General features: G+C 31.7%; 1 long non-coding RNA gene across 1 annotated transcript; it reads left to right on the top strand.

The window, feature by feature from the left end:
- The first annotated feature begins 20,383 nt into the window (after window positions 1–20,383).
- Window positions 20,384–107,913, top strand: LOC148284654 (uncharacterized). Its single transcript, XR_015824291.1, has 3 exons — window positions 20,384–20,524; window positions 20,668–20,817; window positions 107,857–107,913. It is a non-coding gene; the product is annotated as an uncharacterized LOC148284654 (long non-coding RNA).
- Window positions 107,914–144,179: the final 36,266 nt, after the last annotated feature.

Raw genomic sequence — 144,179 nt, forward strand, 5'->3', positions numbered from 1 at the left:
ACCCTTTAAAATATGCCTGAATTATGCTATTTATATAAATTATTAAAAAATAAAGCAGACTCTTTTAACCAACTCTCTAAAATTAATTTTAATATCCTCTTTTGCGTGACAAAAAATAAGTATTTATTCCATCTGCTAGACTGTAGAAATAAACTATGCACAACACTCTTTCCTCTATTGTTCTTGCTCAAACAATATATTTTTTTTTGACATCTTTTGTTATATTATCATGCCCCTTAATTTATTTAAAAATGAAAGAGAACCCATTTTTTCTGACAGCTATATGATCGCACTTGATATTTAATGATGCTCAAGCTTACACACACCTGAACACTTACTCCCACACAAATACACACCCTCACAACTCTACACTTACTCTCATACAAATACACACAAACACACCCTTTTGTTGTACCACAATTTTAAATGAATGATTTTTATTTAGCCTTATCTTTATTATGTTATTAAATCAGTGTTGACTGTTATGAATATATCTCAATATTTGAGTTTGTCCAAATGTTTATAGACAAAAGACTGGACTTTACCCCCTCGGGAGTCATTAAGATGAACAAATTACAATAGGGATGGTAAATACCTTAAATAAGGAATATGGAAGTATGAGCATTTACAGAGATTATGACCTGTCATTGGCTGGTTTAAGTGGCTATTATACACACTGTGTATCATTTACCATTTTGCCTATGTTCGAACATCCATATTTAAAAAAATTCCATTTGTTGATTTTTGATGACCCAATTTAAAAGTTGGAAAATTGTTTTTAGGCGTTGCCTAGTATGTGAAAAAATTCAGTCAGATGAATCTCTTTTCAACAATAAAGGTTTAGCGCTTTAACTTAACTTAAATCAACAAATGGAAGAATTGAAGAAATATGGATGTTCAAACAAAGGGAAAATTATGAATGTTACACAGTGTGCAAAGTGGCCACTTAAACCAGACAATGACAGGTCGTTAGCCCTGTAAATGCCTAGACTTTCATATTCCCTTCTTTAAGGTATTTTCCATCCCTGCCGTTATTTGGTAATATTTATCTGACATGTGAAAATTATGCTATTGTTACAATATTTTGAGTTTGTCCAAATTTTTGTAAACAAGGACTGGATTATCTCCCGGGGGCGCTGTTAATATTAACATATTACAAGAGATATGAAGAACATTTAAGAGAAGGCAATACAGAAGTCTAGGCATCTACTTGCATACAATAAGGAATGAAGGAATATAGATGTTCAAATATGGTCAGAATGGTTATTGTTACTCAGTGTGTAAAGTGGCCACTTAAACCAGCCAATGACAGGTCATAAGCCTTTGTAGATTCATAGACTTCCATATTACCTTCTCTAAAATGTTCTTCATCTCTGTTGTAATATGTCAATGTTTTATTGTGTATTCTCGGCACGGGTTACCCTATTACGATCATACTATTTTAAGTGTAAAATATTGTATTTTATTTATTTATTTAACACTTTATATACATTTACAATTTATATACATATACAGGCGGGCATATTGCCTTAATGCAATTTCTTCTACCTACCCAAATCGTTCAGTTTGAGAAAATTACAAGTACATGGACATATTGAATCTTTCAATTTTATACAAAAATTAAAAACAGAGATTAAAAAAAATAAAAAAATAACACTATTCTATGAATTTAAAAAAAAAAAACACTTAACTATGAAGATAGGAGAGGGGATGGGTAGGAAAGAAAAAGGATAAAGGAACAATTTAAATATTTAGATAGTGACATTTCAATCTTGACTTAAATGTAAATAAAGAAGGGGTGTCTCTAACATTAGTGGGTATATTATTCCACAATCGAGTAGCTACTACTGTGAAAGAGGAGGTAAGAAAGTTAGACCGATGAAAGGGTATTAAAAGGATCCTGTCGTTACTAGAACGAAGATATAGTCCGTGTTGTGATAAAGGTTGGAAGAACTCTCTCATATAAACAGGCGAAGTGGGATTATTTAAAATATATTGAAGAAGTGATAGAATGTAAATGTTTCTTCAATGCCTAATACTGAGCTAGTGTAGTTGCGTGCAATATTCGGTTATGTGGTAGAATTTGCGAAGATCAAAGATATAACGTATTCTGCAATCGTTCTAACTTATCAATTAATTCAGAGTTAGCATCTGGACAACATACATCCGCATTGTCAAGGAGTGGAAGAAGTAAGCTCTGGACTAATGTTTGCTTAACATTAATTGGCAAGAAATTCGGTAATATTTTAAGTAAGTGCAAACTGCTATAAAGTTTACGACATAACATGACATACAACGTTTAGTTTATTGTAGATAATGTAAAAAAAAAGAATAAATAAATTCATTGTTTGTTAGAGGTGAAAGTTCGCCTACCCGGCTAGTAAAAGAATCCATTCTCAAAAGATTTGGTTCTCCTTTGTAAGAGAAAGGAGACGTTTATAAATATGTTGTTGGAAAGTAAAACAATTTCATTATTCCTTTCTTCATTTCAACTATTAGTCAACTCGTCTCAACTAGCAAGAATCTACCTAACGATACAAAGAGCGCGTAATTGATGTCAAGCAAGGTTACAATATTTCAACATTAATCTAACAGACACGATATTCAAGAGAAAATCTCTTTTCTCTGCGTTATATGACCTCAACTACGTATTTCTATTAGAAATGTATATTGTTTTATTATTTTTATAGAAAAAAAGACAACTTTTAATTAACTTTAGAAATAAAAGACGAGCGATACTTTAATCTACAAATTTGGAATATCCAGTGACCGGTTTTATCGCTCCCTATAATAAATTGCAATTAACTTTCATCAAGAACTTTCACTTACAAACTAAAACTCATAATTAATTATGAATATTTTTCATCGAACTTTAAATCTGTGGCTTGTGTCAAAATTATTTTTTTATTACCATTTTGTAGGGGGTGGATTTCAATTTAAAAAAACTTGTATATTTAACTGTTTTATACACGTATAGTTGTGTTGTAATGTTTTTTACTAATATATGTTGTCAAAAACCTCAAAAAGTTCATTATACTGCCACAAAATGGCTAAATAATTACTCTCCCTTAATGTTACGATTGACGACATTGGCTCTTATAGATCTAAGCCATAAATATATCGAGTTACTTCTTAAACACACGTTCACAAGTTGCTAATGCCTCAAATGTCTGTGTCCGGGCAAATTAAGAATACAGTTCTGCTTGTGAAATAGAACCGGCACCCTGGACGAGTGTTTTCGGTTTGATGGCTTCTCTCAATTAAGAAATCTGAGTAAGAAAATCAAGTAGAGATAAGTTTGCAATGTATTGTAGTGGTTGGTGCGTTCGCTTCTCATGCTTGAAGTTCCGGGTTCGATTATGGTGATTATACATTACAATATTTCATGTCCCTTGACAGGCACGTGAAACGTAAGTTTTATCGCCTTACCTTAATTAATTAAACAGATGGTCGAAATATGCTACATTTAGTAAAAAAATGCAGTGTCTTATGCACCATCGAGTGCGAACAGAGATATAATGATAAGGAATGTTTTTAATATATAATTTTAGTAAAAATAAAAAACTTTTTGTACGTTGCGTTGGTGGATGTGAAAATGACACCACAGTATATTTCATTATTAATTTTGTCATTTTGAAAACATTTTAATTAAAGATAATTACTTTGTCAGGCCGGATGAAGAATACAGTTCCGCGGGTGAAATAAAACTATAACCCTGGACGAGTGTTTTTGACTCGATTCGATGACTACTCTTAGGTAAATCCATATCCCTACCATGCTCAAGGTTCTGGGTTCGACTAAAAATTTCTTACAGTCTGACCAAAAACAAATAAAAAATACTCGAATGAAAAATAGAAAAAAAAAATATTGATTTTTTTTTATAATAAAATATATAAATAAAAAGTTAAGAAAATACAACACAGAAAAAAAATAATTGGTGTCTATTGCACTTTTAACACCCTTAACAAATTTTTTAAACAATTTATTTCTTTAAACTTTTTCGGAAGATTATTATAAATGGTGAATTCTGAAGTATCAAATTTAAACGTGCTTTTACACTGCAAAGTTTCACAGTTCCTGGACTAGCACCTGAAGCGTAAGGTTGATCTTACCTCCATGTAACAGGTGGTCTAGACCACCTGTTACATGGAGGTAGATATGCCGCATTTAGTATTCAAATGCGGTGTTCTATGCTCTACTTACAGCAATTTGTAGGACAGAACATTGTTCCAAGGCATTGTCACAGATATAAACAGGCAAGCTATCTCCGCGAGGCGGTAATTTCTCCACCACCGCGCACGGCCGCTTTATCCTGATCCGCGATTCTGTAACTTTCTTCGCCATTTTTAAGCAATCCTTAAGTAGGGACTTTATCCCTTGAAAATAAGTTTTTAAAATTATTATGATTCTCTATCCATTGTTGATAAGGAAAGATCCTTACAATTTGTGGTGAGGATAAATTCTTAATATTATTTTTTTGTACTGGTAATACCGCGTTCATTGTCTATGATTTTATTTTTTAAACATGAAAGTAAGAAATAAACGATCAAAAGTCACAATTGTAAAAATTATGGCCCTAAATATTCTAAATAAATTTTGGGACTGTTGTTCCTTTAGCTCTAAAGTGTTCTCTTAACAGTCTATGATGGAGCCTCATAGAATTTGCTTCCTCTGCCTCCACTATATCCCTGGCTAAATACAATGCAGCCATTATTGATTTTTTTAATCTTTAATCCTAAAATAAAAGAATAATGCATTGTTAAAAATAATACGACACCGCCATATATCCAAAACCTATAATTGTATGCAACCTTCGATGTGGTTGGCATTGGTTAAAGTTATTTACTTAAATTTAAAATATTTGTTACAAAACAATCATATGAGTACATAAACGATCATTGAGTAAACTCAATGATCGTAAGCATCTACAATAAATCAATTTTATTAGGTTTTACAAGGGTACTTTAGTAACATTTGAAAAACAAAGTTTGACAAAAGCATAAAGCATAGTAATTATTTTACTTAGATGTTATTTTATAATGAAAAAAAAAACGGAATAAAGTAACAAACAATGTTAACTTACGTTTATTTGTAAAATTAACTATGTAAAATTAATTATGAATACTTTTCTGTTGAAAAAAAATTGCACTAAATTCTTGACTTAGCGTCGGGTAAAATAGCCTCCTTAAGTTGAGGAAAGTTTTTAAGGACTATCGCCTTCGCTGAAGGAATTCATATGTCAAAATCAGTTTTTGATTTGAAAACAATTCATTTAAATAAGGATTTAATATCCAAACCCCTTTTTTTATAATTGGACAGTGGGAAAAGTACATAGTTTTTTTATATAACTTTTGTAATAATTTTTTTTTTTTTTTTCGACCGTAAATATTTGTTTAAAAAGCACCACCCCATCTGATTATTGCGTCCTGTAATATGGATTAGGCTAATGCAAAGTAGATTGATCTTAATTTTTATATATTTAATATATTTCCTTTTCTAATAAACCCATATTTTAGCTTGCTCATTCTATTTACAATCTTATTTTTATCATTTAATATGCTTAAATATTTTATAGAATTTTTTCAGTGATTTGGGGGCAATTATCATTATGAAACTGATATCCTTCATTGCGTTTTGTAGTGTGGATACAAATATTTATACGAGGTATAACTTGTTCTCTCAATGCAAAAGTTATGTTTTATGTTTTTTTTAAATATTTAGAGACAACATATTGTCATCGAACCATTCATTTAATTTATTAATATCTTTATTTGATTTCAAATGTACTTTCTCCTATGAAGTATAAAATATTTATTATAATAGGTATACTAATAAATAATACGTGTGCATACAATTAAGTCAGTGTGTGTTCCTCTTCAGGCAAAAGAGCTTGTATTTTTATTAGAGAGAAGAACAGCATAAAAAAAAGCTGAAAAAAGTAATAATATAGTTAAATTATTATAAATGTACTGACATATTTAAAATAAAAAAAAAATATGTTTGTGCTAAAACAGCTTATATAGTATGTATCTAAAACTAATACAGGTTGCAGTACCTGGTTATATACAAATAATATTAAAACAAAATGCTTAAAATTTTCCGGTAAACCGTTTTATTGTAACAATTAAAAAAATAAAGGATCTAAAGGTTATGAACTGATAGATGAGGGTATTAGAAGCAAAATTAATCGCCACCAAAAACGGGATATTGGTTATTGATGGCAAAATAAACAATACATAAAAACGTACCTACCTAAATAATAGCGTAATTCAAAACCGTCTCTAAATCTTGGAAAAACAGATTTTAATTATACTACCTGACACCGCAAACTTAGTGTTCTTCATTTGTTTGATGAAACATACTTAAAAATCTGATAATTTAAAAAAAAATGTTTTTCACAAATATCTCAGTAACTCTTTCGATGGAGATGTCTTTGTTTGTTTCTTAAACCCTCATATATTATAATCAGAAAAAAATCAATACCCGCTTCTCAGAATACGCAAGGACCTTAAATATCTGATATTTCACGTTTCTTAAAATGAACTTTGTTAATTTATTTAGGGCAGAATAAAAAGGGCAAAAATAAATCTACATTACGCTCGGCAAAAGGCCGCACGCATAGGGTTAATAGGAGTGGCACATAAATAAACACCATTGTACAATACCTACGGACTTGGAGATTGGGTCGGAAACATTTAAAAGTAAAACGGTGTTTAAATATAAAAAAAAACTTTTGTGCAATTTTTTTGTTTTAAGGATTATTTTGTCAATAAGCTTTAGTCGACTATTAAATTTTGTCCCAAGAGATTTATTTTTTTGAAGTTTTTATTTTTACCACACGTGTAGAACATTTTTATTGAATCTTGTATAATTCAAGCATATCGATACTATTTTACATCAACAGTCTTCCGGGGCAAGTTCGGCTCAGGTGCTGGTAAAAGAAGTAAACGAGGTTGTTTTTATCAGACGGTATTTGCAGTGTGTGACCCAGCCGTTTTCAGAGGCATATTTTAACGTTTACGCTTATCAAAGGCTATTTAAATGTTTATCAAGCATTTGCCTCAAGCGTCTAATTTTAAAACATTCAGCAAGCAAGCAAGTACAACAAAATTTTGTTAGTTTATTTTATTTATTTAAAACAAGTTCAAAGAATAAGTACTTTGGCGGACTTATTGCTAAAAGCAATATCTTCCAGCAAACCAAAAAACAAACTGGTCAAAAGAAAATATTAGTCAAAATTGTGTACTAAAATACCATAAACATATCTTTTTAGAACAAATCCTTACATCTTCAATGCATTACCTTAAACAAAAATTGTGAAAACAGTCAATATAAATTTTCCACAGTAGTGTAAGCTATTAATTAAGTACATTATCAGTATCAAAATAAAAGCAATTTAACAATGTAGAAATGTTAGGCACTTAGAATTTGCAAATAAAATAAAAATACATACATTTACATAAAGTAATAATAATATGCAGTAAAAAAAATTAAGTAAATAGAACCAAGATAAATTTAAATTTAAAGAATAAGAAAAAAAAATTAAGCCTGACGCATCAGATTAGTACAAGAGATTTTCATATTTGAAAATCATTTTATGAAAATGGTTGTCGATCTATGGCCCGGAATAATAATCTTCGTGTTAAATGTTGTGGAACGGCTTGACGCGACGTCACAGCCGCCGAACCGAAAAGCACACAACTTTACTTAGAATTTACTCACCACAGCTGATTGGTCAGCGCCTTGTAAAACATATCACATGCACATTAACATCCATTCGCCATCACCGTAACCATTACAACTACCATTAGCGCACACATCCATACTTAATGCACACACTTACATTATGAGGAGCACTTTAAAACACTTATCTCAGCTCAACTTTTATTTATTTTTAACTCGATGTAATCGTAGCGCATTTTTAAAGCATTATAAAGCAAAAACTTTTGAAACATTAATTTAACAATCTCTAATAGCAATATTTTTTACTTTGAAAAAAAAAATATTTCATCAAAAATGTACAGTGTTCTAATATTAAATATACATCGGTAGTCAGCTGGCAGAAGGGACCATCTGTATTTTTTTCTGTTTTTTAGTTTTCAAAAGTTTTAATCAATATTTCAGTAAATATACATAGAAAAAATAAACATCATAATTTAGAATGGCAATTCATTATTGAAAAGCAACACTAAAATACTTTAGTTTGGGGATTGAAGTTTTGAAATTGAGTCGTATTTCAGCTCTCCTGAACATTTTTTAAAATTACAGATGGTCCCTTCTGCCATCTGACTACCGATATATGGGGTAAAATAAGAACTTATTAAAATAAAAACCGGGTAATTCGTGAAATCGGCCTGTCACGTTTGTTAAAAATTTTAACACAGGTTACAAAAAATTACGTATTTTAAAATTTATTTTATTAAAGAATTAACCCGCTAGGCCTCTATTTAGAGGCCTCTATTTAATACCTCTTCTGAGGGAGTACGGGTAGGTACTTTTAATAATACATTAAAAGTGGCTTGGTGGGATTTACGTTTTAATCCAAGTTAATTTTCTTGCTTTTTTTTTGGTTTTGAATCATTAACTTATGTTTGTACTTTGATAATATATTTCAATTTGCATAAAATATTACAAAATGCCCATGTTCATTACAAGTGCCGTCATGCTTGTTGCTTCTCATTTTATGATGCATTAAAATTTGCGAATGACAAAATACGAAGTATTACATTATGGCTATTGCTGGATTTACGATGCTTTTTACTCTTTTATTTACCTGTCATTAGACCTAAAGAATGGTATGCAAACACGTCAACCACTAAACTATGAGGCAGACGTATATTCACTCGATTTCCTTTATAAGGATTCTGTCCTAACAGTAGCCATCGCATCGGGTAAAAAACATTCCTCCAGGATTATAATTGTATTTTTAAAATACAACAATATTTTTTAACCATACAGATATTGTACAACTGAAATGTTTTTCTATACCTTTTTCCATGCTTATGTTTTCAGGAGAATGCGGAATGCTGGCTACGAACTCACCCAAATGCTTACGGGTCATGGTGAGTTCATGAGCTTTCTGCATCGTTTCAAGCTCTCCGAGATCGACATCTGCCCATGCGACGATGAAACTCCTCAAGATGTCTCTCACCTAATGATGCATTGCCCCCTTTTCAGCTTTTAGAGACAACAGCTGAAGGCGCGATGCAGAAGCCTGGGTGAAGATCTACGCGACATCCCATCGGTAATAGGTCATAAAGAACTCACACGAGAGGTGATATTTTACATGGTCAAAATAGTGCAGGCAATCGGTAAAATAAACCAAAGTAGGGAACAAAATGCCGAACACTCTTCTAATGGAATGGAAGGCCTGTTGACTACTGTCAAAAATCGAGTTCTCCTGAAGAGTTAAAAGTGGATTTTTCTCCACATGAGCAAATGCTGAGAAGTTCCTGATTGGCCCACTTTAGTATATCCTTTCTGGTCCCAACAGTTTAGATCAATTTAAAGAAATATAATTTAAGAAAAATTCTCTATTGAAATATAAACCTAGCATATTATAAGCAAGGAAAAAAATTATGCAACTCCCATATAAAAAAAATATATAAACAGATACTGACAAAAGTGTATCTTGAGTAAAATAATATTATGACTTGTTCGTTTTTTATGAATTATCTGAAAATACATTATTTTAAAATTAACAATATAAAAAATACCGCTTTCATTATGATTTACACTGCAGGGTGTGTTTGAGCCATCTTTCGTAAGCTTTTATCTGTCGAGCGAGTTAAAATGACAATGTTACCCATTAAACTCTTAAAATTTTAATTTTTTACTGTAAAATAACGTGTCATGGAGTAATTTGTGTTAAAATATGTGGAATGTTTAGCATTCTTAAATATGAACTGTGACTGACTGAAGTTATTATGATAAAGAGAAGCAGACAGCACTATAAAATAATTTGTTTTCCATGCGGGTACCGTTGACCCCACTCTAAACGTGTCAGGATTTGACATAAAGCTTACAGTGCGGAAATGCCACTGTGTTGAAATCGGAATTCCGAAATGCTAAAATCATAATATTTTGAACGGGCGTAACTCGCCCACAAAACAAATGCCAATCATACGATGGTATATGTTTATTATATATTAAAGTAAATAAATTTTAACCAACAAAGATTGAATTGAAATTGAGTGATTTCAGATTTAAGTGGGTGGCCATAACTGTTTTTTACTATATACTATGAAGAGAGGAGAAGAGAGGTGCTGAGAAGGAAAGAAGAAGGAGAAAAGAACCACTTTTAGTAAGCGACATTTCAATCTTTATTTAAATGTAAATAAAGATGAGGCGGGGTGTCTCTAACATAAGTAGGTAGATTATTCCACAATTATCACAATATTTGAGTTTGTCCAAATGTTTGTAGACAAAAGACTGGATTTCACCCCCTCGGGAGTCATTAAGATTAACAAATTACAACAGGGATGGAGAATAACTTAAATAAGGGAATATGGAAGTCAATGCATTTACAGGGCTTATGACTTGTCATTGGCTGGTTTAAGTGGCCACTTGACAACGTGTAACATTCACCATTTTGCTTGTTTGCGTTGCCTAGTATGTGAAATAATTCAGTCAGATGAATCTCTTCACAACAATAAAGGTTTCAGATCTTTAACTTCACTAAAATCAACAAATGGAACAATCGAAAAAATATGGATGTTCAAACAGGCAAAATGGTGAATGTTACACAGTGTGTAAAGTGGCCACTTAAACAAGCCAATGACAGGTCATAAGCCCTGTAAATGCCTTGACTTCCATATTCCCTTATTTAAAGTATTCTCCATCCCTGTTGTAATTTGTTAATATAATATTATCATTGGTTAATTTGAATGAACTAGTGACGTCGTTAAAAGTAGTTCGTTTTTTATTAACTCTTTAAAGACTGTGATAAATAATACCTTTGCGCGTGGTGATATAACATTGTATTACCACTAGAAAAAGACGGAATATTCTAAGGTTCAGACATTAAAAAAAAAACAACATCGAGACATACAGTTCAATAATTATTTTTCCATAATTTATGCGAATAAACATTTAATTTTGTGTTATACCAAAATAAATTATAAATCACAAATACACCGCTCGTGTTACGCGCGTGCGTCCTTCATCACTGTCATCAACCGACTGAAGACTGAATCTTTCTTAAACAACACCCGCCGCAGAACAGCGTCTCTGTCTTTCTTGTTACGACTTCTATGCTCTCTCTTGTATAAGGTATCTGTATAGATGTGTTGCTGAATTAGCGGACATTTATTCTTCGCGTAGCAAGAATAAATATTTTTTCTATTAACATTTAGCATAGTTATACCAATTCTACTTTTTAATCGGGTGTGAAAATATCCATTTGAAGAATACAAAAAAACGAATTCATCATTAAAAAGATATATTAAGTTTTGTGTTCTATGTCGACTAGTGTGACTTCACAGACGCACGAGAATTAAAATATTCTTTATTATTTTTTTCATACATATTTAAAAAACTTTGTCGTATAATTTAAATTTGCCGTAGGGCTTTACTTCCTCATTTTACTTATTTAAATCTTCAAGTAGAAATAATAAATACTTTGGCGGACTAACTGCTAAAGGCAATATTTTCCCTCCAGTCAAAAAACACACTCGTCAAAAGAAGAGTTGGTTGAAGAATTGTACTAAAAATCAAAAATATACTTCTAAAAATACATCCATGAAAAAAAACCTAATTAATTAAAAATCGCTCATTATTGCTTCCATGCGCGAACGTCGCAAGCGCGTATGATATAAGTACCCACGTATGTATGGTAATTTATAATAGCTAGACTGAGCACACCACTAGTGTAGCTGTCTAGCTGTCTCCTTCGTGCATCTATTTATACTTCCCACCGGAAACCATTCCCCTCTGTCTCTCGAGTCATGAAATTGAGTGACGACTGTCTTTTAAATATTATTATATCAGTTGGAGTGTGCTTTTTGTGCGTGCGTGTGTGCGCAATACATTCTCGTGTCATTCCATAACATTATATGAACGTAGTTATGCAGAAAACAGCCAGTCTAGAAATTTAGAAAAAAATGAGATATTAGTTTTATTGGGTGCAGTAAGATCAACTACACGTTCTCCTCAAAACAACCAGGCCGCTTTTATATAAAAAAAAAACTGTAATTATATAAAAAACTGTAATAATCACCTTCTGAAAAAATATGTTGATCACAAAAACGCTCACAGAAAACACCCACAACAAAAGAGGAAATTTCACCATATAGATGTTCATGAGAATATTAAAGCCCCTAAAAATATAGTTTTTCTAAATACATTAAAGTGGACAAATGCATAAGTATTTTAATTGTATTAATTCATATCATATCAAAAGTCACACAAAGCCTTTACATACCTGGTGGTAAACGTCAATGTTACAAAATAAAATGAAGTAATTCCAAGACTTCATTAATACATTTTTTTACAAAAATGCCTCTTTTGAAAAAGATGCATGATGAATCCATGTAAATAAAATTGACCTTGCGTTTTAAAAATAAATTTATGATAGCGGACAGTAAATTAATTCTCCAAACTAACAAAATCAGCTAGTAGATGCAGACAAAAATCTATTAGAAATGTACTCAGACCAGAGAAATCAATATGTTATAATAACACTGACTAACTTGGTGTTGAGTCTTCTTCCTTGTCACCGATCAGCTTGCGCTATCAGGGAAATTGGTGGTCAGGAACACTGCAGGCACACAATTTCGTCTGGAGACGGTGGATGATGCTGAACGGCGATGGATGATGAAATGTTTGCGGCGTTGTGCGATTATAGGCGAAGTTATAATCACTTTCACGGCAAATAGCGAAAATACTTTTCAACAATTCGAAATGCGTGCGAACATAACTCGTCAAAAAAGCGAAGAAAAGAGCGGGGGTGACAAGAAGTGTAGCTAATGTCCCGTCGGGCGTAGCAACCTCACAAAACCAAAATTAGCCAGTACCTACTTATATATAATTCTTCTCGCTAAAATACATTCAAACAAATTATCGGCTCAACCGATGCACCATTATTATAATTTATATTTCAAACAAAAACTTTATTTAAAATATCTTTGGGATTCCCTAGCAGTTTTATGTAAATATATATTTTTTTACAGACTTTTGTTCAAAATGTATCTTTTTTCGAATAATTTCATTTATTTAGACAACCTTGTGTAAATAGGTATACGCACATTTCGTTTGTTGTAGTGTTTTCTTAACGATACATAGTAATTATTAAATAGATATAAACATAAACTTAAGACCTAGGTATGCAAATCTATAACAGGATGCATAATGTATTATTAAACTTCAACGCTTAAGACTCAAGCACTAAACATACTATATACAGAATATACTGTAACTGACATCTTCTGTATGCAAATAACGACTGTTTGAACTATGAAGTTTAGTCAAACATCAACCTTATGGAACTTATCTGGGTTAAACATGATTCCGCGATCCATTTTTAGCTATCAAAGACATCAAATCAAAGTTCTATAAACACTTTTGCCATTTTACCAGCTATTTAATCAATTTTCAAAACAATGAATTCAAATTTGAAATCATCTAATTATTTCATTTTAACATAAGATGTGTCTGTTTTTTTTAATTAAAAAAAATAGCACAAAAAATATAAAAAAATGGTAATGAACGAACCCAAGACCTTAAAAATAGCAGTCAAACGCGCTTATCACTACAAACAAGGTGGATTCATCTCCACTCGATTTCATTAATCAGGATTTTAAAACTATGATATTTAAAATGCCAACGTCACCAAAACAACTAAGAAGAAAAATTTTCAAATCCGAATTATTTGTTTTTTACTGTGACTTTATATTTTAATACGTCAAAACATTAAAAAAACCCTTGTAAAAAAATATTTTTAGTAAAAAAAAATATTTTCAACAACCACATTATTCTTATACTCCTTTTATTTACTGATGAGTAAGTTCAGTGGAATTTTTCAATTTTTTATTTGTTTATAGACTATTAAACTAAAATAAAAATTTATTAAAATAAAAAAAATATATTGTTTTATCAGTGCTATGATTTTCAAAAGTTTTTTATTTCTGAAATAACTCCGCGTGTGACGTCAGAGGTTCTCTTCTGCTAATTCTCTGTCAATTCAATGTAAGCTTACCGGGTATCTTTTATATCTCTCTTAACATTGTTTTATTCGTATGAACCAGTGACGTCGTTGGTTTCAAATAAAATATTTTTTATTATTTTTTCGTCCATTTTGAAGAAACTTTGCGTACAATTTAATGCTCTGATTTTTACCAAGCGCAATATTTTTTTTGTATTCAATATCTCGTAGGGCTTAAGTTTTAAATTCTTACAATTTAAATTGTCCAAATTATAAATAATCAAAACTTGCTTAAACAAATTTTAGCAACCTTCCTCATTAAAAACCTTCCAAAGAAAATGTTACTGATGAAATTTATTGAAAAGACATGAATAAATTATGTTGTGTACAAAAAACCTCAAAAATACAAAAATTTGATTTTTTCCTTCGTCTCCAAATTGTTTGTCGATGTTTTTTGGGTTGGTGAATTTTGCCGTTTTTGACGTTGTAATGTATTCTGGTGAGGTTTTAAATAAATAAATAATGTAATACAAGATAAATGTAATACTCAATAAACTCAAAGACTTCAGAATACGGTATATTTTTGGTCATAAGAAATTTGACCACATTTTTTATTATCGTAGGCATCTGAAATGGCTCAAAATAAAACAGCGGAGAGACTATCACTCCCTCTCACTTCTGTTCAATGTTCTTCATAGTCCTAACGCTCCTGTATTCCTGCGTAATTTCAACGCGTACCAATTTATTGTTTACTTCTTCGTTGTAATTCTTAAAGTACTCTCTTAATACCCGTCCACAATTCCTCTTTCTTCTCTAACTCATAAAATGTCCATGCCGCTCGACTGTGGAATCATCTCCTATACACCATCAAAGATGTTACTACAGTATCTTTTTTAAATCACGTCTGAAGAAACATCTCCTTTCTCTTCCTTAATCTCTTCTCCTTTCCTTTTCCCCCTTTTTTCCTTTTTCTCATTGATTAATGGTATTGATTTAAGGTATTTCATACACAAATACATTTATTTATATTTTTCAACTTCCTTAGCTTTATTTTATCTTTACTTTTTGTTGAATATGTTTTTACTTGAATTATAAAACTAAAACTTATTTAATTGTTTGGTTGGAAAAAATTTCCATTTGGCAATAATCCCGCCAATGTAAAATAAACATTATGTACAAAAAATTTAATAAATAAAAATAACTATCCATTTCTACATGTCAACAATGAAAAAAAAAATATTTGTGAAATATTTACATAATTAAGTTACAGATGGACATGCGATACCTTGTGTAAAGTCATACAATATTTATGTTAGTATTGTGGATGTCCTGTTTCTGATATCCAGGGTCTTTCATTTTCCCGTATTGCTTTGTAGGCACGAGATTTACTATTCTGTAATTATCGGCTTTCACTGTAATTACCTGCCCGTGTAAGCATTACCAACACCCACACATTACCGATCGAGATAGCTTTTAATTTGTGCCCTCCTATTTTATTTTTTATCTAACGAGGCATTGCTCTGAATGAAACAGCCATTTTCAGTACATTGAACGTGGATAGCTGCGCGTCCTTTTCAATTATTTGAACACTACATTTATACTATTATTTTTAGCATCGAGCTGTCTTCATGATTACCCTTATTAGTAAATCATTTTCAAATAAACTAATAGTGATACTGAATAGATTTTAAATTCGTATTTGAACTATTGATAATTGAAACATTAAGTTATTTATTAATCGGTTTTCTTGATTATTAAATTATATACTGTACCGATAGAAATAAGAATAATCCAGAAAGAGCATTGAGTCATATTTGAATACATCGGACTGTGTCCAAAAAACCCCCAATTTACCCTCTAAAATTTTATTGTACACGCAGAAACATCGATTGACACAACAAAGTAGATAAGCAAATGATCATTTAATAAAAATAATTAAATAAACTAACTTTGAAATTAAAAACAATTGATTTTTTTTACATAAAACGTATGTTTTTATGTCATGTTAAATAATATTCGATGTTTTAAAGAGAATGTCGGTCAAATGTTTACCATAGCGTTGTTTATTCTAATAGGTCAAATTTTTATTAGTTCTCATTGGAGAGCAAAGTAGAGACAAAAAATTGACTACCCTGGCAACAATAACAAAATGTCCATTTTGTTTTCTTCGACAATCTGACAGATGGAAAAATAATTAAATTTTTAATTAATGCGTTTGTTACTTACACATGCATTTGCTACTTACACATAAATGTGATCCCACCCTGTTTTTTTAAGATCCCAGCAGTATTTCTACACTTTAAAACGACATAAAACGGCATAGATGAATTCAAATCGGGAGTTGCGTACTGAGCGACGCGCGACGTCTACACAGAAACTAATGGGTCAAAACGTAAAACCACTCCTTAAAGGGTAGTTAAGTCGTCTTCTGTTTGATGCGCATATGCGGTTTCTTGATTATTCTTAATTCTATGATTGTACCATATAAATGCATTAATATTATTATTGGTCGGACCAATTCTCAACCAAATCCATATCTTCCTACCCGTCCTTCCTATTTTGTAGCGCACTCCATCTAACAATAATTCTACGTGTGAGTGCCAGAAAAAAAAGTAAGTAATTATATTATCTAAGCAACAAAACAATTTTTTTTTGACAAGTCGGAACATAAAAATAATATTTTTTCTATAATAAAACTGTATATTTATTTATTTATACATCAACGGTTTAAATAATCTTTTACAAAAAAAAATAATTTACAGAAATAATCACAGCAGTGCACAACAATCATGAAGTACACAGTGTAAAATAATAGAATAATTAAAACTAAAAAAAATGTGAACACATAATACAAAAAACAAAAAAGTAAAAAAGAAATATAACATTTCTAAATAAAAGATAACAATAACAATGAAAAAGTCTTATATTTTATAAAAATATAACACAGCAAAGTTAAGAATAACTAGATAAAAATAATTAAAAAAATTAATACAACATTAGTATTTAAAAAATTATAAGTTTTTTGAGCAATAAAAAAAATCTTAATCTACTAAATGATACCTTTATTAAGTAAAATCATCATCATCAGTTGGTTGGAAGAAGTTGCCATTTGCCAAAAATAATTGTTTGTATAAAAAAATACAAATATTATAACTTATTGTGTTTAATTTCTAATCAGGTTCGATGAACCTAAGACGTGTCAAGAGTTTTAACTAATTTATTCAAATAACTATTAAACTAGGTTGTGATCCTGTGGTAGAGTTTTTTGCAGTTAAAATGTGCCCGTGCTAGCGTAACTTATTTCCCATTGGTGATAAAATTATTCATAAATAGTCGAAAAAGGAAACAAAATTAAAATAATAAACCCTTATAGAACATGAACACTGTTACGTAAATAACAGCATTTATCGATACTATTCTTCATCCTTATGGTACCTACCTAGCATCAAGATAGAAGATATTCAAAATTAGAAGATTCGGATTTAGAACAAAAACAAAACATTTTTGACTTCACATAAAATCGGATAAAAAGTGGTTGGAATCGTCGCGCGTCGTGGAAAACATTGTTATATTTTACAGTTCATTTTATCATCCAGTACCATAAAATTGAAGAACATTCAGATCATATTAAAGGTAGGTATCCATTCCATGCTCCTATCCTTTCTCAAATATTTCCAAATCACAAAATTGAATGAAATTTCGTTTTTTATTTACAGTCCGCTTTTTCGTTAACAAACACTTATAATTAAATATATCTTGTAAATAAAACAATTTGCATATCTAGGTCACTCACGATTTTAATATTTGTTAAAACACAGGCTTTGGAAATTCAAAATTAACCATAAGGAGGTAAAAATATTTTTTTTAAATACAAAATATTGTATTTGTAATATATTCAAAATGTTATTTCACAAAGTTAATGCCAAAACAATAATAATAAAACACTTATGGTGTTTCTCAAATTTTAGGAGTATTTTCATAGCGCAAAAAAGCTTAAATCTTTGTCGTTTATGTGGGATACACCCATATTAATTATTTCACGTACTAGGCAACGCTTAAAAACAGATTTTCAATTTTATACTTCTTATACCAGTGAGTTTGCTCTTTTACTTAAAAAAGTCAAGAAATGGAAGAGTTGAGGAAATGAAGACATTACAACGAAGGCATAGTAAAGTAAAGAACCACTAAAACCTGCCAATGCCCGGCCACAAGCCCAGTAAATGATAAGATTCTCTGTTGCAATAAATTAAGACCTCAATAGGGTGGAAATTCAACCTTTCTACAAACATGAGCTTTTCTACTGACATTTCTTGGTGGGACTGCATTTTTAATTATAATAATAAAAAAAAGTATTTAGTTTTATTCCACTTCTTTTTATAAATTTTTACCAGTGACCGGGTTTTGTCGTGACCGGAATCGTCAGACTGGTCATCACGACTGAGTGGAATAAAACTATTAACGTATTTTTATTATTAATTTCTACAAACCTTTTTAAAAAATCAAACTTATAATATATTTAGAATCGATGTCTAATACACTAAATTGCGTGTCAACATGGACAAAAGAGTATAGTTTACTAATAAATCCATCTAAAACACAAATTATGTTTGCGGGTAGTCAAAGATTGCTTAGTAAGCTAGACATACCTTCACTTAATCCTCTTATTGTCAATGGTACTAATATTCAATACAGGAAATCCGTAAAAAATCAAGGAGTACAAATGGATGAACATCTCTGCTGACGAGCTCATACTAATGAACTAAGCCGCAAAATATTTTTCATTCTACACTCACTTAGAAGGTATCAAAAATTCTTACACATTAATACTTAATGCACCCTTGTACAAGCATTACTACTACCCATTCTAGATTACGCTGATGTTTCCATGACTGATTTAAGCTGTGAGCACCTCGACAAACTTGAACGACTTCAGAATACATGCATAAGGTACATTTTTGGTCTTTGCCTATGATTATCGTAGGCAACTGGAATGGCTCAAAACTAGACAACGGAGAGACTATCTTTCCCTCTCACTTCTGTTCAATGTAATTCATAGTCCTAACGCTCCTATATACCTGCGTGAAAAATTTCAACGCTTATCAGTTCATGGTTTACCTCTTCGTTCTAATTCCCTAGGCACTCTCTTAATACCCATCCACAATTCCTCTTTCTTCTCTAACTCGTATAGTGTCCATGCGGCTCGACTGTGGAATCATCTCCTATCCACCATCAAAGATGTTACCACATTATCTGTGTTTAAATCACGTCTGAAGAAACATCTCCTTTCTCTTCCTTAATCTCTCCTCCTTTCCTTTTTCCTCTTTACTCTTTTTTCCTTTTTCCCATTGAATAATAGTTTTAATTTGAGGTCATTTATAAACAAATACGTTTATTTCTATTTTTTTATATTTTTAGCTTTTTAATCTTTTTTTCTAATAAATATGCTCTGTAACTTGAATTATAAAAATAAAACTTTTATTTTATTGGTTTGTTGGAAGAAATTGCCATTTGGCAATAAGCCCGCCAATGTACAAATAACATTATGTACAAAAAATTAAATAAATATATTTTAGCAGCTACGGGGAATTTCATTTATTTACTTTCCTTCAAATGGCTTCCGTGGCGTAAAACCTTATGCACGAAAAGAAAATTTTATGTAAAGCTTATTAAATAATTATTTCGTAGGTAGGTACGGAGTTTCGGTAAATAAATGTTTTACAGAATATGAAGTAATCGCTTACCAGCCAGTGACAGGTTTGTAAGACTTCGTAATATTATTTTACTTTATTCCTATTGATATAACAAATCTTGAAGTCACGTAAATAACGATTCTCCGTGCGTGCACAAAGTATACCCTGTTCCTTTTTTTCCATTTGCTTTGTAAGTTTTAATATTTTTTCTATCGTAAAACCGTTTTAATAAAGCATCCCGTTAAAAAGTAAATATACCGATTTATCTTACAAACAGATTGATTTTTATCTTAATCTAATCAACCAAACAACGATTAACGCCGCAATCAACAAATAAATACTCCCATTGAAAACAAAGTTCGGAGGGCGTAATACGGACAAGAAGCGCCGCCATGTGCACTGCGTCACATCTTCCTCAATGTTTTTGGTGCTAATTGTGGCATGGATGGCAATAATAATTATGTGCTATTTCCACCGAGACGCGCGCATGCGTCGAGACTTAGAAAAATTTACCGCGTCCTACCAGTCGTTGCTTGACAGCCGATACACCGGCCGGTTTCAGCGAGGCTTTTCCGTATTTAAGTCGTTTACGCGAAAGCCCGTAAAACTTTTCACACGTTTTTGTGTGTGAAAAATAATTTTAATTTACCCTTTAGAACCGATAAATTCATCCGATCCTTATCGCGTTTAAACAGTGAGTTTGTGTTTGTTTTGTGAAATTGGTGCCTATTGTTTTAATTTTGTGTACCGTTATCAAAATATTTGAAAAGTTAGTATTGTTAACCGTTTAATGTAAAATTTATCAATCAATAATACTTCTCTTAAGGTATTATTTAGAAAATATTTTAACTTTAATAGATTAATTTGATATAAATCTTTATTAATAAGGGTTTGCGTTAGCATCTGTTGTATATTTAAGTTTGTTAAACAATTATTACTAATTTAAAGTGAAATTAAAAGGAAAACTGTTCATCAAAAGACAAACAGGTAAGTTATTTTTTTATACCATTAAAAAAAATGTATTTTTTATGTTCTGAATCAAGCAAATTTACTTTAATAGCAGATTTTTTTTTACATTTTCTAGTCGCTTAGCTGGATTTGAATAAAATGTGGGTTTACAAATTTTGATCTAACTTTAAAAAAAAAAAAAAAATGCGTTCTTACGATTTACAAAAATATTTAAATTTTTGGGCCATTTCAAACGAGTTGTAAATAACTCACTATTACAAAATGGGAATCAGGTGGAGGTAGACTGCAGTTTAAACATCGGGCCTCTGATCTGTGAGTCCGCAACATAAGACATAGGACTATAATGTTTATTTAAATTTATTGTTGAATTTTTATTTTTTTTCAATTATAATGTTGTGTTCTTTATAAAAACTAGAAAATCAATAAATATGCCTTATTTAATTTGATAAGAAATGATTCATTTTTCCAATAAAATTAAACAAGGTGCTGAAATTTACGCACGCCCATTTTGTCGTTATTACGAAATGAATAATGATGTTTAATATTCCGTAAAAAATAAAATAAAATGATTGCAGTACAAGTTAAAGCTATAAAGGTACAGATAGACATGCTACTAAAAAAGCATGCCTATCAGCATACTTAAGACAAGCATGCTCTTTAACTGTATGTATTTGCTTTAGATAAGCAGATTAGTTTTAAGCATACTCTTGAATATGCACGCTCAAAGCAAACGCTCCAACACACCTGTCAATTTCTAGCAGGCTTTCTGCCAGTGTAGTGAAAAACATAAAAAATCAAGTGGCTATCTGCACAGAACTGAAAGAAAAAATCCTTTTGCTTGCAACGCAATGCATCCCAAAACAGTTGTCAACGCGAAGGAAATAAAGAAGAAGAAGAAAGAGACTGATTGAGACTAGCATGCTAATTAACATACGTGTTCAAACCTGCATTTGAGCATTCCCCCTTCCACCCCCGTCACGGGTAACATGTTAAAAAACAACTGTCAGTCGTTTTTTCAGCATGCTTATTTAAGTATGCTCGATATTAGCAAACTTTTCGACACACATGCCACTAAGTAGCAATCGCTCACTAATAGTATGCGTTCGTGCTGCGTTGTTGCATGTTCGTATATCTTTACCTTTATTTCCAGTCATAACATTCAACCAAACAATCGTTTCTAAAAAAATATTTCTGTTCTTATGATTTAAGCCAATATTTTATTTTTCGGTATCATTTGAGTAAATCACTCCCATTAAATAGGAACAACGTTGTTATAGAGCAGAGTTCGAGTCTTTTTTTTTGAGTCTTCAATACTACCAAGGGGCTGGATTCTGATGCTTTAATTAAATATATTTCCATGTAGATTTAATTGATAAAAAAACAGAACTTTGCATATTAAAATTACGACACTTAAAAATCATTCGCTGAATGCATAACGAATTTAACTGCATTTTACCAAAATTTTCAAAAGATAAAAATAAATACATTTTTCGCATAAAATACGTCTTGGGAGAGTTCAGTTTAAAAATTTCTGCAAAGCGTAAATAATACATTGGCGGACATAAATACATAAAGACTGGACTTTTGTTAAAACTGCTACTAAAACGTTCTACACACAGCTAACGAAACATCTATTAAAAAAAATAATCTTAAATAACCATTATAATATTTAGTATGCATACGGATACATCGGACATTAAGTATTTTTATTCGACATATTTTTTGTGTTCTACAAGACAATGACGTGTTGAAAATGTTTGCAAAGTGAAACCTTTATTGGTGTGTATGAAAACCTTTATACAATTAATTCATCCGTTGCTATTTTATTTTATCCATGAAATATATACGTTTTTCCACATTTTTAAAGACACGTGCTGTAGCCTTATTCTGTAAATAATTCGTTTCATAAATTCATACGTACCGTATGAGAGGCAATTATAGCGAAATACGATTTTGATTGTATTAAAGTGAGATGGATATATGACAAACAAACGATTTTACGAGACGAAATTGTGACAGAAAAAGCCTGCAGAACTCTTCAATAATGAAAAAAAATTACTCGGACATGCATTTTTAACAAGAGTAAATGTTTATTTGAAATAAAATTAAAAATTTACCTTCATTAAAAAAAAAAATGATTCAACAACCAAAAAAAAAAAACAAAGACAATATTGTACAAACTTTTTTTTGTAATTCATATTTTTTTGGGAATGTTAGGTACTCCACTGTCCCTTGAACACGTTCCAGTGTGTCATAAGTATTTTTCAGATATAATTTTTATTTTGATAAAACATTTTTTCAAATAAGATAATTGAAAAAAAACTAATTTTAGTTGTTATAATTATATTTTGACGTTGATACACGTCAATAATATTTTCAAATGTCTTATCTAAATGATTAAATAATAAAATTAAAATAATTTAAACTGAAATTCCAATTAGTTCCCTTGACTTCAAACAATGGTTCTATCTAAAATTTAATATTAAACAGGGAGTCATTTACAAACGATATCTTGATCGCTACATATCGAGACGGTATAAATTAAAATAAATATTTATGCGCAAAAATGTATCTATTCGCATGAAAATTTAAATTATATTCGTCGGAAACTTGTTAGGAAAAAAATATTGCAAATTTGCATATTTTATTTTTCATACATAAAACTGTAATACGGGTCATGGATTAATTTCTAGATTCATGTGCACCTCGTGGTACAGTGGTTAGTACGTCTGCCTACAAGTGCAGCCTTCTAATCCCGACAAGTATTAAATCGTGTTTTCTTATTCCGATATATCAAAGTGAATCTAAACTGGCGTATGGCATCAAAAAGGCTAAACTGTTGTATTAAATTGTAATAGAAAAATAGATAAAAATTATCTGTACTTGTAAAAAAATAATCGAGATAGGCCTATTTTGCGTATATCGTCCAAATTCATTGGGCACGATTTAATTAGGGTGGATTGACATTTATCGTATTATTTTGTATTTATTCAAAATGTATTAAGTAGCTACTTTAGGTGAAATACTGCAAAAATATGCCGAGTGGAGATTAGTCGGTCTCGTGGTGTTCTGTATTAGGTTCACCGGGCATTAAATAAATAAATACAATAAAAAATAATAAGAATATAATGAATCCATCCTATATTGTTTTGTAGCGCCGGGTTGATGAGAATGAGCCATACTTTGCAATCAGTTTATAAACGCAATGCAAATATAATGCGAAAATTCATATGAATAATTTCAATGTTTTTATTTGACCTAAAATTATGAACACAGAGTATATTTTGAATAAAGAAGTTTGGTGCTACGGTGAAATAGATTTACAAAAATGATTTCTTGCACGCTGTAAAAATTAGAACATTTAAGGCGAAGTGTCTCGAAAATGTTTGAAAATATTAATAAAAATAATTTTAATAAAAACGAAATACTTTGAACTACGTCACCGAATGACAAGACATTTATGAAAGATTTCCGGTTTTTAAAAGCCAACTCATCAATCAGCAGAACTCACTGAAGATAACTTGTGACGTCACTGACGGAGTAATTTCAAAATTACAAAACTTTAAGAAATCATAGCGCTGATAACATAATGCACATTTTGTTTTAAATTTGTCTTTGTTTGATAGTCTATTGACAAATAAATAAAAAAAAATATAATTCCTCATTAAATGGAGTTACCCATTTAAAATTTACGTTTTGCGAGTTGTATCCTGCAAGACTTTTACTGTATTTTATTTATTTGTTCATTTTATAAATATTTTTTTAAGTAATTTTTGCGTTCTTACATTTATTCATTTTGGGGCCATTTTTTTTAGTCGTAAATAATTGTGTTAGAAAATGGGAAACAAGTTGTGGCAGAGCGGGGTTAGAGCTTCTGGCCTCCTGATCCGGCATTCGTGACTCAATTCACAGGATCACAACCCGTTTTAATGTTCATATCATTATTACAACATTTTTATAATATTTCAAAGGATTAAATTACATCTTTTAAACATATAATTACGGTATTTTTTCAGTACCTCTAAATGCTTAAAAACAAGGCTGGATTCCACCCTCTAGACAGTTATCAAGTTTGACATCTATTGCAACAGACAGGAAAAAAATGAGATCACTCAAACCAGATAATGACTATAAAAAATCTAGCATATTATCTCCAGAAAAATGTTTTTCTTCTCTGTCGCAATAATTTTAATACACCTATCAACCCTTATTTACAAAAAACAATACAAATAAACACGTCTTTTTTAATATTTCAACAAAATGTTTTCATGATAACGTAATAAAAAAAAGCGGGACAATTCATTTACTTTTAGTACTGTTTTTATACGTATTTAGAAATTTAATTGTTTAGTATCCGAGAATTGAATCCAGTGTGCTTATAACTGTATGCAGTTAAACATGCTTTTAACTACAACACCCCAAAGCGGACAAAATATAGATTTCATAACAAAGAAAAACCAATCAAAATTGCATACAGAAAACATTATACAATATATTCACGATTACATTGACGTGTGAGTGAAAATAAAGCTTTGATTATTTTATACATTGAATTTAGATTGAAGTGATGAGTTCTCGAAATAGGTTTTCACTGAACTGATAAAAGTATTTGTTGTCTTTTTTAAAAATAGACTCAAATCGATGAAAAAACTTCAAATTACAGTTAGTATTCTGCCTTTTTCAAAATTCACTGACGTAGAGGATAATTAAAATCGATAAGCAATTGAAAAAAACCCATTTACTCGTGTATGGAATGGATAATATTTTCGGGAAAAAAATATGGAATATGGGAATATACATATGTAGTTCACAGAATATAGCAATATAGAAATATGAAGGAAAAGGAATGGGGGAGTCCAGGAATAAAGAATGCGGAAATGTGGGAATACAGGAGTACGGAATATAAGAATATGCCATGCCTATGAGACTGTGAGGATATGGAATATGGGAATACGGAATGTGAAAAATGGAATGTGGAAATAACTCGAATGTGAGAATATGAGATTATGGGAATATAGAATATGGGAATTAGGAAAAAAGGAACATGGAAAATGGGAATTTAGAATTTATGAATTAAAAATGTGGAAATTTGAATTTGGGAGTACGGAAAATAAAAAAAAACAGAAAAAAAGGAATAAATTATATGCTCCATATATATCGTCGGGTTTTTGGCATAAGTTAGTAAGTGATATTTTACAAGTTGTGAGAAATTGCACTTTTTAAAAGCTAGCCCCAAATAAACAAAATAAATAAAACATCAAGTTGAATATTTTAAAATGTTTGCAATTATGTGTAGTATTCATTATGAGATATTTAAAGGCACTTTTTAAAAAAAATATATTTTATGCAAGCTATTAAAAAAATCACACTTTTACGTGAATTGCACGTGAATCGAAATCCATTTTCGTCATAAAAATGTTTTTTTGAGTTGAAATAAAAATCTGGAGTCCACTTTATTTTAGTGCAAAAAACATCTGTAATACTGATGATATTGATGTTAACGGTCTCGATGATTGATATCATCGGAAGATCTTTCCAAACCATCCGCGAAGCATTAAGAGCGCTTGAACTAAGTACTAGGAAAATTTAAATAAAACAACATTTATGATTGCCTATCAAACCTAAGGCATAATTCCCCACATCTTTACAGCGGAAAATCACGATGACGCTGTCATCAACTCGTTTACATCATACCTCGGTTCTAGTCACTCGTGGCAACAATGCACAGGAAGAAATCAGAAGGAAAATAATGGCTGTCAACCGTTGCTACTACGAACTTCACCAACAATTACTATTGAAACTTGTACGAAAAAAATACTAAAATAATACTGAACAAAACTTTGTTCAAACCAATTCTGACAAATGCCTCCAAAACCTGGGTTATGACAAAGATATTGAGGAAACCATTGCATCTTTCGAAAGTAAAATCCTTAGAGTTGTCTATGGCCATGTGAGAGAAAAGAACCATTATCGTCATTGCTACAATAGGGAGCTATATGAAATCTTCAAAGCACCCGATGTAATCAATTCCATCAAAGTGGGGCGCTTGAGATTGGCCGACCATGCAATAAGAATGGACGACAAAAAGCCCATAAAACGCTTAACTCTCTGTGCCACAAGAACGATGAGGACCAGGAAGACCTGAAATGCGATGGATGGACTGCATTAGTGCATATACGACAACGTGGAAGTGAGGAACTGAAGAAGAAAGGCAGACCGGCAAGAGTAGAGGAGATTCCTGGATTCAGCCAAGCCCAGCTATGGCTGTAGAGCTTATTTATTATACATATACGGCCTAAGCCAATTACAACAGTTACATGAAGAAACATAAATGCAAGAAATTGAACAAAAAGAACATAAAACTATTTAGCAAAGACAAACAAGGCCAAAACAATAATTGTAAACAATATATTTAAAAAAACGAAAGACCAAAAACTTTGAGCTAAACCATGCCAATCCAACTTCATCCCACACTGTTTAGTCGCGAAGAGATCTACGAAAAGCCGGAAGATCTATCCCAAAAAATTCCAAGTCGTGTGATGATTTGACTAATCTACACATTCTGGACATTGGGGTATAAAAACTAAAGTTGCTCTTAGAAGATTTTATAAATAGCAGAACGAACGAAGGTATTGCCGATCGTTCATGCAAAATATCGTATTTGGTGTTGACAGATATTGTTTGAGTTCCAAACCCATGTGGCGGAACTATTTTATTATGATGATGATTGATGTAAATCCAGGTGTTTTGCGATTCGCGATTTAATATTGATGTATTATTATTATGTATGATAACTACCCATATTGCAATTCATATCGATAGTACTATGTAGCTCTTTAATTTTTAATAGATACGCTGTAAAGATATTATCAATTATTTAATTATTTAGTCCTCCATTACTGCTTGGTGAGATATTCCGGTAATATTGCATGAGTACATCACCATATTACTAAACAGCAGATCATAAAATACAGACATACGTTGAAACTAAAGTACTCGTTATAATGTATTATGCAGAAATATTAACAGTTGGAGCTTCATACGGAAATATATTGCTCGCTTTGTAATTTTGTTCCGGGTGTAATGGTCCATTTTAAATTGCATTTGAGCCATGTTTCTTCATACTTACGTACCTAATAAAGTAATGGTATGCCTGCACCAGATGTTATAAAACTCGTCTGACTTAAAAACGATGCACAAAAGTAACACTGTTATTGTGGGGACGGAAGTACTAGTATACACGAATTCGATCGAACGAAGGTATTGCCGATCGTTCATGCAAAATATCGTATTTGGTGTTGACAGGCATTGTTAGAGTTCCAAACCCATGTGGCGGAATTTTTATTTTTATTTTATATAGCTAAGTGAAAATTCACTAGTAAATGAGCTATGTCGAAAATGACAAAATTCTAACTGGAATCCATATTCCATTCCAGGGGTGGGCATTCGTGAGGTCATAAAAAGACTGCTGCGAGACATTGCATAGAATTGTACATAGTACTATTGAGCGAGTTGTTCAAAAGTTTATTGAAATTTGTGTTAAAAAAAAAAATGTTGTTGTTGATTGATTTGGAGTTTATTTTGTAGAAATCTTTATTTAAACTTTTAATATAAAAAAAATCACACACTCAATCGAGTCTACTGAACACTTTCTTCTATTTTTACAAAAAATTAAAATAAAAATTTCGTGAAAATTGTTTCGCCTTGTTCGGGCATTTCTACATTCGTTTGAAAATGCCAAGTGTTCAGTAGACTCAAATCAGTGTGTTATTTCTTATATTTTAAGTTTATTTGTTGTATTCTATAATAATATGCATGCTGCCACTTTTTATTTTGTTGTATCCTAACTCAACACGGGCTCTTGGCCTCATAGAGTTAGGGATACGTTATTATATATTTTTGTAATTTATATCTTTATATGAATAAATAAATAAAAAAATAATGAACTAGAGCCATGTTCGGCATTTTCATACACATAAAGAGTCACACCTGAGTCACGTTCTCACGTACATCAAATACACAAATACTTTTCATTTATATATTTTTATATACAAATTTTAATTGCTGTAAGAAGTGTAAAAAAATAAAACAAACATAATAAAATATTAAAATGGGGAAGAAAACACAAAATCTTACTTCAAAACTCTTTTAGGTAATAAAATGGAAATATGATAAAAAGTTTGTTTATGTACCCAAAACATCTGTTTTTTTTTTTAAATCGTGGCACATTGTACTTTGAAAACTGTTGTAAAAAAATTATTTGCGTGCAGTGATGTAACGTTATATGTAACATCATCAAGCAAAAAAAGGAATATTCTGAAATAAAGACATTAAAAAGAACATGTAAACATTCATTCAATAATGTTTTTTCCATAATTTACAAAACTAAACATAATACTCAGATCTTCGGGAAAAATCAATAAAAAAACTCAAAAATACGCAGGTCATCTTACATGTACATAACCAACGAATTTCGGCAAAACACTATGCCTTCTATGGGTTTGTCAAAAACTAATACAATGTACGTGTTAATTTAAGTTTGTTATTTTTTGGTTTTAAATAATGAACTTGATGTTTGTTTTCGCCTACATACAAAAAATATTTTTAAGCGAAAACCTCAGTGACTGTGCTAGGGCTACTGGTCCTTTCTGCTTACATTTATCACAAGTGTCAGTTGTCACAGTACTACAAAACCTTTTATTTTTACCTTGAAGTTTGTCGGACGCGAACATAAATAATGAGAGCTTCGTAGAGGTGTTCGTTCAAAATTTTAATTAATTTATTACCACCACAAAGCGAATACAAACACGTGGCGAGACACGAAGTCATTAAAAAAACTACATAGGTATAATCGAAAACTCCTCTACAGTTTTTCATGTGGGAAAAATATTCCGTAGAATATTTGATATAATTTTAATTCTATTGCAATGACAAAATTCAATTTCATATTATTTTGTGACTTCACCTTTTTTCTAAATGAAAGTCTGATTTTTACCTTTTCACTGTTATTGTGATCATATATGTTGGCTTTGATGATTTTTTTTCCAAAACTTTATATTTATTGTTTCTCATGTGTTAGTACTTTTAATTAATTTTACATCAAATTTACAGTTGTGTTCCGGCTTTTTTCCAAAACGAATCTTAAAGCTTTTTTTTAAAGGAAAAAGAAAAATACTTTAGTTTTTATTATTTACAGAAATATTTGAATTTTCAGACCACTTCCTAAAAGTCGTAAATACATTGTACTGGAAAAATTGAAATCGGGTTGTGGTAGAGGGGATTTGAACCTGGGATCTTTGGTACGTGAGTCCACAATACTACCACGGGACCACAACCCGGTTCAATTTTGTTTTATAATATGGTCAGTTTGTCAAATTTTCTTGGTTTGATAAAAATAATATGGTGCTACAGTAGTTGGCGGCCTCCGTGGTGTAGTGGTCAAGACGCTTGATTCACGCACGGAAGGTTCCGGGTTCGATTCCCGGTGAGAACACAAAAATTAAAATGTGAATTTTCTCAAGCCTGGGTGCTTTGTGATTGAATTCACCACTATAATTAGGCCTCCTGGCCTGTTGTGGTGCAAAAAAAAAAAGTAGTGTGTGGTTCAATAAATGTTATAAATAATTTTGCATGAATATTCATCAACAAATCTTCTTATTTTTCCCAAAATTGATTTTTTTTGCAATCGTTTTCACTATTTTAGAATTTCGATGAAATATAAGTTTAAAATCTATCTTTTCCCCCAAATATTTAATCTCACTAACTTCATTCAGTTTTTTTATTATCTACTTTAATTCCATTCTTTTTTTACTCTAATGCATTCGTTTTTGCGTTGAAATAGAGATAAATTACATTTAAGAGAAGGGGATATGGAAGACAAGGCATTGATAGGGCTTATTACCTATCATTGAGCGGTTTAATTAGCCCCTTTACATACTGTAACATTTACCATTAGCCATGTTGGAGCAAAAATATTTTTTCTTGTGATAATAAGTAGAAGAGAAGAACCCTTTGCCAATGTAGTTGAGAGTCATCTAACCCGTTTTACCAATAAGGCAATGCTCGGAAATACCTTTTAATTTTCGTACTTTTTTGTGGACCAATTGAGTATATTTTTTGTGTCCAAATATGAATTCCGCTCAGAGTAGAATCCAGTACATATTTGCTCCAAATATTTGCACATACTCAAAATATTATTACGTAAAGCAATTTTATGCATTTTCAAAAATCAAGAAAAAAATTATATATTGTAGCATACAAAATTTTAAAATTGAAAAAACAAAATTGTCCATAAAAATTCATTAGTATTTGTACAATATTAACAACCTTAAGTTTTGAAATGCAGCTACATACGAAATCATATTGTTTTGAAAATAAGTTTTTATGATTGACATTTGATACTTTGTAAAAATATTAAAAACCGATTTCAACATTTTTACTTAAATCATTAATACAGTCATTAAAATAAAGCATGTAGATTAAGAACAAATTTTTCATTTGATATAATACATATCTTAGATGGAAAGCATTTCGTTTTATGTGATATTCTAGATGATTCAGCTGGAAGAATAATAATTTTAAGATTGTCATTATTATTTGGAGCATATATGTAAGTATATCTTGAAAAATAATTTATTGAAGAACATTCTCGGCGTTGCGTTGGGAAAATTAATATAATTTGACAATGTCGAAATATTTTCTGAATATATTGATAACCATAATTAAAAATACATTACACCGTATCTGAAAATTCGTAACATTTCAAGCACGTAATTTTAGGGCGTTTTTTGATACATTTCGAGGGTGTTTATTTTGCAATTTATATCGAATTCAAGCTGATAAGCAAAAATGTTTGTCTTAAATAAAACGAGCAAACAAGAAAAATTCAGGTGTTTTATATGAATGTAAATTATATTTTTACATTAAAACAAAATATTAGACATTATTTTCTTATTTTTTTTGTAGAATTACAGTTTTTGAAACATTTACTTATTTTCTTATCATAATCATACTCCTATCCTCAAGTGCCATATGCAATTTTTAAAAAAAGCAGCTTATCATATTATTCATATTTTACATGAAGGTAAGACGATTAGCCTTACATTTCGAGTAATTGTCCAGGAATGATGAAATATTGCTGTGTAAAGCCACTTTTTAGATATATTATTTCAGCTCGGCCAGGAATACAACTCGAGACTTCAAGAATGGAAGCAAATGTGCGAACCATATGCAAACTTAATAACACTGGTTTCCTTTTTCAGGGTTTTTACCAAAGCGCAGCCATCAAAGTCCGCCTCTTTGTGTAGTGGTTAGCGCATCCGGCAATCATTTTTGATGTCCCGGGTTTGATTTTTAGCAGACTGTACTGAAATATTGGTTTTTAAAATGGTTCTACACTGCAATATTTTATTGTTCCTAGACTAAACCTTATCTTACTTGTAATAAAAAATATGCAGATATGGGTATGGAAATGAAGGTGTCGATAAAACCATAGAGTCAAGAACACTCGTTCAAGGTTCTGGTTCTGGTTCCATCTTACATATATAACAATAACATATAACAACAGAGATGAAGAATATTTAAGAGAAAGTAATATAGAAGTCCAGGCATCTACAAGGCTTATGACCTGTCAATGGCTGGTTTAAGTGGCCACTTTACACACTGTGTAACATTCACCATTCTGCCTATATTTGAACATCTATATTCCTTCAATTATTTTATCTGTTGATGTTTGTGAAGTTAAAGAGCTGAAACCTTTATTTATGCGGGTGAGATTCATCTAATTGAATTATTTCACCTACATACTAGGCAACGCCTGAAAATATTATTTTTTCAATTTCTATACTTCTTCATGGACCAAGTAATTTATCAACAATATTTTTAGTTTGTCTAAATTTTTGTAAACAAGGACTGGATTCAACTCCCTGTGGAGCTGTTTATATTAACATATATCAACAGAGATGAAGATAAACAGCTCCCCAGGGAAATGAATCCAGTCCTTGTCTACAAAAATTTGAACAAACTCAAAATATTGTATATAATAATACTTTTCATTCTTAATCTAGGACATAGTAATTGTTTCATTGTTTGAAATTAAATCGTGATTTTTTTGTAAAATTTAACGATAGCTGTGTTTTTAAATAATCAAACTAGGTAGGTACTAACAATTGTTTATAAATACAAGTTTGTCATAAAACTGAATTATCTATCTACTTTACTAACTTCCCTTCCAATTATCGTTAGATTGTATTGTAGAAGGCCTTTGTATTGTACAAAGTCACCAATTTTAAGAAATCTTAGAAGTTCACCTCGTCTGGATTCTGAACATACAAAGATAATATCTACACATATTATATTAACAGTTGTTTATGATAATTAACTTCATTTATAAAAATACATTGATTTGAATATTTACATTTTTTTAATGTAAAGCAATGTACATGTTTTTTTTATTTATTTATTCGGATAACCAACAAAAAAACAAAAAAGACATTAAAATTTTTCATAAGTAAGCACCACAATATGTTAAAGTGTATTCTCAAACATTAAATAAACAGTAAACAAAATCCAAAAGAAAAAATATTTCAAATTATTTGGAAAGCAAACGGTATACGTTATTATGATTATTCACAAATAAATATGTATAAAATACTAAAAATATTTTTTTTAGTAAAATAATTGAAGTTCGGCAAGAATAAAAATTTTGCCTGTAATAAGATGGAACATGATAAAAAGGGTCATGATATTTCTAAGAACTTTTGGAGGAACATTAATAGAAAGCTTAGATAGGAATTCAGGAGTCAATTGAACCCGAGGCAACTTTCAATAGATAATTTATATCAGGTATTTCGCGACTTTTTTGCAGAGGTGATGTTTTTCACATATTTCAATGTATTTATCGGATTTAAAGTCAATATGCAACCGGAAACACGGTAACATTACGATATTCTTTTGTATATTTTTAATGCGTGATATCTGCATATTGTACATGGAATGTCATACTTTTTATGCATGTATTCTCAGTTGCTTCGCACAAATATGTAGCGGATTTTACGTATCTTTTCCATGGTGAACGACGTTTACAAACGATACTTGTAGACAAAACTCAAAATATTCTTGATTTAACTAACTAGTATAAAAAAAAGTAAAAAAAAACATATTTTCAGGTGTGACCTAAACGCTTAAAAAAATTAACCCAAATGAATCTAAGACCCCAAAAATAAAGGTTTCAGCTCTTTACTTCACAAAGGTCATCAAATAAAAACGTTGAATTAATGAGCATGTTCAAACATTTACAGAGTAGTAAATATTACACGCAGTGTGTAAAGTGGCCACGTAAACTAATCAAAGACAAATCACATCCCTGTAAATGCTTAGTCTTCCATTTTATCGTCTCAAAAAAGTTTTTCCTCTCTGTTGCAATTAAGAATAAAAATATTTATAAATTTTACATATTTTTCGCATCTTCCCTTCCTATTTTATAAATACATTTTTAATTTTTTAATTTCAGTGCATGTTATGTTTTATATTATTAATTCTATGATTTTTTTATGTTATGTACCTATCGTGTGATTTTTTTTGGCATGTATTGGTTAACATAAAAATACAGCGTGTGCTTTGTTTCTAATAATTGTTTGAGATAATTTATTTTGCGATTTAAAAAATGTTGCCGAATATACCTAACATGATTAAATAAATATACATATTTAATAAATTAAATTAAACTCTTTTGCGCAATGCATTTTTTTCCAAAAAATGTTTCATTACATTAATAAAAAAAAAAAACAAAAAACTTCGAAATAAATAAATATTGCTTACCAACATTAATCAGACAAACATTCAAAAAAATAAAGTTTCCGGACTAGCACCTAAAAAGTAAGAATGATCCCCTAACTTCATGCAACATAAATGATACGACCCGCGCTGCATTTGATACTCAAATGCAGTGTACTGTGCACCACTATGCATACCGTAGCTCTCACAGAAAGTGTAACAACAAACGTAAATTTTAAGTAAACGTTTTATTTTATTTGGGAAATCAACAGTTCTACATATGTATTTATAGTAAACAAACAGATATAGTGTATAAACTCAAAACTAATAACAGATTTCCTCAAAGTATACAAAGTTAGTAAAGAAAATATATTACATATTAAATAAATACATATAAGTTCATACGTTTAAAAATGTTATTTTCATGTACTCGTAAATATTTTCAATAATCAAAGAATTTTATTTTTTTTTAAGAAGAGAAAGTTATTGTAAATCGGGCGTTTTGTTCTATGAAATGACATTATTCTGCATTTTTAATATTAAGTTCTAATTTATTGACTTTACACCATTGGTTAAAGGAGCAAAGTCTGATTGAAGAAGAAAACAGTCTTGTAAAGTTAATTTTATTTTGAGAACTTTGTTGTCATCCGCGAAGTGCCAAAAGCGAAAGTTAAAGAACGGTTTAGCAACATCATTAATAAAAAAATTGAAAAACAGGGGTGCCAAATCGGCACCCTGAGGTACACCCAATGTAACATCAACACTGGTTGACAAATAGTTATCTATTCAAACATTTTGTTTCCTATCTAGTAAGATACAAATTAGTAAATGCGAGTAATGGATCTTTTATTCCCAAGGAATGTAATTTATGTACGAGAATTTTATGATCTACTTTGTCAAATGTCTTGGAAAAATCAGTATGGAGAACTTCAATCTGCTGACCATCCTCAAGTGCTTTGGCAATAACCTGGGTATAATCTACTAGGTAAGAGGTGGTTGATCTTTCAGATCTAAATCCATGCTGTTCATTGATCAGTATATTCCTAAACATGGGCGTAATTGTGCTAGCAATAATGGCTTCAAACAGAGCATTGGCTTTCCTTCTCACCATTGGGATTTTTAAATTAAAATAAGCTAATATTTTCAAGTTAGAATGATTGATTATTTAAAAAAAGTCGAACAATTTTAATAATAATTGATAACTTTTAACAATTTTTAAAAATATTATCATAATAACCACATTATTTAATTTTTAATATTTTCTTACCGTCCTTTTTGCCTATATTACGATTTGCAATTCAAGACAGCTTTGACAAAATTTGCGAAACCTCTTCATTCCACGTAGTTTCTTGTACTTTCTTCAGTTTTTTTGCTAAATGTAGTTTTAATTTTTGTATTTTAGACCCAAATATTGCTAACAATGTTTTTATAGGATTTAAATCCGGCCAGTTTCCAAGCCACTGATGCAATTTCTGAAAAGCCTTAAAATATAAAGGGGTGCAATTTCTGTGACTGCTACAATACTGTTCACCGTGTACGATGGTTTTTTAAATTCAAACTTAATTATTTATTTAACGGTGGAGTAAATACGGCAAATAACAAAATCACAAAAACACACTTTAATGGGTTCAATTATAAAAAATCTCATTTCTTTGTAAATAAAGTTGATTTTTCATATATTGAATATCACGTTGACAATAGTTTTTTTCGTTAACAAAGCTTTACAAAAGGAGTTTCCTTCGTTTACATATTAGGTTTTACAAACCACATACCCCACGATGAAAGTTCTACACAATTTTGGTCACAAAACATGTATTTTTTCAGTGTTCCCGTTATAATCACACAAATAATGTTCTTATTTCAGGCTTGGCGCAACCCTCTTTCCTTACCCTAATTTAATAATTGAAGGGTTAAGGGAAATAAAGTTCATCGTCCGTTTAAAACAAAAACGTTTTAGAGATTATTGATGGTTAAAAATAATATTATCGTGTTAATAATGAGTTGTCAATTTTACAATTCTTAAATACTTATTTTAAAAATAGACAATTAAAACAAATAAACTAAAAACCATAGAAATACAAAATACTAGGTGCTTTCAAATAGGCATTTGACAATATTTTTTTTATCTTTATCTTTAATAATAAAACGTTATCGTTATTGCTTTGATGCTGTCGAAAGGGAGTGTGAGATTCAAAAATATGTCATAAAAAAATAAGGCAAAGTAAATTAAAAAATTAACCAATTTTGGATTTTTGCATGAATGATCAATATGAGAAAAATTTACTTAGCAGGTTTCTCACGCCCCCGTTTCAAAATACATCCACCGGTTCAGTCAGTCAGCATGAATAAAAATTCCATAAAAATAATTAAGGAAAAAAAATGCAAAAATTTTTGAAATATTTGCAAACAACCACTTAACGACTTTTTTATGTCTACTGATTTTGAGACGTACCTGTCTCTTCGTCAGGACAGTAATTAAACCAACATGCAAAATCCGCAATACGCCTTTACCATAGTTGTTGCACAAAAATATAAAACCAGCATGACATGCAGTTTAATAATCACATGCACTGATTAGGACAAACATGCAGAAAATATTGAAATATACCATCAATGTCTCAGATTTTTCAAAAAAGAACAGTATAAGTATGATTCATGTAATGTTTTTTTTTATGAGTTTTAAAATTTGTTAGAATGTATCAATCCTTAAAATGTACTAAATATATTAAAATTATTTTGTATTTATCCCAAATACTATTTTGAAATACATTGTACCTTAAGACTTCTACCAATAAATTTAAAACTCAATCGTATCAGTAAATGATAAATAAATGCGGATTTTCTAAATAGATCGAAAAACTGCCAAACCGCTTTATTATTGGTCATGTGTATTTTTATTTTAAATTTAAAAGTTGAGTTGTTTTTTTTTTGTGTTCATGTCAGTATAGTAATTTATAAATGTATCTGTATATATTACTTTTATTAAGATTGTTTTTGTACTCCCAAATTAACCTTTTGAGGCCTAATCAAACCTGGCTACCAGAAAAACTTACTTGTGGTGATAAAATTAAAACAAAACGATTAAAAAAAGTATTTTTTTATATTCTACAAACTATTGAATAATTATTATCGAAGAATGTTTTTGTATTAATTTAAGAAATATTTTTTAAAAAGCGTTAAAAAAGAACCAATTAATTAATAATCTTTCATCTGTGTTTTTACATGAATATTTTCTCAAGTCTATAATTTCTCTAAAAATAATGTTCTTGATGGAATTGCTGTGGTTCAACTTGTCACTTGCAAGCGGTACCAACATTAGGACAGGCCCTCAATCTGGAGCTGAACACTAGTGGTTAGTGGAAACAAAGTCTATGATGCGGTACACGTTCAACAAAATAAACGCGCGATTCACGACACGAGGTCTTATTGTGGCGGGTGATCAAAGGATACTAAGGTTGGGAGTGAACAGTGGTTGTAGGTACAAAGGATGTTAAAATTGGTGACAATATTTGAACAATGCATACCCACATAATTTGCAAAAAAATGTTATGAAACACATGAATGTTGCATAACTGGATGCCATTTTAAGTAATTCACACTCGAGGATTTTCGACGGAAAAAAGAATCATAAAAATCAGCCAAAAAAATGCTATGTGCTACTTTTTCAGTCAAATAATAGATTAAAGAGTTGTTGAAAAGAATGTCTAGTGTAAATAGTATGTCCAGTGTAAAAAATTTTCAGCGTTAAAAAATGAAAATACCTGAAGGCCACAAATGTGTATCCAGGGACGTTAGAGGTTAAAACGGATTTATCCAGTACGTTGGGACATGAAAATAATAATTAATTTTATAATTTGTAACTTTATACATGCAATATTATGTATATTTTTTTATATATGTATATATCTAAGCCTAATGCAGTTCAATACTTTGAAAAAAATAGTTTATTTGATAAATATTTAGTCGACCTAAATATTGTCTTATGTTCTCATATCAACGAAGGGTCATATCCATGAAACGCTTGAATTTTAGTTTTGTACCTGTTACGTTAAAACCCTCTGGGCGTACATGATAATAATAAATACATAATAATAAGGAAAAAATATTTTTAATTGTGATAGTTTTTGACAAGCTATCAAAGATACTAACCATTCCAAAGCTGGACGAAATTACCTGAATGGAAGCCACATTGTGATCCTTCTTTCCTCTTTCCCTACAACCGGGTTAATATTTTAAGTAAGTAGATCCTTCTTCCGGCTTGTGACCCCCTTTTTGTTATTTCTAGCCTTGCCACCCCTCAACTCGCGTGGTTATGTTATTTCCACGTTTTCTCATAATCACGATTTGGATAATGAGCTAAAAGAGAAATTTCTGGATTGTTTCAGTGGACGTAAGAATTTTTTGCGTGCGTGAGTTTTATCGGCATGACTGAACTGAATTGTTCATACATAATCTTTAAGGGAACTTTTATTGATTTTTCGACATGTGAACATAACATTCTTAAGAAATTTTTACATCTTTGTTAAATACTAACCTATTTTTAATACCAACAGCAATAAGCCTTCTCAGGAAAATTGATTTGAGTTATTTTTAACTATTGCATTTAAATAATAAAAACTGTAAGTATTTGTATTCAAATTTGTAAATTTGGCCTGACAATATTACCTTTTATTTGGCTTCTGCTTTAATAAGCACTTTTGAGTCTCAACATCTTTAACTCTAATACTAGCCCAAAGGACTGATTGTAGGTCAAACCTTAAGCAAATACTAATTTTGATTAACATATTACAACAGAGACGAAGAACATATGAGAGAAGGTAATATAGAAGTCTAGGCATCTACAGGGCTTATGACCTGTCAATGGCTTGTTTAAGTAGCCACATTACACACTGTGTAACATTCACCATTCTGCCCATATTTGAACATCTATATTCCTTCAATTCTTTCATCTGTTGATGTTTGTGAAGTTAAAGAGCTATAACCTTTATTTATGCGGGTGAGATTCATCTAATTGAATTATTTCACCTACATACTAGGCAACACCTGAAAATGTTATTTTTTCAATTACTTTACTTCTTCATGGACCAAGTGGATTTATCAATCTATATTACCTTTTCTTAAACTTTCTTCTTCTCTGTTGTAATATGTTAATATAAACAGCTTGTCTACAAAAATTTGGACAAACTCAAAATATTGTTGACTAATTTTCATATTAGGAAAATTGCTCGTTACGACTATCCACTTCAATAAAATGGTTATCATTTTTGCCATTGGCAGTTTTCTTCTAGCTCAATTCGTTTTGTAGAAAATAAAAACGGGGTTAAGGGTGTGTTTAAGGGAAAGAAAAGAAGTGGACACGTGAGGGAACTTTGAAGCGGATACTTTTGAAGAAAGAGGAGTCTGAGGAAGACTTGTGTCAAAAATCAAAACAATTAGTCTCTGTCTGGGCAGATAAAGGTACAGTTATGTATGTGATATAGATCCATAATTCTAGACGAGTGTTCTTAACTCGATGGTTGCTCTCAGATAAAAATCATTGAACATAAGAACAACTGGAGAAAATTCCACCTAATAGTATAGTTGAAGGCACGTTCGCCTACCATACTCGAGGTCTCGTCTTTGATTGCTAGAAAAGTCGACAAGAACATTTAATTTTAGAGGTGGTTTTACACTCAAATATTTTATCGTTCCTGGGCTGGCATCTAAAACGTAAAATTAATCACCTTATCTTTTATGTAACAAAAACTTTTTAAATATCCTACAGTTGAATTGCCATTTCAGTGCCCTGTGGACCACTGGATGCAAATGGGAACATATCAATTTACTTATTTATTATGTTTCACAAACAATACATATTTAGGTCACTGTTGTAATAATCACAATTCGTAGAGTTTAGAAATTGTACAAATATATATTTAAATTTATAATGAAAAAGCATAATTCGATTTCATCAAGTTATCAACTTATTCCAATTATTATATCTACAAGTTATTATAATTGAACCAGTTTAATCAATATAAGAGACTTTTTGATTAATCAAGTTCAGAATTTATCATCTTTCTATAACTTATTGAATTGTGCCAACGTATAAGGGCATATATCACACAAATTTTAAAAAAGTTATAAAATAAATAAAACAACTTTGTTTTTAACCATTAATTTTTATTTTCCACCCAACGGTTTTAAAGCAAACAAGCTTCTTCGTTAAGGTTTACGTAACTAATGTTATTCGAAGCTTGTTTGCTTTGAAACCGGTCAGTGGAAAATAATTAGTGGTTAAAAACAATGTTGTTTTATTTATTTTATTATATTGAATAACCACAAAGTTAGTGCTTCAAATATAAACTTTATAAAAAAAAGATATTAATAGTAAAATGGTATATATTAGCAAAAGTATATTATTGACAATCGTCGCACGGTGCACCAATAGCTATTATAATATATCTTGATAATTTTGTGTTGCATGAAGATAAAATGGTATTTCTCACGCTTCAGGTCAAAAAGTCTCCGGTTTAAAAACAAAAATAATTTGCCGTGAAAACCCTTTTTTTTTTGTATTTCTTGTCGACTGTCGGGAATCAAACCCAAAGTATGCAAATGCGCTGACCATTTTTCCTCGAGGCGGGGAAATATTTTATACGGCAAAAAATTAGACGATGTGAATTAAAACGTCGAAAATGAAATATAATTATATGAAAAAAGTTTCATATCTAAAAAAGGTTAAGAAATTTAAAAGCATTAATTGCCTCAGGGAAAATATCTTCCGGTCACACTATACCATTGGTAGGCCTTTTTGTATCATACATTTTTTATAACTTGTAAATGGATTATCTGATGTTCGTTTTCGTTGCATTAAAAAAAGTTTCACCTTTGTATACGTAGTTATATATTTGTGTCTGGGCGGATAAAAAATGCAGTTTTGTGTTCTTTGTCGTTTAAATAAAACCCTTCTGGACGTTTTGGCTTGATGGTCTCAGGTTAAAAATGTTTATGATTTGTATATTTGTTCTTATTTGCTTTAAGCTCCCTTTTGATTCCCATCGACAATACTTCTATCTTCTTTAACTCATAATATACCTTGCCATGCGGCTCGACTGGAATTATCTCCCATCCGCTAACAAAGATGTTTCTTCAGTATCTCTTTTTAAATCGCACCTGAAAAACCATCTCGCTTCTCTTCCTCAATCTCTAATTTTTTTTCTCTCTTTATTCTCTTTTCCCCAATGGCAACTTTTCTGAATAAGACTAGTATTGATATTGATAAGTAACTCTATACAAACATCGTTTTTTTTTATTTTCTATATTTTTTGTTTTTTTCTTTTGCATGTGTTTTGAAGCCTAAATTACATAAATAACACCTTTGGTTTTATTATTTGGTTGGAAAAAAACTGACGTTTGGCAATAAGCTAGCTAATCTTCAAATAAAAATATAACAGAAGTAAAATGAATTAAAATCACGTAAAATAATGCTGAGTAAAATAAGTGTGAAATTAATAAAAAAATATTTAAAAAAAAATGTAAGATTTGATTCTTATTTAAAAAATTAAATTTATGTGTGAACTAAAATGTGTTCATATTTAAGTGTAGATTTTTAGTCAATTTTTTTATTAAAAAAGGGTGTAGATATAAAAAGTGTGTATTTCATTTCATTTCATTTCATTTTTTTTTTTTGAACCACAACAGGCCAGGGGGCCCAATTACAGTGGTGAATTACATTACAGAACAACCAGGCTTGAGAAAAATCACATTTTTAATTTTTGTGTTCTCACCTGGAATCGAACCCGGAACCTTCCGTGCGTGAGTCAAGCGTCTTGACCACTACACCACGGAGGCCGCCCTGTATGTAAATTGAAGGTTTATTCGTATATTAATATACCTAGAATATATTCATATACCTACCATTTATTTTCTTAAACTGAACAGTTCGGGTTAGTGGGAAAAAATTGTCTTAAATGTTAATGATAAAATGTATGTCCATATAAAGTGTTTTATAAATAACTAAATACCATAAAATAACAATATCAAATATTTTAATTTAAAATTCTATGTCCACGTGATAAGACGCATGCTAGAGTGGAATTTGCATTTGAGTGTAATTACGGTCCAGACGAAGAGACGGGTACGTCTTGAAACTGGTAGATAAAAAATAGTCTGTAAGTGATGAAAAACTAATATGTTGACTTATATTTATTGTAATATTTGACCACGAAGGTACTTTCAATATAAATAAAATTTTATTATTATTTATCAAAATGCAAACACTTGGCCATCTGTTTCTATAAATCACAATACCATTAGGTACGTGCCTTTTTTGCTTCTTACGACTATTTGAATTCTTCAAAAATTAAAGGAAGAATCTTGCCAATACAACTGTTTTTTTACATATAGAATACTTGTCCAGGGCTGATGTAAAAGTTATTCAATATTTTAAGTGTGTTCAAATGTTTGTGGAAAAAAACACTGGATTTTACTCCTCAGGAAGTTATTACGATAAATTTTAAAGGTTTCTGCTTTTTTGCTTCACTGAAATCAGTTACGACTGGTCATAAGCCCTGTAAATGTGTAGACTCACACGTTTTCTTATCTAGAATGTTTATCATCCATGTTTTAATTTGTTGATATAAATGATTCACTTGGAACTGACATTTCAATTTTTTTTATTTATTTTTAATAACGTCAAAGACTACCTAGGCAATCTGCACTTGTAACTGACCATCAATTTTTTTATTTATTTTTAATAATGTCAAAGCCTACATAGGCAATCTGAATGCTGTTGAAATGCAATTTCCAGATCAAATGCGTGGCAAAATCATGTTTTATAGGTGCAAAAATGTTAAGATCTGTGCAGTTTGCAAAGCCTAGACAAGTATTATAAACAAAATTAGGATACGGGAGCTGCGTTAATTTGGACATGTTAAAAGAATGGACAGCGAAAGAAGGACAAAAAATATTTGCAATGCAAATGTTGATGAACATAGAAAACAGGGAAGATCGATAAAGATATCGCATCGACAAAATAAATAAATTAAACTTGAAGATGGACATGCCAAAAGTCGGAATAATAACAAACATTTCTAAAATAAAAATTTGTACAAACCTCGATCAACAGCAGTCCGTTTTAATTGGTTTTAGGATTAAAGAAAATCACAAATGTGAATATAAATAATGTTAGAAAATTGTAAACAAAACAAAAGGGAAAATATTTTTAAAAAGGTAGTATAAAAGTCAACGCATTTACAGGGCTTACATCCTGTCGTTGGCTGGTTTCAGTGGCCACTTTAGACGCTGTGCAATATTCATCAGTCTGCCTTTGTTTAAACATCCACATTCCTTTTACTTTTCCATCTGTTGACTTTTGTGAAGTAAAAGAGCTGAAACCTTTATCATGAAACCGAGCATGGACCAGTATTTGAACTATGGGGGAGCTGTTTCGCCCAGCTTAGGGGAGAAGCTTTCTCTCCATTAACATAAGGCTATTATATATATTAAAATATATAAACATTCAATAAGCAGGCGAAAAAAGAACAGGAGGTCAGGTGGAAGATAGAAAGAATTGGGGACTGCCAAACAACCAAAAATCTTTGTTACGCTAGATAAAACGCTTTCCTATGAGCAGCATTACACCAACACTAAACAGAAAGTCTCTGCCAGGAATGACATATAACGAAAGTTCACCGGTTCATCTTAGGGAGCACTTTCACTTGTATTCCACACTTTGGGTTTGTGTGTCTCCGCAGCAGAGTACGCCTTTCCAGTTTGGCAAAAATCGATACACGCCAAACAGGTGGATATTGCTGCAAATGACATGGCGCGTCTGTTGCCCGGCTGCCTAAAGCCAACACCGGTGCACAAACTTTACCTTATAATATAAATCGCTACAACCAACATCAGAAGAGATGTAGCAGCGGACATCGAGATACACAAACAGATCCATGACCCCTAAACACCTCATTTACGACCATCGAATGACTCCTAAGAGAATGCGATCTAGAAAGAGTTTTCTCAAAGTTACAACTGAATTAGAAACCTCTGCAGAGAGGTTCTGTGGAGAAAAAAACTCGGCGATATGCTCTGAATAATGCCATATAAAAGCACAAACACCCCTCACAGTTTAAACTTTCCTACAAGAAAAGTTCTCAACAGACTAAGGGTAGGGGTATCTTCTTGCAAATATCATCAACAGAGGTAGAGTTTTCTGGAGAGAGATGATATAAACTGCGATTGTGGAGAGGTGCAGGATGATCCTCATCTGCTGCGGTGTCCACTAACGCAGTTAACTTGTGAAGATGATAATTTGTGGATGACGATGAAGGAAGGTCTAAAGTCCGGACTCGATAAGTAAGTAAGTATTAAACATTCTAACAAACGGTACGTAATTATTGTAACGTTTGACTTTCAAGATATCCTTGTCGGGATTTTATAATCTACTTTTGTAATGTAAATTTTAAGTTCCTCTATTTAAAAAACAAAGAAATATTTAATACTCGTATATACCACAGGCCACTAAACAATGTATTTATTTCTACTGATAGCAATCTTTTTGGTAGGAAAATATGTTGAATTTACAATTAAAAATCGTACCTACATAGGAAACTTTTTAATTCAATTACCTAATTGCTTTATTGTATACAACTTTCTCTTTTGATATTAGTGGACGAGCTTTATTGAATTATATTGGGAAAACTGATGGTTTAAAAAGCCTTTTGTTTTGAGGGACTGAGCGGTCAAACTATAAGAAACTTTGCTTTCGGCAACAAATGGTCTCGTTTAATGGGACAATGAATTTTACTTACGGAGGTAAAGTAATCGATAAATCGAATTAAGTGGCTAGCGACTAGAACAAACGATATTTTTTGGCTGGCATAGTCTTATTTTTTAAATTTAGATACATTTCCAGCTTCCCTGAGACTTTTTGGCTGCTCTTTTTTTTAAATTTAATTTAATTCTAATTTATTTACTTTTATTTATTATACGACACAAGTGCCTTTAAAAATTAAAAAAAGATGAGTTCAGTTACACAAAAAAAAAACGTGGATGTATAACAAGAAAAAATATAATAACAATGATTTTTTTAAATTTATTAATAACAAATAAAAATACATTTTTTTACATTAATCAAATACGTATATTTACATTAACGTTTCCCATTACGCAAAAGAAATAATAATTCTTGTGTACATAATGGGGAGTGATGTCTTATAATAGTTTATTTTATTTTAATTAATAATATTTTTAGGATAACATAAATAAATTACAATTACATTACAAAGACATAAATAAAATACAATATTTACATATATAAATACGTATGTTAGCATACAAAAGACTTAAGAAAGTCAGTATATTATTTATTAAATTATTATAAAACTATGTTATTAGTGTTACACAATTCGTTTTATTTTACAAGAACACTACTACAGTTTCGGGAGAGCACTCTTCCCATCGACGGGTGATTTAAAATAAGTTTTATATCACCCGTCGATAGGAAAAGTGCTCTCCAGAAATTGTTATTAAATTATTATAAAACTTCGTTATCAGTGTTACAAAATTTATATTATTTTACAAGAACACTACTACAGTTTCGGGAGAGCACTCTTCCCATCGACGGGTGATTTAAAATAAGTTTTATATCACCTGTCGATGGGAAAAGTGCTCTCCCGAAATTGTTATTAAATTATTATAAAACTTCGTTATCAGTGTTACACAATTTGTATTATTTTACAAGAACACTTCTACAGTTTTGGGAGAGCACTCCTCCCATCGAAATGAAAATTCTTTCATATCATCCGTCGATGGGAAGAGTGGTCTTCCGAAACTGTAGTAGTGTTCTTGTAAAAGAATAAAAATTGTCTTGCACTAATAACAAAGTTTCATTTTCATAATAATTTATAATGAAGTGTTACGAAGTGAATGCCGATTCTATTAACAACGGTATATTGTTTATTTAATTAAACGCCTTGTAGGCTTTTACATGTTTAACATATAAGAATATAAAGAGAGACATGTATTTTACATAAAAGTAACAAGAAGTACAAATGAATTAAGAAGAATAAGATTAATGAAAAATATAAAAAAAACATATTTATATGTTTGTAAAAAATACATGGGGATACATATAGTACATGATATTGCAGTAGAGAGAACAGTGGTGCATTATATACATAAAATAATTTAACAGTAATTTGTTTTCAAATATTTGGACAAACTCAAATATATATATATATTTTTTTATATGGGAGTTGCTTTATTATTTACCTTGCTTATAATATACAAGGTTAAATATAAAAATTTGGATTTCTCTGCAATTAAATTTCTTTAAATGTATCTAAACTGTTGGGATCAGGAGGGATATACTTATGTGGACCAATCAAGAACTTCTCAGCATTTTCTCATGTGGAGAGGAAACCACTTAAAACTCTTCAGGAGAAGCCGGCCTGTTGGCAGTAGTCAACAGGCCTTCCGTTCCACTAGAGGAGTGTTCGGCATTTTGTTCCCTACTTTGGTTTATTTTACCAATTGCCTGCACTATATTGACCATGTATGATACTACGTCTCGTGTGAGTTCTCTATTCCCTATCACCGATGGGATGTGGCGTAAATCCTCGTCCAGGCTTCTGCATTGTGCCTCCAGCTGTTGTCTTTGAAAGAAACTCAAATATTGTAAGAAAACGATAGTTTTTTACCGTAAGTGATTTTTATAAATTAATCGTTATTATAGAACGTCGGCCACGTGGTGTAATGGTCAGCGCACTAGCCTGTCATGCAAGAGGTCTCAGGTTCGATTCCCGACATGGTTGACATGAAATATTTATTTCAAAGGGTGTTTTCACACTAGAATATGTCATAGTCCCTGGATTGGTACCTGAAACGTAAGACTGATCATCTTACCTTTATGTAACAAAAATGATCAAAATTGGTGTACCAATGCAGTGCCCTATGCACTATTAGGTGCGGAAAGGTAATAATGATGATAGAACATCAAGAAATATTTATAAAGAGATGATTTGAATTCACAGAGACTCGAGTTAAAAATGTCGATATGAGAGGTACATTCATTTCTTAGTCTGTGTATACGCGGTATCGGTGAGTGACAAAGATAATTGTTTTGAGAAAGATAACAAAAAAACGAAAAATAGCGTGGATGCTTGGACTAGAGAGAGATAATTATTCTTATGCTGAAAGAGTCAATGTTAAATATTTCTAGTCTACAAAAACGTAGAACTAATATTGACTCCATATATATTTTCGGCATACTAAATGGTATAATCGATGTTCCATCATTACTGGGACAAGTAAAATTCAATATTCTGACTCGTAGATTGAGAAACAATGAAGTACTGTTCATCGATCAGCATAGAACAAACTATGGCCTAAATTCTCCAATGACCCGCCTTTGTCGTATTGTTAACTCAAGACAAGATCTGGACTTTTTTGGTTTAAGTTTACAACGATTTAAACGAGCACTATATAAAAAGTCCAGATCTTGTCTCGATGTCCCTTATGTTTGTCAATACTTCTTTCTTTTTTTTTTAAATGTTTTAAACTATTCCTTTAATTAAACCTTATAAATTGTATTCATGGACAATGTCGGTTAATAAATAAATAAATAACAATAATATAGAGTATTTTGTCGAGTTCTACGTGTTAGTATGTTAATGTTTAATAAATCTGAGAGTTCGCAGCAATAGAATAAATGGTTTTATATAAAAATGTAAAATCTGTTATAATCCTTCAATCCTCCGGAGTAAGTAAATTTAAAGAATTACACACAGACATGCAGTTAATTTGCTCTATTGAAATATGGAATTGGAAATGAATGAATCTTAAAACATTCCGTTCACCTTTTTCAATTTTTTTTATTCGGAATTTGTAAAAATGGGAACATAAATTAATTAAACCCTAACTGGCTTCTAACCAGGGTATATACAAGAGTTTCATTACTTTAAGTAATTGAAAATCCTTTATAGTATGAAATATTCTAAGAATGAAACCCAAAGTTTTCATACTTTTAGAAGTTACGTGGTTAATGTGGCTTTTGAAGTGAAGTTGTTCGTCAAATATGACATCGAGATTTTATTACTTTTAAGCTTTTATGTTACAGTTTTTTTTTACTCCCGTCATTCTAACCTCAACTCTAAAGTATGGGAGTGAAGTATGGAATTGGAAAAATAATGATGAAAGTAGGTTGAATGCTGTCGAAATGCGATCCCTCAGGCGAATGTGTTGTAAAACGATGTATGATAGGTGGCACAAATGTCGAGATCCGTGAAGTGTGTAAGGCTGAGACATGCATTATTGACAGAATCAAGAAAGGGGTGCTGCGTTGGTTTGGACATGTAGAGCGAATGGACAGCGAAAGAATGACTAAAAGGATCTACGATGCAAATGTTGATGGATGCAGAAAACGAGGAAGACCGAGAAAGACATGGCACGATCAAGTCCATCAAATACTTGAAGATGGACATGTCAAAAGTAGGAATAATCGGCGTGCGTGCATAAGAAGATGTATGAATGTAGAGGAAGCGAGGTCTGTATGCCAAGATAGAGTGTTATGGCGTTCTATCCTCTCTGCCTACCCCTACGGGGAAACGGCGTGATGGTTTGTTGTTGTTGTTGTTGTATTCTAACCTCAAATTGTCTCAAAAGTCTTTGTTTCACTTGATATCACTTGCATGTTGAGGAGCGGTCCGCTAATTTATTTTAATATTTGACAATTTCAATTTAAAACAATACATCATTTGACGTTTTAGAGAAGATAAATATAGTCGATGAATGTTGGGTAAAGGGCATACAAACAATAGTCAAGGTGCTCAAAATATTATTATTTTGCATCTTGATACAGAGACAAAAGGTCTAAATACCCAAAAAATACGATGAAAACTTGCTTATAAACTTGCGTATATTTTACCAAAAAAAATATCAAAAAGCTTTTTGTTTCTCTAGAAAATAAACATCTTATCTGTGCCTAGATTATGAACGCTATCTTCATCTGTATATATCGAGACGATATACTTAACTTCTGTACTATCTGTATCTTACCTCGGTATGTTCTACCTACTTGTCATATCGACATCATATGATCGAAACAAGCCAATGAAATGACCGCAAACAATTAGTCCGCGTTCTTTACGTCATTAACATTAAAAATAGTTCTCATTTTTATTTTAAATAGGCTTCTGTAATAAAAAATGCTCACTTCAAAGCGATTATAAACTCCAATAAATCCCAATCCAAGCAAAAAATGCTTGCTTGAACATGAATTTTGCACGACTTTTGGAAATCACCTAGACGGTACACTTAACGATCGTCAGTATGTATTTTCCGATTTGTACCGAATTAATATTTTTTTTAGAGTGGTAATTTTCTGACGCATATAATCTGTGTCTGACGCCTAGATACTCTTATTTGTTAATAAGAGAGAACCCAGCGAGATTATTTTCACATCTAGGCGTTCGTTTTACTAAAGTGACAGTTAGGTCTAAATTTAATTCGACTTCAAAACTTACTTATTTCTCTCTCATATTTTTAATAGACTTTTAAGATAAAAATAACCAACCTCAAAACGATTAGAATTTTATATAAATCATAATTAAAGGAAAAATAGCTCGGTGAAGAAAAATTGTTGACACTTTTAATGCGTATATAAACGTATTAAGGGGTTCTAGACTCGTCGGTATAAAATAATGTACTTACATCAAAACTTGATGGTGGGGGCATCGATACTATACCTTTGTTGTCGGTCGGGAGATTTTTATCTTCAAGAATGACGTCATACTGAAGCTATGTCATTTTAGAGCGTAGATGTGTGTACCGTGACCTACGCTTCCATTTGATTCATATCGGTATATTTAACCAAAACTTAAAGGTGGGGGGTAGTATATCTTTATAATCGCTAGAGGGAATTTATCTTCAACTATACCGTCAAGGTGGAGGTATAACGTCTTTATTTTCCCTTCATAATCGAGGCCCTGATGTACATATCATCGTTTAGCTAATAATACCACGTATATCGTTTTCACAGGACGACGTAACAATTGCTTATTTTATTGTATTGAAGAAGAATATTAGACTTCAGATTTTAATAGGCAACACTTCATGGATGAATCTTTTATTTTAATACATTCAAAAGCGTCTGCGTTATTTAGTTGTCGTCCTGTAATAATATTAATAAGAAATGACTTAGGTGGTGTTGTTAGCTAAGCAACAATATATATAACCTTACGCTAAACTTCTTACAAGAAAAACATATTTTTACTCTTTACATTGCAAATTTCTAAAACTAAAATATTTATCATCTAGAGCCATTTAGTTCACCGTGCGAAATACTCAAAATAACTCTTGATTAAAATTAAAAGCAATAGTGTAGCATTTACAAACGCTATCTTTATTGGTATATACTAAAGCATTTTACTTAACTACTTTACTATTTCTATCTACCTCGGTATGCTTACTGACTTGTCATCTTTGACGTCATATGATCGAATCGAACCAATAAGTGAGGCCGATCCGCGTTCCTTATTTAATTAAATAGTTTTAATTTATATTTTTATTAGGCTTCAGTGATAAAAACTGGCCACTTTCAAGCTATTATAAACTCAAGTGAATCCCAGTTACAGTAAAAAAATATTTTTGTATGACTTTTAATCATTACTAAGACGTCTTCGTCTGTATTTATCGACTGAGATAAAACAAAGCCGGTTCTTTTGACGTCTCGATAAATATACTCAGGTAGATACTAAAACAGGTGGAAAAAATATAAAAACTAAATTATTTTATTACGGTGGCAATGTTTTAACTAATAAATACTAGTATATGTTAATAGGACACCATCTAGCTACACTATCTCTGCATCTCTAGCCGTTTGGATTCAAAACTGACAGGTCGGAAATTAATTCGACTTCAAAATTTATTTATTTTTCTTTCGCATTTTATATAAGCTTTTAAGAAAAAAGCTGGCCACCTCAGAACGATTAAAAAACTGAATAAATTGTAATTGAACCAAATATCGTTTGGTGGAACACTATTTCTGTTACTTTTATAAAGTAGATATGTGGACCGCGGGGTACTAGATTTGTCGGAACATATTGATGAACCTACCTCATAACTTGAAGATAGTGCGTCGGTAGTGTATTTTTGTAATCGCTCGGGAAAATTTATCTTCAACTATAATGTCGTAATGTAAGTACGTCACTTGAGTGCGTAGATATGTTTACCGTGGCGTACGCATCCGCTTAGTACATATCGATGCACCTATCCAAAACATAAAGGAAAGGGGTCGGTAGTGTATTGTCGTAATTGCTGGGGAGAACTTATCTTCAAGTATACCGTCGTGGTGAAAGTATGACGTTCTTAACTTCGCATTGTAATTCCGTGGCTTAAGACATTTTTTGATTAACGATAATAATCTGTGAGGAAAAACCTTAATTATATTGAATACTTGCATACTTTGTCATCATTAAAATCCATTTTCAATATGAAAATTAAAATATTATAATCGAGTTCATTTATTTAAGAAAATAATATAGCTCTTTCAAATAAATATATTTTTTTTACTATATTTGTCTACTTCAATTCATAGTTTTTTTATCAAAAAAATATCTATTTATTGAAATCTACAGTCAAATATATAATAGGTACTTAATTCTAGACTAACAATGATTTCAAACTTATAATTAACAATATAAATAATGTGTCATAAATAAAGTTATATTGTACGAGAATAGAATTTGGAAAACCATAAATGAAATGTTTGTACATATTTACCTTTGTGAATATAACATGAAAAAATAAAATTGTTTTTACTCATCACTACTCACTCACGACAACAATGCCTTCATGCTGTCGCTGATTTTCCTTTTGAATTTATTATTGTTCAAGTTGAATATATCACGTTCCATCAGCTCCAATGATATTATTATAGAAGTTGCGAATTCTATGTATGCATGAATTTTTTGCTGCATTAGTGTTTACATCGGTGCAATATAATAATCTGGAAAAACGGGTACGTTTAAAAGGTACATGGAAATCAATTAAAGTAAGTAAATTAGAGCAGTCAGTAATGCCATTTAAAAGCTTACATGGAAACATTAAGCAAGCAATCTGTCGTCTAAAAATATACTGTCGCTTCATTTCATAATCATCTATTTGGAATTATTTTTGTATTAAATACATTTAATAATTTATGTTTGGTTTGTTTATATTTTATATTAGTGACTTTGATACATACATTTATACATCTTATTATATTAACTTTGTTATATCATCACGCGAATCTGAAATTGTCGATATCAATAGCGTAATATCTTTGATATTATCTAATTTACTTCTCCGAGCTAAACCAATGCTCCGGCATTTTCAATTATGCAAGCCATTTGCACTCCAGTCTATGCTATCGTTAGCAGACTGACTTTTCATTTCAGAAAATGGAGCAAACAAACCTGTCGATATCTTATATTAGCATCGGTACCTGCTATGAATTGCGATAAAATAATCGATAAAGGCATTTCGACTTTTTCAAACAAATATACAATATTTGATTTAAATAATTCATTGACAATACTTGGTGGAATTCCATTACATATTTTTTTATTTCGTTTTTATTACAATATACATAAGAGGTAAAACAGAGTATTAAAAAAATAAAGGATAATTACATGGCATTGAAATACATATAAATGAAATACCTATTAACAGTAAAAATGGGAAACAAAAAAATCCCACAAAGGCATGGCCTGTTCGTGGATATACAAGAAATGTTTATGAATTTTTGCTCCTATAATAAATTGATTGGTATAATATTTTTGTAAAATATAAGAAAGAGAAAATAAAATATTCTATAAAAGAGTTAAAGGTACTTTTTTATTTTATAGTAATTAAAAAAAGATATAAAAAAAAATACATAAAAATATTCCTTATTATTAAAAGGCAACAAAATATATCAAAGAAAAAAATAGATAAATTCTTTATTTTGAATCTAGAACAGTGCATGTTTTTTAAAAGAAGGAAAAATATTAACATTTTTATGTTACTAATTGAAAATACTTAGTACACTTCCACTTATTTGTTCGACCAATTAGAACTTTCACCCTCTATTGGGCATCTTCAGACTGGTAAACATTTTACATTGTAAGGATACTTTATATAAAACTAAATATTATCTTAAGTGTAGGTAGGTACATTTAGTAATAAGTTGAAATAAATATAATATGTAAAACTTCAATAAAACAGAGTGGAACAAATTATTAAAAAATGAAACCGCCCACAAATATTAAACGAAATGGTAAAGATTGTATATTATTTGAAGCACAATATTTTGCTCAACAGGAAAGTCAATTTGTTTTTTAGTAAAACATATTATTTTATTTTATTTTAATCCTTTGAAATGGAATTTCAAGAAATGGACGAAAGTGAGCATTTTTGTCACCCTCTGTTAGCGTTCAATCAAGGGAGTAAAGTCGTATAAGGAAAACACATAATTGATTAATTTGTTGTAAAACAATGAAATAGAATTCATCATTGACTAATTTGTTGTAATATGTTCTCTTCATTTGAAAAAAAGATGCCACAACTTATCTTAACATCCATACTTAACGTCAAAGTTTTACAATGAATCTTCCGTGGCGGTTTTTGAGAAATGCATTCTTATTCAATACCGACCCCGATAATTCTCCTTCATTATTTTATAACAAATAAGTCAATTTTGTTCTCTTTGTTTTTTTTTTTCTCACTTCGCTTCATTTTTTAATTTCCTCGATTGAACGCGAACAGAAGGAGGTTGTGAAAATGCTTCCTTTCGTCAACTTGACATTTAGTTTTAAAGACTTTAGATAAAATGCAACAATTCGTAAAACGTAAAAGCAAACGCAATATCATGTGGAGCAGAATTTTTTTCTTTCGGGTGACGTATAACCATTTTGTTTTACTTTTGGTTGTAATTTTTCAATTTAAAAAAAAAATGGACATAACTTATGTTTATATCAACATAAAACTCTAACACTAGTGACCTTTATATTTTAAAAATTATGTTATATTTTGTTTTAAATAAGGCACAAAGTACCAAAACCATCAAACTGAGAAAACTGAGATTCACTGAAATCTACATGTTTATTTATTCTGTTATTTGGTTTATTTTCTGTCTCCCGGGGGACAAAAAAAAACAGTTGTATTTGTGAAATAGAATCGGAACCAAAAATGAACTTTTAGAAGGGATGACTGCTCTCAGGTAAAAATCCTTAATCACGAAATCGAGTGAAGGTGAATTCACCTGGTTTGTATGGCTATTTGCCATTTGCTATTTTATATAAATTAAATAAATCATTCATAATTCTTCTTTTACAAAGAGTTGACAAGTTTAGTCGACATAATAAAGTATCTCAATTAAAATTTTCAGTGGGTATATTAAGTTTGTAATTGATGAATCTAAGGATTTTATGTTGTACTTTTTCTAAGTTAAAAATATGAACATTGTACCAAGGTGAACAAATTGTTGAATTGAATTCTAAATTAATTCTCACTAAGGCAGTAAATACTACTTTAAGGGTAGTAATAGAATTAAAATCCTTTACAGTTCGCTGCAAATATCCAAGACATTTCATCGCTTTATTAGTGATGGTATCAATCCGAGGAATAAACGATATTTTTTCATCAAAAACTATCCCCAAATCCTTTAATTATGTAATTCTTCCCAGATTGATTTTATTGATGTTGTAATCAAATCATATAGCTTTTTTACTTCTTGTTAATGAAAATTACACAACAGTTAATATAATATATTCTTTTAAGTTTCTTATGTAATTCAAGTTTTAAAATTTATTCGAGTTTCTTAAGTTAGAATTGGGCGTATTAAGTTCAGCATGTTATTTAATTATGATGATGGTAAAAACTAATGGTTGAGGGTAAGAATAACGGTTTTAGTAGACTCAAATCAGTGCTTGTTTTTAATATTAAAATGATAATATGGAAGTGTGTAATAAATTTGTGTTTATTTGTAAGCGCTCTGGCATAAATACATTTAGATCACCCTAAATAAAATAATACGCAACCTGCGTGTTTAGTTCATCCTCAAATAAAACCATATGAAAGTCTAGACGTTGACTTGTCTGGTCCAAGTAATTACATTATATATCTACTGTGTCACACACGTACATCACAGAAAGAAATAATCTGAATTACTTTATAATCATTTCTCCATTCAAACTCGTGTGTACGTGTTGTAATCATACTGTTTTTTTTATAATTATTAGCATAATTGATTTATTCTTTTAAATTTTATGAATACACAACATTTCTGTATCAATTTTGAAAATGTGTAAATAGGGACTAGATTTCCTACCGTTCATGTGCTCTGTAACTGCAAGACGTGCTGGGATATTTATTTATAGTACAGCGCCCTTGAGGTGTTTTTACAAAAAAATTGTTTTATCTGGATGTGTGTTTTCGACTGGGTGTCTCTCAGGTAAAAATCCTGAAAAAGAAAGTTAAGTGTGGGTAAGTCCGCTAAGTAGTGTGGTTATTGACATTTTTATCTACCATGCTTGAGGTCTTGGGCTCAATTTCTGATAAAATCAAAACGACGTATTTGTTTCTGGGTGGATCTACACTGAAATATCTCGCTGTGTCTGGACAGGCCCTGAAGATATTTACACTGATATTTACACCTTACCGTAGTGTATTATATCATTTAAAAAACATAATAACCTTAAAAATTCACCTCACTACTATCTAGTACTGAGGTAAATTATTGTAGCTAAAATTCCCCTCAGTGCATTTTTATATTTTAAAAGAAAAGTAAAATTCTCTAGATGGGATTGCGTTATATGTTCGCAACTTTGCATACTAAACTCTTTGCAATTATCATTCATAGCACTCGCTAATCCTTTGGCGTGGCGTCACTGTCTTAAACACAAGATAGGAAAAACATGCCAGAGGAACACTTAAAGGTACCTTATTAGGTGTTGGCTACTTTGGCAGGTTCCTTATTAGGGACCGCTTTGTTGTGTTGCGTGATCGCTTCTACATTATAATGTTGATTTACTTGCGAAAGCAAAAATATACATATCGAGAAATCAGACACTAAACTTATGTGGAAAGCAATGAACCTTATTATACTTAACGTAATCAATTCATCAAAAGACTCATAACATTACACAAAATAATATTTTTTCTAAGGGCGAACGCATTTGTGGTGAAAATGGGTAATCAAATACATAAGTATACTTTTTTATATTGAATGAGCGGTAGAATTTTTATTTTATATTATTTTATTAAATAAACGGCTCTTTGTGTCTTTAACATATAATGTAAAAAAATACATACAAGTAAATTAAGTTAAATTGTAAGTAAAATATAGTTTTAGAAATTGAATCAATATTAACAGTAAGACTTAAAATTATTTAAAAAGTATGAAAAATAATATCGAGGATTTAAAAATCAAAACAATAAAATTACAAAGTTATGATTGAAAATAAAATTGAGACAGAAAATACATTTTTGTAAGCCAATCAACAGGCTTTTAAAAACTCTAATATATTGGCATTTATTTTTATTTTTTATTTTTTATCTGTTCATTTAGAAATACACTTTACAAAGTAAATATTAACGTATCCCTAATTCTATGAGGCCAAGAGGCATTAATTAAATATAAAACATAGAAAAAACTTAACCTAAACAAATCCAGAAGCTATTTAAATGTACAACATGAATAGTCATGGCACGATCTAGGCAGAGTATTAACTTTATTTATTTATTTATCTAAAATTATTACAGCAAACAACAAAATTTGAATAATCCTAATTTTAAAAAATATCTAGAATCTGGTACTAGTCTCTTCCACGTATGAAATATAAAAAAGGGCCGCTTTGTTAGTACTAAACTTCATATGGAATGAATCACCGATGATTTAGTGCTTATTGCCTTGTGCATGAAGTGTATTGATGATTGCATTTTTACAATAATAAGTATTTGTTTTAGCAGCAAAAAATATTTTATTTAAAACATAGGTGTCATTTGGTGTCGACTACATAGAAGTATTAATGCAAAAAATATTTTTTACTATTTTCTGAATACGTGTACGTTAACTCTGTAAATTAAAACAGAATTAAATTAAAGCATACTATATCGTCTTTCAAATAAGTTTTAACGATATTTAAAAAAAAGCAGTGCCCATGTACGTATATACAGTCCATTCAAATCATTAACGGCCTTTGTTTTTGCATACGTGATATAAATTTTTCAATATTTTAAATCAAATCTCTTTGATTTCTTCGTTTTATCTATAAAATCACGACGGACCCCAAAAATATTAATACCATTAAAACACTTTACTGCTCACTAGTTCGACTCCATCTAGAATATGCTTCACTTATTTGGTATCCATTCTATAGAAATCATACTGACCATATCTGGACTGGACTTATCATGCGGCTCTGTTAATCTTTTAAAAATTTAGGTTCATTTATATAGCTTTACATAACATACGTACGCCCCCATCTTGAATATTGCACTGCTATCTGGTCTCCTGTTTATAAATTAAATATTAAAAGAATCGAGAGTGTTCAAAAAAAGTTCCTGAAAAAACTAGAAGACAAATTTCATTTGCATTTTCCAAATTATTTAGCTTCATTAAAATTTTATAACCTTGATTCATTAGCACTCAGAAGAGATATGTTTGATCAGATCCTGCTTTATAAAATTGTCAATAATAAATTCGATTCCCTGGAACTCATTAATCTACTTGCTTACCGTGTTCCCTCCAGGCCAACTAGACTCTCTGATATTTTCTTTATTCGTAAATTTAAAACTAATCACCGGAAACATTCTACGATCCCTCGTATATGTGAAACATTTAACAAAAAATTAAATAGTCTTGATATATTTAACACTTCATACAATATGTACAGAAGATAATTAATGGGCTTGATTCATGCTCTTCATTCATAATTCATTTAATAATTCAATCAAATGCAATTTTCCACTCTCACTTTTCTTCAATCATCCTTTACCGCTCCTTATCAATTTCTTTATTTTCCTTTCCACTATCTCCTTGTTTTGTCCATATTTATCTTATTTTAATATATAGTATATTTTCTATTTATATAGTTTAAACTTCAAGCCGTCGTCGCTTTATTACAGTATTATTTAGTGAATACATATAATTGGATGGCAGGTCGTACTATGTATACATTTTATATAGTTTTTTTTTTTAAATATTCATTTAACCTGTACATCTGTTTGTATTCGAAATAAATAAAATAAAATAAAATATCGAGTCTGTCCAACAACGTTTTCTAAGAAAAGTGACATGGTTAGTTGCGTCGTCGCTTCAGTTTGTTTTTGTCCAACAGACCAAAACACAAATCTGCATAAATTCAGCTTTAAAGTTTTTTTACAAAATAAGCATAAATTATGACCATAAATGAAGACGAAATTCGTTAAAAAAACCCCTTTAAATTAAAAAAAAAAATATACATAAAGGCTTTCTCGTTGAATACTTAACGGAATTTCGTTAAAAATGCACTCTTGGACAAAAACAAACTAAAACAACGATGTGTCAAGACAAATAGTAAGGGATAGTTATTCCTATTTTCAAATAAAGCAATTTCTCAATCTGTCATCATTGGAGAAGCGTAGAACTGAGATGGACCTTATATGCATTTTCAAAATAATTAATGATATAAGTAATGTTCCATCTATGTTGCAATCTTAGACGCCGTGGCGCAGTTGGTTAAATTGCCAACTGTAAAACTGGCGTCGCGAATTCGATTCCCGCCAGTTGCAAGAGAAAAATTACAGATTTTTTTTTCTTAATTATTTGTCTGGGTGTTTAGTGTTCTTTTCATTACCTCCTTTTATATCCCCTCTATCCCACCTCACGAGAAAACGCTCAAAATAAAGGCTTAATGGGTTATTCATTTTTTATTTAAACTTTAAAAAAATATTAATTTCATGTTCCCAACCATGTCACTACAAGTTCAAATCTGCAATTTATCAATTCTTCTACTAGCAGTTTTTGTTTTTATGCCCCAATGTTCATGGCTGGTATTCCAAACGCTCTTGCGGCCGCATAATCTCGTGTATTTACATACAAAATGTACGAGAAAAACGGTTTTTTCGTGTTATGAGAGTAGTTAAAAATAGCACCCCAGATGTAGATTAGTCAATTTGTCACACAACTTGGATTTTTTTGGAATAGATCTTCTGGCTTTTTGTAGATCTCTTTGCCACTAAAATAGTGTGGAATGAAGATGGATTGGTATGGTTTAGTTCAAAATCCTAATAAATAATGAATGAATAAATAAAAAATATAGTGTGCGTAATCACACAAAAAAATGTGTGTTTAATTGGTTCACAAAATGCACTAACACATCTATATAGACCATTTAACGTTCAAAGACACTGTACGTTCATAAAAACAGGGTGGAATCAGGAGTGAAGAGAGTACAGTCAATTTTTTTATCAACTAATTGACATCTTGCTATTAATATTTAAACATTCCAAAATAACTTGTACATAAATAAACTTAACAAATTGCAAAAAAACATTGGAGTCATGGGTAATGTGTCACAGTTTGAAGCTAACAAACACATAACAACTGGTGCGTATTTGTGTCTATATAGGCTTCCGAAGTCCACAATAGTCATGACTCTACCTAAGCATTTGTCATGAGTCATGACATACCCAGCGACAGTCAGTTTTAACATTAAAAACGCCTTATTTTGGGCGTTTAGAGAAAACTTTTACATCATTTAAATAAGTTTCGATTTCAGTTTCGGTCGAAACTAGCACAGAAGCCGAAATGCGGTAGCTTCGGCTGAAAATCTTATTTCGGTTGGTCACTACTACATACAATATATACATCTGTGTGAGTACTGCGTTTGCCTCAACTTAAGCTGCGTTACCTTATACTTGGTTTATCGACAGATGCCAACACTAACGTAGTTAAAATATGTTTTCTTCTCTAACTTTGTGCGGCTGTGATGTCACACTAGTCGACATAGGACACAAGACTTGATATATCTCTCTTATTTTTTAAAACGATGAATTCATATTTTTTCTCTTCGTCAATTGGACATTTTCGCACCCGATTTGAAAAGGAAAATTTGTATGATAGTCCAAATGTTAATACAAAAAATATTTATCCTTGCTATGCGAAGTATGAATCTCCGCTAATTCAGCAACACATCTATACAGATACCTTATTCAAGAGAGAACACGAAGCTGGAAGTCATAACAAGGAAAACAGAGACGCTGTTCTGTAGCGGGTGTTGTCTAAGAAAGATTCAGTCTTCGGTCGGTTGATGACAGTGATGGAAGACGCACGCGCGTAACATAAACGGCGTATTTGTGATTTTTAAATTATTTTGCTATAACAGGACTAAAGTATATGTTTACTCACATAAATTATGGAATTATTAAACAGATGTTGTTTTTTTTCAAATGTCTGAACTTAAGAATATTACGTCTTTTACTAGTAGTGGTATATATAGTTGGATAATTTATATAGCGCCATTTTTGTGAAAATCACCTCAAGGGCGCTGTACAATTAATAAATATCCCTATACGTCTTGCAGCTACAGAGCGCATGGACGGTTGAGATTCTAGTTCCTCGTTTTCAATTAAGATCAATAAAAAATTATAACAGATAGGAGCTAGATTACAGGACGTCTTGCAGCTACAGAGCGCATAGACAGCTAGAAATTTAGCCCCCATTTACACATTTTAAAAATTGACAAATAAATTTAGTGTATTAATGATACCAAAAAAAAAAAAAAATATGAATAATAAAAAGGAGTAAGATTACAACACGTCTTGCAGCTACTAAGCGCATAGACGATTGGAATTCTAGACCTCATTTATAAAATTTAGGTATTTTTAAGTTGGTATATGAAAGCTAGATAACCAATCATCGTGCAGCTACAAAGCGCATGGACGAGTGGGATTCCAGCAAAGTTAGAATGATATCAATAAATTTATAAAAAATAGAGCATAGTAGTAAGTTTGTCAAGTGTTCGTGCCAAGAACTAAGCAATAAAAAACTAAATAAATAAAGCACTGTATCAACTCCATGGTTAACAAAGGGAGATAGATGTCCGAAGAGAATCTTTTGTAGACAGTAGGTAGATATCGTCACCATGTGGTCCACTAGGCTGCTGGAGAATTTCTGGAAACGCACGTGTGTAGACTGGGGGATTATGCCTATTGTTCCAACGACTTGGTGTCCATTTTGGTCCGTATTATTTCATTTTATGAGACGCAACATTTCTGTTCAATTCACATTTCGCGCGCAAGGGGAGTATTTACCACAGTCTTTTAAGAGTTAAAAATGTTATGTAGGTGTATAGTTTTATCCATAAATTACCACTTTTTATTTTGACGTCATTAGAAATAACTTTTAAAAAATACATGAATAATCGTTGAAATAATTTCAAACTTTTACTACAGTTTAAATCCGTCAAATTTAATTAGTATTACAAGATTTTTAATATATAAGTACAATACAATTTAGTATATGAATTAGATTATTACATTTATTTGTATTTTCAGTATTTTAGTTTATACTTGAACTTTGTGAAAAAGTTGTGTCATAACTTCATTAGCCTTCACACAGTCGGTATAATTGTTTAGAGCATGCAGTTGTCGGCTCCTTTGTGAAATTAATTACCATTGTGTCAGCTTACGCACAATCAAAATTTACACAAACGCATCGTTTGTGTAACGATTTGCATTGTCAAACAGAAGCAAAACTATTTGAAATTCTGATGCATTATCACTTAACAAACAAACAAACCCTAATAACAAAAACAATGAATTGTATGGACACGAAGACGTATTCAAAACGCACCTTTATTTCAAACTTTAAATAGGGTTGTCACTTTATTGTACAAAAATAAAAATCTTTAGTCTTTTATCATAAACACAAAAAACTATAGGTAAGTTTTGAAATGACCCTTATTTAAAAAAAATAAGTATTTATTTTGAATTTATTTGCAACTATTACTCATTGACGAACTAACTGCCAAATGGCAATTTTGCTCAACTTTTTATAAAAACGCTTTATAATTTACAAAAATTTGTAAATCATAACCTGATAAAGAAGCGCGTATTAGTTCCAAAACCTGTTGCTAAAAAAATAATGAGTTGTTCAAAACACAGTTTTTATTTTATGTAAGTTTTAAAATAAGTTTATAATTAATAACTAGAAACATAAACCTTCAAATACAGATATAATAAAGGGTGTTTTTTTTTTGTTTCAATGTGTGAAAAAAAATTGATTGTAAAATAGAATAAGCAAGCGGTGTGTATAAATAAATAAAATTCATACTCGTCTTCAATATGATGGAAAGAATAAAACGAGAGAAGAGAGGAAAGTTTAAGGAAGAAATATACAATTGTTTTTTGAGATATTTCTTATCTCTGTCACTTTGTCCAATGCACCATGCCAATCTGACGGTTGTTCATTGGTGTCAAAAGCGGATGCTCTCACATTGAGGGCAAATAATATTAGATAATAATTAGTAAGTCCATACTGATCATCAGTTCATTTTTTATCTCACTGGCTTTCTTAAAACGAAGATCAATGAAACATTCCAATTTCTGATCAGATTAAAAAATATATATTTGGTATCATAATTAATATACCTAAAGTATCTATAATATCATACAAAACATATTAAGGAATATCGTAATAGTACACTTCTTTAAATAACACTTTTTTTTCTCTAACCATATAAAGTACCCATATTGAATAGTGTTTAGGTAAATTTTTTCTCGAAAATCCGATCATCCAAAAATCCAACTGCTTCCATATGCTTGCAGTAATGGTTGAAATTTTTGTTTGATTTTTGTTTAATTTTGTTACAATAACTTTGTCACCAGACTTTAACTTTAAAAAATAGGTTCAATGAATTTCTAAATTGATATCAAATAACAAATGTTTAACAAAAACTAATAAACAAGCAATTATTATTGTAAATAAAATTAATAAATTATGGACCAGCATGAGACAATTTTGCAAATATATTATTTACATTTACAATCGATCAATTGAATTGTCAGTCGAGAGGCAATTGATTTGGTAACCCTATTTAAGTACTGTATTGTTCTCATGGATCAAAATTTGTGTATGCATGATTCCAAGCTTGTTTTAAACACGTCATGTAGTCATAAAATATGAACAATAGATTGGATTGGTTGGAGGTCATATTATTAATGTAGAGACGCGTCTGCCACATGTCAATAAAGTTACAAGGGTCCGACGCTAGATGGCCTTTAGGTAATTAAAAAGCTTTTAGTTTATTGATTCCCCGACTGAAAACGAAATCATTCAAGAGTAACGAAGCTGCTTAGTAATGAGACCGCTAGGTACAGCCACATACTCGGAGTAATTCATTAATATTATTACATGTTCCTTATAATATATATATAATACTCGTATGGACATACACACTAGGCCTGATCAAGGAATTTACGGAATATTTTAATTAAGAATATTAATCATAATAAGGAAATTCACATTTTTTTCGATTTTAAATTTTAAGGGTCTACAAAATACCATAGAATTTTTTTTTTTTTTCTTATTAGTAGAATATATATTTTTTTAATTTATAATTTAAAATTCCCGCGAAAATGGTTCATTGCATTGGGCACGCCTCTAATGCGTCACAATTTGGTTGAATCGTCACAAATCTTGACATCATAATTATTAAAGGCAAACATGTCGCGTTTTTGTAAAGAATTTTTTTAATGATCATTTCATTTAAAAAACATGCATAAAAACATTTTTCTACAACATCCCCATATTGATTTTAAAAATACAATTATTTTTCCAAACCTTAATCACATGTTTTTACCGGTATTCGTAGTACGTGATATTTTCTATTATTATAGTATATCTTAGACGCATGGTTGATTTTTGACAGACAAACCAATAAGACGCGTTTTGGGGCAATCAATGTGATTCAAGACATTCCAGAGCAAAAATGACGGACGCCCGCTCACTAACTAGACCGCATTGATGCAAGAACCACCGTATTCATCAGTCTTGGCCCCATGCGTCTTTTTTCTGTTCCCAAAAGTAAAGAGTACATAAAAAGACAACGTTTCACGGTCATAGATGAGATAAAAATCGAATCGCTGACGATACTGAAAGCCACAAAGTGACAAAGAGTGCTCTCCAAAAATGTTTCGAGGATTGGAAAAAATGCTTGCCTAAATATCCGGCAGTGATTACTTTTCAGGGGACTATATTAATATTGAGGGATAAGTAAAGATTTTTTTAAAATACACATATTCCGTCTGTTAAAACACTGTAAATATATCCGTGGATAAAACATAAAATGTTTTTAATATTTAAATCATTAACTTTTTTTGTGGAACATTTCAATAAATCTGAGTAAATATTTTAATAAACACTTACTAATTTTTCTGTATCTTTGTCACCGATTGCACTCACATTTAAATCTTATTATACACCAAATAATAAAATGAATAAAACAACTTCGTTTTTAACCACTAACTTTTTATTATTATTTTTTCCACCGACCGGTTTCAAAGCAAACTAGCTTCTTCGCCAAGGTTTACGTAACTAATGAATTAATTCCTATTTTATTTCTATCATGTTTACTAAATACTACACGTAGACCCAATAAATCAAGTCTTTTTTTCCCTACAAGGGTGGTAATTTGATATCAATATTTTTGAAGCTTGGTTATATGGTGAAAATGTGGGATTATATAATTTGTTTGGAAGGAAACAGGAAGAGGACCCAGGAACACTTATTGGTTAATAAATTTAATCGTTACCTAGTATTTGATAATTTTGTTTATAAAAATTGATTAAAAAAACATATACATGTACCAAGTATCTCAACAAGATTTTGATTGTGCCTTAATTTCTCAACTGTATTTTTTAGCTAGGGATTTTATTCGGATTAACAAATATTTCAGTTACAAAACACTTAAAGGAGAATATGGAATTCTATAAATTTACAGATTTGTCTGTCATTTCATGATTTTAATTCAAATTCATTTTAAATTATTATTAATAAAATTATCAATCAAACTTCTTGCTTTAGTTTCACTTTATTTAATTTTAACATATTACAACAGAGATAAAGAACATTTAAGAGAAGGTAATATTAAGTCCAGGCATCTACAGGGCTTATGACCTGTCAATGGCTGGTTTAAGTGGCCACTTTACACACTGTGTAACATTCACCATTCTGCCTATATTTGAACATCTATATTCCTTCAAATATTTCGTCTGTTGATGTTTGATAAAACCTTTATTTAGGCGGGTAAGATTCATCAAATTGAATTATTTCACCTACATACTAGGCAACGCCTGAAAATATTATTTTTTCAATTTCTCTTCTTCTTAATGGACCAGGTAATTTCACCAGGACCAGGTAACTTCATGGACCTGTAGATGCCTGGACTTCTATATTACCTTCTCTTAAATGTTCTTCATCTCTGTTGTAACATGTTAATATACACAGCTCCCCAGGGAGTTGAATCCAGTCCTTGTCTACAAAAAATTGGACAAACTCAAAATATTGTTATTTAATTTTGACCAACTAGCGCTTTTGCCTAAGAAAGCTTCTTCTAGACCATTCTTCGTCACCAGTCCATACAATTGTGTATAAAAACAGTCGTTTAATTTATGAGAAAATTAATTTAAATTTTTTAACTTACCTCAAATTTACAGAATACCGAATTCTTCATTCAATTATTTGCTATATTTTGACATCTTAAACTTTTATCAAATTAGCTGATTGCTGTAAAGTAACAGATTTATTTTTGATTAATTTTGTATAATATCAAAGCGATTCAAGATTTTCGTTTAATTTCTATCGGAGAAGATGAATAAGAAGCGAGAAGACATGGCGGTTTTCCTTTGGAATTTGCATTTATTATCTGAATTAGTTAAGACAAGACATAAACCACACCTTAACGAGGAAACCAACCTTCCTTTATATTAAAACTTTTTAATGAATGCAAATTTTAAAAAATGTCCAAAGCAGAGTCGTGAGATAAATTTGCTGTTGTTGAAACTTTACAAAAACACATTTTTTTCTAATATTACAAAAATTTACCAGTAGCAAACCCACATTCCTTATTTTAAGTATAAAAATAATAAAAAAATAAATTTTCGAAAGAAATAAAACATATAAATATTTTCTTCAGTTTTTCAAATATTTTTAATATTTAATTAATAAGGAACATATGTAAATGAAATAATTCCCTGATATTTTTAATTTTGCAGTAAATAAAAAAAATGATTTTTCGTAATGAAATTATATTATTAATTAGGACTAAGGCCAAAACGGTACAAAAAAAAACTATTTTTGTGTTGTTTTTTTTTTGTCTTAATTTCATTTTTAAATTCGAAAGATTTTCAGTACCTCTTAGATATTCGATATTTTTTTTAACTTTATTTTATTAAATTTTCTGAATTCAATTTATTTATTCATACAAATACATATATATTACAAAAAATAATAATATCGCACCTCAAAATCTATGAGGCCAAGAGCCCTGTGTTGAGTTAAGAAACAACATAATTGAAAGTGGAAGCATGTACATTTTTAAATAATAGCACAAATAAAAAAATATAAATACTGCATAAACATCTATTTTAATAAATATCCTGACAACACGTTTAATAGTATAGGAGTATAAATTTATGCAATATCTCATTCGATTTTTAAATTTTGGGGGCTTTTCTCAATGATTTTTTAAATAACTAGCTTTTGGGAAAGTAGTGTTTAAACCAACCTATGATTCATACGTATGTGTAAATTTATAATTATTAAATTATCAGTGAATAGACAAATTATTTGTGATCCTGCCGATAAAATTTTAACAGTTTTGTTTTTTTTTAAATCAGGTTGAAAATAATAGTTGCTTAACTGTGACTAGTTAAAATATGAATTGAAAATATATTTTGGTATTGTATCCAAAATAAAACAAGTTTATTGGATTATAATTCTACTTTATTTTTTATAAAATATACAAAGAGTATATTGTGACGCGTTTTGTCTTGTTAGGACATTTTCAAACAAACTAACTTAAATATTTACAAAGTTTCCTTATATACTAAAAATAATTGCTATTTTATGTTTGTGGATTTCTATACAAGCCAAAATAAGTAGAGTAATTAAAATTCAATTAGTGTATACTGAGTATATTAGAGGAATATTTTGGTTATATTGGGGAAAAACCTTCCATTATTTAAAAACATCTGTAAGGGTATGACTTTAAAATTAATGTAATAATTATAAAAATATTGATTTCATGTATACAGGTTTATTTTGAAAATTATTGTTGAAATTCTACGTTGGTGTTTTAAACAGGTTTCATTCATGTTTAATATCAACTACGGTAAAATACATTCAGATTTTATAATATTATTTCATTTTAATTTAATTTATTGGGAACATTACAAGTGTTTATATATTTAGTAGGTATATAATAAAAAAATATTATACTCGTACATAATATGGAATAACAAATTTACAATTACAAGATTACAATTGTAAATAATTTAGTTTTTATTTTTGAAAATATTAAGTAAAGGTGAATTAACTAGGTTTAACTGTTCATTTATAAATATATTAGCAGGGTTATTGTTATTTTTTATTATTTCTAGCTGTTCTTACAGATTGAGTATATGGCCTTTATTTTCTATGTGTAATGGTTCAGGTTTGTTTTTGTTTGTTAAATTATGTTTGTTATTTATGAGGTGTTTTGCAAATTGGGATTTTTCAGGTTTTTGTTTGATGAATGCACTTTTATGTTCTTTGAATCTTATATTAAAAGATCTGCCTGATTGACTTATTGTCTGCATACACAATTAATAAAAATAAATTGTTTTGTTACGTAGCGGGAATAATATTTTATATTTATAATAAGCATTTCATCGTTGGAAAAGCTTCCGTTACAATAAAGACTTCAATCAGATTATTCAAATGCCACGATTTCCTCAAATAAGAATTAAATAATCGATATAATTTAATGAAACTTGTGCAAGCGTATCCAATTTCATTATGCAAATTATATTCTGAAAAGCGTTTCCAAAATCCAAACTGAAAATCGATATGAAAACGATTATTTTTTAAATTAAATTTAAGATCCTTTTGGGATGAATCGGAGAAGGAGCTGAGAAGGAATAAAATCCACGTGTTTTTTGTCGGAAGGACATTTATATTCAACACGTGTAGTATATGCTCATACGATATTATCCATCTGATAAAAGAACACATGTTATTTCTTTGCCTTTGAAGTTATCTTTCTCGCTTTATATTGGGTATTCGCGTCTCGGAATAAAAGCTTCTGAAACCTAATTTTCGACGTCTTTTCGATGTTTGTTCTTTCCTAATTCTGCATAGTTGATAATCAGTTTTATGAAATTATGGAATCTTTTGAAAACGGGAGTATTTGCTACTATCTAATTTAGTAATAATAAAAAAATTCATAACGAAAAATTCATTTGAAAAATACAAATAATGCATTTTATAATACTCTGGCCATCTGAAGAAACGATAATTTGCTGAGCAATAATTATTTTATATTTTTTTTAATTGAAGAAGGTAAACATGAACAGAAAATACATAAAATATAAATGAAAAAATGATGAAACCCACTAAACCGCGAAACCACCTTCTTATTTACTCCGTCAAGTATTTTTTTCCTTAATGTTGTTTTATTGTTTTTTTTTTTTTGACTCATATAAATATTGTCAATTTATTCTGTAATTTTGCTTTATCCATTTCTCGTGTTTTATCTCTTAGGCGCATACATTTAAAATAAACATTGACTAATTTCGATGATTAACTTGTCTTTGGATCAACATTTTTGAATCGTTGAAATAATATGTAGCATTTGAAATACTTAAGTCTTTCTAAAACAGAACGCATAAAACATATATTTCGTTTCTATTATCATTGAAATATCACATGTCATTTCTTTAGATGTAATAATATTAAGAAACTTTCGAAACTTAGTGCACATTCATCGCCACCAATGAGCTTTGTATAAAATACACAACGTCGTAAATGCCGAATATGAAAGAGACAAAATCGTGAAAAAAGTCAAAGTCGACAACTCTTCGAGGTGTTCAGATACTGTAGTGCAACATAAATGATTTGGGAAGGTGAGATTCTTCCTTCAGATTCTATCCTGAAATGCAGGATCCATAGGTTTCAATTGAGGATCGAAAAAACAGATAACTCCTGATTCCGCAGTCAAACTATGACTAAATTCGCCAGTTAAACTGAAGCGTTTGGACTTGTCAATACCAACATATTACAACAGAGATAAAGAACATTCAAGAGAAGGTAATATAGAAGTCTAGGCATCTACAAGGCTTATGACCGGTTAATTTATTTATTTAACTTTTTGTACATAATGTTATTTGTACATTGGCGGGCTTATTGCCAAATGGCAATTTCTTCCAACCAACCAATAAAATAAAAAAAATATTTTTATAATTCAAGTTACAGAACATATTCAATAGAAAAAAAAAGATTAAAAAGTTAAAAATATATAAAAATAGAAATAAACGTATTTGTTTATAAATTACCTTAAATCAAAACTATTACTCAATGGGAAAAAGGAAAAAAGAGGAAAGAGGAAAAAGGAAAGGAGGAGAGATTAAGGAAGAGAAAGGAGATGTTTCTTCAGACGTGATTTAAACAGAGATAATGTAGTAACATCTTTAATGGTGGATGGGAGATGATTCCACAACCGAGCCGTATGGATACTATATGAGTTGGAGAAGAAAGAGGAATTGTGTATGGGTATTAAGAGAGTGCCTGGAGAATAAGAACGAAAAGGTAAACCATGAACTGATAAGCGTTGAAATTTTTCACTCAGGTATATAGGAGCGTTAGGACTATGAAGTACATTGATCAGAAGTAAGAGGGAGTGATAGTCTCTCCGCTGTCTAATTTTGAGCCATTTCAGTTGCCTACGATAATCAGAAATGTGGTCATATTTCCTAAGACCAAAAATGTACCTTATGCATGTATTCTGAAGTCGTTCAAGTTTATCGAGTTGCTCACAGCTTAAATCAGTCATGGAAGCATCAGCGTAATCTAGAATGGGTAGTAGTAATGCTTGTACAAGAGTGCATTTAGTACTAATGGGTAAGAATTTTTGCAACCTTCTAAGTGTGTGTGGACTGAAAAATATTTAGTAGACCTAAATATTGTCTTGTGTTCTCATATCAATGAAGGGTCATATCCATGAAACGCTTGAATTTTAGTTTTGTACCTGTTATGTTAAAGCTCTCTGGGCGTACATAATAATAATAAATAAATAATAATCAGGAAAAAATATTTTTAATTGTGATAGTTTTTTGACAAGCTATCAAAGATACTAACCACTCCAAAGCTGGACGAAATTACCTGAATGGAAGCCACATTGTGATCCTTCTTTCCTCTTTCCCTACAACCGGGTTAATATTTTAAGTAAGTAGATCCTTCTTCCGGCTTGTGACCCCCTTTTTGTTATTTCTAGCCTTGCCACCCCTCAACTCGCGTGGTTATGTTATTTCCACGTTTTCTCATAATCACGATTTGGATAATGAGCTAAAAGAGAAATTTCTGGATTGTTTCAGTGGACGTAAGAATTTTTTGCGTGCGTGAGTTTTATCGGCATGACTGAACTGAATTGTTCATACATAATCTTTAAGGGAACTTTTATTGATTTTTCGACATGTGAACATAACATTCTTAAGAAATTTTTACATATTTGTTAAATACTAACCTATTTTTAATACCAACAGCAATAAGCCTTCTCAGGAAAATTGATTTAAGTTATTTTTAACTATTGCATTTAAATAATAAAAACTGTAAGTATTTGTATTCAAATTTGTAAATTTGGCCTGACAATATTACCTTTTATTTGGCTTCTGCTTTAATAAGCACTTTTTAGTCTCAACATCTTTAACTCTAATACTAGCTCAAAGGACTGATTGTAGGTCAAACCTTAATCAAATACTAATTTTGATTAACATATTACAACAGAGACGAAGAACATATGAGAGAAGGTAATATAGAAGTCTAGGCATCTACAGGGCTTATGACCTGTCAATGGCTGGTTTAAGTGGCCACTTTACACAATGTGTAACATTCACTATTCTGCCCATATTTGAACATCTATATTCCTTCAATTCTTTCATCTGTTAATGTTTGTGAAGTTAAAGAGCTGAAACTTTTATTTATGCAAGTGAGATTCATCCAATTGAATTATTTCACTTACATACTAGGCAAAGCCTAAAAATGTTATTTTTTCAATTTCTATACTTCTTCCTGGACCAGGTGGATTTATCAACTATATTTTGAGTTTGTCCAAATTTTTGTAGACAAGGACTGGATTTAATTCCTTGGGGAGCTGTTTATATTAACATATTACAGCAGAGATAAAGAACATTCAAGAGAAGGTAATATGGAAGTCTCTCAATTCAAAATATAATATAGCCAAACGACTTATTTTGCGGAACACTTATATCATAAGATTTAATATTTTTTTCAAATATACGAGTACATGGAAAGCATAGTACACTGAAACCTCAATTTACACTATTTGTTATGACATGATCCAAAATCAAATCATTTTTATTTTTAACATTTATTATTGAATTCTGATTTGATAATACTATTCTTTATTGGAATGCCTTACATCAATATTTTACTTACTTGACGCAAAATACATGATAGTGATCGTGAGTAATATTTTTTTAATATTTTGATGTACTGTTATATTTAACAAAAAAATTAAGGTACAATAAATAGTAAGAGATATATTTTTTCGAAAATCCCCAATTGATTTTTGTGTGAGGAAACTTTCCAACATTGTGCCCTTTTTAGCGTGATTTATTTTATTTTTCTTTATTATTATTGTAATTGTAATTAAGAATCAATATTAGTCAGTTACTTCAATAACATTAAAAATATAAACACAATTTTTTTACACAGTGATGTAACCTTTCCTTCTTCTTTTCATAACATATGGACATCACCAGTTGCCTACTATGGAGATCCTTTGGCCAGCCAGTATTTTTGTCTCCTCCCACGTCAATCCAGCGCCCCTTAGTTTTGCCGAATAAAGTCGAATGATCGTCATCGACAGCCTTCCAGGGCGGCGTGAGTCCGCAGGTTTAAAGAAGATGCAACTTGGGTTAAGGTTCTCTTGAGGCATGCGCAGCACATGTTCAAGTCAGGTCCACCGCTGCATCCCCAAAACGCTCGTTATAGGAGGCTTCTGCGTCCGTTCTAGGACTTCAAAGTTAGTTATAAAATCAAAGCACCTTATACCTATTATTCTTCTCAAGCACCTACTCTCAAAACGTAACCCCTAACCTTTTATAGGATTACAATCATAACCTATTTAGCACTATTTAAAATATCAGCTCAAATGTACTCATTATTTTCAGTTAGTTTTAGATAAACCCTGCAAAAATATTTTAACATTCTTTGAAAATGACGAGAACGTATTTAAACATTCCATCTGTAATTTACCTTTTCACATGAGTTACATATTTTAGTAAAATAAAGCGTTTTATTACTTATTTAACATACAGCAGTAAAAGGGAGCGTTCTTAAGGGCAATAAAGAAATTATACTTAACGCTCAATATTCCACGGAAATCTGAAGAAAAGGATCATAAACTCTTAATAATAACCAGCCATTGTGGGGAATTTGCGGAATTTTAATGATACCAGACGGAATGGTTATGTATGGTGTCTTTGTTCTACTTCTTCTCTGACTTCTTCACTTTGCACCCCTCCCCTCTTTCCTTCTATTCATATCTCTTATACACGAGTACATTGTTAGGATTCAGTAGTTGAATCACTAATTATTTCATGGAATTCGAAGCGTAATTACATTTCCTCAATCAAATCCCGCGCACCGTTGTGACTCTGTCTAATGGCGTTTTATTAAGTTGATTCCGTTTGATAATTATTATTGAGCGAAACAACTCAGTGCTACAGTCCCGTGACTTTTATTTTATCAACAAGCAAGCTCGAATAAAAACTAATTGATGCAAGGAGACTATTCAAAATTATGGCACATAAAAAAATGTTTTATTAAATTTGTATTGATAAATTAACCCTTGCGGATTATTAAATTCATTTTACAAAAATAATACACCATTTTTTATTCATACACTGTTGTTGATAATCATATGTTTTACGCCTTTTTAAAAGTTTGTCTAAGTCTTTTGTTTAGTTTTGTCTGGTAGTTTATTGTATAATTATAGTCCTTGATTTAAGTCTCGATTGTCCTTGTCTTGTTTTGGAATGTTGTATGTGATATTTTTCTGATATTCTTGTATTATGTTCATGTGTATTTCATTTTTTTTCAAGTTTAAGTTCTTTGTCTACAATGATGTCACTGGCTAACTTTTGAATAAATTTTAAAGATTTTTTATTTAAATTATTTTTAAAAAAATATTTAAATTATTTATTGATAATTCTTGGTGGAATTCCATTGAAATGATGTAATAACTTATATTTACATGTAAGTTATTGCATTATATAAATAAAATATTTTTCAAAGTAAAATGTCAAACCTTGTAGGTACGCGAGTCGGTGAAAATAACTGAACCTTTTTTTACCCGTTGCTGATTTTTCATTATGATCATCGTTGTGTTATGTATTTTTATTACTTATCTAGAAAAAATCACCTGTTGATTTCGGAATTTAAAAAAAATATATATATTTATTAATTCGACGGCTTAAGTGCCTTTTACAATATAAAATATAAGAATTTAAAAAGTTCAGTTAGATATACAAAAATTAAAGAGACCATAATAAAACATTTAGAAGTATATCTGAAAAGAAAAAATAACAATAACACCAACAATAAAAATAAATATATTTGCATGGATGTCAGCATACAAAAGATATAAAAAAGACGGTTTATTCTGAACATAAAATGAGTTAACAGCTGATCATTAGCATTAATAGCTTTTGCAAATTAATCGTTACTATAGAAAGAACATCAAAAAATATTTATTAAGAGATGATTTGAATTCACAGACTCGAATTAAAAATGTCGATATGAGAGGTAGATTTATTTCCTAGTCTGGATAACGGTAAAGATGAGTGACAAAGATAGTTGGTTTGAGAAGGATGACAATAATAAATAGCACTTTGTCAATTTCTATATGTTGGTATATAAATATTTTTAAATCCAAGAGTTTGCAAAATAGAAATTAGAATTAATGACTTTATATAAAAATATTACGTCAGTTATTTACCTGCCAACCTCCAGAGTAGGTAAATACAAAAAAATTAACATGTAGTTCATTCACTACAACGGTGCTACTAAAAAAAAACTTATTGATACATATTCAATAGATTTAAAATATTCTTTCTAATATACTCGTACATACAAAATGATACGTCAATCCTTAAACCACTCTCATACACAAGTTCGTCTAATAATAATGTCAAAAATTAATAAAATTGAGCGGGAATTTCATACTCATTATAAGACTAAAATAGATACAAAGTCCTTGGAACAATAGGCTTCTTCCCCCCTCCGGCAACTACACGTAGACCGGACCATCTTCTAGGAATTTAGCAAAAACATGTGTTTGCACATTGACTGTGACAGTGACTAGTGACTACCGAACATCTACGAAAGCAACCCTTCGGATGTTTTTATCTATTATGCTATCCATAGTGTTGAAGTGATTTATCTGTTAAGGTTTTTAGTGTTTACTTTTTAGCACGGACACTTTACAAATTTACTATTATGCTCAATGTTTGTTTTTGTAAATTTATTGATAATTTTAAGTTGCTAGAATTTCACTCGTCCATGCACTTTGTAGCTGCAAGACGATTAGTAATCTAGCTTCAATAGGTAAATGTTATCAACTATCAAATATCCAAATTTAGTAAATGAGGTTTAGAATTCCAACCGTCCATGCGCTCAGTAGCTGCAAGACTTGTTGTTATCTAACTTCTATTTTTATAAATTTGTTTTTTTTTTTTTTTTTAAATATCACTAAAACTCTAAACTCCATTGTCAAATAAAAAAACAGAAATGTAAATAGGGGCTAGATTTCTTATTGTCCATGCGCTCTGTAGCTGCAAGACGTGTAATCTAGCTCCTGTATATCATAACTGGAGACGAGAAACAAGAATCCTAACCGTCCATGCACTCTGTAGCTGCAAGACGTGCTGGGATATTTATTTATTGTACAGCGCCTTTGAGGTGATTTTCACAAAAACGGCGCTATATACATTATCAAAATATAAATGAATAAATAAATATGCAGTTTGAAATTAACAAAACTCAAAAAATTCGTTTGACTCTTTCAACATTACTTATGTGAATTTTGTAAAAATGTGACCATATAGAAGATTCGTACTTAAATTGGCTTCTAATTAAGGATATACAAGAGTTTCATCATTTTAACTGATTCAAAATCTTTTATGGTTCTTATCTATCAATTTGGAAAATCATTGGAATTTAAAAAAAATTGCATTTAACAAAAAGGTTGACTTGTCTTGAATTGTTGGAATGTTGACTGTTTCGATGTATTCGTGATAATTTAAACTGGTTTTCAATCGACGCAACATCGCATTCGAGATTGAAAATGCTAATTCTTGTCAATTTACAAATGTTGCACACCACTTTAAAGACGAGAATATGAAGAATAAATTCAATTTTTTAAGTTACAACCCTCCCGCCTCGCCATGCCATGTTAAATACGTAATTTATCCAAACAACAACATCCTTCATTGTAGGCCATTTTGCGGGCAATTAAATTCCACAAAAACTTCGTCTACGCACTGAAAAATATTTATTTCAGCCTGAAATGTTTATGTTTAGCAATATATGAGAAAAACTATTATCATAACATGCGCGGCTTTACACAAATGAGTATTTAACGGGGTATTTTATTTGGATAATATTTTTGAGCATGTTCTTAGTAAGATGGAATTTGTTTTTTTGTTCTGCATATGAGATCCATCATGTTTTTATGTTCATATTATATTGTGTAACCGTCTGAAAATTGGTGATATACGCGAATGAATACTAAAAAGGTGGAATTGAAATATGTTTTTTTTAATAAACTTTTAGTGTTAAATAATTTTAAAAACTTTATTCCCATTTTACGTGTAGGTACTTATTTATAAAATTTGTGTACTGATCACCAGACTCCACCCTTTTTGGGTGACTTCTATACGTCATCATCATCAAACCTTAATCAGCATCTGATAATGCTCAGGACACTTTATTGGTTAAGTAAGTGTATCTAGGTTGTGTTATAGGATCGTAATAATTATAGTTATCAGAAATCAATCCAGAACTTGTGAAATATTGCATTGTTAAATCACCCTTTAAAAAAATATTTCATGTTGACTTTTCCAAAGTACATTCACGGAGATTGGACCGCTGAGCACATGCAAATCACGAGCCCACTGCGTGATTTTGCATGATTGGCCCATTTCACATCACGGCAAAAATCTACACGGCATGATTAAATACAATACGGTGGATTGACATTTATTGTTTGTCATTTTTTTATTTATTCAATGCATGACAAATGCAGTGATCAGTACACCATGAGACCGACTTATGTCTAGTCGATTTCTTTTTGCAGAATTTTTACCTTAAAGTACTCGCTTAGTTAAAATAATGATTTTGATAAAATTATCATTCAAATCTTTTTTGTTGAGTTTTACTATATAATTTTAATGGGGCTGTGATCCCATGAAAAGTGTTTCAGACTCACGTATCAAAGGTTTAAGGTTTTAGCTCTATTGTACGCCAACTTGGTTTCCATTTTCTAATAGAGAGTTATTTAAAACTTGTTGAAAATTGTCACTAAAATTGAAATATTTAGGTAAATTATAGGAACGCTAATAATTCTTTAAAAAAAAATATTTATAGGCAGATTTGTGAATGTAACACAGTTTGTAAAGAGGCCATTTAAACCAGCCAATTACAGGTCATAAGCCTTGTAAATGCCGAGACTTCTATATTCCCTTCTCAAAAATGTTTTTTCTCTCTGTTGCAACAAATGTAAAAAAATGTTTATCCACCCTTTGTTATTTCATGCCGTGTAGATTTTTGCCTTGGTGTGAAATGGGCTAATTACGTCATATCACGCAGTGGGCTGAGAGCTTGTGGTTCTTACGTGCACAGTAGTTCAGAGTCTGCAAATTTACTATACAGATGTTGAAGAAAATAATGGAATATAAACGCCCGTATAATATTTTTTGCTAAATTCCTAAAGAGCTGTTTTTTATTATTTTATTTGTAATTGCAATTCCATATATTTAGATCTTATAGAAATTTACGGTATCATTCATTGGGTGGCTGGCATAAGTTGGTTACTACAAATTATCAAAAAAAATGTGTCTTCATAAATGGCTTAATATAATCTAAATTTAAAATACTATTTCATGATATTAAGCTTGCAGTTTTATTTGAATTGTTGATTTAGAATAAGCTTTTATATAAAAATGTGAAATATCTCACAATTAGTAAAATGCAGTTGTGCTAGAAACCCGACGATATTTAAAAAAAGTAGATTTACAGTTTCTAAACATTCTCAAACCTGTAATCACATTCCAAAACCAACAAACGATTCGCAAATATTTTGTTTTTATTGATATTAACAAACTTTACAATGAGGAAGTTCGGTGTTTTTTTAAAAAAATAACATGTTTTGTATTATCGCTACAATTTTTTCAATGTTTCATAATTTTGAAATAACATTGCCCGTGAAGTCATGAGCTCAAGCCGGTGAGTTTTCATCACATTTAAAATAAGAACCCCGTACCTGTCAAAACACGCTTAATGTTGTAAAAAATAGCTACCCGGAAACCGGAAATCTTTCACAACATAAGTTATTATTCACACACACCTGCAAAGCGTTTCAAAGTAGTTCGTTTTTTTTGTTTTTTTATGTTAAGAAACTTTGCCGTACATTCCCCCATTCCCTCTTTGCGGTTGTATTAATTTTAATAATTCAATTTGCGTCAGTTGCTACTTAAAAATTTACTTTAGAATTAGCATTATTAGTATTTAAATTTGTGGTTTTACCCATATTTTATCTTTCTCCCCTATCCAATCGGTAGCAATAATAGTAAAAATAATTATAAGATTCGTCCAAGCACCAAAGTTAGTCGGTTTGGGGATTATTTGGATCATTCTGTAAGTGTTAATGTAAAGGTAAGATAAAATGAGAAGCTGAACAACTTTTGGTTTCGTTTCAGTTAACGACGCCATTTTGTATTAAATTTCTGGAAATTGCAGCTTTTCGGAATTAAGGAAAGGCCATTTATCGAGAATAATTATTACGGGAAATAATGAGCAAATTTGTAAAGCGTAATTAGAATTCATACAGCAAACCATATTGATTAAATTTCTTGCAAAAATACAGAAAATCTATCTAGCACTTTATTTAAAAGGATTTTAAATGTGTCAACAAATTACGTTTGTGTTGGAAGGCACACTAGAATAATTTTATTTGAAAACGTCATATACTATTAATTAAACTTATAAACACAGGGTTAGGAAACATTTGAACGCGATGGACTTATTATTTTTTTTAAATTATGTTAATTTTAAATTAAAAAAAATGAAACCCCCATTATTAAAAGAAACAAATGTAATAAAAATATATATATGTGATAATTGCAATATTTCAAGGTGTGTGGTAAAAATTGTGAATCATTGTTTTATTTTTGAGAGATAAATGAAATAATTTATGGACAGCCACTAATCTGTTCACAGTTTTTTTTAAATATTATGTAAGTTTAGTAAGCTCATACTAATGAATTAAGCCGCAAAGTATTTTTCAGTCTACACTCACTTAGAAGGTTGCGAAAATTTTTACCCATTAATACTAAATGCACCCTTGTTCAAGCATTACTACAACCCATTCTAGATTACGCTGATGTTTCCATGACTGATTTAAGCTGTGAACAACTCGATAAACTTAAACGACTTCAGACTACATGCATGCATAAGGTACATTTTTGGTCTTAGGAAATGTGACCACATTTCTGATTATCGTAGGCAACTGAAATGGCTCAAAATTAGACAGCGGAGAGAATATCTCCCTCTCACTTCTGTTAAATGAACTTCATAGTCCGAACGCTCCTATATACCTGTGTGAAAAATTTCAACGCTTATCAGTTCATGGTTTTCCTCTTCATTCATATTCTCGAGGCACACTCTTAATACCCAACCACAATTCATCTTTTTTCTCTAACTCATATAGTGTCCATGCGGCTCGACTGTGGAATAATCTCCCATCCACCATCAAAGATGTTACTACATTATCTCTGTTTAAATCACGTCTGAAGAAACATTTCCTTTCTCTTCCTTCATCTCTCCTCCTTTCCTATTTCCTCTTTTTTTCCTTTTTCCTATTGAGTAATAGTTTTGATTTAAGGTAATTTATAAACTAATACGTTTATTTCTATTTTTATATATCGTTAGCCTTTTAATCTTTTTTAAAGTCATCTACATTCATTTTAATTTTAATTTTAAACCTTGAAATAGGGCACACAAAAACATATTCTTATGTGTGTTCTCATAATAATACTGTACATATATTATATTTATATGTTATTTAATACATATATATCAACATTAAATTTTAATTTTGATATTAAAAAAAATAAAATACCCTTTTGCACGTTGGTGATTTTATTGCCAAATATTCCATACTTATTTTTTTTCAAAATACAACGTTTTGAAGAAAAAAGTTTTTTTTTAATTATCAAGATTTTCTCGAATTCAGTTTTTTTAATTTTTTTATTATTTGATTTATTGAACAGAAACATACAGTCAATAATGATTCAATTATACCATATAATAAAGTTAAGGTTTAAATTCATACCAGCGAGGTCGATCATACTAAGTATTTAATAATTTGAGGATTTTTTTAATGAAAAATATTTTTTTTTAAACAGATTTTCTTGATTCAAAGCAAACTAGGAATATTAAAAAAATAAGGATGATGTTCACAAAATATTTTGACGTTAGCCATATTTCTATATTACACTCCCAAAAATAAGATCGAGTAACATCACTAGTATGAAAATAACATATTTCCAGTGATTATGACAAACACCCATCCTACATAACACATTTGCGTGAACTGTCTGTCCGGTTTGTTTGTATCATCAGTGTCATGTGTATGTGTCGTTTAAACTATATTTCAGTGTTCTTGCATTAATAATTTAATAAACACGTGTCAAATTATCAGGTATGTCATCTTAAGCAGACTTCCCTTACACAATAACCCATTTAAATAGTTGTATGACCACTGCTCTATAAATAGCACCTCTTTCTTGTACAAATTTAGTACGAGTATCCACCCTGCAGGATATTATTGTTTCTTGTAAGAAGTCTTCGATAAACAGTGGACGTGCATGTAAGTTAATGCTAAAACAGCACTTAAGTACTTCTGCTTAGCGTTTACTTTCCCAGTAAATGTCCAGTCAGTAGTTTACCAGTTATTCCGTCCGTCGCATAACGGCCACACATCCTAGTGTTATTGTACGAAGTCTAGTAAAGTTTAACTCGAAGATAGCTAGTTGCATGTTCCTTGTATTTTCCCACTAGTTGAAGGTTAAACTCACCCTTGCTCTAGTTTTAAACCTATTCCACGCTTTGCCACACTTGAATCCATTTAAACACAATAATATTACTTGCTTGACAATCGCATTTGTGTGGTTAATCCAACGACATCTAAAGAGATTTAAAGAAATTCGTATTTTATTTTTTTTAAATCGCTATATATTTAAAGATCCACTAAATGTACTCTAACTTTAAAACTACCTATAATGAACGAAGATGCAACTTATATTTAAATAACGCTTTTTTGATATAGTAAAAAAAGTCTTTAGCCGTAAATTTAGGGTTTTTTTAATAAGCTCCATATCTTTGTGTTGGTTTTTTTAAAATCATTATCAGTAATAAAAAATAATTTAAGAGGTGAATTATCTAGCTTTAAGGAAAATGATGAAGTTCTGTATTTGTTTTTACTATCAAACTCAGCCAATTTTTTGTGCTTATTTGTATCTTTCGTATTATCCTCTCTATGAGTTTTAAAAGTTTCCAATTTTAAAATTTCCTCGCTCGCGCCCGTGAAGTCAGTATTGGTAGTTGGTGAGTTATCCTGAGATTTCAAAAGTAAATCCCTAAGCGTGGATTTCCGGAGACCAGAAATACATCAAAACACATAATTGATTGACTATTATAAACAGTTGTTCATTAGAACTTGTGACGTTTTAAAGCAGTTCATCTTTATTTAAACGTATTTTATTAATGTTTGCATCCGTTTTCAAGAAACTTCTCTGTTTGCTTTATTTTTTACCGTATGTAAGGGAACATTTTTTATATACAATTTCTCGTAGATCTGAACATACATCTCTGGAAGAATAGAACAAAACCTGGAACTCTCATAGTGAATGAAGCGTTTTGTCATAAAGCCAAAAAAAGCGTGTGCATTCTAGTAATACGAGTACACACAGTTATTTATCACAGTTTCTCTTTTTATGTGATTATTTTAATTTTATTTTATAAACTTAATTTTGAATTTGTCCAAATTTTTGTAGACAAGGACTCCATTCAACTCCCTGGGGAACTGTTAACATTAACACATAACATAACATTAACTTCACAAACATCAACAAATGAAATAATAAAAGAAATATAGATGTTTAAATATGGGCAGAATGGTGAATGTTACACAGCGTGTAAAATGGCCACTTAAACCAGCCAATGACAGGTTATAAGCCCTGTAGATGCCAAGACTTCTATATTATCTTTTCTAAAATGTTCTTCATCTCTGTTGTAATACAAATAACTTTTGTACCTTAGAGGATGAAAAACGGGAGTTGTTTTGTAACTAAAAATGCAGAAATTATCGCAATCAGCTATTTGATACGTTAATAAAATACCAAACTTCACTTTAGCCATAAAACTGTTATTTTCAGTTTCAACTAAAAAAAAACAATTAAAAACGAAATGAACTTTGTTTCAATACAAAAAAAATAAGTAGTTCTAGATACACAATCTTAATTTTTACTTTTATTATCAAAATATTTATTGATTTACATTTAAAATTCTTTATAGATTTGAATTATCTCTTGTCAATTGATTCGGCATTCACTTCGTAACACTTCATTTTAAATTATTATGAAAATAAAACTTTGTTATTAGTGCTACACAATTTTTATTATTTTACAAGAACACTACTACATTTTCAGGAGAGCACTCCTCCCATCGACGGGTGATACAAAACTCTCGGGTAAATTTTATATCACGCGTTGATAGGATCAGAGCTCCCCCGAAACTGTAGTAGTGTTCTGGTAAAAGAATAAAAATTGCGTAACACTAATAACAAAGTTTTACTTTTATAATAATTTGAAATTATCTCATTTGGTTACAAAGTTATTACGTTTTAGAAAACGCGTTATCACAAAATCTTGTTTCCTCAATTTGTTTAATGTTAATCCCGCGGTTTATCCTTCAAAGTAAATATTTATTTATTTATATTTATTAAGTCCTGACTCCACGAGACATTTATGAAGCTGCGACCAATAATTTACCACAATAATGCAGTGCAAGAATAATATTATAAAATAACAAAGTCTTACTCATACCACATACTTTGATAAAGAACAAACAAAGACAAACGGTTGATTTACATGAAACACCCAACTCAAACAATTGAAAAATCATCAAGGAGGTTCCAATTCAAATCTCTTTTCCCAATAAAAATCCAGTTCCGAACTTTTCTTTAATAAATTGGTTTTATCTTTGAGAGTTTTCAGCATACATTCCATTATCCCAAATGCACTGTTGAATGTAGGAAAATTAACGTGACTTTAACACTTTATTTGTTTGCTTTTGTATTGTATTTATTTTAGGTTATTGTGTGTCTGAGGGGATGAAAAATACAGTTCTGAAAGTTAAATAGAACCACAACCCAAAATTATTATTTTCAAATCAATGGATACTTTTAGGTAAACATTTTGGAAAAAGTAATTGGTTTAGATAAATTCGCCATGGAGTGAAGTGGTAAGTGCATACGCCTAGCATGACTAAGGTCCTTAGTCGGACGTAAAATATTGATATTTAAGTATCGTATACACAAAGACAAAACAATAGATTGGACAATATTGTCTTGTCCCAGCTCGTGAACAGCCTCAACCGCTCAGGACAAAACGCTGGGATAATACGAAAATTTAGCAATAGTTCACACGTCATCTCTGGAAAAATTAATACGCAAAGGCGTTTATTACGAGAGAGTTCACGAAAAATATTATTTTATACCAAGATGTATTGGAATTTTTAACAAACTAACTAAATTTTTAAAAAAGGCATTCTGTCTGCTAACATTTTTGGCAGAAAAAATGCACGGTAGTGATACTCATTACTTACTGATGGTTTAACATAAGCTGGCGCGTTCAGAAAACTCACACTAACGCATTTAAAATCTAAAAAAATGTGGTTTTAAATTTTAACCAAATGTGCTATCTTTTTTTAAATTCGGTGTTGGATTAGAGGGAGGTGTACATGAAAAAAAATATAATGGTTTAAGAAATAGTAATATTTATTTACTAAAATACTTTGTTTCATTATTTTATATTTTTCTTTTTTTTTTTTAAATGTTGCATTTTACTTATTATAGTCCTTCCAAGAACAAGAACAATTCATTGTTTTTATTCATCTTCAAGAATTGATTATCAGATCTAAAAGAGTTATGAGTAAATACTACATTTCAACTTAATAGTAAATAACGCTTTTTATGATGTGATATTTAACTTATAAAAAATCATGTTTTAAGTCAGGAAAAAAACGAAATTCTGAATTTAGTCTTTGTTCATAAGAGGTATGGTAATAATATGGAATCACAGGGCTGAAAAGATGTGAGGCTTTATTTTACGAGAGATAAAATTGCCTAGACATTCTTAAAATCTATTGTATTTTGTCAATTATTTTGTAAGGTTAGAAGCGCACTCACCTTGCTATAAATATGTGTTCCTTAGACACAAACGAACGAAAATAGCCTCCAGACTGAAAAATTAGTATTCCTCTTGTAGCGCGGGGCTGATTATTTATAGAAAATGCAATGAAATATTTTTATGGAGTGTTTTGAAAAATCTTCTTGAATACAATTTATCACGTGCTATTTGAATGTCTTGAATTTATTTATGTCAGAAAGTTTATGGAAGTTCCCTTTGCAAAATTATTCGTTCAGATTTTATTGAAGAACTTTACTGTTGATGGAAATGTATCCCCGAGAAAAAGGATTTAAAAATAAAAGTCAATTTAACTTCAGATGGAATTTTGGTTTCCTGAATATTTCACTTCTAGAAACTGGTGTCAAATAATATTTGTAAAAAGCACACACGGAATATTAACAATAAATATAACTTTTATAGTCATGTTCGTGTACAATATGAGTATATGCATACTATTATTTTTACAAAATTAAACATTAAAAATAATTTATCCTTACTGGGGACTAAAAACACTTAATTGATAAACAGAGATTAATATAAAAATATATTTTTAGATTCAATCTTAAAAACCGTTTTGATCTGTTATATAATATCGACGGTAAAAAAACTAAATGTGTCGTGTGCTATAAAGGAAATTTTGTAGGAGTCTTAATGTGTTGCAACAGAGAGGGAAAACATTTTTGAGAAGGAAATATGGATGTCTAGGCATTTATGTCATCGGCTGGTTTATGTGGCTACTTTACACACTGTGTAAAATTTACATATCTGCCCATATGTATTTTTTTAAAAATAATTTTTAGCGTTTTAATAATTAACCCAAATATTTCAATTTTGGTGACCATTTTCTGTGTAACATTCACTACTCACTACACTGCCCATATTCAAACATCCGAATTTTCTCAACTCTTTCATCTGTTGACTTTTGTGAAGTTAAGGAGCTGAAACTTTTATCATGTGGGTGAGATTCATCGGAAATTTACCTAATAGGCAACGCCTGAAAACAATTTTCCAATTTTTATACTTCTTGTTATACCAGGTCTGGTATTCTGAACAGAATGGCGCGCGAAACGATCGCTCTGGTAGTGAGTTTTTAGTACGTAAATATGCGTTAAAAATGCGTTTTCTGCGCTCACCTTTGGTAGTTAATTCCACAATGTTTTGCGTAGCCTGTCTGAAAACATTTGGAAATACTCAAAATATCATTTGTCGGTGTTATTCAAATATGTTTAAAAAATCTTATTTTACTTTTATTTTATTTTAAATGAATTTCAAAACATTGTAAACAAGAGAGGTGGTATGAAAAAATATGAGGATATATAGGATTCATTCCAAAACCTGATTTTAATGATTAAACTTATAAACTATTCATAAAAAGAAATCAGTTTTATTTTAATTTTTTCATTATTTTTATATTGAACGCCCATAAGGCTTTTACAATACAAATTCGATTATATAATACATGATACAGTTATGAACAAAAACAGGTAGTAGTTATACGAGTACAAAGGTTAAAAAATTAAGTTGAATTTAACATGTTTTTAGAAGTTTTATTAGAAGTAATTCAAAAGCTCGTAATTTACTTGTTACAAAGTGTAATTCAATATATCTGAAAGAATAAAAAAAGGATCAAAGTAAAAGCACATACACATATTTATAGTGACAAATATAAAAAAAATTGTTATATCAATATAATAATTTACTAGCAAGGGAGTGACCAATTCAAACATTGATTTATCTGGTAACTTATTACATCGTACTTGACATATTTTTTTTATTTAATTAAAGCAGGCGAAGTACGAAAAATATAAAAAATAAGGTATTTTTTTGGCATTTAGGTAAAATTGAACTAACGCTCACGGAGAGAAAACTGAGCATAATTTGTTTGAATCGATTTGTGTGATATAAATCCGTAAATTTATTGAACGGCGTACAAGAGATTTTTTATTTAAACGCCAAAGTTTACTTTCAAAATCCATGATTGTCAGCTCATACGATAATGCTTAATATTTTGAGAAAAATGGTGTATGCGCATTATTATACAGGGTGCGGCAGCATAACTTCATTTATTAAAATGCCTGTCATTCAGTCGTTTGATATTGTAGCGGAGCGTAAGTAGTCTCGTTCGAGAGGCGAAACTAGAAAAAACAAAAAAAACAACAAAAAAAACGTTTAGACAAACTGCAAGTGCAACCTTAAAACATTGAGGCAGTGAGAGCTTGGATTTGGAGTGGCCGACTAACTTTACCGAATTCTTCTATGGGGTTTTTTGAAATTCCGCGTTTATGTAAACCTTTCAAGGACCCTTAAAGATTTATAGACAAACATCCAGGAAAAAATTTCCAAGATAACAAGAAATCGGTTTACTCAGTGTATGGAAAATAAGGGACGTCACCTACCTGATTTGATCTTCAAAAATTAAATAAAACAAAATTTTAGGTCTGTACCTATATTATAAAAAGCAAATAAAAAATTTCTTATTCATAGAATAGGTTTTATAAAATTTTGAAAAAGGGAAGTTATGTTGCCAAACCCTGTATGTATGAATTTTTACTGTAGTGCACATCAGTCACTCGGATTTTATTCCGATTATATAATTTTATTAAAGTGAATTTTATCTTTTTATTTTTAAGCCAATAAACAGGTTTTAGTAAGTCCTGTCATTAATGAGTAATATTTGATCTAAACAGTCTTAAAATCTGCTTAAATTTGCAAAATTTGTAATTACAAAAAGGAAAAATATGGCTTAATTTAGGTGGACATGGCAAGTGTGACATCGCGAGTCAGGATTGACAGAACTGTTTGCCTTATGAATGCGTGCCCTTGCTGTAGAAACACATAGACAGTACCGTTTAGTGAGATTTCGTTCACTTCTCTGAAGATCCTTGGCAGATGGAAAAATAAATGATTGTTTTATGAGGCAGACAAGACAGAAAAATGTCAAAGAAGAGGGTTTTTAAAGAAAATTGAAAATCAATGTGATGAAAACAGGAAGTAGATACAAAATTAACAAACCTACCATATTTATAATAAAAATATATTCATATCCAGTGGTACACAGGGTATCGTTTTGGCATTTAATTTTAGCTCATACCGATCGTTTTATGAGTATGCTATGACAATTGATCATTTCTACCCTTTAGAGCCAGTCCAGGCTAATATCATTAAAAATCACCCTTTGAATAAAGATTAATTCTCTACCACGGACATGGTAGGCGAAAGCTCTAATAAGTAACCGCCAGGCAGACTATTCCGCTCATTTTCTATTTGTAGGATTACGACCTGAGAGTAGCTATGGAATCAAATACTTAAATTCAGTGTTCCGATTATATTTCACACGCAGCACTGTTTTCTTTATTCATGCCAGACAGGTGAAAAGAGAGATATACGCGATACAAAATATATTGTGTTTTCTCCCTAACATGATAAAAAACAAAATTTGTAGCGAATAATATGTGTAACAGACGCGGCGGATCACTGCTTTGTCCGTAGCAATCGCGCCCGTCACAAGAACTGTATTTCTATAGGTGCTGGTGTCAAACGCAGAGTGGCCGGGCGTAGGCGGGCCTCGGCCGACGAACGATAAGCCCCGGGGAGGTATCGTCGCCTAGAGATCCCTTGCGGGGTCGCTAGCGAGTAGCGCTGGCGGCCGCAATCCTGAGTCAGGCAACCGGGTTGTAGGGCCGGTATCTCTCCGTCGGTGGGAACGGCGGGTGTGTTCCGGGGAAGTATCCAAGGGTCCAAATTATCCGGGGTCCAAAATCCAATCCAAAGAGTATCCGAGTTCCAAGTCCAGGGGGGTAGCGGTGTTCGAATCCAGGTGGCGATGAGGTCCGGTTTGAAGCGAGGTAGGGAGGTGAAGTGGAGAGTAAGAAGCCTTAGTAGTGTGGTGAGATGACTGACTTTATTTTTCCCCGGCGGGGCTATATATACAACATTTTGCCGTGCGGCGGTGGGCTAGGCCAATAGCGGGCGGTGCTAGGTTGACCAATCACGCGGCGAGAGAGATAGCGAGCACATTTGCCGGCTCTATCGGTCTCTCTCGCGCCACGTATAAGGTCCCCACCCTCCCGCTACCGGCCGCAGTTCCCCGCCGACCGCGCGGCGATCAACACTCATACAGAACAACATAAAAACACATTATGGGCATACAAATATTTTCATGAATTCTAATCTATATGTGGGCTTCAGTATGGCGATCACCACCCCCGAAAGTGACAAATACTAGTCTTTATTGAGGAGGTGGTAGATCGCTTACACATACTGAAGCCTCCTATGCTACATTAAAGCCCCAGGAAGGGCCGCCAAGTTGGTGCATGTGCTTTTACGTCGGCAACACTCCCCCCTGCCGAGGAGGCATCTCTGCGCCGACGTCGTCCTTGATCTGCAACACGGCGAGCTTGACGGCGGGTCGTGTGTAGGTTCCGGTGGCTGTCTGGACCCGGGCGCTCCTGACTTGTCCATCCTTCCCTGGTGTGACTGCTATGACGCGTCCCCGCGGCCATTCATTCCGCGGGAGGGCGGCGTCCGTTATTATGACCAGGTCGTCGACCATGATCGGTGTGGCGGCCTGTTGCCACTTCTGTCGCTGTGCCAATGTCGGGAGATATTCCCTCATCCATCTTTTCCAGAATGCGTCGGCTAGTTTCTGCGCCACCCGCCATTGTTTTCTGAGGCACAGTTCGGGCGGCGCGTCTCTGTAATCGGCCAGATGCGGCTGGGCCCCGCTCGACCCGATGAGAAAGTGCATCGGAGTCAGCGGAGCGTCGTCTCGGCTATCAAGCGAGACGTGGGTTAGGGGCCGAGTGTTTACTGTGTACTCGGCCTCCGCTATCGCTGTCATTAGCGTTTCCTCTCGGGGGGCTTGTTCCTTTAGAATCACCATAAGCGCCCCCTTTATCGACCGGACGAGCCGTTCCCAGGCTCCCCCCATGTGTGGCGCCGATGGCGGGTTGAACACCCATTTGATCCCTCTCCTTGTCGCCTCGTTCTGTAGTTCGGGATCGTGGGCTAGTTCCTTCATGGCGGCCGCCATCTCTTTGTCTGCGCCTCTGAAGTTCGTCCCGTTGTCCGAGTAGAGCGTTGTCGGATGTCCTCTGCGGGCCGCCATCCTTCTGAGGGCCTGCACCGTCGAGTCAGTACTCAACGATGGTGTAATTTCAATATGCACGGCCCTCGTAACCATGCACGTAAACAGGGCCCCGTATCGTTTCTCCCGGCGTCTTCCGATAGTTACGTATACGGGCCCGAACATGTCTACCCCACAGTGGGTAAAAGGCCTTACGTGATGATCGAGTCGGCCGGCAGGCAGCTGTCCCATGAGCGGGGGCTGCGGGCGGGCCTTCTGTATTCGACAGTAGCGGCACTCGTATATAATTTTCCTTATATTTGTCCGTAATCGTGTTATAAAGAACTGTTGTCTGAGTTCGCTGAGTGTCCGCTCTGTACTTGCGTGTTGCCGCGACTCGTGATAATGCCTTATCAATAGACGTGTATAGGCGTGCGCTCCGTCCAGTATGACGGGCGCCTTTAGTTGCTCGCTCACCGCGGGGGCTTCCATAATTCGCGTCCCCATTCTGAGGACGCTATCTTTATCGAGGTAGGGAGTGAGACCCAGCAGGCGGCTGTTCCGCGGGAGGCACTCCCCCCGTCTAATTGCGGCTATCTCGGCGTGGTAACTGTCTGTCTGGCTTATAAGTATCCACGCCCTCTCTGATGCCTTGAGTTCCGGGGCGATGAGTGTCGCGCTTCCTGTATTCTTTTTCCTGCAGTGGTTTATGAAGCGCAACACCCACGCTGTAGTCCTGATCAGTCTCCGCCAGGAGGAAAATCTTCTTTCGTCCGGGAGGGCTGTCATCACGATGGCACTGTTCGCACACTTTATTTCACTGCTTGTATCCGGGGTCGCCGTTATTATCTTGAGCGGCGGCCATTCACTTTTATTTTTCTTTATGAAACTCGGCCCACTGAACCACATGCCGGCCGGGGAGATGTCTGGTATCTCGCCGTCCCGCGTCCCGAGATCAGCGGGGTTCTTCTTTCCTGGTACCCACCGCCACTCTTGAGCGTTCGTTAGCTCATCTATTTCCCCTAGGCGGTGGGCTACAAATGGCGTGAAGATACGCGAATCACTCTGGACCCAGCACAGCACCGTAGTAGAATCTGTCCAGTAGTAGGTTTCGCGTATATTACTTCCGCATTCTTTCTTAATTGTGGCCGCCAGTCGCGCGGCCATGAGCGCGGCTTGTAATTCCAGGCGTGGAATTGATAGCGCTCGTAGCGGGCTAACTCGGCACTTGCTAGCCATGAACGTCGCATTCCTTCCGGCGGCGTTCTCCTCCACGATGTAGGCTACGGCGCAGCTCGCTTGCTCCGAGGCATCGGAAAATACGTGCAGCTCTACTGGCTGGCCCTTGGCGCTCGATACGCGCCGCGGTATAGCGCACTCGGTATTGCGTAATATGTCCACCCAAGTGCGCCATTTCTCTGCGTGTTCTTCATTCACTTGTTCGTCCCACTCTATGTGGGAGCGCCACACATCTTGTAGCAGTATTCGCGGGCGTATTGTCAAACACCCTACGAAACCGAGTGGATCGAAAATGCTCATAACTTCACTTAGCATCTGCCGTTTTGTAGGCCTCTCTGTTGGAACCTCCCGTGACACTTTAAATTTAAATTGAAACTCGTCTGTCACCGGGTCCCATTTGATGCCGAGGACCCTTTCTGTTACGGAGGTTCCGCTAATTATTTCGCGTGCGCTTTTCCCTCTCAGACTTGAAGGAATCGCTTCCATTACGGAGGGATCATTACTCGCCCAATTCGCGAGGATGAATCCGCCCTGCCGTAGTAGTTCGCTGACATCGTGGCGCAGTTGTATCGCCTCTGTTGCACTGTCTACGGCATCCATATAGTCGTCCATGTAGAATTTATTTCGCACAGCATCCCTGGCGGCGGCCATCTCTTGCCCGTGATCTTCTGCGACTTGATTTCTCACGTACTGTGCGCTGCTCGGTGAACACGCCGCGCCGAACGTCATCGACGTCATAATCATTTCCCGAATTTCTTCTTCGGGACTATCGCGCCAGAGGAACAGCTGCGCCCTCTGGTCTTCTTTCCTTATTTTAATTTGGAGAAACATCTCCCTTATATCTGCTGCCAGCGCGATCTTTCCCTCGCGAAATCGCATTATATTTCCCATAAGTGATGAGAGAAGGTCCGGGCCGTTGGCCAACATGTCGTTCAATGACTTCCCGTTGCAGCGGCTGGCGGCGTCAAATACTATCCGTATTTTATCCGGTTTATTCACGTTCGTCACTGCGAAATGTGGCAAAAACCAAAGCCCACTCGTAGTGTCTTGTCTTTCAGCCAGCGTCAGTTCCCGGGCATACCCCTTGTCTAGATATTCTTTAATCTTTAACTTGTAAGCCGCGGCGAATTCACTGTTTTTACTGAACTTTTTCTCTATGCTTAAAAATCGATTCAGCGCTGTACGGCGATTATCCGGTAAGCATATTCGATTGTCTTTCCACAGTAGCCCTGTCTCGTACTGTCCTTGCGGTAGGAAACGTGTCGTGGCTCTCATGGTTTCTGTGGCTCGCGCCTCCTGACGCGATATCTTGGCTGTCGAACTTATACCTAACGCGTCGACGGCGTAATTCTGTTTAACTAGATTTTCTAGTCTCTGTTCTGTACTAAGCGCCATTAGTATGCTGGCGTTAGTCTGGCGTGTCCGCCCACCGTGTATCACCCTTCCTAAGGCTGTCACTGAGGCGATGTATTCCCCGCATCTCCGTGCCTCTCTCGTCACTATGAGAGAGGCGTTATCTTGGCCGATGAGTAACTGCGGGCACACTTGTCGCATCCTGCCTTCCCCTTCAATCACGGGCTGTAGCGGCAGACTCAGCTTCTGTATTGTGTTTGCGCGGAGAGTGAATAAATCTTCCGTAACTCCGCGCACTTTAATTGTGACCTTTCTTGATGCACTATCTGTTACGCACATTCCGCCGGCACCGTGGATTTTTAATCCTCGAGTCTCTCCCGGCGCGCCGATGTCGTTTGCTATTTTTGCGTCAATCAATGTCACGGTTGATCCCTCATCTAGTAACGCGTACGCGTTCACTCGTCCTCGCGGACCACTTAACATGACGGGAATCACTTTTAGGAGGACCGGTTCCTCCCGAGCGTAGGTGCTCGTCACTATATTATTCGTCCGCGAACCGTGGCCGTAATCGTAGTTTCTTTCATTTGAACTCGCGGCGCGGGTTTCGTTCGCGGTCGGTCTGTTTCCCCCGGCGCCCGCCGCTGCAGGCGTGTCGCGGCGGGCACTGTTATCTGGCGCTCGTATATCGGCGCTAGACCGAGCTTCACTGATATCGGCACTATTTCTGTCGTGTAATGTCTTGTGATGTGTTCGGCGACATCCATCGAGGCCGCACTTTTTTACATTTCTACACTTTATCGCCCGATGAGTGTTCGATAAACACGAAAAACACAAATTCTTTCGCTTCACTATGTCCCATCTTTCCGAAATACTACACTCTATGTATTCCTGGCACGTTTGTAGTAAATGTCCTCGTCCGCACAAAACACATGACGCTATACTTTTCCCGTTTCCCTCTGTTGAAATCACTGTATGCACTTGTTCTCGCTTCTGTGGCTTCTCGCGTTGTTTTCCGCTGTACACTTGCGGCTCTATTCCGCCGCCTATCATCGAAGATTCCGTTAAATCTTCCAAAAAGAGCGCGAAATCCTTCGCGGAGGGCCTCACCCGGTTTCCTCTTCTGCTGTACCACCAGAGAGACTTCATGCACAGCGGTAACTTGCTCACTAGTTCACTTAGTAGTTGTGGCGTAGACATGTAATCGCCACCGAAGCCTTCTAAGGTCGCTATCGCGTTCCGAACTGCGCTAGACAGATCTACTAATGCTTGCGTAGATCCGTCGTTCTGTATGCAGCGGAGCCTTCTCACTTTTTCCAACAAGGAAGACGCTACAATGTCCGGCTGGCCGTAGTGTAGCTCCAACGTCTTCATTATCACCCTCACTTGGCTTGGATCCACTAGTAATGACGACACAGATTCTCTTGCCCGTCCTTTCAACGCGCGCTGTAGACGCAGGAGGTTTTCTGGATCCGAAAGGCAGCACATCTCCGTCGACTGAGTGTACTGCGATTTGAAAGTAGCCCATTCCTGCGGCTCTCCGGCGAAGGCGGGTAGGTCCTTGGCAGTAGATTGGCGCGCTATCATGGCGCCGACTCTGCTAACGTCCTCTGGGGCTGAAGTCGGGCTTCTTCCTTGCGAAGCCTCTAGTAGAATCGCCATTTTTGACAGCACCGTCATGATGCCGTCCATCTCCGTAGCACGCGGCGCGGGCTCGGGATTCGTTTCCAAGGGCACGCGTCGGTCTTGATCGTGTAGTGAAGCACGGAGTGTTCGAACCTGCGTCCTCAGCCGCTGGACTGTATCTTCGGATGTGTCCGACTCGGCTGAGTCCTGATCTGTAGCAGGGTCTTCTCTCGGTTCCGTGCCTCCTCGACCCGAGCGGAGTGAAGGGGTTCTCGAAGTCATCTCTAGGCGCTCTGCGATGAATATCCGGTTCTTCTCGAAGGACCAACTTGTAACAGACGCGGCGGATCACTGCTTTGTCCGTAGCAATCGCGCCCGTCACAAGAACTGTATTTCTATAGGTGCTGGTGTCAAACGCAGAGTGGCCGGGCGTAGGCGGGCCTCGGCCGACGAACGATAAGCCCCGGGGAGGTATCGTCGCCTAGAGATCCCTTGCGGGGTCGCTAGCGAGTAGCGCTGGCGGCCGCAATCCTGAGTCAGGCAACCGGGTTGTAGGGCCGGTATCTCTCCGTCGGTGGGAACGGCGGGTGTGTTCCGGGGAAGTATCCAAGGGTCCAAATTATCCGGGGTCCAAAATCCAATCCAAAGAGTATCCGAGTTCCAAGTCCAGGGGGGTAGCGGTGTTCGAATCCAGGTGGCGATGAGGTCCGGTTTGAAGCGAGGTAGGGAGGTGAAGTGGAGAGTAAGAAGCCTTAGTAGTGTGGTGAGATGACTGACTTTATTTTTCCCCGGCGGGGCTATATATACAACATTTTGCCGTGCGGCGGTGGGCTAGGCCAATAGCGGGCGGTGCTAGGTTGACCAATCACGCGGCGAGAGAGATAGCGAGCACATTTGCCGGCTCTATCGGTCTCTCTCGCGCCACGTATAAGGTCCCCACCCTCCCGCTACCGGCCGCAGTTCCCCGCCGACCGCGCGGCGATCAACACTCATACAGAACAACATAAAAACACATTATGGGCATACAAATATTTTCATGAATTCTAATCTATATGTGGGCTTCAGTATGGCGATCACCACCCCCGAAAGTGACAAATACTAGTCTTTATTGAGGAGGTGGTAGATCGCTTACACATACTGAAGCCTCCTATGCTACATTAAAGCCCCAGGAAGGGCCGCCAAGTTGGTGCATGTGCTTTTACGTCGGCAACAATATGCTTAACGCCAAACATTTAAGGAATGGATTATAAAAATATACTTTAAAATATTTTTTTTTTGTTTATTTATTGCAGTATTACTGCCAAAATTAAAATATTAATTCGTATATTTCTCCCACCAAGCATACATAGTTTTTATTTCCGTTTTTTATTTTTTTCCTATTTTGCCCAATTTTTTAAAATCATCTGTTTATTTTACTTTATTTCATTGAAAAGCCAACAGACATGTATACATTGATAAGATACAATTCTTTTATAAATACATGTCATAAAGTCCAATTAGAGGCTTCCACATAATATTGTTATTGTAAGTGTTGTCACATAAAAATTATACATAATATAAAATAATTAATGATACACAATTTATTATATTACTAAAAATAAAAATGTAAAACATATTATTAAACAAATTTACTATATTCCTCCCTTTAACACAACGTTTCGACAAAAAAGTAAAGATTATTTTTCTGCTCAATTATTTAATATGCTTCCACATAAAATTCAAATCAAAATCAGGCTGAAAAAAATTAGGATGGAAGGATTAAAACTTGTGCATTTCTCCTCAGAAAAAGACTTTCTAGTGAGAAGAACTCTTAAATTATTGGCTTAATTGGTGTCCCGATGAAAAAACAAATAGGTCCCAAAATCGGTAGACATAGAAAAGTCGATAAGTGTTTTTATACAAATATTTCATAACATTTAGCACAACGTAATTCATTCATGTCTTTTCAAATAATTCCATTGGTAACTTTTTCTTTCTTATTTTAAAAAAAATATCTGGAGGTTTTCAATGAAGCAACGTGGCTAACTTTCACTATGTGACTTTTGCTTGTTTGTAATTTGGACAATGGAAGCTGTAAGAATTAATAAAGAAACGAAATATTAGAAAAATGTGGTATCTAAAATGTTTTTTTTCTTTGGGATATATTTTAAAAAAAAAATTATTAATGTTTTGATTAAATTCAATTTAAGGTCATATGATATAAAAGAAATTAATTTCGATTTATGCAACTTTTTTCTAACTTAGTTACTTTGACGACATTTGCATCTTAAAGAACTTAATTTTGCACTTCGAATGGCAACAGTTACTTCTAAGGTTTATGACTTTTACCGAAACGACGACGATATAATATGGGAAACAATCAAGGTTTATTTACGAACATTCTTTGTGAAAATTAACCGTTATTTACTATAGAATTCATCGATTTTAAGTATCACTTGACTTGAAGTAATAGTTATTCATGTATACTAATAATTTTAAAAAAATAAACCAATTACATTACGACATCATTCCCAATTATGTAAACAAGATTTTTATTTTTATTTTACGTAACAAAAAACGTTGATGTAAATACATGTCTTAAATTTATATGAAAAATTATATTTAAAAGTAATATTGTATACTTATAATTTTTTATCCGAATAAACTAAACAAGATATAGATAAAAAGGCATAAAACAATATAATACCTCTGTCCATATTTTGTATGATTACAATATTGTTACTAAAGAAATGTTTTTAATAAACGAATGTGTTAAATATTTTTAATACGGGGAACGCAAAGTTATAAATTTCTATAGTCAAAGGCGGTCCATAATGACATTTTACTTTTTGGACAAAAACGGATGAATAAATTTTCTTATATAATAAAAATTCTTTCTTATTCCAAAGCCTCCTTGTGTACGCTAAGGAGCATTTTTTACGTTCGTAATATGTGATTTATAGGGCAGGCCTCTATAATCTCAGCTTTTATGCGAAATGTATTCGAAGTTTGGGCGGCTTCATGAATTTTTCAAGCGGAAATTAATCGTAAAGAAATACTGTTATTTTTATAATAATGGTCTGCATCACGGTAAAGTATTACTTATTTTTCACCCAAGCGTTTTTTCTTAGCTTAACCATCGATTTATTAAGAATGAAATTACACAGTCTGATTTTTCGAGCAGCCATTACCATAAGCATATTTATTTTCTTCCTGCAAATTATTAATACATTATTATAATTCACTTTGTAACGATTATGAAAAACATTAAAATATTAACCGATAAGAATACAGTTATGAGTGCAAAAAGGAACCAGAATCCTGGACGAGTGTTTTTGACTCCATGGCCATTCTCATGTACAAATCTAGAAATAGGAAATCGAGTGAAGACAAATTAACGCACTTCGTAGTGTAAGTACCTTCGTTTAAATTCGGTCCCGGTTTCAATGCCGGGCGAGGCCAATGTGGAATATTGGGTAAAATATGGATTTAAACAGTAAAATATCTCACTGGCTTCTGAAACCTAAGACTCATCATCCTACATTCGTTTAACATAGGATTTAGATACACTTAATTTCGTTTACCAATCAGTTTAACGTTTCTGGCACCGGTTGACGGACTTTAAAATATTTTTATCCAAAAACACATGTTTTAAATCAATATTTCGTGTCAACCACGTCGGGAATGGAACCTCTTGACATACCGACCATTAGACTTTAAGGTGGGCAAATAATTTATTTCTTCAATCGAATCCATAAGTGCATATAAAACTGCATTGGTACTCCTTTTTAAACGTATTGTAATTATCTGTTGTTTGGTTATATGGGAGATAAGGTAATCAGTATTTGCTTCAGAAACAATATTTAATCGCAGTTAAAAGCCACCTTTCAAATTGATATTTCTTGTTAGTCCTGCAAGAAATTGAACCTAAAACCTCAAGCGTGATTGTTAAATGTATCAACCACTACAATATGAGTTGGACTACTCTCAACTCATTCTCTTTTTTTGGGTATTTTGCCTGAGAGTTTTTTTATTTTTTTAAATGGGAGTTGTGTTGTTGATCTTGTTTATAATGTATAAGGTTTAAATTTCACTAGTGGATTTTAATTTCTGGCAATCTATATCAAAAAAGTGTTTCAACCAGGAGAGAATTCCAACTGTGGACCTTTATAATAACTTCTCCGCATTTGCGTAATGACGTGAAAACCACAGAAAACTCATTCAAGAGAAGCCGGACGGTTGATTAACATCAGTAAGTTTTCCGTTTCACTTTCACAGATCACGGCATTTTGTGTTTTGTTATCATTTATTGTCTTAATTACCTGTACTATCCTTACCATGACAGATACTACCTCTGTGTGTATTTCTTGTTGTTATTGATGTTTTGTTTTTTATTAGAAAACAGCTATCATTGCAAGTATCGATTAAAATTGTCACTCAAATTAATTGATCTATCATTAATTACCTAGTTTCCTACTTGTTCATGCAATTCTTTGAATAAATTTCAGTATCGTTTGATTTTGAATATATAAGACAATATGTGTCAATTTGAATACCGAAACTAAAAGAATTTAGGTATCTCGTTTAGTTTTAAAACACTGAATTCCAGAAGCATTCTGAAAATTATTTAAATGCCTCACACTTTGATTCTTACTCTGTTAAAGTTTTCCTTGCGACAAAAATGCAGCTGTATATGAAAGGACTCTTCCGTTTGCGTTGCTCTTTGCGTTTTCCTGAAAAATGGTTGCAACGGGTGGCTTCATCTTATTTTATAAAGATTATGGGTTCATTTGGTATTCTGTTTATTGAATAATCGCTTTAACTTTTATATTAAAACACATCATTTGAACGTAGTTATGCAGAAAAAAGCCAGCTAAAAAAACATGGTACTGAAATAATAGCACTTTTGTGAAAAGAGTGAATAATAAAAAATCGAGTAATTTTTCCTATGAGAAATGATAAATAATGCAGACGTTTGTTTTTTTTTTGTTAAGAAAAAAAAATCTTAATTGGGTATTTCACCAGTTTTAATGCTTTTAAAGTCTGGCTGACCACTACCTTAGGTGTGCATTTTGCAGCCAGCCAGCCCTTGTAAAACGCTGATGTCTGTGGGGTGATAATATATTGATCGTATTAAATTGTTTTTAATTAGGGTACTCAATTGTAAAAAAATCACTTTATTTATTTGTAATAGTAACTTAAAAATAATCAAAATTTGTTTTAAATGAATTTCGGTGATTTCACACTACATAAAACATGAATCTTGCAAAAAACAGCCAGACCTTATATTTTATACAACCTTTTGATTTATGAGGTGACATTCATATTTGGTCATTTTAAAATCATGATATTTTCAAAAGGTGATGATTACAGATTTTTGTATGAAAGCAACATGGCAGTTTTTAGCAGAACATAGCAGAACACCGAATTAACCTTCTGAATCCGATAACACCAAAATACATTTTTTTAAATTGTGGACTGGCTGCTTTCTGCATAACTACGGTAATTTCTAAACCCCTTTCATAACGATATATATATACGTGAACAAAAATATACATTTAATATTTAGTGCTACAAACAATGGTTCTCTTTTATCTTTATATTTGATTATCTCTAAAATCAACTAAAAGCGTTAAGAGTGAAAACTCAAATGACTGACTTGAAATTTTATTTTCATTACGGAATTAATTTATTGACAGTAGAGAAAATGAGTTTTCCCTGCAGATGGGGGGGGCAAAGCCCAGCAACTTGATTGATTTTGATTCAATATTTTAAGAGCGGAGTGTACTGTAATTTAATTTGAATGATTATCCAAGTAGCGATGCCGTATGCGATGCCAATTGTCGGTCACAGCTTCTAACAAGAAAGATGGCTTAGAAAGGGATGCCACTAACCTGATCCAGTCGTTTCAAGTCGTTTCAGTCCCCACAATAAATTTTGAGACTTTTTTCCTCCACACTAATAGCCGTATTTTTATTTTACTCTCGTTTCACATGTATGGCGTTGTTTGTTAAATTTATTTACATTTTTTAATTGATTTAACCGCTAGGGTGATAATTTGTAAGATTACGGGTTTTACATATTATAAGATTATAACGCAAAGATCCCAACTAATGAACTTCAGTTTTTGGTAAATATTATTTTAAAACTAATATTTTATGCTTTTTTATTGTTACAAAAATATATGGATCTTCAAACATACGCAAAAGTTTATAAATACAATATAATAATGATATTTCAACTAAAATAAATAGATTACAGACAGGTAAAAAAAACGTATTGTCTTTTTACGACTTTCATATTCCTTGATTAAGGATTATTTTCTTTTATTGTCTTACCCTGGAATAAGTAAAGAAATACAAAATTATTTATCTGCAAAAATTCTTAATAAAATTTCATTGTAACCATATATTTTTTTTAATATAAGTTATAAATTAAAAAACATTCGTACTATTTGCATGTTTAATTTTGTTTATTCAAAAAAAACAACAGCAATACAAAAAAGTATACACAACTTTATTAAAAAACATAAAATAAAGCCAAATCAGTTTTTCACATAAATACAACTATAAAAATCCAGTTCAGTTAGATATAATTCATAGAAGTGCATGTGTGCGAGTTTTTTTTTTTGTGTGAGGATGCGTGTGTAAAAAAGTGGAGTGTGGTTTTGGTAGATATGTGAATATGTGTGTGATTGTATATGGGTGTGAGGGTAGGTTTAGGGACAGGGTAAGTGTGTGTTTGATATGAGTGAATAGAAACAACTTAAATTTATAATGTAATTTTTTTTTTTTTTATAAAGAAACATAATTTTTTTCATAAAATTGTTTTTTAATTTTGGTTTTAAAAGTGAGTTAACTACAGTTAAATATGTCTATGTTATAGAAAAATAAATTATAATTACGCGTCAAGCGAATCAGAGGAGAGTTCTGTGCATAGTTGGTGCGAATATTATACACTTCCATTAATTTTTTATTTAGTTGTATTTTTTTTTAATTAGAGGCTGGAGAAAAAGAAGGAAGATTGGGCCAAAAATAATTTTGCACCTGCTAAACGTGCAGTAATTGGCGGACTTTTAAATTGTTTTGATATTCCTGTTATCATTATAAATTATTTCTGCTACCGATGACATGCAATGTGCATTTCACTCACATATCCACGTTCCCACCACGCCGGTGACATGAGATGAATTATGAATGGCTCGAGACCCAAACATCCTCTTGCTGCAGAGTTGTGTAAAGCGGGGTACTTTGCTTAATATCCTAATATGTACACCCGTAATCTTACAAGTTACCCCCACACCAGCATCCCTACTAACGTTAAACCGAATATTTCCTTTTCAAGAACTTTAATTTGATAGAACTTCGTGTTTTGGTTGTAACTTTACTACGTATTATATTTAGTAAACTGTGAATAGACATCACTTTGGATGCCTAATAACATTACACATGTATCGCATTTACTTGCGTCGTTATTAATTACAGAAGACGCTTCTAATTTGTTTGGAAATATACAATACTGCTACAGAAGTGCTGCGCGATAGCAAAAACTTTAAATACCGGCACACTTTTATTCCCTCACATTTCAATAAACTTATTCCCTTACTGATTCAATATTGAAAGTACTGTGTAACTAAGTGATTTTAATAAATCTAAACAATAGTTTATTTATTGATAATAAATAATAATAAAGCCTTTAGAACAACCACTATCTTGGCATGAAGCTAACTACCCATTTTGTCTTAATTAATCACGTCAAAGTTCTTATTTGAATTATTGCTTATATTAAAGCTACTCGAATTAAAATATATCTGATTTTTTTTTAACAACAAAATCTGTTATTTATAGCCTAAGATTATATTAACTTGTATTTTTTAGTTCTATTGGATTCAACAAAAACACTGTAATAATTAAAATATATTAAAATTTAATATGTACACAATACAACAGTCGTTATTTTGGCTGTTTTCTTACATATTTAATGTATATATTTATTTAACTGAAAATGAAGAAACGTAGAAATAAGTTTTTTTATAGACATTATCTTTTGAAATTTTTCCCTTTTTTAATTATGGTATTTTTTTTTATTTTATGCAAGACAATAATTGTAAAATAAAAATGTTGGTACAATCCACAAAAATATATAATAACGTTTGCTTTATGTGTACGTAACGGTATTAGTATTAATAATTGAATAAAGAAAAACACAATCAAAATGCTATATTATTATGGCACAGCTAGAAAATAAGACTTATAAAAAAGTTAATTTCACATACATTACATTTTGTCCTCATTGTTTTATCCCAGATAGCACTTATTACCAAGAGAAATCTTCTCCAAATCAACATGATTTATTCGCCGCATTAAAGTGCGTCCAGGTACGTTGAAACGTCTAGAGATGTCGAGAATAAAGCTTTTTTTTCTACATTGTATCTTTTACAGATTTTTGGAGTACTTCCACAGTCCATCGTGCTCGGAGACGTTTCATCTTGTACTGTCAATGGATTTTAAAATAAATAGAAGCACGTTGATAAAAACCCCAACTTACTGTGACATAAAACCCCAAATAGCCACCGCGTGACATTCTAAACCTCAAAACAAAACGCATGCAAAATGGCATCACAAACAAGCGCTGAGTTGCGAGTCATCGACCTTATTTTCCAAATTTATTTTTTCAAAATTCATCCATAGCGACTATTTTTGGTACAATTACTATCACAAATACAGTTTCAAGAAACTTTGAGTGAACATATGTCCAGGCTTACCTTGGGTTTTCAGCTGCAATTCAATAACTGTTTCGCTGCGATCACCATGCGGTCCGTTCTCCATAAGTACTGTTTATGTTGAATAAATGGCGCTTTTAAAACTCTATCAGTGCATAAACTAAGGAATTTTTGCGTGATTTATGGTTATGCAGCATATTGTCAAACGCGGCGTATTTCCCTGAGTTACTACGATTTTTTTATTTTATTTTATAAATTTGATAAACCCTTACGGGTTACATACATTTAACAAAATATTTTTACTTTTACAATTCACATTCTACTGTTTATGATAATTTTCTTAACATCTTTTGTAAAAGTTGTCTGAGTCTTTTGTTTAGTTTTGTCTGGTAGTTTATTGTATAATTACAGTCCCTGGTTTATTACTCTCGACTGTCCTTGTCTCGTTTTAGAAGTTTGTATGTGATATTTGTCTGATATTCTCATATTTAGTTCATGTTTACTACAATTTTTTTCAAGTTTCAGTTCTTCGTCTACAATTACATTAGAGGTTTATTTATGAATACATTTTAAGTATTCTCGTTCAAAAAGTTCGGTTCCATTTAATTGCTTAGATTGTTTATAGAGTTATTTAGTTGCTGTTAGATAAAGGAGGTCTTTTACTAACTTCAATGGAAAAAGAAATACTTTTGTTCTTGTGATTCACCCAAAATTTTTAATATTGGGTGCCTTTTTTAACAAGTTGTAATTAACTTACTATTAGAATATGGGAACCAAGTTGTGGTAGAGCGGGGTGCGAACCTTGAACTTATGATCCGTGAATCCGCGACCCTAGCCACAGGACCACAACCCGATTACGGCGCTCATATAAATCATTCAAATGTGCCGGCTTACAAAAGCAAACAATGTATGTTTTCTTGGTTTACCTAAATAGGGGTTATAAAAAACTATAATAATCTTTCAATACGTATTTTTAAGCATTAAAAATTGTTAGCTTCCCTTAATTTCTTGCGGAATTTTTTTTATTCTTCAAAGAAAAATTATTATCTGTTAGTGTAAATATATTGTTTTATTGTCATTTTTTATCAAATGTAATTTGTAACTAGATATATTTCAAAGAGCGAATATTTATGATTCAATACAGGTTGTATCTAGTGAGAGATTCATATGGAAATTATATCGATTAGCTCATGTAAGCGTTAGAATATCTTGTATCCAACAGAACAAGACTCCGTACTACATTTAATTTGCCAGTACCTAGGACTAACTCAAGGAAAAACTACTTTTTCTTTAAAGCATGTCAATATTATAATACTGTTCTCTCCAGTCACGCAGACATTTTTCATCTCTCCTTTATGAAATATAGAAGATTCCTTATAGACAGTACACCCGTTAGTTAAACGATGTCAGTAATTATGTACGTACTTGTATGTTCATTATTATATTTTGTACCTTTTAAATAATTTTTATATGACTTTTTTTTATTTCTTATTCTTTTAATTTAAATTTATCTTGTTTCTATTTACTTTATTATTATAACTGTATATAAATATTTTATTTGCAACTTCTAAGTCTCTAACATTTTTTAATTGAGTGTACTACTCGCAAACCCGGCAAAATCCAAAATTTAAAAAAAGTGAGATATTCATTGAAACTTATTCAGAATACAATTTTTAACAATATTTTTTAGATTGTCAGTTAAAAATACGGCTTTATTTGTAACAGTTGACATTTAAATTTTCGGCTTTGTTGCAAACATAGCAACCTGTACTTGAGTTTTGCAAAGTTGGTAATGTATAAAATGAAATTTATTATTTCACTACTTTTTCTTGACACAATCATGCTTATGTCATTCCTGCTTACGTATAAAATATTTACTGATTTTAATAAAAAAAGTTGAAGTTAAGTATTCTTTCAGTTTTTTGTTATTTGCTCAAAATAAAGGAAGATGGATTTTTCCGGGTTTGCAAGTAGTACCCCCCTTAATCGTTATGTACACCACTGTGGAAAATTTATATTGACTGTTTTCCCAATTAGTTTGAATATATTCCTATTCTCTGCATATATGTAAAAACTGTTGTTTTTTACCCAAATAATAACAAATAAATAAATTAGTTCACAAAATTTTACAGAAAACTATTGGATCTACTTACATACCAAGGTACTTAACAACACTTTGCCGTGTAGATAAAACCTGAAACTTTGATTAAATCCGTATTTATACTTCAGTTTAATTACCCATGTGGACTTCCAGACGACAATAACGGAGAGGTTCTGTCAATATCCTAATTTGGGAGAAACCCTCAGAGACAATGCAACCAGAAAACCAGAGAGTTAGTTATGTTGGGTTTTGCAGAGAACTCTAATAGATTCGAGAAGGTCCAAGGACAGATTAATTAGACTTAGTCTCCTGCTGCAGTGTTGTTACCTTTGTAACAATCGATACCAGACCACGGAACATCTCAATAGTGTCTTGTACATGTTCCTTCAGCTAAGCCCGACCTCACGAAGCGAAGAAGTCATTTTAGTAGTGTGCACAGCTGGCCAATGTAGATAATCCAATAGAATAAATAATATTAATATAAATATAAGTAAAATAATGTGAAAACTTCACTGGTCCATTAAAATTAAGTTTGTTTTCGTTTATTCCATCAAAACTATCAAATTGTCGTCTCGCAAAAAATCATAAAAATAAATCAAATATATTGTGAATATTATTAATGAAAATAATCCTTGGCACAGTATTTATTCCCCTGATAACTGTAATAATGACTTTTTTTCAAAACTCAGTTTCTGCACAAGTGCCCTAATATTTATGTAGCTATGAATTATGTTAAATATAAAAATGCACAAAAAAAATACTTTTAGCAATTGCGAATAAAAAAACTGTTCATAGTTTAACAATAAGACATGATTAAACAAAGGTGTTAGGTGTCAGAAACAAAAGGCAATAAAAAGGCTGTACATGAAATCTTTGCCATTGCAAAATAATTGCGACATTACGCCTTCATTCACTCATGTCTTCAATTTATAAAAAATGTTTCAACAATAACTCAGTTTCGTTTAATCACAAAATGTAACCATTTGGCAATTTCACCTTTTGTGTTTACAAATGTTTTATTTAGCCGAACAACCCCATCGACGCTTTTTTTTGTACGTTGAAATGAACGAAGATAATATTTAACACTTCAATGCCACATTTTATATAATGGTTTTTTTCACCCCATTGTAAATAAAGTTACTAAAGCCTAAATTCTATCAAATGTTAAAGTTCACGCTTTAGACACGGTTTTCCTTCCACAGTCAGGTCTATTCACACCATATGTGACGTCAGATTCATAGAAAATAGTCGTACAATAGAAAACTTTCTCCCTATTTTCGAATTCAATTTATCATTCAACTAGAAATTAATTTTAATATCCAATCTATGCCTTTTAAGTCAATAAAATTGCTACGCGAGTAGTTTAGTCGTGGTTAGCAATAATAACCTAGTTAGATACAATTATTACGCGCGTAAAAGTTTGCATAAAAAGGTTTTAAAAACTTATTTTGACAAACAATTAGCCCTGTAAATGCCTTGAATTCTGTATTTCCTTTCTTGATAATGTTTTCTCTCTTTGACGCAATAAATTTCAACAAGAAAACGTAATGTTTGCATAAAAAGCTATTAAAAACTTATTTTGACAAACAATGAGCCCTGTAAATGCCTAGATTTCTGTATTTCCTTTCTTGATAATCTTTTGCCTCTTTGACGCAATAAATTTCAATAAGAAAACGTAATGTTCAAGCATAAGTTTCTAAAAAAATAAACACATTAATTAAATCAAGGATATATTTAAAAGTTTGACGTTCATTTGTTGATAAATAAAACGGAAATGAATTTTTTGGTGATTTATCTTTTTTTTAAATTGGATATTTGCGTTTTTATGATTTACAAAAACATATGAATTTTTTAAGCGTTTTTCAAAGAGTTATTCACTTACTATTAGAAAATGGGAATCAAGTTAGGGTGGAGTTGGGTTCGACCTCGGACCTCTGATCCGTGAGTCCGTAACAATCCACAGGATCATAGAGCGATTATTATCTCAAACATGTTACAAATCATCCTTGCAATGATAGGATGCTTAGCAAATGAAATAAAATAAATAAACTGATAGTGAAATTTATTTAATTAAAGTTGAATTAAGAACTTCATGCATAGTAGATAAACGTGCTAACCAATTCACCCCGAGGCAAAATATACTAATAAATCTTGAATCAAGAATTTATAAGTAAATTCCCAAAAAAAACAAAAAATATGACACGCCTTGTGTTGCTTTACAAATAGGGGTAAACTACAACACCAACCCCAAATTCCACACATTCGCGGTCTACTTGACAATGTGAATGGCCGCATGATTTATCACGCAGTGGTCATGGATTGAGTCCCAGAGGCGAGTGATAAATGATGACCATCGCTGAGACAAAACAACCACATTTTAAAATGACGGAAAAACATAACCCCTTTTTTTTTCTTTTGTAATTTTCTAAAATGGTGTGTGAATATTGGAGTAAACATACTCAAGTTACTGAATGATGTTTTTTTCCGGGTGATTTATGCGGACATTAAAATGTATTTTCCTCTGTTTACAAACACTTTATCACGTGGTTCAAATAAATTATTCCTATGGGTGGTTTAGTATTATTCCCTTGAATTATTTAATAATGCATCCAAACTTTATTTTCATCGTGTTATCATAATAATAATTGCATAGCTATTGGAAAACTACTGCCATTGGAACCACTTAAATGTATCGTGCTCGTGTGCCTATTAAAAAATTTAGTCACATCATTATTATTACCTCTTCCGCACGCAATGTTGTATATGAAACTCCATTGGTAAACCAAACGCAGTGCATTTTAATCACCTGCCACATGAAGGTAAAGTGATCAATCCCACGCTTCAAATGCTATTCCAGGAACAGTGAAATATTGCAGTTTAAACCACCTTTAAAATTCATATTTTACTTCTACCAATCGAATCGAACGCTGGGCGAACATGCCAATCACTAAACTACGAAGCGGACTTATCTCTACTCGATTTGCTTATTATTATTTTTTTCCTGGAAGTTTTTACGGAGTCTAAAATATTTGTCAAGGGTTGCGTTTATTATTTTACACACACATTTGTATTCTACGTTTTACGCTGACACGGAAAGTTGAGGTATTACTTATACTCATCCTTTCCCTCAAGAATCATGACTTAAGGTTGTGGCTGTACTTGACTGATATTTTTGTGGTCTGCCTCTAGGTAGTGCTGTTCTGGGCAGAGCGAAGAGCATCGGTCACTGAAAACCCCAGCGTCGATTTTATTAAGTCGCTCCATCGGGAAGGTGAGTGATTTTTGGATCTTCTTCACTCCACTCCACCCACCACATCGAGCTTTTCAAAGCTATCTGGTTTTCTCCTAGCAATATGTCCAAAATATTGTAAAATTTACCTGTAAAATATATTTGACAGTCGATCACCAATATTTAATTAATTCCGAATAGACAAATTTGTACGCATTGCCGTGCATGGAATCTGGAGCATTTTTTTCCAGCACCACATTTCGAAGGCATCAATTTTTGTTTCTCTCTGACTCTCTCAATACTATTACTTACACCTACTGCGAAAATGGTACTTTTTTGTTTGTTCTATCTATTATAAAAATCATAGTCTTTAACAAAACACCTGACAATAAGTTTTTTTTTTTTTAAATTAGCAAATCCAGATTTCACATTTACTTATATTTAGTAAAAAAACAAGAGGAGAGAAAAAATAATAAAATCAATAACACCAAAAACAATTTTTTTAAATTACAATAAATGGAGGAGATATGGGATAGCGCCGATGAGTTGATTTTTGTAAAAACGATAGAATTTTCTACATTTCTCACGTCTCCCAGTGTTTTCACCTACATTTATTTATTTTTAAATTTATACATACATAAATTAATAACACGAAATGACACAAGAAAACACTCTGACAATATTAGCTTGTTATAGGAATAGGCCCAATATAGGTAGGTTCTGGCAAGCCAGAAATATTTACATGTCCAAAGTCACAATAGGTTTCTTCACAGGCAAATTCCTGTTTCAAGGAACCGATTTGTCACGGCAAAATACCTCTAAGGTATGTTTATTGAAATTTTTCCGAAACATTTATATAAAATCAGGGTTAGAGTGAAAAAAAAGCACTTGCACAAAATTATAGTGGAAATAAAAACTTTAAAATAATTTCGTAGATATGCATGATTCAATGAAATTGTGAATCCTTACTTCCAACATCCGTCAACTAGATAGCAACCTTTTTTTTCAAAAGTTTTAGTTTTTCAGATTTCCAAGCACACGGTATCAGATTATAAACTTTCGATCTGTTATAAAAAAATGATTTTTGGAATAGTGCTGTACGTGGTTAAATCGTTTTATGCTGTACTCCTGGCGCACGACGTACAATCACCTGAGTGTTCGTATTTGCGTGAATATTGAACATGACTTTTTTATGTAAATATGTCAAAAGTCAAGGATTTATGGACATTCAAAAGTGTCATCACACAGATAATTGTTTGACTTTTGCAATCGACTAATTGATCAATAATAGTTTTTACAACTCCTCCCCAACAAACACACGATGCCATTACAGAATTACACAGACTACAGTACATACTTTTTGTATCTAAAATTGAAAACATAATGTTCTTCTTCTTCAAGCTAACATTTTTAGCATTTTTTTTATTTCTTTTTTGCACCACAACAGGCCAGGAGGCCTAATTACAGTGGTGAATTACATCACAGAGCACCCAGGTTTTAGAAAAATCACACTTTTTATTTTTGTGTTCTCACCGGGAATCGAACCCGGAACCTTCCGTGCGTGAGTCAAGCGTCTTGACCACTACACCACGGAGGCCGCTATAGCCATTCACTCCTGAACGTAGGTTTTCTCCAACTTTCTCCATGTCAAACGGTCTTGGGCTATTCGCATCCACGTTGTTCTAGAATGCTTCCCAATAACGTCTCTCCAGCGGAGCTGGGGTCGTCCGGGGTTTCTTTTAGTAGGCCGTGGGCGCCGGCACAGGAGGCGTTTTGTCCATTTATTGTCTGAGTGGCGAGCAACATTACCAGCCCAGCCCCATATTAATGTTGCTACTCTTTGAATAATGTCCAGCACTCCTGTTTTGGTTCTAGAGATTTCAATGATAACGTTATCTCCGAGACATCCACAGAATCGCTCGCTTCATGGCTCTATGACTAGTATGACTCTCAGTGTATAGGCACTTTTGTTGGATAGTGTGATAGTCTCAAACTCATGTTAGTTCTGGCCAAAGACAGGAGTCAAACATTTTTGTTTCAAATTAATCGGAGTTCGGGCATTTCAAAAAATATGAATAAGTTTTCCGAAAGCTATCCATCTTGACCCAACCCTTTTGATCTCTGTTGTTTGTATTTTTTGCCAAGTAAAATATATAACAATGTTATAAATATGTCGAAGTGTTTGCAGACAGACTGGATTTCCTCCCTAGGGAGTTATTCAGATCTAAATTTGTTGCAACAGAGGTAAAACATTTTTGGGATGGGAATATGGAAGTCTAGAAATTTACAAGGCTTATGACCTGTTGTTGGCTGGTTTAAGTGGCCACTTAACACACTGTTTAACCCAACAATATGTCATAAGCCCTGTAAATGCCTAGACTTCCATATTCCCATCTCAAAAATGTTTTTCCTGTGTTGCAACAAATTTAGCAAGTATATTACAATTGATTTATATTATAGACAATAAATTTCGCAGTTCTGTAAAGATATGGATTAGTTTCCGTACTCTAGTTATTAATATGGTTTTTCCAGTCAAGGTATTAGTCACCAAAATTTCCCAAATATCTAATGTATTGTACACATTGCAAATGGATTATTGATATTTATAACTTTTTTTAAAACCATTCATTACATGTAGGTAGTAAATGTTAAAGTTGGGTTCAAGATATATTATGTTGTTTTAAATAGACCTGATGATTCTATGTTATTCACAGAGTTATATGTCAAAGTCACTAAAACTGTCATTATTTACAACTTATATTCTTCGAGGAGTGCTGTTTTTCATGCAAGTAATTTGTCTGTGAGCGCGGAATGTCAAAGAGTGCAGTATGACAAATTTTACGGACGGGAACTCGATATAAAATATTTCCGACAGTTTGTGAGCAATCAATTCAATTAGATTATTCACATTTTATTTAAAAAGCTTAAATCCAACATTATACACCGAGTTGCATGAAAGTAAGTAAAAATAATATTTTAGAGAAAAAAAATAATTGGTACAATAATTGGCAAGCCATATTCGCAAATTATAAAATCATCATCACCTTTCTGCAACTAATGGTGCATAAGGTACTGCATTGGTACACAAATCGCAGCGTATCTCAATCTTTGTTTTTGTTGTTTCATGAAGATAAGATGATCAGTCTTACGTTTTAAGTGCCAGTCCAGGGACTACGAAATATTCTGGTGTCAAAACATCGTTTTAAATAAATATTTTGTATCAACCATGTCGGGAATCGAACCCGAGACCTTTTAGGTAGGCAAACGCGCTAACCACTACATTTACTTGATTCTTCTTCTTTCCTTCCCATCCCTTCTCCTTTCTTCAAAGTATAGGGTTATTTTTTTATGTATTTTATTTTGTTATTCTTTGTTTTTAATTTTTGTTTAAAATTGTAAAATTCAATATGTCCATGTATTTGTAATTTTCTCAAACTGAACGGTTTGGGTAGATAGGAAGAAATTGCCTTAAAGCAATATGCCCGTCCTTATATGCATTTATATTGCATGTGTATATAAAGTGTTAAAAAAAAATAATACATCATGACGCTGACTTTAAATAAAAATAACCTAAAAGTATTATAACTCTGTGGACAGGCGGATAATAAATAAAGTTCTGTGTGTGAGTTAGAGCCAAAATCCTGGACGAGAGCTGTTGACTCGATGGCTATTGTCAGATAAAAAATAGCTGAATAAGAAAATGGGTCTGCCCTGTAGTGCAGTAGTTTGCGCGTTCGCCGACAATGCTTGAGATCCGGGGTTCGGTTACTGGGATGGTTGACATAAAATATTGATTAAGAATGCTATATTCATTTTATCTCATATTACTGGACTGATTCCTGAAGCGTGAGGCTAATAACAATACCTTTGTGTAATAGATTATCGATGTACGCTGCATAAAGTATATCAATGAAGTGTACTATGACCCATCTAATGTTGACAGGGGTATGAATTGATGATGCATTTTAATTGTAATGTAAGGTATTATGTTGATTGCATAGTGTTAAGAAGTGAAAACCCAAGATTTGGTTTACTAAGAAGGACTGTTAATTGCAGCCTTTGACTTTAGAAGAAACTATCTCGGAAGGAGCCTGCCAGGATATTTGGGTATTCAGATACTGTGGATATATTGATTTTGCCAATTAATATATCTACACATGGTGTCCTCTACGGATGCGAATCGTGGTACCTCACTAGGGCCCAAAATAGCAAACTTGTGACTTTTGAAAATAGGTGTCTCGGAAGAATCTTGGGTTTGCGGTCGTTGAACTTTGCGAGGAATGAAGTAATAAGATAATGGATGCAGCAAACTCTCGTGACAACTGTCATAAAGCGGAGGTGATATGTGACACATACTGCGGATGCCTCCTGAGAGCCTTAACCGCGCTTGCCTACTTTGGAAGGCACCAGGTTCTCCACGTCTTGGACGTCCACTGCTGACTGTTTGTCGGCAGTTCATGTCAAAACTTCGAGGTGATAACCTGACTTGGAAGGTCGCAAAGAAGTAGGCAGCCAATAGAGATGCATGAAGGCTCTTGGTGGATACTATATGCTCCAACTAGGGAGCGGACATGGAATGATGATACCTACACCTCTAACAATTATAAAAACGTTAAGAGTTTTTTACGTAAATTATAATTTTATCGGAATTCTTTCTATGAATAAGGAAACCGTTCTCAGAAACATACATATTCATCAACAATTATTGTCCAAATGAAACCTGTGCGTGTTTAGAACTGTCAAATAACTTCATAAAATATCACACTGGTCATGAAGATGGCAAATTGTACAAATAATGTTGGCGGCCTCCGTGGTTTAGTGGTCAAGACGCTTGACTCACAGACGGAAGGTTCCGGGTTCGATTCCCGGTGAAAACCCAAAAATTAAATGTGATTTTTCTCAAGCCTGGGTGCTCTGTGACGTAATTCACCGCTGTAATTGGGCCTCCTGGCCTGTTGTGGTGCAAAAAAAATTTAAATAAAACCATGATAGAGATATTATTGCAAGTAGATCATATTGGTTACTTTGTCAGTTTTTTTTTCAATTCAAAACAATTTCAAAGTCAAACAACTTTTTTATGCACGAAAATCGTAGAATTCAAAAGTTAATAAAATTTTTGTACACACCTGGTATTTCAATCTTTTTTCACATATTTTGTTTTTACTGGTCTTTTTAATAATTTTAGCTCTTCCTGTTTTAGAAAACTTCATTATTTCTTATAAAATCTATCAAAATTTTGTCAATTTCGCTAGTCTACATAACGTTCTTATTCATTTTGATAGCATTGACAGGCAAAAATGTTAACCGCCATACGAGAAAAACAGTTTGAAGACTGTTAACACTGCTACAACGGTAGATTTGCAGAGTTATTTAAGAGAGTAATGCTGTCATCCAGAAGCCAACACGTGGCAGTGAATAACGTCAGTCGAATTTTGTGTGTACAAATCAATAGCGCCGGTTTCCTAGAGAGCGTTGATTGTAAGCAGAATGTCAAACATATATGCAAGATGGTCGTCATAGCCGCCATGCAAATAGTCTTCAAATGGTTTTTTTGTGTAACAGTGAATCTTTTTTGCACATCAAAGCTATCAAAAAAAATGTAAGCATTATATAGACTAGTAAAAACGACAAAATGTTAATTGGTTTTGTAAGAAATCACGTTTTATATAATATAAAGAGCAAAGACTATAAAAAGCCCGGTAAAAATGAAACTGAAGAAATTAATATTGGGAGAACACTTGAAATATTAAGTTTGTTGTAAAATGTATATAACAATCAGGTTAAATTAAAAATAAAACTACAAATAGAATTATACGTCATAAAATAATTTATATAAAAACTAAATGGTTTTAAAAAGCTTAACCCACTTAGCTTTGATATTGTAGAATATTTTTTCAAATATACTGTTTCTCAGGAATTGAAATCTATTTTCAGGTTGACATTTTATAAAAATTTAGAAAATTTTTCTTTTAAGTTTACATTGCACCAACATAAGAATAACATATTATTTTACCAGTGCTTATTCCTAGAAGTAGGTTTAATGTTTCTTTGATATTGGTTTTCTATTTGAAAACATTTCTTATAATGAATTAAACGAATCGGGATGTGGTCCTGTGGCTAGTGTCTCGGACCCACGGACCAAAGGTCTGTGGTTCGAATCCCACTCTTCCCCAACTTGATTCCCATTTTCTAATAGTGAGTTATTTACAACTCGTTGAAAATGGCCCTCAAAATTAAATATTTGGGTAAATCATAAAAACGCAAATATTTCTTTTTAAAAATAAAAAAAATAATGATATTATTTCTAAATGATGAATTTCTTATAAATTTTTCTCACCTTGGCAAAATCCGTTTTGCAGTTAATATTTAATAAAATAATAAAATATTTTGTAAAATATACTGCTTTTTTAAAAGTAAAATTCGTGTACCATAGATGGTCGCATGACTTTGAAATTGTTCAAAACTGAAAAAAAACTGCTCAACTATCCATTACTACAAAAAAATATGACAAATGACAGATTGCATTCTAAGGCATGTTATTGACAGATATGCCGTTTCACCAGCCATACAACGACGCTACATCTCTAGACACTGTAAGGACAGCCGTCTTATTACACCTACGGCATGGCGGTATATTACATATATAGTTGGATAATTTATATAGCGCCATTTTTGTGAAAATCACCTCAAGGGTGCTGTACAATTAACAAATATCCCACTACGTCTTGCAGCTACAGAGCGCATGGACGGTTGGGATTCTAGTTCCTCGTTTTTAATTAAGATCAATCAAAAATTATAACAGATAGGAGCTAGATTACAGGACGTCTTGCACAGTTAGAAATTTAGCCCCCATTTACACATTTTAAAAATTGACAAATAAGTTTATTGTATTAATGATATTTGAAAAAAATAAATAATGTGAGTAATAAATAAAGTAAGATTACAACACGTCTTGCAGCTACTAAGTGTATAGACGATTGGAATTCTAGACCCCATTTACAAAATTTAGGTATTTTAAAGTTGATATATGAAAGCTAGATAACCAATCATCGTGCAGCTATAAAGCGCATGTACGAGTGGAATTCCAGCAAAGTTAAAATGATATCAACAAATTTACAAAAAATAGAGCATAGTTGTAAATTTATCAAGTGTTCATGCCAATAAGTAAGCAATAAAAAACTAAATAAACAAAACACTGTTTCAACTCCATGAAGAAGAAGAAGATAGATGTCCGAAGAGAAGCTTTTGTAGATAGTTGGTAGATACCGTCGCCATGTGATAATTTCTGGAAACGCACGTGTGTAGTTACTGGGGGATTATGCCTATTGTTCCAACGACTCGATGTCGATTTTAGTCCGTATTATTTCGTTTTATGAGACGCAACATTCCTGTTCAATTCATTTTTTTACATGAATATTACACAAACGCGCGCCCGCTAGATAATGGTATTATTTTCCTATGAAATCATAATTTAAGTCTAGCATAAATGATTTGTAGACGTTTACATGCTTTTAAATGGCAACTTCATTAAAATTTTATCAAAAACATATTTATAATAATTGTGTATGTACTTTCTTGTATCTGTAAAACATTTGTTTTTCCAGTATAATTTCCGCTACCCGCACCTACAGGTTAAAAAATCATGAATATCATTAAAAAATGTTATAAACATGTCAGAAGCCGTAGTGCAGTAAATCTGGCATCGTGGTTCGATTCCCGCCAAAAGGGAAATATCACATACCGCAAATATATTTTTTTTTATTAGAAATGGATTTAGAAAAAAAATATTGTATTTTCAAAATCAACATGGATATTCTGGAGAAATATTTTCACACCTAATTTGTAACATTTTTCTTTTAAATATACCTCAATAAAAACGCGACATGTATGACTATTACAATTGTGACTTTAAGATTAATGACGATGTTCTGTTTAAATTTAAACTGTTGTTTTTTTTACTCTGCAGTATTTCATAGACCCTGAAAATGTTTTTTTTTTTAAAACGTGGGTTTTACCTATTGCGAGGAGGATTTTTTTCAATTTATCTGGGTGCTGTGGTATATTTTTACAAAAAATTTTCCACACTCTATCTTTTTCACCTGCTAACAAGCTTCTGAAATGGAGGTTTTCCTTTGAATTTTTTTTTACATTTATTTTCTTGTATTAGGGATAATTACAAATATTTTTCATTCTCTTTCCGCACCCAGTTTAAAGGCCACTGCATTTGTAAATCAAATGGCAGCCTATCTCAATCATTTATTGTATAAAGGTAATGCAATCAGTCTCACGCTTCAAGTGCCAGTCCAGGAATATGTAAATATTGCTGTTCAAACAACATTCAAATTATTATAACATGTCCACCCTGCTAAAAATCGGTAGGCAAATGCGTCAAACACTATATTACGAGGTGGACTTTTCTCTACTACGTTTACTTATTCTGGAAAATTGCACAATGTGCGAGACCGGCCAGCATTAAAAGCAGGATTACGTTGTTATGTCGTTTCGTGTTGGTTGGTTTGATTTTAATTACATAATAATTATATTGTTCTAGTGTGGTGTGTCCCCGATTCAACGATTTTTAGTCTGCGCTAGAGTGATGGAGGGAGTTTATGGCGCGTTACAACACACCATAGCAGAATGTTTATTCACAGCTAGGCAAGCACGTTGAGCGAGCTAAGCAAACACGATGAATCGTCATGATCGTAAAACAACGATGGATGTGCAAAAAATTCGACACTGATTTTTTTAAATACAAACTCGTATCTGTATATTTAAAAAGGAATATCTCGTTATGGCTCTGTTTTAGAAGCTTATCAGCACTGGATTTCAGCCGATAGTTAGTTCGTCAAGATTAATAATTATAATACCAGATAAAGAAAACATTTCATGGCATTGAATATGAAATTCTATTTAGGGGGCTTATGACCTGTCTTTGGCTGGTTTGATGAACTATTATTAAGTGTTGGGTAAGACTACTATTCTGCCCACCTTCAATCATCCGTATTTCTACAATAAGAGACAAAAATAACTTTTATCAACTTTGGTAAGATCTCTGTGGGTATAAAACCAAGATCTACTTTTCATTTATATACGAGTACCTACTATTGCATTATTTTTCTAACTGATATTTTGTTCTATACCTTTTCAACAAACAGGAGTTTTGTTTAATTAATTAACATTAAAAATAACCACATGGTAATAAGCCTATACAAGTAACAAAGTAACATGTATGATATAAAACTCCAATGTTTTTTGGATAACTGTTTTGCAGTAAAACTGAGCTTTCAAACGTTCTTTTTAAACCTTGGTTTTTTTATCTTCTTCGTAACTGTCATTTAGATTAATCGACCTTTTTATTATATTAAATAATATCTGATTTTTTTTTACTGACACTTTTTTACTAAGGTTTTTTTTATAATGTTTTTAATTTAATAAAATATTTTTTTTACTTTGTTATTGTATTTTTTAACAGATTCGTAGAACCGTTAATAAATTAAAAGTCAAATAAATCTAAACCTATGAAAATAAAATACAAAATATTTGACTTACAATTAACTCTATAATATAAAACTACTGAATACTAAATACCCAGTGCTTTGTCAAGAAGAAATACAGTTTTCATACTACTAAGAAAGCTTTAATTTTCTTATTTGCTGAAAATCCCAGAAAAGCCTTTGCAGGATTATTCAAATATCTGATATTTTCTTGTAAGAAAACGTCTTCACAAAGCTCTGTTTCAGGTTTATTTAAATAAATTTTTCGAGAGGTAGAGAGTCATAAAAAATTACAAGGTCAAATGAACAGTCAATGAGAATATTAATTAACCTAAAAATCTGGAGATCTGCGCAGTATACTATTCTATTTTGTCGATAAAGCTGAGAAACAGGTATTATCGACAAAAGAAAGGTGCTGCGTAAAATTAAACATGTAAATTGAATAGATAGAAAAAAAAGTCTAAAAAGATTGACAATGCGAGTTAAGAATACAAAAAACAAGAATGACCGAGAAAATCAAATCCAACAAATACTTGAAGATATAAACGTCAAAAGTTGTAATATTCGGTGGGCATGAAAAGATGTATGAATGTAGGAAAAGGGTTTATATGCAAAGATAACTTCCTAGGGAGTTATTTAGATCTAAATAGCTTCTAGCAATATTAAACACTTACTGGCATAAAATGAAGTACACCAATTGGAAAACTGTTTTCAGGCGTTGCCTAGTAGGTGAATTAGTTCAGCCAAATGAATCTCACCCACACGAAAAACGTTTTTAGTTCTTTTACTTCACAAAAGTTAACACATGAAAAAGTTGAGGAAATGCGAATGTTTAAATTTTTCATTTTCTAATAGTGAGTTATTTACAAGTCGTTGAAAATGGCCACCAAAATTGAAATATTTAGGTTAGTTATAAGAACGGTAATATTTTTTATTTTATTAGTAAAAAAAAAAACATTAACAGAATAGTGAGTGTTACACGTGTGTAAAGTGGCCAATCAAACCAGCCAATGACAGGTCTTAAGCCCTGTAATACCTAGTCTTCCATATTCCCTTCACAAAAATGTTTTCTCTCTCTTGTGCAACTTTTTTTCTTCAATTTATTAAAAAGCCATAAGGTGTACCAAATTAAAAAAATAATACCTTTGTCGCCTTGTTATCCTTTTTAAGACGTACTCACAAGTACGGTTCTATTTCAAAGGAGGAAAGATCTTTCTCTTGGAAATGATGACATATAAAATATACGCCAGATGACAAGAAAACTAATATCCGAAGTAAAATATATTACGCATTTGCTCTTTGACTTATGTTTCTGAAGTAAGAGACCCGAAAAAAAATCATAAGTATTTTAAATGTTAACCTTTGAATTCAAATATTTGTTGATTGCAGGCATTGAATTAATTTTGGAAATATTTTTACACGAAGAAGCAGTTATAAGTTTCGTGTGTAATATAATATTAGATGTTAACATAAATTGCGCCGGTTTTATTTTTCAAATTCAAAAATGAGCGCCCAAAGGAATAAAAACGTAATTAAAAGTTTTATTTTGCTTTACAAGGTGATGTGTAAACTTTTACGTTAAATGTTTTTTTTGTTATTACTACCTTTTAAAACGAAATGTCAAGTAAACGAAAGTAAGCATTTTCGGCAACTCCTTTTGTTTGCGTTCGGTTGAGGTGATAAAAGAGAAAACGAAAAACTATAATAGGAAGAATACACTATTGATTCATTTATTTCAAAACAATGAACGAGAATACAATTTTAACCAATCTGTTATATTTTTTTTTGTTTTGTACCTATTGAAAAAAAAATATTTTCGTTTTAAAATTAAAAAATTTATACGCATTTATTGTTGAATTAATATTATATTTTTTAATGTATATCTAAGTATTTTTTTAATATAAAAGTTTTGTGTAAAAGTATTTATGTAACATAATACTTTTACATTTTTTTTACATTATATTGAACTGTTTATGTCATATTAAAAATATTGTTTTTGTAAGGTAAAAGCACCGCGTGCCGTGTATATTAATAATAAAATTAATATTAGGAGCCCCACTAATTGCTTATATGTAACACGAGTACGCGGTTAATATTATAATGTATTATAAACCGTTTTTCTGCTGTTAACCAATAAATATGTACTTACATATGACTAAACACGCATTCAGAAAATGTTTTAAATATTTGATGTGTTTTCGTGAAGAAATATAAAAGAAATCAACTTTTATTCTACTGAGCGTGTTACAAATTCAACAAGAAATATTGTACAAAAAGAAAACAGAAAAATCCATATGAAATAATAATACTCACCCTCATTATCTCAACTCACGCTGCTCTGGGGGTTAATAGTTAATAGGGTGAATTTTAAATCCCCTTGCTAAGGAGGGAAGCTACAGTCTAATCTGCTTTAAGTGATAAGACCCTAGTTTTAGGAATTCTTACTCTCGAAAATTGTTTTTGAAATCAAATTTGCACAATAAAAATTCCAACGCTTTTTTACCGTTGCTTCAGTTCTAAGCCCGATTTTAATATAACATTTTTTATTCCATCTATAAAATAAAATAAAAAGTCTGTTGTTTATTAAGAGTTTACTCATTATAACAGTTAGTGTTTTCTAACAAACGTATTGAATAAATAAGTTGAAGTAATCAATTATAAAAAATACACAGGTTTTAAAAAATATCAGTACTAATCTAACTATTAAGAAATGTGTTTCAAATATGTAAATCGAGTATTTAAAAAAAATGTAAGGTCATTTAAAAAAATATTTTAACAAAACCAAGAGTTTCTGAACTCAAAACAAAACCTCAAAGAATGCAGACATACGACGGAATGAGTGTTGGACGTGATAAAAAATAATAACAAAATAAAGATGTCCAAATATTTCAATTTATCGGCTATCTCCGACTGTTCCATGTTAGGGAATTCGTCCCTTAGGGTCTCATGTAATCGGCCCTCCGGGCCTTGTTTTATGGCTTTACAGGCGTCGGTTGATTGGCCTCGGGCCCGAGTTGATTTTAATCTTGATTATCTTGGAACATCGCCCATTTGAGCTTCACAGATTTTTTTGTGCAGAACAATCTAAAAGCGATAAAGAAGAATTTGTCACTCAGGATAATTACTTCTTGACCTGGTGAACTTGAAATATTGTTTTTATTAATTTTATTTTTTTATTTTTTATTTTTGTTTATTCGAAAAAACAACAGCAATACAAAAAAATATACACAACATTATAAAAAAAACACAAAATCAAGCCAAATCAGTTTTCCACATAAATACAATTATAAAAATCCAGTTCAGTTAGATATAATTCATAGAAGTGCATGTGTGCGAGTTTTTTTTTGTGTGAGGATGCGTGTGTAAAAAAATGGAGTGTGGTTTTGGTAGATATGTGAATATGTGTGTGATTGTATATGGGTGTGAGAGTAGGTTTATGAACAGAGTGAGTGTGTGTTTGATATGAGTGAATAGAAGCAACTTAAATTTATAATGTAAAAATATATTTTTTAAAGTGGTTTATTGTAAATATGATCAAAATACGCTGAATTTGTTGCTCTAATATAGTTTCCGATGCATAACTGGGTGCCAAAAGGGAAGTTATTTCAATTCAATTATGTTTTTTTTTTGTTTTTTTATACAAAATAAAACTGAGTATTAAAAAACATAAAGGATAATTACATAGCAATGAAATACATATTAACAGTAAAAATAGTAAACGAAAAGTCTCACAAAGGCATAGCCTGTTTGCGGGTATACAAGAAATGTGTATAAATTTTTGCTCCTATAATAAATAGACAGGTATAATACTTTTGTGTAACATAAGAAAGAGAAAAGAAAATATTCTGTAAAAGATTTTAAGGTACTTTGGTTAAACCAAACCTTTACACCATTTCAGATTTATGTTTTTTAGAATTATTATTTTAGACCATAAATTCACTTTTAAAATATGTCTACCGTAGTATGTGCGTACGTAGTTTTGGATGGTTGGGTTGGTTCAAGTTTCTTCACGCACCAAATGAAAGTGTAGTTTTTCTCCACTCCTCGTTATTTCACGCCAGCTGGCACAAAGATGCGTATTTTATTATAAATGGCGGTCACTGAGGGAGTAACAAAAGCGGCCATCAATCTTCCAGGACATGTTAATTAAATTAAGCCAATTTGTTAAGGACACCCTATTGCAGGCGTACGCAACCTTTTTATAGTCTGGGCCAGAATGCCAATTTTTCCCCGAGTTGCGGGCAGGAATTTTAAGAACAGTATCCACACATACAAAACATGTATCGGTCTTTATTGTGCCGTTTCAAAATAATTTAAAAACACATGATACTCTCTGGATTGTAATCATTTTTTTGACAAATAACTGCAGTCATAGTCCAGTTTAATCCAATGTAACATTACACGAAGAAGAAAAAGTTCGATGAAGATGAAGAAGTTCAGTGCTACGGAAAATTGGAAATAAATGATTTTTTGTTATGCTCGGTAAAAATTAGTGTATGAAGTTTCTTGAATATAATATATAGGAAAATAATAAAAACGCACTACTTGTCACTAGGTTTTCTGAATTAACCAATGGTATAGTGTTGATAGTGCTGAATCAACCAATGGTGAGAGATTTACGGTTAACGGAAAGACAATTTACCAATCTAATAGTAGTAAAAGTAATAATTTTAAAACCTTTCAGAATTAGAACGCTGATAATACGATACATAAAATTTTTTTTTGCTTAGTTTGATAGAAAAAAAGAAATAAAACACTTTATTTCCTCAGTGAAAATATTTCAATTTTTGACCATATTTATTTATTTTCTCTCTTGTTGGACTCTTTTGGCACTTACGGATACTTAATTTTTTCACCACTCTTGATAGTTTTTATTTTCAACTGACAGTTTTTTTTTTCAAGTACATGTTTTAGCTTGTTTCTACGAATTAAAATTGCTTGTTTATAATGGCACTTAGATAAAATTTGCACTGGCTTACTATTGAATATGACATGGTATATTTAAACATTTTTTTTTTCTGCTGACTTGTTGCGTCCCTCCGACAATCACTTAAGCAAAAGCATTTATGTCCCGCGCAACACTTGTTCTACAGCCGTGACGACCAATAATTGATGTACTCGCCGTAGTGATTCCTGGAAAAAGATGACCAGAGTGGTTTCCCGTTGCCATCTCTACTGGAATTTTCGGTTGGGGTTACCTTTCCTTATCTAGTTAATTCTGGTTTGGAGGAGCCAGAAACTCACCTTTTATTCTTTCGTTATCCACTGTGATTACACCGTTATGTTTAAAGAAACATTTATTAAAAACTTTTATGTGAAAAATCACCTTTAGCTCGCTGATAGTATAGCTTATTTTAGTAGGTATTGACTTTTGACATACTTTGTGAAAAAACTCCTTCGTGTGACTGTTTGATAACCTGAGGTAAGAAAATGATCGCCTGATAATCGCTGTCTCTTTTTATTTTATTAGAATTATATGCGTGTCTTGCTTAGTGATCTAATAAAATTATGTCTCACATGAATGTTTTATTTATTTATTCAGGGTTTTCTTGATTTTGTAATTTTCGGAGATCCTCATGGGAAAAATGTTTCATTTAACATTATCGTATTTGTCTAAATATATTCCTTGAAGATGACAAAACAATTTATAATAAGTGCCGAGATTAACTCATTTATTCAGTGCAATTTGCAACGGGCGGGTCAAACAAAAAAACTTCGATAAATCACTCATACTTTTAATGTTAAGAGTTAACGAACAAATTTTAGTGTTATCAACAATGTTTTAAGTATGTCCAAATGTTTGTTGACTGGCTAGATTTCCTCCCTTGGGAGTTATTAAGATCTCAATTTGTTGCAACAGAGAGGAAAAACCTTTTCGAGAAGGGAATAAAGAAGTTGAGGCATTTCAAGGGCTCCGCAATATCCATGTTTATTTTGAAAATACAATTCACTATTCTTAATCTATTTCATATTTTTATTTCGGTATTTGTAGTATGAGATATTATCTTATTGTAGTGTGATTAAAATTCCACATTTCCACCGGCCAGAATTAGCTCGAGGGCCGGGTGTTGCCCTTAAGTACCTTATAGCAAAGCACCCAATGGGCGGTTTTCTGTTACAGGCAACAGTTAAACTTACTTTCTCCACACCTACAAACACATTGACATCAAAACAATAATTAGAAATATGAAACAAACCTTAGGTGAATCTCCCTGGGAAATTCGAGTCTGATAAAATGAGAGAGTTTTGTTATTTAAGTGAAACAAAATTTAGACTATTCATCCGAAAGTTGTGTAATTTGTTTTGGGAAAAAGTTACATGAAAAAAATACTTTAAGTTAAAATAGTAACACTTTGTGTTTAACGATTTTTTTCAAAATTTAAATACCGACTGATTTTGGAGCAACACGTGTTCATTTTTCGAGGTATAATTTAATGTAGTTATGCATAAAACAGCCAGTCCACAATTTTGAAAAAGTTAAATATTGGTGTTTTTGGGTGCAGAGAGACGGACCGCTTTCATACAACAAAACTGTATGATCACCTTCTAAAAAAATAGTGTCGATCACAAAAAGGATATTTCTCAATTTGCAAAAAATACCCACAGCACTAGAAAAATCAGACGATACATTGAAAATCATTAAAACTGGTTAAATACAGAATTTGATTCTTATTTGTAGTATTGAATACTAATGTATTCATTGTTTATCAATATGTTTTTTTTTTAGGTGATCTCGCGTGTGTTGGATTTGGATTCAAGGTAAACTGAAGATGGCTCCTGCAATGGTAGCCGAAACGTTGGAACAAATCCAACACACACGGTATCACCCAAAAAAGAAACAAATTGATAACAGTGACCGTGAAAACCTTCGCACTCATTGTTTATCATTTGTCAAAGTCAAAAACATTCCAACTGTTGTGTAGATTTTATTATTCACTAATTGTATAAAGGCGCTATTATCTCAGTTTCACTTTTCTATGGATGGAAAAACAAAAAAAATAAAAAAATAATCTTAATAGGTCAAATGCTAATTTTATTTAATAATACTACTCTGTTTTCTCATTATAAAATGTGAAAGAATCATTGTTTTGTTTAATAACTTAGTTTCTAGTAGCTATCTTGTATCATCTCAAAATTGATTTTAAAGGCTGGGTTAAATTGTTATGTCATGTTGTAGAGTGATGTGTTGGAGAGCTATCAAACGCGTGCCACTAATATTTTTTTTATATGGTTAGGATTACAGTGCTCTAGCGTGGTCTGTCGTGGCGAATTACGATGCAGTCTCGATACAACGATTTTTAAGTCTGCGGCGACTCTGAGCCAAAGTGTTAGAGAGGAGTTATGGCGCGTCACAACACACCACAACAATATTTTTCTTGAAACTTCTCCTTAACGCATCGATTCACTGTTAACAGCTACGCAAGCACTTTAAGCGAGCTAAGCAAATACGATGAATCGTCGTGATCGTAGAACAACGATAAAATGACAAAAGAACCCTCAACACACCGCACCACTCCACAACACGACACAACATTGAGAGGATTCTTAAACCCATCAACTACTTGCAGCCTTTTTGGAGTCCGGGGGGACTCTCAGTCAGCTGCGAATTGAAAGAATGGAAAGTTATTCCCTGGGAATACCAACTCTATGCAGATAAATGAGGGGGGAGAGGGTGTATGGACAGAAGTCAAAACATCCCCCCCTCAGGATTCCCTTAATGCCTATGTTCTTTTTATTTAAAACTTAAGTGTACACAACATTTACGAACACAAATAAATGTATACAAATATAGTAAGTAAAGACTAAAGTATCACAGAACACAGTAAAAATATTTTTCTAAAAAATTAAACAAATGCGTGGAAAAAATCAAATGATTCATACTAAAAACATAACTGTAAAGCAAAAATATAAAAACACCACACAACAGTGTTATCATGCTTTAACTCACCATCACGACAAACCGCACCTTATTACAACACAAACCAATAATTTAATCTTTCATTTACTCGTGCCGAGATTTTGCGTTCAAATTATAATCATATTATTAAGAAACTAACTTTCTAGAAAAAATGGTTGGATGACATAAATAAATAACATCAAATTATTTTGATTATAATATAAACAATAACTATAAAACTCACAATAATAGCACGGCAATAGTAATTATGTTTAAAGCCTACGAAAGCAGAGATGGAAAATATTATTCATTATTATTAATGTTTTTTCAGTTGACAGGTGTGACAACTTCAAAAAATAAAATTCTCCCCAAAATAAACATTTTGACGTTAAGAAATGACACGTCACTGTTTATCCAAAGCAAGAGCTAAACGCTTATTTTTATGTTGATTTTTGAATAACGATGTTCAGTGTTTTATTTTTTTTACTATTTTTCAATTGACTATCAAACTGGGCCAATAAAATATTTTTTTTATCTATCGCCGTATCATCGATATGATTTTAATAACGATTTGTAATTTTGTCATTCTTCCGCCTTTAAAATCATGAGTTCAAATCAGTTAGTTGCCCTGTCATTTAAATGGAAAACTATTTACCTCTCAAACACACTAATTGTAAAAAAAAACATTGCCACTCGGAAATCAGAAATCTATCCGAATACAAAACAACGCTCTTATTGGTTAGTTATTGTTCACCTGAACCTGTGACGTCTCAAAGTTATAGTAGTCTCATTTTTAATGAAACCATTTTTAAAATAATTGACATGGATTTTGGAGTAACTTTTTGATACAAATTAATGCTCCAATTTTTACCGCATATAAAAAAAAAATTGTATAAAATTTTTCGCAGGACTGAACTTTTTTTTTTCTGTAGCAATAAAGATTCTTAGACAACTGACTGTATTTTTTTATTTTTACATTTTTAGCTACAATCCCACCGTGTTATAAAAATATTGTAGATTAAATGTGACGAATAAAAAAATGATTTCATTAGAAAATTAAAATAAATTATCTATGGGGGTGAAAAATAGAAAAATGTCATAATTTTCAAAGAATGGGTTCATGTAACAATTTGGAAATCAGTTTTCATGTTTAATATAATATATGTACGTACGTATTAGCATTATTTTAATTAAAGCTCTCACATAGGAACTCCCTCGTATTTCAAATTTATTCAGCGAAGCTTTCCGTTGAACTTCGTCTGCTCTGTAATAATGGAGCTTCCATTTCATCATATTAAGCCAAAGTTTTCCTTATCGCATAAGATCTTGTGAATATTTTATGGAAGTTTTTTTGTTGAAAGAAAATTCATTTTTATTTTTTATCCCAAACCCTCTTAGCACTCTCTTAATAACTAAATTACGTCCATTGCGAAAAAGCAGCATTAGCGAATGAAACTTGAACATTTCCAACGTAAATGTATGTCGACTTGTATCCACTGAAGATCTTGGCTGTTTGAAAATATTGTTATTTTTATTGGGATCATGAATATTTTCTAACTCATGAAAAGTATCTTTCAAAGCTCGTCTACACTTAAGATTGAAGGATATTAAATGTGTTAAAAAAAGAAACTGTTATGTCGAGACTCCATTGTGAACAGTGAATTTTGCCTATTACGACAAACATTTATTTGCCAACGTTGATTTTAATACACTATTTATGCTGTTTTTAACTTTCATTATTTTTCTCAATATTTCCTTCCCTAGTATACATAATTTTCAGATGTTTCACTAAATGTTCACTGTCTACAACCATTATTAAATTTCTCTATGTATTGATGAAGAGCGAGTGGATGATGAGCGAAACTAAGTAAAAAGTGACGGTATTTGAAAGGAAAAGTGAGGTTACTGATGACATCATAAATGTAAACAACGAATGTTTTTAAAAAGTAGAAGAATCTGTGTATTTGAAAAACAAGTTTTCAATATATGGAAGAGGAGTAAAATATGTCAATCGAAGTTAAACTGGCAGTGCTCAACGGAATTTTAGTCCTAAGACTTATGTATGGGAGTGAAACATGGCACTGGCAGAGCACTGGAAAGAAAGCCGAGTGAACGCGGTTGAAATGCGATCTCTTAGACGAATGTGTGGGTAAACAATGTATGACAGGGTTCCGAATGCTGAAATCAGGTGACAAGGCAGAATAATGAATGTTATACAGTGTGTAAAGAGGCCACTTAAACCAGCCATTGACAGGTCATAAGCCCTGTAGATGCCTAGACTTCTATATTACCGTCTCTTAAATGTTCTTCATCTCTGTTGTAATATGTTAACTAATTATTTTTATCCCCATAATTTCCTTAGCTCTTTTCGATGATGCAAAAGCAACGGTGTTTTTAAGTTAGTTAGAAGTACTTTTTTTTATTATATAAATGAATAAAACAGCGTTATTACGTACTGCTTGTATTTTTAGTAGAAAAACTGTCAGGTTTTTTGTGAAAGCCGAAAATTTTCTTTTATATTAGATAACCGATTGCCTTGTGCTGAATATATTTTCGCTAGAGCGGAAAAGCCAACCATAATATTTTCAATAAATTTCAAAGCAAAATTTCGGTTTCCTGAGAACTCTTAGGTGTTATGTTACGCGAATTTTTCGACGGAACAAAATGTTAATTAATCAGGAATAAAACAATACGAGTAAGTAACAAAATGACTTTCCTTTCATTCTCTCTCTGCTCGTCAAATTCTCATTAGTGTTGTTTGAAATTAATTAAAGCAATTATGTTTAAATCTTAACTGCTGAGTCTTGGAATATTTAAGGGGAGAGATATTTATTCCACATTAGCCCAAAAAGCTCCCAGCCAAGATCTGAATGTCAATATACAAGAAAAATTCAAAAATAAGCTGTTAAGAAATAAATTCTCATTTTTCGTGAAAATGATTTTTTCTGTGTCCCAGCGGATTAAAAATACTGCTCTGTGTGTGAATAAACCGGAATGCTGGACGAGTGCTTTTGACTCGATGGCTACTATCAGGTTAAAATCCTGAAAAAGAATATCGAATAAAAATAGGTATTTGACGCGTTTGCCTATCATTTTTTGTTTCCAGGTTCAATTTCTAGCAAAGTGGACGTGAATTATTGCTTTTAGAGGTTTTTTGAACTGCGGTAACAAATGCTGTTTCTGGAACAAAAATACTTTTCGTCTTACCTTCAGTAACAGATTATCACGTGCATTTGGTTAACCGATGCAGTACCATATGCACCACTGCATGTTGAATGGGGAATGACTATAATATTTTTTACTGACCACTGACTCTATTTTTTTTTTTCAGTCAGAAAATATACTATAACTTGCAGCCACGTCTTAAAGTATTAAAATCTATTTTGGCTCATGGCAAGGTCACGAACTTGCAAATCTGAGGACTTACGTTCAAACCTCTTTTTTTCACGATTTGATTCCCGTTTTCCATCAAATTGAGATACAAATAACTTGTATCAGTTGTTAACATAACCCGTTAAAAATGACCTTGAATATTTTATTATTCGGTCAAATTGTAAGAACGCCGTTTTTATTCGAAACTTATTTATTTTAAGTGATTTCTAGCTGGAATTAATTTAAATCAATAACTTATTTCTACAAAAAAGCTTAAACCATAATTTTATCCTAAAAATGTGTTAAAAGCTGTGAATTTCTTCAAAACTTTCCCCATAAAGGAATAAAGTTACAGTTTTTATTTAACAAATTGGTTCAGAAACGAGTTTCAAAAGACAAACCTTTTTCTTTTTCAGTCAAATCAGAAAAAAACTAGTAAATTTAAGGTATTTTTTTCCCGTCTGCAATCATTCCGATAATTTACTTTTGTTTTAGAATTATTTTTGACTTGCGACCATTAAATTATAATTGAATATTTTATACAAACATTTTATTTCGAGGTCGTTTTCAAATAAAACGTTCATGCCAAAAACGAACTCGTTAACAAATAATGAATTTTACAGGTAAGCAAAATATTTTATTTATCCTTTACCTATTTGTAGAACGCTGGCTTCATATTTTAAAAAAAATCGAGTTTCAATTGTAATTTATTATTTAGCATACATCATTACGTAAAAACGAACAAAAGTTTGTACTTTGTATTTGAACTGACAAAACAAAGCTCCAAAAACCAATCTTTGCATTTTGACTGTTTTTTTTTTCCAAATGTGATCCTATATTTATTTTTTACAGTTCATAAGACAAGAAGACACATTTTGTTCGTTTTTAATGTTATATTATATAAAACAGGAAAATCTATCTAAAAATTATTTAAACTTTAAACAGTAGACACTATTGAGAAAACTAATTATACTAGGCAAAATGAAAAAGAAGAAAACATAAACGAATTTGAGATTAATAAGTCACTCAGATTCCAAAATGATATCAAAATTCGTGAATTCCACGAAAGTCATGGTCAAAATAATGTTGTTTTCAAAGCAATAAAATGTTTAATGGTCTCCGAAATGAATTAAAAACTAGTATAAGTATCACTAAATAAATACAAAGTCAATTTTTAGATTTTTTTTAGTCTTAGTTTTTTCGTACAGCATTCTTTTAAATGTTTTTTTTTTTGTGTACCTATATTCGAAATTATAAAACAACAAATTACAAAATAACTATAACAGTTTAAGTCACTCTCCAAACACAAGATCTTGTCTTTTTTTGGAAAGTTGCAGGTACAAATTAAACTAAATAATATTAAAGTTACAGTTAAAATATTGTGACATGTATGATCATGTAGAAAAAAAGACATGTATGATTTTATGCAAGTTTATTAATTAGTAAATAAAAAAAGTGGAAAAAATTGAAAAAGTGTAATGAGCCCATTTTAGCCGCGTACACTTAAAATATTCGTTAATACCTCAGATCTCTGATATGGGAGACCTTTACACTACTATTGGACCACAACGGGGTTGAATAAACCGTTATGTACAAAAATTTAACACAATAAATTGAAATACAAAAATTTAACACAAAAATATTATCTATAAATTAAAATTTATAGATAATATATCGGTGAACTGATTGCAAAAGTCTCTCACTTTTTCCAAAAATTACATTTTAAAATAAAACATACTAAAATCTGATGCTCTTTTGTATGACAAACGTATATATGTATATCCCTTTAGATTAGAGCTACACTTAAAATGGTCGTATCAAAATATGGAGTTTGTTGTTTTCACATTTTAAGTTGTGTGACAGAAGTAATTATCATCTTGTCCTGTACAGGTAAGGACAGATAAACTCTTTTGCCATCTCACTACCGAAATGACAAAAAAACATTGATATTGAATAATAGGCGATACAAATGAAAAGACAAGTCTGAGTGTTAGGTAAGGTTAAAAGTAATAATACTGTGTTTTAGTAAACCCATAATTATTTTTTTATTGGAGAATTAAAAAAAAAAAAAAAAAAATTTCTTTATTACCGGATATCAAATCGTCTTTATATTTTCACTAGTTATATGTAGAAATTAGGAATATGTATTTGAATGTACCAAATTCTAAATTTTATTTCTTACTTTATATATTTTTTCTATGTTCCATACTTGTAAAAGCCCTCCGGGCATATATGTGAATTAAATAAATACTTAGTTTATTTATTTATTTATTAGTTTATACAAACATCGTTACAAAAATGCACAAAAAACACTCTGGCAAATTCTGCTTGTACTAGGAGTAGGCTCAGTATATGAAGGGTCGGCAAGCCAGAAATATTAGTATGCCTAATGTTGCAATCGGTTCCTATATGGGCATATGCCTGTTCTAAGAAATCGATTTTCTGCGGTAAATATGGTTTTCGAATATGTTTCCTATAAATACAAATAATGTTGAAGAAATAGAAACACATTTATAGCTCAAAAGAGAAGAAAAGAAAAAAAAAGTACAGTTTACATTAAATGTAAAAATACAATTAAATATATAAATATATAGCATACATACTACATACATACATATACACATACATACATATATACACATATATACATACATATACATACATATATACACATATATACATACATATACATACATATATATACACACAAACATGCACAATATATATGCACATGCAAAAATACAATAAATTTATATATTCAATGGGATAGCATGATATTTAGTTGCATTTATTATTATTTTTCGGACCCAATATAATATTTCTGATGATAGACTCGTAAGTCCTTGTCAACTAATTACTCGTCCCAACTCAACACAGGACTTTTAGTCCTATCGAGTATAAATAAAGTAAATAAATAAATATTCACTTCCTTGGCCGATCATCGGCCTGTCATGCTTTTAACATATTACAACAGAGATGAAGAACATTTTAAAGAAGGTAATATGGTAGTCTAGGAATCTATAGGGCTTATGACCTGTCATTATTTGTGTATTGGTTAAGGTGGCCACTTTACACACTGTGTAACATTCACCATTCTGCCCATATTTTTTTTTCTTTATTTATTTATTTATACTTTAACATTGTTTGTATTTTTTTTTATACATAATCATGGGGTATCCCGTGCCGAGGGAAACATTTTATAAAATGTGAAACATGCCTAAGATTAGCTATTTAACAAAATAAACAAAATAATAACAAAACAAAAAAACGTAATTAAACTAATTAACCTAATTATAATTAACATAATAAACAATAAAAAACAAAAATATTCATCAAAAACATAACCAATTAATATAGACTAATTAATAAAATTCATAAACAGTGCATACATTTTACATATTTGGCTTGATCCACTCATCGATCCGTGCGCAACCCACCTCCACTATCCATTTCTTAATAGCAATTTTATATTTTGAGAACTTACTAATTGTCCTTCTGGATAATGGAAGTAGATTGTACACTTTAACCGAGTAGTGGGTCAATCCTCTTTGACCGAAGGTTGTATTTATTTTTTTGCAGCATCAGAGTGGAGTATCTAGTAACTATTGTATTTGTAACGGAAGGTAGAGAATAATGTTTACGTGCGTATAGTATCAAAGCTTTTACATAAAGTTGTTTTATAGAATTTACATTGAGATTTTCAAATATACCGAGGGAACATCTATATTCCTTCAATTCTTTCATCTTTTGATGTTTGTAAATTTAAAGGGCCAAAACCTTTATTTATGCGAGTGAGATTCATCTTATTGAATTATTTCACCTACATACTAAGCAACGCCTGAATTTTTTTTTTTTTCAATTTCTATACTTCTTCATGGACCAGGTGGAATTATCAACAATATTTTGAGTCGGTTCAAATTTTTGTAGACAAGGACTGGATTCAACTCCTTGGGAACTGTTAATATTAACACATTACAACAGAGATGAAGAATATTTTAGAGAAGGTAATATAGAAGTTTAGGTCTATTGAAAAAAATAAAAAAATTTAAGCGTTGCCTAGTATATAGGTGAAATAATTCAATTAGATGAATCTCACTCGCATAAATAAAGATTTTAACTGTTTAACTTCACAAACATCAACAAATAAAAGGATTGAAGAAATATAGATGCTCAAATATGGGCAGAATGGTGAATGTTACACCGTGTGTAAAGTGACCACTAAACCAGCCAATGACAGGTCATAAGCCCTGTAGATGCCTAGACTTCTATATTACCTTCTCTAAAATGTTCTGTATTTCTGTTGTTATATGTTAATATTAACAGCTCCCCAGAGAGTTGAATCCAGTCCTTGTCTACAAAAATTTGGACAAACTCAAAATATTGTTGGTCATGCTTTTAAATAATAAATGCGACGTAATTAATCACTTATTTGAGAATGAGGAATTCCAGCCATACCCGGAATTAAATTTTAAAAATGTTTTCGTGCACAAGTGAATTTTTAAAAATTTTGGAGTAGGATGAAATATTTCAAAAACGCACGCAAAAATAAATGAAAAATGTTAAAAATAGTATTCATTTTAGAATCGTAAATAATGACGTCACTCTTTATATCTACGTGTTGTATTTTTTGTTACCGCTTTAAAGCCCCCGCACCTTGTAAGGAACGTTTTGACCATAGAAAAAAAAAGAGTATAATTTTCATTACACTCTTTTTTTAACCAGATTATGTCAACTTTCTAGGTTTTTCTAAATCAAAACGTTCGTAAAAACAACCATAACATAGAAATGAGCAAATTACGATCAACTAAATGAAGAAATAAAGCAACATTCCATGGATTCTTGTCAGTGTTGTTATTGGCTGGAGAAATACAACTTACCGCGGTCAGTAAAAGTAAGAACGCAAACCGTTTCATGACGTCACTACTGAATAGTAACACACTGATTACAGTCATTTGGCGCGGTATTTGATAATTGTAACTTTTAAAAATCATATCTTTGTAAATAACGATTAAAAAAAAAATACAAAAAAAAAAAATCAGAAAACATTGGAATTCCTCATTGCTTTTTATAGATATTACACAATAAGAATGAATTATTACCATAACAAAGAACTTAAGATATTAGATGAGATTTATGAAAAAAAAGAGTATGTGTGCCGTATCCTTTGTTTTAAAATGTTTTGTTGGCCGGTCCCGCATCCCGTGCGATGTTATACATCGGGTCTTAAAGCTGAATACCCTAGATTCCGTATCATACCTATACCTTAATTGAATGCAAACATTTTGTGGTTTTAGCTTATGTATTAATGCGAGTTCTTAGTCCTTAGTCAACAGTATAAATATGTTGTCCCACTGACGACGTTTACCGTGAATGCGATCCTAACTAAGTAATTATTTATCCTGATAAATTGAAAAGTCAAGGACGCCGCCTACAAATCGATTCAGCTTTCTATTGTGCGTGTTTTAATGTTTCTGTTTCCAGGAGTTTTTGTTCAAATTTTTCAGACTATGTTTTTTGTGAAAATATAAATTGAATTGTGCAAATTTTTCTCAATATTAAAAAAAAACTATTGTTAAATTTATTATCAAATATGAAACGTTTTTAACTTGACCCGCCTTTAGTTAGCACTTTTGTCTATCATATAGGTTGTCTTATATAAAATTGTATTTCTAGTTTTATCCCGATATTTTTTCTGCCCATATTTAATCCTCCCATCGGTAGGACGGTAACAGGGTTGACTTGTCACCCCAGACAACCAATCACGCGATAATATCTCGTTCTAACATTTCACTTATTCTCTTGTTTTGTTGTGCATAATTAGTAACCGTTACGGGTGAGCAGTTGAAGGACGTGGTTTCAGAGATACAGGTATGTGTGGGGTGACGCGTCGCCCCTTTTGCCATTAACGTGTGTATTTTGTATGCATACTCAAAGTAAGTTACTGTTTCTTTTAATCAAAAATGGCTTTGCTCAATGATGAAGAGATTTAACGTAACCTAATGAATATTGCTGAAGATGATGATGAATGTTTTGCAATGCTGGAGACCAAAAAACGTCAAATTGCGAAGACAAAGTCTTAGTGCATTTGGATAAAGAGGATATCATTTCCGGCTTTGATGATGATTGGGTGCCATAAACTCAATTAAGAGGTTATGTTTTAAAAGAAACAAATGGCTACCTCTGGTCATCCGTTGCACCATCATCGAGTAGAACACCAGCGTAAACCTTCAGAGAACTTTGCAAGCAATAATGGAAAGTATTTAAGATGAAACAGATGCATTTATGTTATTATTCTCTAATCCTCTTGATTTTAAAGTAATGTATATAAACCAAGAGATTGAAAAACCAACGTTTTACTTAAAAAACAGACTTGAAAGAAATCCAATTTTTGATCAAAATGATCCATAGTTACTCGACAACCAGAGGCTCCCGTTTCTAAAATCTTCTTTGAAATGCTAAATAAGGCAGATATCAATACTTTGATATTGTACCTAGATGCTCAACGTCGCAATACACCAGCCAAGAAATATAAAAGTGAACCACATGTAAAACGGCGTTTACAATCAAACTTATCTCAACATTTCAGAAGAGGTTGTGGAGGGTGATCTACCATCTTAATTGCAAAAACAAGACAGGAGTGGGTTAAACCTACAAGAAAATGGTAAAAAAGTAAAAAATGTGTGCATTCAATGTAAAAAGCCAACTTGTTCTGAACATCGAAAGGCAATTTGTTGAAATTAAGTTGAGATACCTTTTTTCATATTTTTACATATTTTTATTTAATTTTATTGAAAACTGATCTTAAGAAAACTTCCGAATTGCTTGTTAAGTTAATAAATTCAATAACTTATAAACATTGTTTTTTTTTAATTAATAATTAACATATTGCATGTTTAATGTTACGTGTGTCGCAGAAATTTTTGTATGCAGCTTCTGAAGCAGTTTCTGAAGAAATGTATTGAACACTTATTTTGTTTTGATTTACGTCTTGAAAATCTAATAAAATATATTTAAGGACTATAAATATATCACATTTTAAAAAGCTGAGCGGAAGTTTTAACGTTATTACAATACTCTTGTGACATAAGATTTATTATTAATACGAAAGATTAGAAAATCAATACCTCAATTCTGGTGGTATATTTATAAAGCCCTTTGTTTTAGATGTTCTAAAAAGAGTTAATCTGATATCTGTGTAATTTCACAGTCTACGATTTTATGAAATTAATTTATTACTTGCCATTAGAGCCGTGATTACAACGGTATAAAGTAAAATCGATTTTTATGCACGAAAATGTGTTTACTTGTATTAACATTTAAAGTATCTTCGTAGGTAACCTGTAATCAAACATGTTTAGAAAACCAAATTGTATACTTAAATTTACTTTGTCGATAAAATTTAAGGTAAATATCAACTTTGTATTGTAATACGGGACCAGGACAGCAATTATAAACGCTGTCTTCATCGGTAAATACCGAGACGGGAAAAGTAAAATCGATATTTATGTACGAAAATGTGAATGTATGTCTTAAAGTTTATTCGTTGATAACCTTTAATTGAACATGTTTTGATAAAAAAGCACAAATATTGGTTTCTTCGTACAGACAACCTAATTTTACTTTGTGGAAAAAATTGACGATACATTTTAATTTACCACTATAATACGGGCCCAGGATGATTTTAATTGCTGTGCACCATCTATGTTTATATTGTCAATATAAGTAGAAACAACACAAGGCAATTTGATTTACTTGTAACTCACATTTACAGCCGTAAAAAAAAATAATCGTATTTTTTTAACGTTTTTGTTCAAAAGCGTATTTTAATGCACTATGTTTGCATTTTTATGATTGCACCATTTTTTTTATTTCAATCATGGTGCAATTTTCAGCTACACTACCGTTACTATTTACGCAACCAATTTTTTCTAATTTTATCGAAATTCATACCTTTATTTTTTAACTCACCTTTTTCTTTGAACTTACGTAATTGAAATGCGATATCAATCTCAGGCATCTCGTGGAAGAAAAATATCTTCCACGTGCAAGAATAAACTTATTGCGTTACCTTATTGTTTTGCTCAATACTAGATAAACTTTACGAGTGTATTTTCTTATATAATTGGAAATGAAACATTTTTTAATCGTTATAGTATATTGTGAATTAAACATAGTTATGCAGAAAGCAGGCCAGGTATAAAAAAGTGAAACTGAGATAATAATAGAGTGAATAAAGAAATCTACATAACAGTTGGAATGTTTTTGACTTTAACAAATGATAAACAATGAAAATATTAGTTTTTTTATATTACAAACAAGAGACGAGTGATACTTTAATCTACAAATTTAGAATATCCAATGACCGGTTTCATCGCTTTCGTGACATCTTCGAGACTGGTATCTTTATTGAGGAGTTCAATGTATTTATACAAAACAGAGGTAAGGATGGATAATTCAAAATCATATGGAAGTAAATTAAATAAAGTTATTTTTATGTTAACGATCATTATCAATTTTTTTCCAGGTTAACTAATGAGTTGATATAAAGCTATTTTATTGAGTTTAAGTATTTTATTTTTAGTGTACCATCCTTCGTGAGTGGGATTTTTGTCAATTATTTTTTTTTTAATTTTAAGATTTTTTTAGTGTTATGGGTGTTTTCTGCAAATTGAGAAATGCCTTTTTTCTGATGGACATCATTTTCAAAGGGTGATTGAAACATTTTTTGTATGAAAGCGGTCTTACTGTTTTTAGCAGGAAATATAATTGACCTTACTGCACCCGATAACAACAATATCTATTTTTTCTAAATTGTGGACTGGCTGCCTTCTGCAAAACTACGTACAATTGGCAGTCGCTGCCATTATTTTGATATTATTACAATAATTTTAAACGATTTGTTCAATTACATCATTTTACGTAATTAGCGAAATAATCTAAAATTCAGAACGTCGTAACATAATGTTTATATTTTTTATCAATAACAGTTATACCTACATACCGTTGACAAATTATATATTTATATAAACCATTTGTAATATGTAGTTTTAATCAAACTTTTTTGTTCAATAATAATTATTAATTAAACAGTTTTTCGTCTGCCTCGTGGTGTAATAGTGAGCACGTTTGCCTACCATACAAAAGGTTTCGGGTTTGATTTCCGACACGTTTGACATGAAATATTTATTTAAAATGTGTTTTTACACTCGAATATTTGGTTAACTCTGAACTGGCACCTAATGCGTAAAACTGATCATCTTGGGAATGATGAGTTACGATGCAATAATATTATTATTTGATTATAAAAATCATAAAGTAATGAAAATATAAATTAAAGCAACAATTTATTGAGTTTGCACAAATTTGTATTTATTTAACTCTCTAGGTATTTATTTAGATCAACATAAAATTAAAACAAAGATTAAGAACATTTTAAAGATAGGAACATGGATGTCTAGACCTTAACAGGGCTTAAGACCTGTCGTTAACTGGTTCAATGTGCCACTTTACACACTATGTAGCATGAACAGGCGCTGTGGTAAGATGGCTAACCGTGAAACTGGCGTCTCGGGTTCGATTCCCACTATTTCCAAGAAAAACATTTAAGAGAGATTTTTTTTTAATTGATCTGGGTATTGTGGTGTATTTTTCCTTATTTTTCATTACCTCCTTCCATATCTCCTCTTTCTCACCTGCTGATAAGCCTCTTAATAGAGACTTAGCGGGTCATTTCTTAAAATTAATAAAAACATCACCGCTCTGCCATTGTTTGATATTCAACACAACTTGGAATTCTTTGGTATAGATCTTTCGGCTTTTTGTAAAATTTTCGCTACTAAAACAGTGTGGGGTGAAGATAGATTGGCATGGTTTAGCTTGAAGTCAGCAAGAGGGTAAATAAATACCCAGTGTTAATTTAATCAACAAGTCATAGAAAAAGTAAAGCATAAAAGTCGTAGAATGTTTCCAGTCGTTGCCTAGCATTTAGGTGAGAAATTCAGTCAGATTAATTCCATCTGCATTTAAAAGTTTCAGCCCTTTAACTAAACAAATCAAAAGTCAGATTTAATATGGATTTTCAAAGATTTATAGAATGGTTAATATGTTACCATGCGTAAAGTGGCCACAAACAGCCCGTGTGTGTAAACAGCCCGGTAAATACCTAGACATCCATGTCCCCTTTCTAAAATGTTCTCCATCCCTGTTGTAATATGTTGACAAAAGGTCTCGTAATTTAACATTAAATCTTAGGATTAAAAATAAGTTCACGTAATAATTTATCTAAACCGTAAAACAGACACATATTTTTAATCTTTAAAAAAAATGCATATTTTTTTTTTATTTTCGACCATTAGATTACTAGACCAATTACCGTAGCATATGCACTTTTGTTCTTTCCACTTTTATACTAATATGTAAAGATGATATTTTTCTTCTAAAAATCATTTATATATTTTTTGCTACTTCTTTGTAAAATACATGTCTGTCTTTATTTGTATATATGCATGTAAAACATGGAAAAGCCTAAAAGGCGTTTAAATAAATAAATAAAAAAATATCATATTACTATAGCACTTACTATAGGTACAACTTAATTGTAAATTTTTTGTTTTCTTTTATTCTTCGTTCCTGTTTCGTTGTTTTAAATGTAAACCAAATGCAAACTTTATAAATCATTTATTCGAAGTATCTTTACTAGCTCATACACAATTTTCAAGTCTGTACATTGTTTCTTTTTATATTAATACTCATGCCTGAACTCCCAATGACAAACTCAAAGTATTTAAGGAAGCTTCTTTGGTATATGTTTTTGTGAAAAAATGTTGTGTAAAATGTCACAGTTACTTCACTCTAAGCTTTCATTACTCAACTATTAAAGGAACCAAAATAGGTTTTAGTATACGGTACACACAGCATCTCGCACCCATCAATGGGAAGGGTAGTGTGCGGTCACAGAATGTCTTGACGTAGATCCGCTTCTCAACGAGCGCTAGACGCATCCATCAAGCGGGTTTAACTGGGAAGATTTATTGCATACAACCCATGTTTATTTGGCTATTATTAACGTAAGTGTGGCGAGTCACAGGACATGGGCATTATAATACTTGTCATTAAAAAGAGAAACAGTATTCAAGGAAATAGATTTAACCCGCCTGTTCCTGTGGTGTGACTGGCGGCGGCGCGGCGTTGCAAATTGCGCTGAATCAAATCATATCTAGGCAATTACTACGAATATCACTATGGTATGTTTGTTATATTCAACTAAAACCTAATACTGAGTCTTGTATAGCAGTGGTCAACGCATTTGCCTACCATGCAAGAAGACTCGGGTTAGATTTTCGAGATAGTTGACATAAATATTGATTTCTTCCTTCTTGGCAGTTTCAATCTTGGGGATTGGTTTGCAGCATTTGATGTTATGCCATTGCTATATATGCTATTTTGAGAGTAATCTACCGATCTGCCGAATTCGGTATTAATATAAAACGGTTAATTTTTTTTTTAAACTCCCGAGGGTGAAAACGCTGGCCATCCCCCTCCCCTCCTACGATTATGGCCTTTGGCTGTTTGAGCGAGGCAATCATTGTAGCAATTACACCACGGAAGCCGGTAACAAGCCGACAAGAAACTAGTTTTATTAGCGAATATAAACTATCCATTCTTCGCGTAATATACTCATATTTATTTACCTAATTCACGTAAACACACAAAGGGCTTTTACAGGTATGGTACATAGATAAAAGATATAAAGTACGGAATAAAATAAAGCATTTGGTTCATTCAAATACATATTCCTACATATAACAAGTAAGAAAACATATTTCAAATATGTATTTATAAATATATATTTATATATATATATATATATATATATTGGGTATACTGGCAAAAAGCTTTAACTCTCAAATCCCTGTTTTGAGAAATCAAGCATTTAATTTTTTTTCTAATTTTACACTTGTCTTTTTTAAATGTAATAAGATGTTAAGTGCTCATTTAAGTCTATGTTTCTAATTTTTCCGTTTTTTAATTTTATATTAAGTAAATATTAAGTTATTTAAAGTTTTAAGCCTGAATAAAATACCCGGTATACGACTTAATATAATTTTGAATTTTCTATCCTTACCTTTGTTTTGTATAAATACATTGAACTCCTTAATAAAGATACCAGTCTCGAAGATGTCGCGAAAGCGATAAAACCGGTCACTGAGTATTCCAAATTCGTGGATTAAAGTATCACTTGTCTTTTATTTATATAATAAATTATAGAATGCAGACTAAATTGGAGAAGCATATTCTAGATGGGGTCGAACTAGTGAGCAGTAAAGAGTTTGAATGGTATTAATATATTACTCGGCCTCGTAGTGTAATGGTCTGCGCATTTGCCTACCAAACAAGAGGTCTTGGGTTCGATTCCCGTCATTGTTAAAATGAAATGTTTATTTAAAAGGGTGTTTTCACACCAGAATATTTCATAACCTAAAGCGTAAGACTGATTATCTTATCTTCATTAAAAAAAAAAAAAATATGCTGCGTTTGGTCTACCAATGAAGTGCCCTTTGCACCGATAGGTGCGGAAAGGTGATAATGATGATGATGAAAAAATACTAAACAAGAGAAAAATATTTTTTACTTGAAACACATAAATAATAAAGTCGACTCTTTTAACCTGCTCTCCAAAATTAATCTTAATGTCCCTTTTCGCGTGACAAAAAATAAGTATTTATTCCATCTGCCAGTATATAGCACTAACTATGCACAACACTCTTTTCTTTACCGTTCTTGCTCTAACTGTAATGTTTTTTTTCATCTATTGATATGTTTTACATACCCCTTAATTTATTTAAAAATAAATTAAGACTTAATATTTCTGGCTGCGATACGATCCCACTTACTATACTCCCACACCAATTCATATAAAAACCCATCTAAATTTACTAATACACATAAACACATCCTTTTGTTGTAACACAATTTAATAAAATGTATGATTTTTATTTAGAAACTTTGCTGGTCTGTCTTGAAACTGTACTTTTTTTTTAAATGTTATTATATCATTGTCGACTGTTTATTTTTTTTAAATAAATAAATAACCAAAAACTGCAAATGATAAAACTATTGTTTATAAATAGCAATGCGTATTACAGACTTTAGTAAAAATGAAGATAAAGCAAAGACTCAGTGTTAGAGTAAATATTACATAATTAACATATCACCTTTGATGTTCCTCTCAAACTCAAGTTTACTACCTGGAATTAAAATAAAATTGATAAAAAACTTTTTTTTTAAAGTATTTTTAGTCATAAAAGAAGAGCGTGTTGTAGAATTAATTTAAAACACACTTTAACGTCAGATTTAACCCCAAAAACTGACTCGTGTAGCACGTTGTTCCATGTATACGGGAAATTATTACGACAAGGCTCTATTACTTAGGAAGTGAAATGAGTTTACATTCTACGTGCGTTCTCGTAAGGGGCTTAAATTTCTAATACGAGACACTTAAAACAAACATAAGTGTATGTTACAAAACTTTTGTGATTTCAAATGATTGTATTTCTTTTCAAAAACATATTTTTATTTTTGACTTTCCTATTTAATTCATTGTCATCAAATCTTTTTTTTTTACTTAAATACTTTTTCTTTATATAAATAAGTACGAACGTACTGAAGTTAAGTCTTAATTTAAAGAGACGTTTTTTTATTAAATTTGGTTTAAGTTAATCCTTATATCTCTTTTTTTTGTTTAAATGAATAACTGTTATTTCTTACAATCTTCAAATGGATATTTTCACATTGGATTTGGAATGTCAAATTTCAGTAAATATCGTGGATGCTAAATACAAACAGTATTTATCATAACCATGTTAAGGATAATAACGCGAATGAAAGTGATACCAATATCACAATAAATTTGTTTGTCTGTATTAGAAAAAAACACGATAATAGAACTTATAACAGCGAAGACATAGGCGCTGTTTTCTGGCCGGTGTTTGTGTGAAAGAGACAAAACAAACGAATAATAGTTTAATCAGTCGGTTATTGGCAGTGAATAGGTTATGTAATTCACGCTAGTTATGTGACTGGCGTTTTACGTTTATTTGGCCATAACTGCCCTAAATTATATTTTAATATTTATATGTTATGGCGAAGGATTTTTTTAATAGTATGTCTTCATGTTTTTTTTTTCAAATGTCTCAAGTTCAAAATATACTGTGATTCACTTGAGGTAACATGATGTTTTATCAACGCGTGCAAAGGTTTTTTTGCATAAATTTGAAATAAAATTAGTGAGTGTGTTTCTTTATCAGAAATACCTTACAAAATGAATGTTTTTATATGATGTTTATTTGTTTTTTTTTGGTGGTGCGATTTTGAAAAAATTGTATTATTTTAAAGAATATTGTGTTTAACATAACTTGTTTCAAAAATTGGTGGCACTATGTTTTAAATGAATCATCTTAAATAATCATTATTATAAACTCATAAAGAGCCATGTAGTATAATACCGCAAGGGCGTTCGACATAAGTGATGAAATGCGATATTAAATTTAATTTGACTTACAATTTAAGTGAAACTTTTCAGTGGAACAAGATTATGGCTAATTATTCATTGAATTGGATTACTAGAAGATAAATATATATATTTTTAAATCATTTCTCTAATACCATCCAATGGTGCATATAGCACTGTATTGGACAAACATTTTATTTTATATTTATATTGAGGTGCTGCATTGTAAATAACCCCTTAATTAATTTGTAATAATAACTTTAAAATCTTTACTTATGTTTAAAAGGAATTTTGGTGATTTTAATATTGAATGATGATACTTCATTCAAACTTTGAATGTATGATGTCATGTTATGTAATAAAAAGTGATATTTTTTATTACGTGAATTTTTAAAGTAAAACTTTTATAAAATCGACATTCATCTACTTTATTTATTTAAGCAAACTAGATTTCAGCAGATATTACATTTCTAGATTTACTTCTCTATATTAAGATTCTTTTAGCTATGTGGGTGATTTCTGCAAATTGAGAGATACCGTTTTTGTGATTAACACTTTTTTCAGAATGCGATTAATATTTATTTTTTTAAAAAGCGGCTTGGCTATTTTTAGCAGAACATTGAATGACCTTAGTGCACCTGATAACACAAATATATATTATTTTTTTTAAATTGTGAAATAGCTGATTTTTGCAGAACTACGTTAATTATCCCCCCCCCCCCGAATTTTTTTCCAGAATTTTTCCTGAGAGTAGCCATCGAGTCTTAAACGCTCGATTAGGGTTCTGGTTCTATTACAAATAATAAATTATATTTCGTAACCACCATGACACAGTTGAGAGAACTTAATAATGAATAAATAAAAAAAGTAGAATAGTAATCAAGATGCTTTTTTTTAAATGCAAATTTAAATAAAAACACACACATGTGACTAGCTATACATCAACCGGTTTCTAATTATAAATTCCCGCTTTAAAATATATTTAAGTTTCCTTCCAAAGTAAATTTCTGT

This window comes from Micrasema longulum, unplaced genomic scaffold (genome assembly GCF_059751315.1).
Source record: "Micrasema longulum isolate JH-2025_06_02 unplaced genomic scaffold, ASM5975131v1 h1tg000099l, whole genome shotgun sequence".
NCBI classification, from domain to species: domain Eukaryota; kingdom Metazoa; phylum Arthropoda; class Insecta; order Trichoptera; family Brachycentridae; genus Micrasema; species Micrasema longulum.